Source organism: Rhea pennata, unplaced genomic scaffold (assembly GCF_028389875.1).
Source record: "Rhea pennata isolate bPtePen1 unplaced genomic scaffold, bPtePen1.pri scaffold_23_1, whole genome shotgun sequence".
In the NCBI taxonomy this organism is placed as follows: domain Eukaryota; kingdom Metazoa; phylum Chordata; class Aves; order Rheiformes; family Rheidae; genus Rhea; species Rhea pennata.
In genome coordinates, this window is record NW_026907675.1 from 1,761,422 (window position 1) to 1,903,241 (window position 141,820).

A 141,820-nucleotide genomic window follows, 5' to 3' on the forward strand; every position below is an offset into this window, starting at 1 on the left:
GACCTGAAAGCAGGGACTTGCCTTTGGTGTCATCCCTGCCTGGAGCTACCTGCTGAGAAGCCCCTGGGAAGTGTCCTGGGGGTGAGCAGGAGCTGTGAGGAGCCCTGCCCCATGCAGACCCCTCTCCGTGGGGGAATGACCCTGCCCTGCGTGGGCCACTCCTTCACCCTAGAGCTTCCCCAGGCCGTGTTCAGCCTATTTGTAGTTATCCCTGTGTTGTCCCCAAACTGCGTTCTATTACCCAGTGTGCAAGCAACACCAACAGACACAGAGGGTCCAGAAAATTGTTTCTTTCATTTCTGCACAGAGATGGGTGCCAGGTGGTAGATCCACAAAGCTAGCACACCTTCTCTGCTTCTTACTCTTGAAGTAATCTTTTCCTTGAGTCTTGTTTGCTATTTGCAGGGTTTCTTCACAGCATCGCTCAAACAAGGGTGGCAGCGTTTCTTTGGCAGGAGACTTGCCAAGTGCTGAGCTGATGGTGATTCAGCTGGTGGGGGAGCAACCTAGAGGAGACACTGACTGCAAGAAGAGTGAGGAAGCAATGGCCTGGGATGGCAAGCAAAGGTGCCAGGTGGTGTGGGGAAAAACAAGCCCATCACGACAGCAGCAGGAATGCAGGGAGCTGTGGCGTGAGCTGCACAAGGAGCCACTGGAGAGGGCTAGGGATCAGCAAGAAGAGCAAGAGGGGTGTCCTTGGAGTGGTTGTGTGCTCTGGAGTGCCTGAAGAAGGGCAGCCTGTGCAAGGGGCATGGAGTGCAGGGGTGGAGAGAGGCAACTTGGTGGTGCTGCCCAGCTCTCAGCTGCCAGGCAGGCTCCAAAGCTGAAAGCAGAGGCTTGGAGGCAAGGCCATGGGGATGGGTGTGCCCATGGGGACTGCCAAGGCGTTGTGCTGGGGGTGCTCCCAGCGATCCCCGGGGCTTGGTGAGGGGTGTTGCCACGGTGAGCTGTAGGGCTTTGTGATGGTGGTGGCATGGTGCCTCCAAGGCCCTGGTGATGGGGCTGTCTCCATGGGGACTGTGTCCCTGCTGGGAGCAGAGCCCCTGGGGTCCTCACTCTGAGGAGAGCCGCTCCCTGAGGAGGCAGCAGCTGCCCTTGGGGCCAGAGCAGCAGGACCCCAGGAGAGGATCATGCAGAGGGACGGGGAGCGGCAGCAAACGTCTGCTGCCAGACTGCACACGCACTGCCAGGCACACCGGAGCGCAGGGGCGAGGTGAGCCATGGGGCTGGAGGCAGGGGCAGGCAGCAGGCATGGGAGCTGCCCGGAGAGCAGGCAGCTGGTTTGGCAAAGGAGCTGGGCTGAAAGAGGCAGGCAGGAGCTGCTGCGGCCCGGTGGGAATTTCTTGCCGGTCCTCGGGATTTTCCCTGGGACAAAGCACAGCAACCTGCATGCTCCAAGGCCTCCACAGAGCCCGCGAACTCTGTGCTGAGGGGCAGAGAGCAGCTCTGGGCCCAGCTCAGCCAGGCCGCGTGCAGCCAGAGCTTCCCTTGCACATGGCCCTCAGGTTTCCTGCTCTTTAATAGCCACTCGGACCAAGTCAACCGCCTCCACCCTGTGAGTCCTTCTGCCCACAGGTGGCCAGCAGCAGCTGCACGCAGCAGTGCAGCACAGCCGGAGCCCAGCTTGCTCCTACCAAAGGCACAGGCTGCCTCGGCTGCCCAACGCACAGGGCTCACGGGCTACTGCACGTGTCCTCGCAAAGGTGCAGAGATGACCATGATGGTGGCTTTGAAAGCCTCTGCCTGACTCCCTGGAGCTGCCGAGGAGCAGGTGGGAAGTGCTGGCAAGGAGCAGGAGGTCTCTGCCTGCCAGCAGGCTGACTGTATGCTTTGCCTGGCAGCCTGCAAGGACATGCCTGCGGGTTCCCAAGGCAGCTGCCATTTCCCATCTCTTGCCCCACACTGACAAAGCCTCTGCCCAGCCAGCCTGGCTAACAGAAGAAGCAGATCACCCGCAAGACCTCTGCCTTGCTCTCTCCTGCTCCTGCCAGGGCTCAGCTCCAGCCGAGGCTGCCTCCTGCAAGGCTTGACCCTCTCCCAAGTGCTTCTTAAAGCCCTGTGTCCCTGGCATCATGCACAACCAGAGGCACCAAATTCAACAAGCCTTCAGAATTGTTTGGCTTTGTAGGTCATTTCCACTTGGCAGATTTTGGAAGGACATGACTTCTTTGGGGTGTCTGACATGGCATTTTCATACACCACCTGCTTTGCCATCCCACTGCTGTTCGTGCTGGCATCTCGTTATTTATTTTATTTCCCTCACATACACACCCCACTTAGGCTTTCTCAATCTTAGCATGCTGCTGGAGCAAAGGAAAGGAACTGGGGTGTGTGGTGGCGGCAGGCAGGGAATACAGAGGGTGTTGAAAAAGTGCAGAAAGCAGGTGTGTAAAAGTAGCGGACTCTGCTGAAAGAGAGAGATTTTTCTGCTGTCTTGCTATGGGCAAAAGCAGGAAATGAAGAGAAAAGAAACTTCTGTCTTCCATAGCAGCTCTATGGAAAGAAGTGAGGACAGGATGCAATGGGGCCACATTGGGGCCCCTCGCCAGCAGGCAGTGGGGCAGGGGCTCATTGTAAAGGAGTTTTGGGTGCCAAACCAGGAAGAGCATCCCTCCTCCTCAGCTACAGAGGTGAGCCAAGGACAAGCAGCAAGTGAGAGGGAGGACTGCTGGACCAATACCATCAGCCCAGGCAACAGTTCCTTGTTCCCAACGCTCCTGCAGCTCCCTGGGGGCCTTCTGGGGCTCCTGTTTGAGGAGGCACACAGAAACCCTTAACTGAAAAACTTGCTGTGGATCCTGGGCAAAATTCTGCCAGAGAGGCTTGTCTGGCTCGGGAGACATGTGGCAGCCAGGACTTCTGGATCCGGGGGCTGGGGCTGCCCTGATGCCCAAGGCCCCTCTGGAGATGAAGGAATTTATCAGAAATGTTTGGAAAATAACTGGGGGAAGGGAGGGGATGGCTTTCCAGGACGTGAGAGGAAATCTCTCTGCTCCCTGGCTGGGCCATCTCCACGGCAATGGCATAGTAGAGCCCCCACATGACACGAGCTGAGGTCACAGCAGGATGTGCTGCATCACAGGGAGGTCTCCCTGGTGCCGTGGGTGGGGGCCCTCACTGCCCTGCGAGGCCCAGGCTCTGCTGGGCACTGCTCACGCAGTCCCCACCACTGTCCTTCATACTGGCTCCGTGGCAATGACGGGGGACAGGAGGCAACGGGGCTGCACTAGGAGCCCTTGTCAACATGTGGAGGAGCAGCAGCATGTTGGCAAGGACTATTGGGTGATGAGATGGAAAGAGCGTCCCTTGTCCTGGGCTTGAGAGGTGAGCTGAGGGCAAGGGACAAGCGAGAAGGAGGACTGCTGCAGGGACACCATCAACCAGGAATGCACTTGCTTCTTTCTAGTGCTTCTGTAGCTCTCCAGTGAGGATTGACACCGTTTGTATCCTTTTATGATTCTAACTTGGCAGACCAGATTGGGGGTCCGAGATTTCGTCTCTAGATGGCCACAGCCTCTGTCCTCCTGCAAAACGGGCTCCAACCTCTGCACCCAAGACAGCCTGTTTGGGCAAGCATTTTGTGAACAGGTGGAGGTACCACTATGACCCTGTAAGACCTGGCTATCCCAAGGATTTTCTCTGGGGGGTGCACTGATGGGGTGAGCCCAACATGAGCAACTCCCCCAGCCTCCTGCTGACCCCACACCTCCACTCCCTGGCACCAACAGGCCCAGAGCTGGGCTCCCCCTCGCAGCCCTGTGCCCCATGGGGCTCCTCAGCCCTCTGGAGTGACCCCTCCAGAACCCCCTCCCAGCCCTGCCAGGCACAGCAGGAGGGCTGCCAAGCCCTGGGGCTGCCCTGGGGAAGGGGCCGGGGCAGGAGGGCCGAGAGGACACTGCCCTGCCCTGTAAGCAGCAGCACCTCACCCACAGGCTTTGGCGCTCCGGCCATTCCCAGGGCCGCAGTGCCGGCACCAGGGCTGGCACCAGCACAGGCCCCAGGGCCGCCCTCCAAGCCCAGCAGGGCGCCCAGGCCGCAGGGCAACGAGGAGCCCCGCAGGCACCATGCAGCAGAGCGGCTGGGCCCGGCGCCCCGCACTGCCTGGGCACCCAGTGCCGGGCTGCCCCAAGGCCCCGCCGCGCTCCATGCTGCCGCCCACAAGATGGCGCCGTCCCGTGGAGGAGGGGGCAGAGCTGGCTGCCAGGGCAGGAGGGTGCAGTGTTGCCATGGCATCGCCTGAGTGCGGCCCTCCTATTGGCTGTCCTGAGGAGGAGGGTGGGGATGGATTGGAATGACGGCTGTGTCAGCCAATCGGAGTCCAGAGTGGGAAAAGGCCAAGAGAAGAGAGAGGTGCGAGAAGGGAGGGAGCGAAGCAGGCGAGAAGGGAGCGGGAGTGAGAGCGGGTGCGAGTGGGGCTGGTGGGGGCTGCGGGTGCGTTCAAATGCCGGCGGGTGCCCTCTCGCTGCAGCAGGGTCAGCGGTGCTGGCGAGGGGGCTGCTTCCCTGCAGGGGCTCCCGAAGGGGCTGTTGGGGCTGTGAGCAGGGGACCCAGCACCCTGTCACCGAGGGGGACTGACCTGCGAGCCAGGCGTGCCGGCCTGCCCCGAGCAGCTGGGCCTGGGCGTCTTGGTGGGGCTTGGGTGCAGGAATCTTTGAACCTTTTGTGGGTCTGAGATGCGTTTTCAAGGGTTTCCCTGATTTGCTGCTGCCCCCGCAGCCCCCAGGTGCTGCTCAGAGCTGTGTTTGGGATCTGCTGGTCAAAGTGAGAGCAGGTTGCTGGTGTCCTCGTGAGGTGTCGTGCCCAAGTCGTTGTGCTTGCTCCATAGTTCTTGGTGTGCTCCAGGACCTGTGACCCTGGGAGCAGCCTGAAGGGTGTTTGCAGAAGAGCTCTGTTAAGTGTGAGGTGTTTTACTTTTCAGGGGCCTTGGAAGTTGAGGAAAGGCCATTTTCACACTTGCGGTTGTTATTCCCATAATCCTAGATGAGGATGAAGAATTGCTGAATTCTGGCTCTGCTGGTTTCAGCAATTGAAATGTCCTGGACGGAGTCCATTGCCATGTCTCAAATTGTCAGTGCGTAAAATAGGAGAGTGCTTGTTGTGCTCGATGTGTAGAGGATTTGCTGTGCTTGTTCAGCATTTGGGAAGGAAGTAGACTTGTGAGCTGTGGGAAGGCTTCTCCCTCTGACTGGGACATGAGGCCCTGCTCTCTTGCTACATATAGAGACTACCTAGGTGAAAGCTAATGTATTTTTGGGGGGTTGGAACTGCTACGTAATGGGTGCTTTGCTGCACTGTGAGCATTGTGAAGCCAGGAAGTGAATCAGGGAGGCCATTTGGGAGGTGGCTCAGCCGTGGGAAAGGGCAGGGGGAGCTGCAGGCAGCAGCAGGGTGGGCAGTGAGGTCCCTAGTGTTTAAAAGGGCTGTATGAGAAAATGCCCTGTGTGCCATCAAGTGTTTGTAGGTAGCTGGTGGGGCTGGAGGAGGCCCATGGCTCAGCTGCTGATGGTGAGGTCAGTTCTGCACAAGTCCCGGCACATAGGCCGGCTGGAGGGAGAAGGGGTGGCTGTTGCTTGTGATGTCACTTCCCGTGGAGCAGTGGATAGGGCAGCAGCAGGTCCGCACTGGGATGTGTTTTTGAGATGGTTTCTGCCTGAGCCGCGGATCAGCCAGGATTTGTCTGCTGGCTGGGGAAGTTCTAGTGAGGTAATTCCTGCCTTGGGGGCTTTTTGGCCAGTGACAGAGACCTGGTTGTGCAGGTGACTGTGAGGTCCCATCTGTCTGAGTCCCTGATAGACCGACAGCAGGCAGTTAGGCCTGGGCGTTGAGTGTGAGGTCTGTTTTGTCCGAGTACCTGCTCGGGCAGCAGTGGTTCATGGCTGGGGAAGTTATTTTGAGGCAGCTAATGTCTCTGAAGCCTGTAGGCCATCAGCAGGCATGTGTTGGGGGTTTGCCCTTGTGAGCAGCTGACAGGTCAGGAGAAGCCACATGGCCTGGATGGTGGTGGTGAGGTGACTCCTGGGTTTGTTGCATGTGCCCAGAGGAGGGATTGACCGCTGCAGAGCTCTACAGCAATACAGAAGGTCAACTAATTAATCAAGCAGATGTCCCCCATCGTCTGACACCAATTCTATTCCACTCCATGATCCCGAGTTAGTACTACTACATTTAAAATGCGGGTGATGTTCTCTAGTGAATATGGACGTGGAGTTTGTTTTTCCCCCTTGTTGCTAAGTAGAAGCTTGCAGGCTGCTGCCAGACAGCTAGGGAGTCCAGCTGGGCTTTTTAAAGTGCTAAATCAATCTAATGCTGGTGTAAGGAGCGTTAGTAATCTCTGATCGCCAGCATGTGTGTGTGCTTTGGAAATTCCCCCTGTGGAAACAGCAAGGAGCTTGTGAGATGTTCCTGCAAGGTCTAAATGCTGTGCCTGTCTTTCAGGTGTCCACATGCTTTTATGACACATTTGGATCTGTAACACCTTGGAAATTGATGTTTTTTGTCCGAGTAAGCAGCCAGTGGAGAATGGGTGCAAAGTCTGTTGGAGGAGACGGAAGGAATGTCACCCCCAAACAGGTACCGGCCACATTTTGTAAGAGATTTCTTGTTCAGGGAAGTTGAGGCACAAACGAATGGCAAGAGGTGGCCTGATCAGGGCTTGTGAGAGCACTCGTCTGCTTCCTGGAGAAGGGAAGTAACCGTGTATAGGACTGTGAGTAGATGCTGAGAGGCAGTGCGTGTTGCAAAACCTTGGAGGACTAGAAGGGAACTGCAGAGTTGGAGAGCTGCGCTTTCTGTGTTGTGGGGCACTTGGGGTGCCCTGTGCGTTGCTGATGCAGAGGTGCGTTTTTGCTGCATCCCTCAGTGAGGCGAGCAGTGGTGTGTGCAGGGTGTCACAGTGCAGGGGTTCCCTGTTGGGGAGCCAGGTGGTGGTCCCAGTGTTTTGGTGCTCAGCATAGGAGGAGATAGCTGGAGAGGGCGGTGCTGTGTGTGGGCAGTGGTGCCAGAGTGGGGAGCTGGGGAGCACTGCAAGGTGAGGGTGTGACTATGCTGGCTGGGCCTCGGCTGCCCTGGTGTCATGGGCCAGAGTTGCTGGCAGCCTGCTGCCTTTGATGCACTGAGGTTCAGGCCTTGGGGATGCCAAGCGATTTCCCGGATCTGCAGCATGGATTTTTCCTGAAGGCCAGGGAGTGTTTCTCCTTGCTCCGGGATGCGAACCAATCCTGTGTTTTCCCTCCTTTCCTCTCATTTCCTCTGGCTCATAAGAGCTTTGGTCTGCAGCAGTGTTTGCTGAGAGGAGCGGACTTTGTGGGAGATGCGCTTTTCTGGCTGGGCCTTAGCCTGCTGGAATCCCTTTGAAGGAGTGAAGGCCTTGTGGTGTGGTGGTCTTTGGAGAAAGGCAGGTGAGTTCTTGGGAGCTGACTGTCAAGGGGCGGAGTCCTTCCTGTACCACAATTTTTTGGAGGAGTGCCTTTGAATGGGAGCAGCAAGGCAAAAGTGCCCTGCAAGGGATGCGCAGCCCAGGTCTCTCTTCCTTCCAGGTGCAGTCTCTGCAATTTACCCCACCATCGTGCTGTAGGGTGACCTTTCTGTGCGGGAGTGGGGAGATAAGGAAGCAGCCACGTGCAGACATTGGTGTGCTAAGTGTGGTGTGGTTAGGTGCTGACCCTGCTGACCCCGGCAAGGGACTGGATTTGCCTGTGCTTTGGGTCGTGGTGGTGAGGAGCCCCACTTAGCTCTAGCTGCATTGCTCGGAGTAGCTGAAGTCCGGGCAGTGGTGGTTAGCACATACATCCCACTGCTAGCCTCCCAGCTCTTTGGCGTGCAGTATGTCCCCTCTGTTCTTGAAGCCTTTTACCGCTGGCTCCACTGTGGGAAGGCCTAAGTTCAGGAGCTGTGTCATGTCAGGTACTGCTCTGGAGATGGCTCAGCACCATGCTTTGCTTTCAGTGCCAGCCTCAGCTGTCGAGTGTTGTGGAGTGGCTTGTTAATTGGATAGTCAAGTCCTTCTGCTCCTGTCAGGCATGGTGGGTCATGCTTCCTGGTGTACTTAAGACATGGAATACCATCTTTGACCCTTTCTTGCCCAAAGCATCCTTCTGGCAGCAGGCGATGCCCAAGCAGCCTTGCATTTATTTCAGAGATTCACAAAGCTGCCATGAGCTCCAGCAGTCTCTGAGGCCACTGCATTTCCCGTGGTGCTGAAGCCTGCCCCCAGCCAGTCATCTCCGGGTACCTTGTGGGCTGTCAGGGGCAGCTGTCATCTGCATGTGGAGAATGAGCCTGTGGATCTATCCTCCTTTTTTGTTCAAGTGAAGCTGCCTTTTGCCATTTCAGAAGAAAGTGTTTGTCCTGCCTCCGAGCTGTAGGGAAGAGAAGGCGTGAGGATGCTCTTCCCTTTGAAGGCTCTAGGGGCCTGTCAGTAGGGAGGCCCCTTTGGGTGAGTGCCTTGAGGGCATGTGAGGCAAAAGTGAGCGGCAAGAGCTGGCCTGATCAGCTGCTGTGAGAGCGCTTGCTCTCTGCTTCCTGGAGATGGGAAGTGACCATGTCAGGGCTGTGAGTGGATGTTCAGAGGAAGCACTGTTTCCAAGGCGTTGGAGGCCTAGAAGGGACTGGAAGGGCTGGAGAGTTGGGCTTTCTGTGTTGTGGGGCCCTTGGGGGTGTCCTGTGTGCGGCCATGTGTGGTGCTGTGCCCTGTGCGCCACTGATGCACAGGCACATGTTGGCTCAGTGTTGTGCTGCTCAGCATGGGAGGAGGTGTGTGGAGAGAGCAGTGCTCTGCTCCCAGAGGCCAGCCTGCCATCCCAGTGTCCTTGTGGGAGCCCTGGGTGAGCACTGGTGCTGACTGTGCTCCCTGCTTGGAGCATCCTGGTGTGAGCGAGGGATGCTTGCAGTTAGTTGTTTTCTGTCAGCTGAGGTTCAGGCTTGCAGTTTCTGAAGGTCTTGATGCTTCCTGAGTCTTTTGGGTTTTACGGACTGCTGGAGAAAGTGGTCTGCTCACTCCTTCAAGGCTTTCTGTGGAATCTGGACCCTCCTTGCATCTTCCCCTCTCAGAACGTACTGCATCCTAATCGATTCTGTCTTTCTTTCTTGCTAGGTTGCTCCAGTTGTGTAGGTTCCCCGTGCAATCCTCGAGCCACTGAGGATGGAGGCAGGATGCCAGGGTGTGTCCCTGTAGCTGTCAGCATCTTTGCCACCATTGTGAGCCCTCTGTGAAAGCGGCTGCAAGTGAATGAGATGAGGCTATGCGTGGATGTGAAGGCTTCCATGAATGTGCCCATCTTCCATGGGTGACCTGAGGCGTGTGGGTTCACCTCCTGGTACCTCTGCTGAGCTGCACGTCCCGCATCATACAGCTGCTGTTACTGCCAGCACACTCAGGAAATGAGATTGTGGCCCTTGCTTTTCCTAGAAGGTTGTGGTGCCCTGTAGGATGAGTGACAGACCCTTATAATGAAAGCCAGCATCTGTCGAGTCCCTTTGTGTGATTGCCCGAAATCCTTGGTAGCTTGAACGGAGGTCTCAGAGCTGTTGGGCTCCTGGCTCTGCGAGGGCTGAAGATGTGCCCAGGGCCAGGCTGCTCGTGGCACTCAACCCTCAGTGCTGTGTGAACCCAGCTGTGGAGCCTGGACTCCTGCTGCAGAGGCCGCGCAGCCGGGAGAGCTGGCATTTCAGCAGCCCTGCAGCCTGGGGCTGTCTCCTTGCTAGGGCCTCATTTCAAAACCTCTGCATCTTTGCAGAGTTCCCTCCATACTTAGGTGGAGATTCTTGAGCAGATTGGGGATGGAAAGCAGCAGCCTGCTCTGCCCAAAGAGAGCAGGATCCTGCCCAGTGTAAAGAACCGCATCATGCCAGGAGCCAGCTCTGTGCCTCATCATTTGCACGTGCCTTGTGAGCCTGGAGTGCCTTGGCCACCTTTGGTGATAGTGCAAGAGGTTCCCTGCGTGCCTGGGTTTTGGAGTCAAGGGAAGGCAGTGAGGAGAACAGTGCCTGGGGCATGTGCAAGTGGGGAGTGCCCTGCATGCCTGTCTTCTTGCTGGCACTTGGTTGCATGTAGTAGACGAGGCAGCTGCGTGGGGCAGAGACGGTGGCACAGCTGGCACAGCAGAGGTCTGGCGTTCTGTGGAGGGCTGTTGCAGTGCTGAGTTGCTCTGTCAGTGTCAGACAGCCTTTCCAGTGCAGCTGCTGCCTGGGCTGATCTCTCAACGTTGGCCCTAGAAATGGAAGTGGCATCCTGCTGTGAACTTGTAGGTGCTTGTATCCGTACTACGTGAGACTTGATGGGAATGGTCTGTGTTGTAACGTTTTAGTGCCTAGATCAATACCGCTGTGTTAAGCAGCATACAAATACGTAACTAACAAGGTCTTGGAAATCTGCGAGAAAGAACAGCAGTTGGTTACGTATGGATTGTGTGGCTTCCAGCCACAGAATAACCATGAGAAGCAGTTAACATGAAGGTCAGAAGTTGAAGAGTAATGAAGTAGTGACCCCCAAAGTCAAGTGTGGCCCCCGAAATAAGTCTGCACACGCGTGCAGTATGATAGCCCGGTTATGCGACTGGGGCGGAGTTGGGCTAGACTCCCTGCATTTGGTGGCCCCATGTGCCAGGACTCCTGCCTACCGCAAATAATCATAAATACCTGATTTTTTCCGAAGGAGAGAGAGGCTGCTACACAACAGAGGACCACTTTGCCTCCTCGGGGACGCCCGCAAAGATTGTGCCTGCCGACTCTCTCTCTCGCCATGCAGACGATCGGGAGAAGCATTGGAGTGGTCCTTGTCGAGATTACCATCGTGTCAGTCTGTTTATAAGTATCTCCTGATAAACTGCTTGCTACTGAAGAGTGTTTGTGTGTGTCTGTGTATGTGTGTGTGTGTGTGTTTGAACTGGCTTGCCAAACGCGATGTTTGCCCCCAGGAATCTAACTAGAACATAAATTGGTGACGAAAATGGGATTCCTGGGGTTTGCAGCATTGTCAGATTGGTGAAGCGAACAACTGTATGGAAGCTGAGCCACCTGCATTGGTGGGAGTCGGTGAGTGGGGTGCACAGCTGTACAGAGGCCTCGCCACCTGCATTGGTGGGACTCGGTGAGTGGGGTGCACAGCTGTACTGAGACCTGCACCACCTGCATTGGTGGGACTAGGTCAGTGGGGAGCACCGCTGTACGGAGGCCTTGCCACCTGCATTGGTGGGACTCGGTCAGTGGGGTGCACAGCTGCACCGAGACCTCGCCACCTGCATTGGCGGGACTCAGTCAGTGGGTTGCACAGCTGTACCAAGGCCGAGCCAGCTGCATTGGTGGGACTCGGTCAGTGGGGTGCACAGCTGCACCGAAGCGTAGCCATGTGCATTGGTCAGACTCGGTCAGTGGGTTGCATAGCTGTACGGAGGGTTCGCCACCTGCATTGGTGGGACACGGTCACTGGGGAGCACAGCTGTAATGAAGCTGCGCCATGTGCATTGGTGGGAGTCGGTCAGTGGGGTGCACAGCTGCACCGAGGCCAAGCCACCTGCATTGGTGGAACTCGGTGAGTGGGGTGCACAGCTGTACGGAGGCCTTGCCACCTGCATTGGTGGGACTCGGTCAGTGGGGAGCACCGCTGTATCGAGTCCGAGCCAACTGCATTAGTCAGACTCGGTCAGTGGGGTGCACAGCTGCACCAAGGCCGTGCCACCTGCATTGGCGGGACTCGGTCAGTGGGTGCACAGCTGTACCGAGACCTGCACCACCTGCATTGGTGGGATTCGGTCAGTGGGGAGCACCACTGTATCGAGTCCGAGCCACCTGCATTAGTCGGACTCGGTTAGTGGGGTGCACAGCTATAACGTGGCCTCGCCACCTGCATTGGTGGGACTCAGTCAGTGGGGTTCACTGCTGCCACGAGGCCTCACCACCTGCATTGGAGGGACTCACTCAGTGGGATGCACAGGTGTACTGAGGCCGAGCCACCTGCATTGGTTGGACTCGGTCTGTGGGGTGCACAGCTACACCAAGGCCTTGCCACCTGCATTGGTGGGACTCGGCCAGTTGGGAACACCGCTGTATCGAGTCCGAGCCACCTGCATTAGATGGACTCGGTCAGTGAGGTGCACAGCTGCACCGAGGCCGAGCCATGTGCATTGGTGGGACTTGGTCAGTGTGTTGCACAGCTGTACTGAGGCCCAACCACCTGCATTGGTGGGACTCGGTCAGTGGGGTGCACAGGTATAACGAGGCCTCGCCACCTGCATTGGTGGGACTCGGTCAGTGGGGTGCACTGCTGTACTGAAGCTTTGCAGCCTGCACTGGTGAGACACTGTCAGTGGGGAGCACAGCTGTACTGAGGTCGCACCACCTGTATTGGAGGGACTTGATCAGTGGGATGCACAGCTTCACCAAGACCTCGCCACCTGCATTGATGGACTCAGTGAATCGGGTGCACAGCTGTACTGAGGCCGAGCCACGTGCATTGGTCAGACTTGGTCGGTGGCGTGTACAGCTCTACTTAGTCTAAGCCACCTGCATTGGTCGGACTTGATCAGTGGGGTGCAGTGGTCTACTGAGTCTGAGCCACCTACAATGGTGGGACTTGGTCAGTGGGGTGCAGAGCTGTACTGAGGCTGAGCCACATGAATTGGTCAGACTCAGTCAGCGGGTTGCACAGCAGTACTGAGTACTTTCCATCTGCATTGGTGGGACTCGGTCAGTGGAGTGCACAGCTGTATTGAGGCCGAGCCACCTGCATTGGTGGGACTCTATCAGTTGGGTGCACAGCTTTACGGAGGCTTCGCCACTTGCATTGGTGGGACTCGGTCAGTGGGGAGTACCGGTGTATTGAATCCGAGCCACCTGCATTGGTCAGACTTGGTTAGTGGGGTGCACAGGTGTACCAAGACCTCGCCACCTGCATTGATGGACACGGTCATTGGGGTGCACAGCTGTACCGAGGCCGAGCCACGTGCATTGGTCAGACTTGGTCAGTGGGTTGCACAGCTGTACTGAGTACTTGCCACCTGCATTGGTGTAACTCGTACAGTGGGGTGCACAGCTACACCGAGGCCTTGCCACCTGCATTGGTGGGACTCGGTGAGTGGGATGCACAGCTGTATGGAGGCCTCGCCACCTGCATTGGTGGGACTTGGTCAGTGGGGTGCACCACTGTATCGAGTCCGAGCCACCTGCATTATTCGGACTCGGTCAGTGGGGTACACAGCTGCACCAAGGCCGTGCCACCTGCATTGGTGGGACTCGGTCAGTGGGTGCACAGCTGTACCGAGGCTGAGCCACCTGCATTGGTGGGACTCGGTCAGTGGGTTGCACAGCTACACCAAGACCTCGCCACCTTCATTGATGGACTCAGTGAGTCAGGTGCACAGCTGTACTGAGGCCGAGCCACGTGCATTGGTCAGACTCGGTCAGTGGGTTCCACAGCTGTACTGAGTACTTGCCACCTGCATTGGTGGGACTCGGTGAGTGGGGGCACAGCTATATGGAGGCCTCGCCACCTGCATTGGTGGGACTCGGTCAGTTGGGTGCACAACTGTACCGAGACCTGCACCACCGGCATTGGTGGGACTCGGTCAGTGCGGAGCACCGCTGTATCGAGTCCGAGCCACCTGCATTAGACGGACTCGGTCAGTGGGGTGCACATCTGCACCGAGGCCGTGCCATCCTAATTGGCAGGACTCAGTCAGTGGGGTGCACAGATATAACGAGGCCGAGCCACCTGCATTGGTGGGACTCGGTCAGTGGGGTGCACAGCTGTACCGAGGCGTAGCCATGTGCATTCGTCAGACTCGGTCAGTGGGTTGCATAGCTGTATGGAGGCTTCGCCACCTGCATTGGTGGGACTTGGTCAGTGGGGTGCACCACTGTATCGAGTCCGAGCCACCTGCATTAGTCGGACTCGGTCAGTGGGGTGCACAGCTGCACCAAGGCCGTGCCATCTGCATTGGTGGGACTCGGTCAGTGGGTGCACAGCTGTACCAAGACCTCGCCACCTGCATTGATGGATTCAGTGAGTCGGGTGCACAGCTGTACTGAGGCCAAGCCACGTGCATTTGTCAGACTCAGTCATTGGGGTGCACAGCTGCACCGAGGCCTTGCCACCTGCATTGGTGGGACTCGTTCAGTGGGATGCACAGCTGTACCAAGGCCGAGCCACCTGCATTGGTGGGACTCGGTCTGTGGGTTGCACAGATGTACTGAGGCCTCGCCACCTGCATTGGTGGGACTCGGTCAGTGAGGTGCACAGCTGTACTGAAGCTTTGCCACCTGCATTGGTGGGACACTGTCAGTGGGGAGCACCACTGTATCGAGTCCAAGGCACCTGTGTTAGTCGGACTATGTCAGTGGGGTGCACAGCTGCACCGAGGCCGTGCCACGTGCATTGGTCAGACTCGGTCAGTGGGTTGCATCGCTGTACGGAGGCCGAGCCACCTGCATTAGTCGGAATCGGTCAGTGGAGTGCAGAGCTGTACTGAGGCTGAGCAAAGTGCATTGGTTAGTCTCGGTCAGTGGGTTGCGCAGCTGTACCGAGGCCTGCACCACGTGCATTGGTGGGACTCGGTCAGTGGGGAGCACCGCTGTATCGAGTCCGAGCTGCCTGCATTAGTCAGACTCGGTCAGTGGGGTACACAGCTGCACCAAGGCCGTGCAACCTGCATTGGCGGGACTCAGTCAGTGAGGTGCACAGCTATACCGAGGCGTAGCCACGAGCATTGGTCAGACTCGGTCAGTGGGTTGCATAGCTGTACAGAGGCTTCGCCACCTGCATTGGTGGGAAACGGTCAGTGGGGTGCACAGCTACACTGAGGCCTTACCACCTGCATTGGTGGGACTCGGTGAGTGGGGTGCACAGCTGTACCGAGGCCTCGCCATTTGCATTGGTTGGACTCAGTTAGTGGGGAGCAACACAGTATCGAGTCCGAGCCACCTGCATTGGTCGGATTCGGTCAGTGGGGTGACAGCTGTACCGAGGCCTCGCAACCTGCATTGGTGGAACTCGGTCTGTGGGGTGCACAGCTGTAATGAGGCTGCGCCACCTGCATTGGTGGGAGTCGGTCAGTGGGGTGCACAGCTGTACTGAGTCTGAGTCACCTGCATTGGTGGGACTCGGTCTCTGGGGTGCACAGCTGTACCGAGGCCGAGCCACGTGCATTCGTCAGACTCGGTCAGTGGCTTGCATAGCTGTACTGAGGCCGCATGACCTTCATTGGTGGGACACGGTCAGCGGTGTGCACGGCTGTACCAATGCTGCACCACCTGCATTGGTGGGAATCGGTGAGTGGGGTGCACAGCTGCACCGGGACCTTGCCACTTGCTTTGGTGGGAGTCGGTCAGTGGGGTGCACAGTTCTACCAAGGCTGTGCCACCTGCATTGGTGGTACTCGTTCAGTGGGGTGCAGAGCTGTACTGTGGCCGTGCCACCTGCATTGTTGAGACTCGGTCAGTGGGGTGCACAGCTGTACTGATGCCGTGCTGCCTGCATTGGTGGGACTCGGTCAGTGGGGTGCACAGCTGTAACCAGGCTCCTTTACATGCGTTGGCAGGACTCGTTCGGTGCAGTGAACAGCTGGACTGAGGCTGCATCACCTGCCTTTTTGGGACTCGGTCAGTGGCGTGCACAGAGAAATACTTTTGGAGAAATACTGTGAGAAAAACCTTGCAAATTGGTAACAAGACTCAAGTACGAGGTAGAGAGAAAAGCAGTACTGCAAAGTATAATGAGCTCCGGCTAAATAACCTTGATGAAACTGCAGCGCTTTGAAGAATGCGAGGGGTAGGTAAGACAAAAACAGCAGAATAACCCAGAAGAGACCTTACGTTCATTAAGGCATATTAATATTTTAAGCATCACACCCCTAAATTAATAATGATATGGAAACGACATGATAGTGATGTTACTGCCTCTTCTTCACTTCCTATGCTAATTAACAGGAGCGTTAAAAGGCAAGTGCAGAGCAATTACCTGATGTAATGAAACTGTAACCAATAGAAAGATTTGTATAAAATACTCCCTGAAAAGTGTGTATAAATCAAGAATGAGAGGGGGAGAAGGTGTGCTAGCTTTGTGGATTTACCACCTAGAACACATCTCTGTACAGAAATGAAATAAACAAATATCTTGACCCTGTGTGTCTATTGGTTGCTTGCACGCTGGGTAACAGAAGCCAGATTTGGGACAACAGCAGGACAAACACTTTCTTCTGAAATGGCAAAAGGCAGTGAGAGGTAAGTGGGGCTCCTCACCACTACCACCAAAAGCACAGGCAAAATCCAGTCCCTTGCCAGAGTCAGCAGGGTCAGCACCTAACCACACCACACTTAGAACACTGATGGCTACACGTAGCTGCTTTCTTATTTCCCTGCTGCAGCACAGAAAGCTCACACTACAGCACGATGGTGGGGTAACTTGCAGAGACTGCACCTGGAAGGAAGAGAGACCTGGGCTGCACATCCCTTGCAGGGCACTTTTGCCTTGCTGCTCCCATTCAAAGGCACTCCTCCAAACCGGATCTCCTACAGGAAGGACTCAGCCCCTTGACAGTCAGCTCCCAAGAACTTACCTGCCTTTCTCCAAAGACCACCACACCACAAGGCCTTCACTCCTTCAAAGGGATTCCAGCAGGCTAAGGCCCAGCCAGAAAAGCGCATCTCCCACAAAGTCCGCTCCTCTCAGCAAACACTGCTGCGGGCCAAAGCTCTTATGAGCAAAAGGAAAGGAGGGAAAACACAGGCTTGGTTCACATCCCGGAGCAAGGAGATATACACTCCCTGGCCTTCAGGAAAAATCCATGCTGCAGATCCTGGAAATCGCTTGGCAACCCCAAGGCCTGAACCTCAGTGCATCGAAGGCAGCAGGATGCCAGCAACTCTGGCCCATGACACCAGGGCAGCCGAGGCCCAGCCAGCATAGTCACACTCTCACCTTGCAGTGCTCCCCAGCTCCCCACTCTGGCACCACTGCCCACACACAGCACCGCCCTCGCCAGCTATCTCCTCCTATGCTGAGCACCAAAACACTGGGACCACCACCTGGCTCCCCAACAGGGAACCCCTGCACTGTGACACCCTGCACACACCACTGCTCGCCTCACTGAGGGTTGCCAGCAAAGTGCACCTCTGCATCAGCAACGCACAGGGCACCCAAAATGCCCCACAACACAGAAAGCCCTGCTCTCCAACTCTGCAGTTCCCTTATGGTCCTCCAAGGTTTTGCAACACGCACTGCCTCTCAGCATCTACTCACAGTCCTACACATGGTTACTTCCCTTCTCCAGGAAGCAGAGGAGTGCTCTCACAAGCCCTGATCAGGCCACCTCTTTCCATTCGTTTGTGCCTCAACTTCCCTGAACAAGAAATCTCTTTCAAAATGTGGCCGGTACCTGTTTGGGGGTGACATGCCTTCTGTCTCCTCCAACAGACTTTGCACCCATTCTCCACTGGCTGCTTACTTGGACAAAAAACATCAATTTCCAAGGTGTTACAGATCCAAATGTGTCATAAAAGCACGTGGACACCTGAAAGACAGGCACAGCATTTAGACCTTGCAGGAACATCTCACAAGCTCCCTCCTGTTTCCACAGGGGGAATTTCCAAAGCACACACACATGCTGGCAATCAGAGATTACTAACGCTCCTTACACCAGCATTAGATTGATTTAGCAGTTTAAAAAGCCCAGCTGGACTCCCTAGCTGTCTGGCAGCAGCCTGCAAGCTTCTACTTAGCAACAAGGGGGAAAAACAAACTCCACGTCCATATTCACTAGAGAACATCACCCGCATTTTAAATGTAGTAGTACTAACTCGGGATCATAGAGTGGAATAGAATTGGTGTCAGACGATGGGGAACATCTGCTTGATTAATTAGTTGACCTTCTGTATTGCTGTAGAGCTCTGCAGCGGTCAATCCCTCCTCTGGGCACACGCAACAAACCCAGGAGTCACCTCACCACCACCATCCAGGCCATGTGGCTTCTCCTGACCTGTCAGCTGCTCACAAGGGCAAACCCCCAACACATGCCTGCTGATGGCCTATGGGCTTCAGAGACACTAGCTGCCTCAAAATAACTTCCCCAGCCATGAACCACTGCTGCCCGAGCAGGTACTCGGACAAAACAGACCTCACACTCAACGCCCACGACTAACTGCCTGCTGCCGCTCTATCAGGGACTCAGACGGGACCTCACAGTCACCTGAAGCACCACATCGCTGTCCCTGGCCAAAAAGCCCCCAAGGCAGGAATTACCTCACTAGAACTTCCCCAGCCAGCAGACAAATCCTGGCTGATCCGCTGCTCAGGCAGAAACCATCTCAAAAACACATCCCGGTGCGGACCTGCTGCTGCCCTATCCACTGCTCCATGGGAAGTGACATCACAAGCAACAGCCACGCCTTCTCCCTCCAGCCGGCCTATCAGGGACTCGCGCAGAACTGACCTCACCATCAGCAGCTGAGCCATGGGCCTCCTCCAGCCCCACCAGCTACCTACAAACACTTGATGGCACACAGGGCATTTTCTCATACAGCCCTTTTAAACACTAGGGACCTCACTGCCCACCCTGCTGCTGCCTGCAGCTCCCCCTGCCCTTTCCCACGGCTGAGCCACCTCCCAAATGGCCTCCCTGATTCACTTCCTGGCTTCACAATGCTCACAGTGCAGCAAAGCACCCATTACGTAGCAGTTCCAACCCCCCAAAAATACATTAGCTTTCACCTAGGTAGTCTCTATATGTAGCAAGAGAGCAGGGCCTCATGTCCCAGTCAGAGGAAGAAGCCTTCCCACAGCTCACAAGTCTACTTCCTTCCCAAATGCTGAACAAGCACAGCCAATCCTCTACACATCGAGCACGACAAGCACTCTCCTATTTTACGCACTGACAATTTGAGACATGGCAACGGACTCCGTCCAGGACATTTCAATTGCTGAAACCAGCAGAGCCAGAATTCAGCAATTCTTCATCCTCATCTAGGATTATGGGAATAACAACCGCAAGTGTGAAAATGGACATTCGTCAACTTCCAAGGCCCCTGAAAAGCAAAACACCTCACACTTAACAGAGCTCTTCTGCAAACACCCTTCAGGCTGCTCCCGGGGTCACAGGTCCTGGAGCACACCAAGAACTATGGAGCAAGCACAACGACTTGGGCACGACACCTCGCGAGGACACCAGTAACCTGCTCTCACTTTGCCCAGCAGATCCCAAACACAGCTCTGAGCAGCACCTGGGGGCTGCGGGGGCAGCAGCAAATCAGGGAAACCCTTGAAAATGCATCTCAGACCCACAAAAGGTTCAAAGATTCCTGCACCCAAGCCCCACCAAGACGCCCTGGCCCAGCTGCTCGGCGCAGGACGGCACGCCTGGCTCGCAGGTCAGTTCCCCTCGGTGACAGGGTGCTGGGTCCCCTGGTCACAGCCCCAACAGCCCCTTCGGGAGCCCCTGCAGGGAAGCAGCCCCCTCGCCAGCACCGCTGACCCTGCTGCAGCGAGAGAGCACCCGCCGGCATTTGAACGCACCCGCAGCCCCCACCAGCCCCACTCGCACCCGCTCTCACTCCCGCTCCCTTCTCGCCTGCTTCGCTCCCTCCCTTCTGGCACCTCTCTCTTCTCTTGGCCTTTTCCCACTCTGGACTCCGATTGGCTGACACAGCCGTCATTCCAATCCATCCCTGCCCTCCTCCTCAGGGCAGCCAATAGGAGGGCCGCACTCAGGCGATGCCATGGCAACGCTGCACCCCCCTGCCCTGGCAGCCAGCTCTGCCCCCTCCCCCGCGGGACAGCGCCATCTTGTGGGCGGCAGCGCGGGGCGCGGCGGGGCCTTGGGGCAGCCCGGCACTGGCCGCTCTGCCGCAGGGGTCCCGCGGGGCTTCTTGCTGCCGTGCGCCCTGGGGGCCATGCTGGGCTTGGAGGGCAGCCCTGGGGCCTGTGCTGGTGCCAGCCCTGGTGCCGGTGCTGGGGCCCTGGCAATGGTCGGGGCGCCGGAGCCTGTGGTGAGGTGCTGCTGCTTACAGGGCAGGGCAGTGTCCTCTCGGCCCTCCTGCGCCGGCCCCTTCCCCAGGACAGCCCCAGAGCTTGGCAGCCCTCCTGCTGCACCTGGCAGGGCTGGGAGGGGGTTCTGGAGGGGTCACTCCAGAGGGCTGAGGAGCCCCATGGGGGCACAGAGCAGCAAGGGGGAGACCAGCTCTGAGCCTGTTGGTGCCAGGGAGTGGAGGTGTGGGGTCAGGAGGAGGCTGGGGGAGTTGCATCAGTGCACCCCCCAGAGAAAAGTCCTTGGGGTAGCCAGGTCTTACAGGGTGACAGTGGCGCCTCTACCTGTTCACAAAGTGCTCTCCCAAACAGGCTGTCTTGGGTGCAGAGGTTGGAGCCCGTTTGGCAGGAGGACAGAGGCTGTGGCCATCTCAGGATGAGATCTCAGAGCCCCAAATCTGCTCTGCCAAGTTAGAATCATAAAAGGATACAAACGGTGTCAATCCTCACTGGAGAGCTACAGAAGCACTAGAAAGAAGCAAGTGCATTCCTGGCTGATGGTGTCCCTGCAGCAGTCCTCCTTCTCGCTTGTCCCTTGCCCTCAGCTCACCTCTCAAGCCCAGGACGAGGGACGCTCTTTCCATCTCATCACCCAATACTCCTTGCCAACATGCTGCTGCTCCTCTGCGTGTCGACAAGGGCTCCTAGTGTAGCCCCGTTGCCTACTGTCCCCCATAATTGCCACAGAGCCACTACGAAGGACACTGGTGGGGACTGCGTGAGCAGTGCCCAGCAGTGCCTGGGCCTTGCAGGGCAGTGAGGACCCCCACACACGGCACCAGGGAGACCTCCCTGTGATGCAGCACATCCTGCTGTGACCTCAGCTCGTGTCATGTGGGGGCTCACTATGCCATTGCCGTGGAGATGGCCCAGCCAGAAAGCAGAGAGATTTCCTCTCACGTCCAGGAAAGCAATCCCCTCCCTCCCCCCAGTTATTTCCCAAACATTTCTGATAAATTCCTTCATCTCCAGAGGGGCCTTGGGCATCAGGGCAGCCCCAGCCCCAGGAGCCAGGCGTCCTGGATGCCACATGGCAAAGCAGGTGGTGTATGAAAATGCCATGTCAGACACCCCAATGAAGTCACGTCCTTCCAAAATCTGCCAAGTGGAAATGACGTACAAAGCCAAACAATTCTGAAGGCTTGTGGAGTTTGGTGCCTCTGGTTGTACATGATGCCAGGGCCACCTGGCTGTAAGAAGCACTTGGGAGAGGGCCAAGCCTTGCAGGAGGCAGCCTCGGCTGGAGCTGAGCCCTGGCAGGAGCAGGAGAGAGCAAGGCAGGGGTCTTGCGGGTGATCTGCTTCTTCTGCTAGCCAGGCTGGCTGGGCAGAGGCTTTGTCAGTGTGGGGCAAGAGACGGGAAATGGCAGCTGCCTTGGGCACCCGCAGGCACGTCCTTGCAGGCTGCCAGGCAGAGCATACAGTCAGCCTGCCGGCAGGCAGAGACCTCCTGCTCCTTGCCAGCACTTCCCACTTGCTCCTCGGCAGCTCCGGGGAGTCAGGCAGAGGCTTACAAAGCCACCATCATGGTCATCTCTGCACCTTTGCGAGGACATGTGCAGAAGCCTGTGAGCCCTGTGCGTTGGGCAGCCGAGGCAGCCTGTGCCTTTGGTGGGAGCAAGCTGGGCTCCGGCTGTGCTGCACTGCTGCGTGCAGCTGCTGCTGACCACCTGTGGGCAGAAGGACTCACAGGGTGGATGCGGTTGACTTGGTCCGAGTGGCTGGTGAAGAGTAGGAAACCTGAGGGCCGTGGGCAAGGGAAGCTCTGGCTGCACACGGCCTGGCTGAGCTGGGCCCAGAGCTGCTCTCTGCCCCTCAGCGCAGAGCTCACAGGCTCTGTGGAGGCCTTGGAGCATGCAGGTTGCTGTGCTTTGTCCCAGGGAAAGTCCCGAGGACCAGCAAGAAATTCCCCCCTGGCCGCAGCAGCTCCTGCCTGCCTCTTTCAGCCCAGCTCCTTTGCCAAACCAGCTGCCTGCTCTCCGGGCAGCTCCCATGCCTGCTGCCTGCCCCTGCCTCCAGCCCCATGGCTCATCTTGCCCCTGCGCTCTGGGATGCCTGGCCGTGTGTGTGCAGCCTGGAAGAAGACGTTTGCTGCCGCTCCTCATTCCTCTGCAGGATCCTCTCCTGGGGTCCTGCTGCTCTGGCCCCAAGGGCAGCTGCTGCCTCCTCAGGGAGCGGCTCTCCTCAGAGTGAGGACCCCAGGGGCTCTGCTCCAGCAGGGACACAGTCCCCATGGAGACCACCCCATCACCAGGGCCTTGGAGGCACCATGCCACCACCATCACAAAGCCCTGCTGCTCACCATGGAAACACCCCTCACCAAGCCCCGGGGATCGCTGGGAGCACCCCCAGCACAACGCCTTGGCAGTCCCCATAGGCACACCCATCCCCATGGCCTTGCCTCCAAGCCTCTGCTTTCAGCTTTGGAGCCTGCCTGGCAGCTGAGAGCTGGGCAGCACCACCAAGTTGCCTCTCTCCACCCCTGCACTCCATGCCCCTTGCACAGGTTGCCCTTCTTCAGGCACTCCAGAGCACACAGCCACTCCAAGGCCACCCCTTGCTCTTCCTGCTAATCCTCAGCCCTCTCCAGTGGCTCCTTGTGCAGCCCACGCCACAGCTCCCTGCATTCCTGCTGCTGTCGTGATGGGCTTGTTTTTCCCCACACCACCTGGCACCTTTCCTTGCCATCCCAGGCCATTGCTTCCTCACTCTTCTTGCAGTCAGTGTCTCCTCTAGGTTGCTCCCGCACCAGCTTGCCCAGCTGCTTCACCATCAGCTCAGCACTTGGCAAGTCTCCTGCCAAAGAAATGCTGCCACCCTTGTTTGAGCGATGCTGTGAAAAAACCCTGCAAATAGCAAACAAGACTCAAGGAAAAGAAGGGAAGAAGAGTAAGAAGCAGAGAAGGTGTGCTAGCGTTGTGGATCTACCACCTGGCACCCATCTCTGTGCAGAAATAAAGAAACAATTTTCTGGACCCTATGTGTCTATAGGGTGCTTGCACACTGGGTAATAGAACGCAGTTTGGGGACAACACAGGGATAACTACAAACAGTCTGAACACAGGCTGGGGAAGCTCTAGGGTGGAGGAGTGGCCCACGCAGGGCAGGGTCATTCCCCCACGGAGAGGGTTCTGCATGGGGCAGGGCTCCTCACAGCTCCTGCTCACCCCCCAGGACACTTCCCAGGGGCTTCTCAGCAGGTAGCTCCAGGCAGGGATGACACCAAAGTCAAGGAGCTTCCACACATCTCTGCTTTCAGGTGCCAGCTGCTGGGGTGGGGGGAAGGAAGAGGAGCTGCCAAGCCTGGACAAGGGCCTGAGACTCCAAAGCTGATGGAGAGACCAGCAGGTCTGAAGGAAGCTCACAAAGTTCCTTCCCCGACATGCACAGCACCAGCAGCACCTTTGCCAACCCCAGCTGGATCTGTCCTCGCTACCCCGAGCACCTGCCAACACGCAGATGCCCCTCAACACTGCCTCGCTGCCAGGAGGTGTCTGTGGGGCAGAGCTGAGCACACAGGGCTGTGATGGGCCTGTGGGTCATTGCTTTCCTGAGGAAATGTCACATTCAGACCCTCGACTGTCTCTGGGGAAGTGTCCCGAGGGGCTGTGAGCGCCCTCCAGAAGGGCACAGCTCTTCCACAGCCGCTTTGCCGCGATACCCGAGAGACTGGCTCTGGCCACGGCCATCAGGAGCCTCCGCACGTCCTGCTCCTCACAGTGCCCACAGCCTGGCTGCGCTCAGAGAGGAGCTGGGGACCTGCCCCAGGGAAAGAGGGGCTGTCAGCAGGGGCACCTGGGCGCTGGCTGCCTCCTGCCTCAAGCCTCGAGACACGACAAGCACCACTGTACCTGCACCCTCTCCTCACAGCTGGGATGGTGCTGAGGAACCGGCACCACAGCATCTAGCATCGAGCCATGGGGCCACAAGGAGAAAGGACGCAAGAGCCGGGGACTCCCGGGGGCCGGAGGTGGCCCAGGCCAGGCCAGGCCTTCCCCATTCGCTGCTACCACACAGCCGGGCCGCTGCGGCTCCAGCTGCCCCGCGTGCACGGCCACTCGCTCTGCCCAGCCCGCCGCCCTCGGCCCCGGCGTGGCAGCTCCAGGCGCTGCGGCTAAAGGCTCCGGGCAGCCCCGGACCAGGAGACGCTGCCCTGCGGCAGCAGCCGCCTCTCGCCCCCTCCCCGCCCGCAGGGCCCGGCCAGCCCCGCCTACACCCCGCCCCTCACCGCCCTCCTGTGGGCCACTGCGCATGCTCCGCCCTGACCGGCCACGCCCCCCAACTCTTTGCCACGCCCCTCTTGGTCCCTCCCCTTGGCTCCCCTGCCCCGCCCAACCTGGCCCCTGAACAGCGCACGCGCACTGCTGCCTCCATCCCGCCCCTTCCTGGGGTCCCGCCCTGCGAGGTCACGTCCAACGGGAGCCAATTGGAGGAGTGAGGGGTGGGAGGGTCTGTGGTGCAGGGGGCGTCACTTCTGGCTGTGGGGGCGGGGCCTGAGTGTCCCTGGCTGCTGGTGCTGGTGCCTGCGGAAACGCTGCTGCAGGGCGCTGCTGCCGCAGGGCCCCGCTCTCCCCCGGGGCCTGGGCGAGTCTGCGGGAAGGGAGGGGAGGGGAGGGATGGGAGAGAAACCTCTGCGCTGCGCTGGGGGCAGCAGCTTGCCCGTGAGCATCCCGGGGACACAGTGGGGGTTTCAGCCTGCACTGCGGCCTGGCGGGTACCAAGAAGCCCTGAGCTGTGAGAGCTGCAGCACTAGTGACCCTGCAGGCAGCAGGGAGGGAGAGGACCAGAGCAGCTGCTTTCTGTGCTGCTTCTGCCCTGGGATGTTCTCCCCTCGTGGAAAGCTGAAACACCCTGGGTGTGTGTGGGGGAAACTTGGTGAAAGCAGATAGGCAGGAGCTGCTGTTGTAGTGTGCGGGGGCAGTGCAGTATTCAGTTTTCTCGATCATCCTGTGAAAATGTGACATCTTTCTTCAGCTTTCAATTAGGAACAGTCGCAAGGTGTCATGTCCAGGAGTGGGGAGGAAAGAGGGCTGTGAAAAGAGCAGGGCCTGAGCCCTGAGGTAACTATATGTAGCACTCTAGAGCTTTGTTGAAAGCTTCCTCTCTTCCTGCAGTTGCTAAGGAAGAAAGCAACAGGATGGCCGCAAACGGGCACTGTCCTTGCTAGACCAAGGAGAAGGACTTGAACACACCCTTGCGTGGAGAGCATTTTCCTTCCAGTACCTTCGAGCTGGGAAGTTTGGTCCATACCATCCCTATTGGTCCTTTTGGTTACTGGGGAAGGATTGACTTAATTCCAAAGAGTTCCAGACTTGGCAGGTATAAACAAAGAGTTACTGAAAAACCTGCAAGGATAGCCGACCTCATTGTTTTTGTCCGTGAGGGCGTGGTGTATGTGTTTGCTCTCGCTGTAGCCTAATGGTGCTGCCCGCAGCCTACCACAGGCAGGAGCCAGGTGTTAGGCGCAAAGGCTGAGCCAGAGTGAACAGTCCCATCTCTGGTGACAGTGAAAGTACTGCTTTGGGGGGCAGTAGAGGTGTATACAGGGAATGTCTGTGTATGTGCTTGGTGTTCAGAGCCTCTGTGGTTTAATGGTACTCCTTTCCAGGTGGAGATAGTCACTCTGCTGACTGGCCTCTAAAATGCAAGTGAGCATTTTGGAGACGTCCAGTTGTAACTCGGTGTGCTGGTCTTTACTTGGAGTGAGGTAACTGTGCTTGGAGGCAAGTATGCTTGGAAATGTTCCTGTTTTCCCTGGCAGGATAACATGCGTCTTGCAGTCTTCCTCCCCAGTAGATCACCAAGGGCTTTACAGAGGAGGTGCTGGTGGCTTCCCCCTTTTCCAATGAGTGAAAGTGACACAGCAAAAGAGAAAGGCTCCTGCCATGCGTTGAGAGAAGACAGTGGGAAAGCATGTGAGCTCTTCTTTCTCTTTTCTCTTTTTTTCTCTTGCTGCTCAGAAAGAATAGTGCTGGAAGCTGATGTGATGTTTTCCCTTGTCCATTTGTGCAATGGAGGATGTAGCCAGACTGAGCACTGCAAAAAGGGCACCTCCTAACCCTGAGGTGGATTCATCAGCACTGGAGGTGATGACATTGAAACAACTCGTTGCTGTCTTTCTCTGCTTCTCTCAGGCATTACAGACCAGCAGAAAATGCTTGTGACAAGGGCAAAGCAGTGAAGCAAGCCAGTGCAGAGGTAAGCTAGTGTTCCTTATCATTTCATTTTTAGGGAATGATGATTGAGTGTATTCAGCCATTGCACTCTTTGTATGTTGTAAAGAATGCTCTGCTGCCTTATTTTTTCCCCAGGGGAGAGGATAGCGTTCTTCAGGAAATGACACTTTCCCAGAGGTTGCCTGCTGTCACTTACTTTGTTTCTGTGCCATTCTGAGCACAGAAACAGTAGTACACAGTGGGATAGTTTGAAAGCAGCCATCCCAAAGAAGGACCTTGGGAGTTTGGAAAGGGAGGAATGTGCTGGTTGGTTGGGTGCTTTTGTGTGCAAAAGTATCCTTCTCGCTGTTTTATGCATGAGGAAGACTCTTTGCACTGTCTGCTAGTCAGGCGGTCTGTCCTTGTTTGCTAGCACTTGGCTTTCAGAGGGCTAGGAAAACAAGGGCCTGCAGAGTCATGCTACAGCCTGAGGAAAAAGGGATTTTTTTTTTCTTTCCCTTTTCTGTTTTTTGTGAACCCATCCCTACTGCAGATCCAAGTGTTTTATCCTAACAGGCCCATGGGTTGTTTGCCTTCCTTAAGCACACTTGGATGCCAACAGCCGTGTTGCAGCCAGTCTAATGCACACCGTGGTGTCTTTATTGCCTGACTGCAGTGTTGTTGTCTGTTCCCCTTTGGTTGTCAGCTCAGCTCCCTTTGGAGCTCACCCGCCTCCAGTTCTTCCAGACTCCTGTCTTTGGTGCCTTGGTCTGGAGAACGCCTGCTGTGGTTGTCTGAAACCTCAGTGTTGGGAGGGCTACAGCGTCATGTGGCACAAGAGGCCTTTGCTGTTCTCATGCTCATTCCTGAGCTGCTTTCTTGTGTAGCCCTCCTGTTTTCAGTGCTAGTGGTAGTCCTCCTGTGCTAGTCCTCCTGTGCTAGTCCTCCTGTTTTCTGTCAGCTTCCTCTCTTTCCCCTGTTACTGCTGAAGTGAGAACAGCCTGAAACAACTGTGCCCTTCCAAGCGAGGAGTGTGAAACAAAGAACCCGGCTGCTGTTGCTACCTGAGCAGCAAGCTGAGGAAGCCCGTGATCCTCTGCTCTGAAACACTGTGACAGTTTCCAAGGTCTAACTTGACCGGCTTTTTGGTGGGCCTTTTTTCAGGCGACTGCTCCATCCAGGTTCGTGTGCTCAGTGAGCGCTTTGTGCTTTCACTATGTTTTTTCAGGCCACTGTGAGAGGGCTCACTGCTGCATCGGAGGAAGGCAAGCCAGAGGAGATCAGGAGTAGTGCTTTCGACCTCACTGCCACCCCTGAGGATATCCATAGACTAAGGAACCTTTGCTAGTTCAAGGATGAGGTAATGTCTGCTGCCGTGTAGTCATGTTCTCATACCTCTTGACTGTGTATGTGAATTTTCTTTTCAAATTCTTTGCTTTTCTTTCACTGCACTCAGCAGGAGGAAAATGGAATCTAAGTGCAGCATGTAATTGCAAGTTCTCAAACGCTTGTTCTTAATGATCTCTCCAAAGGGACCATTTCCTTCTTTTTTTTCCTCTTTTTTATGGTTTTATGTACCTGCCTCAATTTCTCAGAGTGACACAGTCTCTCACACGCTCTCAGAGTGTCACAGTCTGAGAGAACTTTTATTATCCCTGTCTCATTATAACTTACAAATTGATAAGTATGGCCATACTAGAGGTATCCTCTAATCAGGGAGGACCTATCTTCTTCCTCAGAAAAACTGAAGGAACAGTGAGAAGTTGGCATATACACTTCATGCTCCTTTTTTTTTCCACTCTAAAACTTACCCAAGTGATGGCTGGGGTTGAAAGAGGCAAGAAGACTGCCTGATGCCTTCCATCGCATAGGCACAAGCAGCTTTTAATTTGTTGTGGTTTGCTCCTCAGTTACTAAGTCGTCTTATTCCTTATGCACAGAAGAACGCTGTGTGCTTGGGCAGTGGGGTTAGCCTAGAGGCTAAAAGGGCACTGCTTAGCTTCCTGTGCCTGTCCCTGTGACTCAGGTTTGGGTCCCTATTGGCCTGTTTTTCCTTGACATCTCATCCCCTCCCAAAGAATCTCCTGGGTCCTGGAGTTCAGTCACCTGCTCCAGGCAAATCTATCACAGAATCAATTTTATAGATAGACTTAAGTTCCCCTGTGAGATATTTCCTTGATTGAGAGCCACATGCAGAATTTCCTTTTCAGGAATTTGAAGTCTTTACAAATCCAAGTGGCATTTCCTGATGGAAACTTTAATGCAGAATTTCCTTTTCAGGAATTTGAAGTCTTTTCAAATCCAAGTGGCATTTCCTGATGGCAACTTTATGGGTATTGCTCCTTGTGGCAGCATTGCTTGTGAGGGTAACTGATTCTCTCTCCATAGAGCAACTTCTCCTGTACGGAACAATCCTGTTTCCTCTGTCTTAGTTTGGCTATGTCAAACTGAATTCTCCTAGTGTGCTTCCGTGTGATTGGCACTTCACTTCTGGGGCATTTGCATAGCCTGCCTTTGTTGCTTTTTGTTGCAATCTCAGTTCCTTTTTTTCCCAAGGAAACCAGAATTACTCACAGTACGTCATATGCTATCCCTCAAGTGCCATTAGGAATACTTCTGTATCTGCTGGGAAACTATTCCTTTCTTCGTGATTCTACTTGTAGATTATTAATCTCTAACTAGCTGATACACTCAGCTTTGTGCCTGCATAAGAACTCACAGCAACCTCCACATTTCCTGAATCCTGCTTTAGAGCAGAAATTCTTATCACAGCACGGCAGCCTAGAGGTGCAGAGAAGCCCTGAGCTGTGAGAGCTCCACCACTAGTGAAACCTAAGGCAGCAGGTGAAGAGTGAAAAGAGAGAAGCCGCTTTCTTTGCCACTTCTACTGCTTAATGTTCCCTCCTAATGGAAAGCTGAAACACTCTGGGTGGGTGGTGAAACTGGTGGGGAAAGCAGAGAGGCATGAGCTGCTGCTCTACTGAATGGTGGAGGTGCAGGGGTAAGGAGTCAGTTTGTATTTGCTGCCAGGGATAAGATTTTTTTAAACAAACATTTTTTTCCCTGCTGTAATCTGGACGGTAGCTCAAAAGATGTCTGTCACGACAGAGAAGCAAAACAAATCTCCACAAGACTGTGCCGTCCTGCGGGTGTGTGTGTGGGGGGGGGGGGATTTGGGGCTCTTGGAGCGAGCTATCTTTCTGTACAAAAGTCTGGAAAACATTGATGCAAGCCCCCAGAGAAGAGAAATTTTCTGGGCACTCAGAGCAACACAGGCAGGACCCAGCGATGTCGAGGGAAACCCATCCCAGCCATACCAAACCAACCACTCTCTCCAGAGGACTTTCTTAACCCTCGGGCTGGGAGTAGGAGAGGAAACGGGGAACAGTCATCCCAGACTTGCCTCCGTCAGGCCCTCAGCTCCACAACGTGTCATAGGTTCAGGTGAGTTCTCTCAGGCAACACTTCCCATGCCTCTGGTGCATGGAGAAGACTGGGTAGGCACACAGGAGACAAGGGAGAGAAAGGGCAGAGATGCCAGCAGGTAGAGTTGGGCTCCCTGCGTCACAGATGACTAGAGGCTGACTAAGCAAACTAACTCCTGTAGGGACTTGGAAAGGCACATCTCGGACACTATTTAAGAGGGGTGGAGTCTCCCTCCTGCAAGACTTGCCCCAGTGCTCTGCAGAGGCTGCACAGATCCCTGGAGGAGCCAGGGGGCTGGTGTGGGGAAGGGCACGGGGCTGAGGAGCGTACCCAGGGGAGAAGCAGAGCCCCAAAGTGACACTGAAAAGCCCAAGGACCATCTGAAGCCCAGAGTTGAGACCTGGCTTTTCTCAGGCTCACACAGAAGGAAAGGTGGACTAAGTTCATGGGAAATGGGAAAACTTCCTCCAATTGGCTACGTGGCCTGACCAATGGCTTTGGAGTCTGGCAGGGATGAGGGTCCTGGGTAGAGCTCTCTGGATGATGTGTGTTTGCTCTTTTCTGGCGTATCATCTTTATCTTAAGCACCACAGACCGAGAAACCTTGCTGAAGGCTTCTCAAATCAAAGAGCCTGCTTTGGTGCCTAAAGGAGGAAGGTTACGTCCTGTCCCTTATTCTCCTATACCCTACTTCAAATAAAAGCGAGATCCACAGCAGCCACCAGTTTTGAGGCTCATCTAAGCATCTCAGCCTGTGGCCACCCTTTGTGCTTTTTCATCCCACTGGACTTTGATCCTGTAAAAATGCCAAACCCCAATCCAACCCCCAAACCGCAGATTCCTGCACAGAATCCTGTTGCCTAGTGCAGCAGCCAGGGAGTGCAGGAGCACAGCAGTGACCTCTCCAGGTCCCCACTTCAGATGTTTCCCTGACTTTGGCACCACCTGGAGACATTCTTGAAGGAATTTATCAGAAAGTTTGGGAAAATAATTGGGGGAAGGGAGATGCTTGCTTTCCAGGAGGGGAGAGGAACTCTATCTGCTCTCTCCCTGGCGGTGCCATCTCCATGGCACTGACCTGCTGTGCCCCCAGATGACACAAGCTGAGGTCACAGTGGGATGTGCTGCATCACAGGGAGGTCTCTATGGTGTCCTGGGTGAGGGCCCTCACTTCGCTCTGAGACCTAGGCGCTGCTGGGCACTGCTCACGCCCTCCCTGCCGCTGCCCTTGTTGTGGCTCCATTGCAAAACTGGAGACAGGAGTTAATGGGGGCTGTGCTGGGATCCGCTGCTGACATGCAGAGGAACAGGAGCATGATGAAAAGGAGTGTTGGGTGAAGGGAAGAACATCCCTCCTCCTGGGCTGCAGAGGTGAGCCGAGGGCAAAGAGGCGAGATGGAGGACTGCTGGATGGACACCATCAGCCGAGACCACAGTTCCTTGTTCCCGAGGCTCCTGAAGCTCTCCACTGAGGGTAAGGGCTTCGGGTACTTCTTCCCGAGATGTTGCACAAAGATTGGCAACTGCAAAAACTGCTGTGAATCCAGGGCTGTGGGGGTGGCTGGACAGGACTGGGGGCTGCCACAAGAGTCATCTCTGAGGGTCCCATCTGTCTTAGTGGACAGCCAGGACTCCTGGGTCATGGGGCAGGAGATGCGCTGAGCCTCAAGGCTTCTGTGGGGCCAGCTCCATTGCCTTTTGGGGTCTGTGGGGGGCATGGGAATCCATGGCAGGTTTCCCTGGGATCGTGTCCCCCTTTGCGATCTGGCTCTGAGAAGAATTGGGGTCCTGCATCCCAGAGGCTGGGGCAGCCTGCTGCTCTCATGGGGCTCTCAAGAACCTGCTGAAATGTCCATGTACAAGAAGGAAACCACCTTGTAATGACCCCAGGTCCTCTGCCTGTTTGAGAGGACCTCTGTTCCTTTCATGCTTGGTACAAGTTGGTACAGCATGTTTTGGGCTCAGAGAAGCCATCTCGAGATGGTCATAGCCTGTGTCCTTGCGGAGATTGGACTCAAAACATCTGCATGCAAAAGAAATCCTATTTGGGAGAGCACCTTGGAAACAGGTGGAGGCACGGTCCCCACTGCCAAGTCTTGACTGACCCAAGGATTTTTCTCTGAGCTATGGGGTGCAGTGCTGCAGTAAGCCCAAAAGAGTCATCTCCCCCAGTCCCTTCACGACCCCACACCCCCACTTCCTAGCACCAGCTGACTCAGAGCTGCCCCCCCCTCACTGCCCTGTGCCCCCATGGGGCTCCTCAGCCCTCTGGAGCGACCCCTCGGGGCACAGTCCAGCCCCACACAGAGCAGCCCCTGCTGGGCCGTGGCCCAGCCCTGACAGGTGTAGCTCTCTCAGCCTCTACCTGTATGCCCCATGCTCCAGGTCTTGACTGTCTTGGTGTCCCTGTGCTGGACTCCCTACTGTGTGTTTGTGCCTTTGCAGAACTGGGGTGTCCAGAGGGGACCCGATATACAGACATGGTCTCACCTGTGCCAAAAAGAGGAGTAGAAGCTCTCAGTGGCCCCACAGGCTGTGCTCTCACAAATACAGCTCAGCGTAGAGGGGAGACATTTGCCGCCGACTGTTGCGACTGTGGAAGGCCAGCAGAGCTGACAGTAACACTCTGATTTTCTCCTTCTTTCTAGGTTACTGCAGTCCCATATGTTGCTGGTGTAGTCCTAGAACTGCTGAGGATGGAGGCAGAATGCCAGGGTGTGTGCCTGTACCTGTCAACATCTTTGCCACCATTGTGATCTGTCTGAGAAAGCAGCTGCAAGAGGTGAGGTGCTGAATGAGGTGAGGCTGCTATGAGTGGATGTGAAGGCTTCTGTAAGTGCGCCTGGCTTCCATGGGTGACTTGGGGTGTAGGTTCACGTCCGCTGTGCTGCAACTTCTGCATCGCACAAATGCTGTTAGTGCCAGCTTGCTCTGCAAATGCTACTGTGTTCCCTCCTTTTCCAAGAAGGCTGTGGTGCCACATAGTTGTCTGAGTGTCCCAAAGCCACTGTAGCTTGAAATTGAGGATGTCTCACAGTTGTTGGGTTCCTGTCTCTGTGAGGGGTGAAGATGTGCCCAGGGTCAGGTTGTGAATGCAGCTGTGGAGCTCAGAGTGCTGCTGCAAAGCCCGTGCAGCCAGACAGGTGGCATTTCAGAGACCGCCAGGCTCGGGCTGTCTCCTTGCTTGGGCCTCATTTCAAAGCCTCTGCACACTTTTTCCCTTCACAGGGCAGCCTGTGCAAGGGGCATGGAGTGCAGGGGTGGAGAGAGGAACCTTGGTGGTGCTGCCTGGCTCTCAGCTGCCAGGCAGGCTCCAAAGCTGAAAGCAGAGGCTTGGAGGCAAGGCCATGGGGATGGGTGTGCCCATGGGGACTGCCAAGGCGTTGTGCTGGGGGTGCCCCCAGCGATCCCCGGGGCTTGGTGACGGCTGTTGCCACGGTGAGCAGTAGGGCTTTGTGATGGTGGTGGCATGGTGCCTCCAAGGCCCTGGTGATGGGGTGGTCTCCATGGGGACTGTGTCCCTGCTGGAGCAGAGCCCCTGGGGTCCTCACTCTGAGGAGAGCCGCTCCCTGAGGAGGCAGCAGCTGCCCTTGGGGCCAGAGCAGCAGGACCCCAGGAGAGGATCCTGCAGAGGGATGAGGAGCGGCAGCAAACGTCTGCCGCCAGGCTGCACACACACTGCCAGGCAGGCCAGAGCGCAGGGGTGAGGTGAGCCATTGGGCGGGAGGCAGAGGCAGGCAGCAGGCATGGGAGCTGCCCAGAGAGGCTGGTTTGGCAAAGGAGCTGGGCTGAAAGAGGCAGGCAGGAGCTGCTGCGGCCAGGGGGGAATTTCTTGCTGGTCCTCGGGACTTTCCCTGGGACAAAGCACAGCAACCTGCATGCTCCAAGGCCCCCACAGAGCCCGTGAGCTCTGTGCTGAGGGGCAGAGAGCAGCTCTGGGCCCAGCTCAGCCAGGTCACGTGCAGCCAGAGCTTCCCTTGCCCACGGCCCTCAGGTTTCCTGCTCTTCACCAGCCACTCGGACCAAGTCAACCGCATCCACCCTGTGAGTCCTTCTGCCCACAGGTGGTCAGCAGCAGCTGCACGCAGCAGTGCAGCACAGCCGGAGCCCAGCTTGCTCCCACAAAAGGCACAGGCTGCCTCGGCTGCCCAACGCACAGGGCTCACAGGCTTCTGCACGTGTCCTCGCAAAGGTGCAGAGATGACCATGATGGTGACTTTGAAAGCCTCTGCCTGACTCCCTGGAGCTGCCGAGGAGCAAGTGGGAAGTGCTTACAAGGAGCAGGAGGTCTCTGCCTGCCGGCAGGCTGACTGTATGCTCTGCCTGGCAGCCTGCAAGGACATGCCTGCGGGTGCCCAAGGCAGCTGCCATTTCCCGTCTCTTGCCCCACACTGACAAAGCCTCTGCCCAGCCAGCCTGGCTAGCAGAAGAAGCAGATCACCCTCAAGATCCCTGCCTTGCTCTCTCCTGCTCCTGCCAGGGCTCAGCTCCAGCCGAGGCTGCCTCCTGCAAGGCTTGGCCCTCTCCCAAGTGCTTCTTACAGCCAGGTGGCCCTGGCATCATGTACAACCAGAGGCACCAAATTCAACAAGCCTTCAGAATTGTTTGGCTTTGTACATCATTTCCACTTGGCAGATTTTGGAAGGACATGACTTCTTTGGGGTGTCTGACATGGCATTTTCATACATCACGTGCTTTGCCATCCCACTGCTGTTCGTGCTGGCATCTCGTTATTTATTGTATTTCCCCCACATTCACACCCCACTTAAGCTTTCTCAATCTTAGCATGCTGCTGGAGCAAAGCAAAGGAACTGGGGTGTGTGGTAGCAGTAGGCGAGGAATACAGAGGGTGTTGAAAAAGTGCAGAAAGCAGATGTGCAAAAGTAGGGGACTCTGCTGAAAGAATGAGATTTTTCTGCTGTCTTGCTATGGGCAAAAGCAGAAAATGGAGAGCAAGAAGAGAAAAGAAACTTCTGTCTTCCATAGCAACTCTATGTAAAGAGGTGTGGACAGGATGCAATGGGGCCACATTGGGGCCACTCGCCAGCAGGCAGTGGGGCAGGGCCTCATTGTAAAGGAGCTTTGGGTGCCAAACCAGGAAGAGCATCCCTCCTCCTCAGCTACAGAGGTGAGCCAAGGACAAGGAGCAAGTAGAGATGGGGGACTGCTGGACCAATACCATCAGCCCAGACAACAGTTCCTTGTTCCCAATGCTCCTGCAGCTCCCTGGGAGCCTTCTGGGGCTCCTGTTTGAGGAGGCACACAGAAACCCTTAACTGAAAAAACTGCTGTGGATCCTGGGCAAAATCCTGCCTGAGAAGCTTGTGTGGCTCGGGAGACCATGTGGCATCCAGGATTCCTGGGTCCTGATTTTGGGGCTGCCCTGATGCCCAAGGCCCCTCTGGAGATGGGGGAAATGCAGGGCCAGGTATCCCTGGGAGTGGGATGCCTGTGGTGTGCAAAAATGACCTCTCTCGGGCCTCTTTCTAGCTATTTCCCTGACTTTGCATCATCTGGAGACACTCCTGAAAGGATTTATTAAAAATGTTTGGGAAATAACTGGGGGAAGGGAAGGGATTGCTTTCCAGGATGTGAGAGGAAATCTCTCTGCTCCCTGGCTGGGCCATCTCCATGGCAATGGCATAGTGAGCCCCCACATGACATGAGCTGAGGTCACAGCAGGATGTGCTGCATCACAGGGAGGTCTCCCTGGTGCCATGGGTGGGGGCCCTCACTTCCCTGCGAGGCCCAGGCGCTGCTGGGCACTGCTCACGCAGTCCCCACCACTGTCCTTCGTAGTGTCCTGGCTCCGTGGCAATGATGGGGGACAGGAGGCAATGGGGCTGCACTAGGAGCCCTTGTCGACATGCGGAGGAGCAGCAGCATGTTGGCAAGGAGTATTGGGTGATGAGATGGGAAGAGCATCCCTCGTCCTGGGCTTGAGAGGTGAGCTGAGGGCAAGGGACAAGTGAGATGGAGGACTGCTGCAGGGACACCATCAGCCAGGAATGCACTTCCTTGTTTCCAGTGCTTCTGTAGCTCTCCAGTGAGGATTGACTCCGTTTGTATCCTTTTATGATTCTAACTTGGCAGAGCAGATTTGGGGCTCTGAGATTTCATCCTGAGATGGCCACAGCCTCTGTCTTCCTGCATAATGGGCTCCAAAATCTGCATCCAAAAGACAGTCTGTTTGGGAGAGCACTTTGTGAACAGGTGGAGGCATCACTATCACCCCGTAAGTCTTGGCTACCCCAAGGACCTTTCTCTGTGGGGTGCACTCTGGGGTGAGCCCAACATGGCCATCTCCTCAAGCCCCCTCCTGACCCCACACCTCCACTCCCTGGCACCAACAGGCCCAGAGCTGGTCTCCCCCTCACTGCCCTGTGCCCCCATGGGGCTCCTCAGCCTTCTGGAGCGACCCCTCGGGACACAGCCCGGCTCCACACAGAGCAGCCCCTGCTTGGCTGTGGCCCAGCCCTGCCAGGCGCAGCGGGAGGGCTGCCAAGTCCTGGGGCTACCCTGGGGAAGGGGCTGGAGCAGGAGGGCCGAGAGGACACTTCCCTGCCCTGGCAGCAGCAGCACGACGCCCGCAGGCTCCGGCGCCCCGGCCATTCCCAGGGCCCCAGCGCTGGCACCAGGGCTGGCACCAGCACAGGCCCCAGGGCCGCCCTCCAAGCCCAGCAGGGCGCCCAGGGCACAGGGCAGCGAGGAGCCCCCCAGGCACCATGCAGCAGAGCGGCTGGGCCCGGCGCCCCGCACTGCCCGGGCACCCGGCGCTGGGCTGCCCCCAGGCCCCGCCGCGCCCCACGCTGCCACCCACAAGATGGCGCCATCCCGCGGGGGAGGGGGCAGAGCTGGCTGCCAGGGCAGGAGGGCACAGCGTTGCCATGACATCGCCTGAGTGCGGCCCTCCTATTGGCTGTCCTGAGGAGGAGGGCGGGGATGGATTGGAATGACGGCTGTGTCAGTCAATCGGAGTCCAGAGTGGGAAAAGTCCAACAGAAGAGAGAGGTGCGAGAAGGGAGGGAGCGAAGCAGGCGAGAAGGGAGCGGGAGTGAGAGCGGGTGCGAGTGGGGCTGGTGGGGGCTGCGGGTGCATTCAAATGCCAGCGGGTGCCCTCTCGCTGCAGCAGGGTCAGCGGTGCTGGCGAGGGAGCTGCTTTCCTGCAGGAGCTCCCGAATGGGCTGTTGGGGCTGTGAGCAGGGGACGCAGCGTCCTGTCACCGAGGGGAACTGACCTGCGAGCCAGGCGTGCCGGCCTGCACCGAGCAGCTGGGCCAGGGCAGCTTGGTGGGATTTGGTTGCAGGAAACTTTGTCCGTGTTGTGGGTCTGAGATGCATTTTCAAGGGTTTCCCTGATTTGCTGCTGCCCCCGCAGCCCCCAGGTGCTGCTCAGAGCTGTGTTTGGGATCTGCTGGGCAAAGTGAGAGCAGGTTGCTGGTGTCCTTGCGAGGTGTCGTGCCCAAGTCGTTGTGCTTGCTCCATAGTTCTTGGTGTGCTCCAGGACCTGTGACCCTGGGAGCAGCCTGAAGGGTGTTTGCAGAAGAGCTCTGTTAAGTGTGAGGTGTTTTGCTTTTCAGGGGCCTTGGAAGTTGACGAATGTCCATTTTCACACTCGCGGTTGTTATTCCCATAATCCTAGATGAGGAGGAAGAGCTGCTGAATTCTGGCTCTGCTGATTTCAGCAATTGAAATGTCCTGGACGGAATCTGTTGCCATGTCTCAAATTGTCAGCACGTAAAATAGGAGAATGCTTGTCGTGCTCGATGTGTAGAGGATTGGCTGTGCTTGTTCAGCATTTGGGAAGGAAGGAGACTTGTGAGCTGTGGGAAGGCTTCTCCCTCTGACTGGGACATGAGGCCCTGCTCTCTTGCTACATATAGAGACTACCTAGGTGAAAGCTAATGTATTTTTGGGGGGTTGGAACTGCTACGTAATGGGTGCTTTGCTGCACTGTGAGCATTGTGAAGCCAGGAAGTGAATCAGGGAGGCCATTTGGGAGGTGGCTCAGCCGTGGGAAAGGGCAGGGGGAGCTGCAGGCAGCAGCAGGGTGGGCAGTGAGGTCCCTAGTGTTTAAAAGGGCTGTATGAGAAAATGCCCTGTGTGCCATCAAGTGTTTGTAGGTAGCTGGTGGGGCTGGAGGAGGCCCATGGCTCAGCTGTTGATGGTGAGGTCAGTTCTGCGCGAGTCCCTGATAGGCCGACTGGAGGGAGAAGGCGTGGCTGTTGCTTGTGATGTCACTTCCCGTGGAGCAGTGGATAGGGCAGCAGCAGGTCCGCACTGGGATGCGTTTTTGAGATGGTTTCTGCCTGAGCAGCGGATCAGCCAGGATTTGTCTGCTGGCTGGGGAAGTTCTAGTGAGGTAATTCCTGCCTTAGGGGCTTCTTGGCCACTGACTGAGACCTGGTTGCGCAGGTGACTGTGAGGTCCCGTCTTTCTGAGTTCCTGATAGACCGTCAGCAGGCAGTTAGTCATGGGTGTTGAGTGTGAGGTCTCTTTTGTCCAAGTCCCTGCTAGGACAGCAGTGGCTCATGGCTGGGGAAGTTATGTTGAGGAACTGGTGTCTCTGAAGCCCACAGACCAGTAGCAGGCATGTGTTGGGGGTTTGCCCTTGTGAGCAGCTCACAGGTCAGGAGAAGCCACATAGTGGTGGTGAGGTGACTCCTGTGTTTGTTGCGTGTGCCCAGAGGAGGGATTGAGCCCTGCAGAGCTCTATAGCAGTAAAGAAAAGGCAACAAATTAATCAAGCAGAAGTAGATATCCCCCATCATCTAACACAAATTGTAGTCTACTCTGTCATTCTGCGTTAGTACTGCTACGTTTAAGATGTGGATGATGTTCTCTGGTGAACATGGACATGGAGCTTGACTTTGCATTTGCTGAGTTCCTAAGTAGAGGCTTGCGGCCTACTCCTGGTCATCATGGGAGTCCAACTAGATCTTTTAAACTACTGAATAAATCTAGTGCTGGTGTACGCAGTGGTGCTAGTAATCTCTTCTTCCCAGAATGTGTGTTAGGCATGGGCGTTGAGTGTGAGGTCTCTTTTGTCCGAGTACCTGCTCAGGCAGCAGTGGTTCATGGCGGGGGAAGTTATTTTGAGATAACGTGTGTCTCTGAAGCCCATAGCCGCTGTAGGCGTGTGTTGGGGGTTTGCCCTTGTGAGGTCACCTCTCTGAGCAGGTGGTAGATCAGGAGAAGACATGCAGCCTGGATGATGGTGCTGAGGTGACTTCTGGGTTTGTTGCATGTGCCCAGAGGAGGGACTGACCGCTTCAGAGCTCTACAGCAATATGTAAATGTAACTATTCACTCAAGCAGAAGTAGATGTTCCACATCATCTGACAGGAATTCTGTTCCAGTCTGTCATCCTGTGTCAGTACTACTACATGAAAAATGTGGGTGTTGTTCTCTGGTGAATATGGACATGGAGTTTGACTTTCCAGTTGTTGCTAAGTAGAAGCTTGCAGGCTGCTCCCGGTCAGCTAGGGAGTCCAGACAGAGTTTTGAGGCTGCTAAATCAATCTGATGCTGGTGTAAGCAGTGGTGTTAGTAATCTCTTCTCCCCATTGTCTGTGTGTGCTTTAGAAATTCCCCCTGTGGAAACAACAAGGAGCTTATGAGATGTTCCTGCAAGGTCTAAATGCTGTGCCTGTCTTTCAGGTGTCCACCTCCTTTTATGACACATTTGGAACTGTGATACATTAGAGGTTGGTGCTTTTCTGCCCAAGTATGCAGCCAGTGGAGAATGGGTGCAAAGTCTGTTGGAGGAGATAGAAGGAATGTCACCCTGAAACAAGTATGGGCCACATTTTGAAAGAGATGTTCTTTTCAGAGAAGTTGAGGCACAAACGAGTGGCAAGAGGTGGCCTGATCAGGGCCTGTGAGAGCACTCGTGTGCTTCCTGGAGAAGGGAAGTAACCGTGTATAGGACTGTGAGTGGATGCTGAGAGGCAGTACGTGTTGCAAAGCCTTGGAGAACTAGAAGGGAACTTAAGAGTTGGAGAGCTGGGCTTTCTGTGTTGTGGGGCACTTGGGGTGCCCTGTGCGTTGCTGATGCAGAGGTGCACGTTTGCTGGCCCCCGTCTGTGAGGCGAGCAGTGGTGTGTGCAGGGTGTCACAGTGCAGGGGTGCCGTGTGGTGGGTCCGGGTGGTGGTCCCATTGTTTTGGTGCTCATCATGGGAGGAGATAGCTGGAGAGGGCGGTGCTGTGTGTGGGCAGTGGAGCCAGAGTGGGGAGCTGGGGAGCACTGCAAGGTGAGGGTGTGACTATGCTGGCTGGGCCTCGGCTGCCCTGGTGTCATGGGCCAGAGTTGCTGGCAGCCTGCTGCCTTTGATGCACTGAGGTTCAGGCCTTGGGGAGGCTAAGCGATTTCCCGGATCTGCAGCATGGATTTTTCCTGAAGGCCAGGGAGTGTTTCTCCTTGCTCCGGGATATGAACCAATCCTGTGTTTTTCCTCCTTTCCTCTTATTTCCTTTTGCTCATAAGAGCTTTGGTCTGCAGCAGTGTTTGCTGAGAGGAGCGGACGTTGTGGGAGATGCGCTTTTCTGGCTGGGCCTTAGCCTGCTGGAATCCCTTTGAAGGAGTAAAAGCCTTGTGGTGTGGTGGTCTTTGGAGAAAGGCAGGTGAGTTCTTGGGAGCTGTCTGTCAAGGGGCGGAGTCCTTCCTGTAGGAGACCTGTTTGGAGGAGTGCCTTTGAATGGGAGCAGCAAGGCAAAAGTGCCCTGCAAGGGATGCGCAGCCCAGGTCTCTCTTCCTTGCAGGTGCAGTCTCTGCAAGTTACCCCACCATCGTGCTGTAGTGTGAGCTTTCTGTGCTGCAGCGGGGAAATAAGAAAGCAGCCACGTGTAGCCATCAGTGTGCTAAGTGTGGTGTGGTTAGGTGCTGACCCTGCTGACCCTGGCAAGGGACTGGATTTTGCCTGTGCTTTTGGTCGTGGTGGTGAGGAGCCCCACTTAGCTCTCACTGCCTTTTGCCATTTCAGAAGAAACTGTCCTGCTTCCCAGCTGTAAGGAAGAGAAGGCGTGAGGATGGGCTTCCCTTTGAAGGCTCTAGGGGCCTGTCAGTAGGGAGGCCCCTTTGGGTGAGTGTCTTGAGGGCACGTGAGGCAAAAGTGAGTGGCAAGAGCTGGCCTGATCAGCTGCTGTGAGAGCGCTTGCTCTCTGCTTCCTGGAGATGGGAAGTGACCATGTCAGGGCTGTGAGTGGATGTTCAGAGGAAGCACTGTTTCCAAGGCGTTGGAGGCCTAGAAGGGACTGGAAGGGCTGGAGAGTTGGGCTTTCTGTGTTGTGGGGCCCTTGGGGGTGTCCTGTGTGCTGCCATGTGTGGTGCTGTGCCCTGTGCGCCACTGATGCACAGGCACATGTTGGCTCAGTGTTGTGCTGCTCAGCATGGGAGGAGGTGTGTGGAGAGAGCAGTGCTCTGCTCCCAGAGGCCAGCCTGCCATCCCAGTGTCCTTGTGGGAGCCCTGGGTGAGCACTGGTGCTGACTGTGCTCCCTGCTTGGAGCATCCTGGTGTGAGCGAGGGATGCTTGCAGTTAGTTGTTTTCTGTCAGCTGAGGTTCAGGCTTGCAGTTTCTGAAGGTCTTGATGCTTCCTGAGTCTTTTGGGTTTTACGGACTCTGCTGGAGAAAGTGGTCTGCTCACTCCTTCAAGGCTTTCTGTGGAATCTGGACCCTCCTTGCATCTTCCCCTCTCAGACCGTAATCCATTTTGATCCATCCGAGAGATGGGTAGTTAAGGAGAGCAGTCAGAGCCATTTCTCCACTTTGTGCCTACCCAGACACCGGCAGATGGGGAAGATGCCACCTCACAAGAAGTCAGGGCTCTCAGGGTAATGGACAACTGTCCTTATATACCCCACGCTCCAACACCTGACCGTCTTGGTATGCCTGTGCTGGACTCCCTGCTGTGTGCTTGTGCCTTTGCAGAATTGGAGAGCCCAGACGGGACCCCGTATACAGATACAGTCTCACCAGTGACAAGAAGGTGGATAGAACATGTCAGTGGCCGTGCTGGCTGTGCTCACACAGAGGCAGCTCGGCACAGAGGAGAGACATTTGCCCCTGACTGTTGCGACTATGGAAGGACAGCCGGACTGACAGTAACACTCCGATTCTTTTTCTCTTTCTAGGTTGCTCCAATAGTAGAGGCTCCCAATGCAGTCCTCAAGCCACTGAGGATGGAGGCAGGATGCCAGGGTGTGTCCCTGTACCTGTCAGCATCTTTGCCATTATCGTGAGCCTCTGTGAAAGTACCTGCAAGTGAATGAGATGAGGCTACGTATGGATGCGAGGGGTTCGATAAATGCGCTTGGCTTCCATGGGTGACCTAGGGTGAGGGTTCACCTCCTGGTAGCTCTACTGTGCTGCACATTCTGCATCCCAGAAATGTTTTTACTGCCAACCCACTCAGCAGATGCTAGTGTTCCCCTTCCTTTTCCTAGAAGGTGGTGGTGCCGTGTAGGATGTGTGAAAGACCCTTAAGATAAATGCCAGCATGTTTCGAGTGCCTTTGTGTGAGTGCCCCAAAGCCTTGGTAGCTTGAACTGAGGAAGTGTCACAGTTCTTAGGCTCCTGGCTTTGTGAGGGCTGAAGATGTGCCAAGGTCACATTTTCCATGGCACCAGCCCTCAGTGCTGTGTGAACCCAGCTGTGGAGCCTGGACTCCTGCTGCAGAGGCCGCGCAGCCAGGAGAGCTGGCATTTCAGCAGCCCTCCAGCCTGGGGCTGTCTCTTTGCTTGGGCCTCATTTCAAAGCCTCTGCATCCTTTTTCCCTTCACAAGGGCTCCATGTCCAAGTAAGGAAAGGAAAGGAAGTGAAGCTAGTTTGGGCTCAGGGGGCCTTCAGGACTCTACATTGTATCTGCAACTTCTGTATACCTAAATAAAATCCACTTGCCCTCCCCTCACCACCTTCCTAGCTGGAGGTTCCTGAGGGCATGGAGGTAGGAAGCAGCAGCCTGCTCTGCCCAAAGAGAGCAGGATCCTGCCCAGTGTAAAGAACTGCATCATGCAAGGAGCCAGCTCTGTGCCTGATCTTGTGCTGATCATTGGCACATGCCTTGTGAGCCTGGAGTGCCTTGGCCACCTTTGGTGTTAGTGCAAGAGGTTCCCTGCGTGCCTGGGTTTTGGAGTCAAGGGAAGGCAGTGAGGAGAGCAGTGCCTGGGGCGTGTGCAAGTGGGGAGTGCCCTGCATGCCTGTCTTCTTGCTGGCACTTGGTTGCATGTAGTAGACAAGGCAGCTGCGTGGGGCAGAGACGGTGGCACAGCTGGCACAGCAGAGGTGTGGCATTCTGTGGAGGGCTGTTGCAGTGCTGAGTTGCTCTGTCGGTGTCAGACAACCTTTGCAGTGCAGCTGCTGCCTGGGCTGATCTCTCAACGTTGGCCCTAGAAATGGAAGTGGCATCCTGCTGTCAATTTGTAGGTGCTTGTATCCGTACTACGTGAGACTTGATGGGAATGGTCTGTGTTGTAACGTTTTAGTGCCTAGAACAATACCGCTGTGTTAAGCGGCATACAAATACGTAACTAACAAGGTCTTGGAAATCTGCGAGAAAGAACAGCAGTTGGTTACATATGGATTGTGTGGCTTCCAGCCACAGAATAACCATGAGAAGCAGTCAACATGAAGGTCAGAAGTTGAAGAGTAATGAAGTAGCGACCCCCAAAGTCAAGTGTGGCCCCCGAAATAAGTCTGCACACGCGTGCAGTATCATAGCCCGGTTATGCGACTGGGGCGGAGTTGGGCTAGACTCCCTGCACTTGTTGGCCCCATGTGCCAGGCCTCCTGCCTACAGCAAATAATCATAAATACCTGATTTTTTCCGAAGGAGAGAGAGGCTGCTACACAACAGAGGACCACTTTGCCTCCTCGGGGACGCCCGCAAAGATTGTGCCTGCCGACTCTCTCTCTCGCCATGCAGACGATCGGGACAAGCGTTGAGGTGGTCCTTGTCGAGATTACCATCAGGTCAGTCTGTTTGTAAGTATCTCCTAATAAACTGCTTGCTACTGAAGAGTGTTTGTGTGTGTGTGTGTGTGTGTGTGCGTCTGTGTGTATGTGTGTGTATTTGTGCTGGCTTGCCAAACGAGATGTTTGCCCCGGGAATCTAACTAGAACATAAATCAGTGACAAGAAAGGGATTCCTGGGGTTTGCAGCATAGTGAGATTGGTGAAGCGCACAGCTGTACGGAGGCTACGCCACCTGCATTGGTAGGACTCGGTCAGTGGGGTGCACAGGTTCACAGAGGCGACACCACCTGCACTGGTTGGACTCGGTGAGTGGGGTGCACAGCTGTACCGACGCTGAGCCACCTGCATTGGTGGGACTTGGTCAGTGGGGTGCACAGTTGTACCGAAGCTTTACCACCTGCATCGGTGGGACTCGGTCAGTGGGGTGCACCACTGTACCGAGGCTGAGCCACCTGCATTGCTGGGACTCGATCAGTGGGATGCAAAGCTGTACTGAGGCCGTGCTACCTGCATTGGTGGGTCTCAGTCAGTGGGATGCAAAGCTGCACTGAGGCCGTGGTACCAGAATTGGTGGGAGTTGGTCAGTGGGTTGCACAGCTGTACTGAGGCTGAGCCACCATCATTGGTGTGACTCGGTCTGTGGAGTGCACAACTGTACTGAGGCTGAGCCACGTGTATTGGTGGGACTCGGTTAGTGGGGTACACAGCTGTACCGAGACTTCCCCACCTGCATTGGTGGGACTCGGTGAGTGGGTTGCACATCTGTACCGAGGCTGCGCCAGCTGCATTGGTGGGACTCGGTCAGTGGGGTGCACAGCTTTACCGAGGCTGCAGAAGCTGCATTGGTGAGACTCAGTCAGTGGGGTGCACAGAGAAATACTGTTAGAGAAATACTGTGAAAAAAACCTTGCAAATAGGTAACAAGACTCTAGGACAAGGTAGAGAGAAAAGCAGTACTGCAAAGTGTAACGAGCGCCGGCTAAATAGCCTTGATAAACATCAGCGCTTCGAAGAATGCGAGGGTTAGGTAAGACAAAAACAGCACTATAACCCAGAAGTGACCTTAGGTTCATTAAGGCCTGGTCCTCACAGGACAGTGAGGGCCACCTGCCACAGCACCAGGGAGACCTCCGTGTGATGGGGCACATCCCCCTGTGACCTCAGCTTGTGTCATCTGGGGGCTCACTACATCATTGCCATGGAGATGGCACCACCCGAGAGGAGGCAGAGAGATTTCCTCTCGCATCCTGGAAGCAGTTGCCTCCCTTTACCACAATTATTTTCCATAATTTTCTGATGAATCCTTCAGAAACATCTCCAGATAGTACCAAAACCAGTGAAATACCTCAAAGAGGGCACTGGAAAAGTCACCTCTGGGATCATGCACTGACAGCTCATTGCACTGGGCAGACCTGTGCAAGGATCTAGATGTTGGAGTTGGTTTGGGGTTTGGCATTTTTACAGGATCAAAGTCACATTGGATTGAAAAGCAGAAAGTGTGACCACTGGCTGTGCCCTAGGCGGTTGCCCCAGAGGGTTGAGAAGCCCCACAGGGTATGCAGCAGTGATGGGGAGACCCCTCTCAGCCTGCCGGTGTCTGGGGAGAGGTGATGTAGGGTTGTGAGGGGGGCTGGGATAGATGGCTCTGCTGGACTCACCCCAGCACTACCCACCACAGCTCAGAGACAAATCCTTGAGGACAGCCAGGACTGGTGCAGTGGGAATGGGACTCTTTCTCTTTACAGGCTGCTCTCCCAAACTTGCTGTCTTTTGGGTGTAGATGTTTGAGCCCAATTTCCAGGAGGACAGGGGTGGTGGCCATCTTAAGATGGCACCTCAGGGCCCAAAACATGCTCTGCCGAACTAGAAGCACAAGAGGATCCAGGGGAAAGGATCAAAGGTTCTCCCAAACAAGCAGACGACTCAAAGTTAATACAAAGTGAAGGATCCATTTCCAGCAAAGGCATTTCCAGCAAGTCTTGAGAAACCCCCAGGAGCTGCAAGACCCCAGCCTCTGTGATACAAGAGACCCCTCTCCTGCCAGAGCCAGACCCCAAAGCATGTCCCAATCCCAGGGAAACCTGGCCCTGGATTTCCCCCATCCCCTGAGGAGCCCTGGGGCTTCGGGCAGCCCCAGGACCCACGAGTCCTGGTTGCTACATTGTCTCCCAAGCCAGAGAAGGCTCTCAAGCAGGGCTCTTGCAGGAGCCCTCAGCCCTGTCCAGTCACCCCCACAGACTGGGATCCACAACAGGTTTTGCATCTCTCTGCAACACTTCTGGAAGGAGCTCCCCAAAGCCTTACCCTTGGTGGAAAGCAGCAGGAGTGCTGGAAACAAGGAACTGCAGTCCAGGCTGATGTACTGCTCCAGCAGTCCTCCATCTCGCTTGCCCTTTTACTCTTGGCTTGCCTCTCCAGCTGTGGAAAAAGCATGCTCTTCCTGTCTCATCATCCAAAGCTCTTCTCTGACATGCTCCTGCTCCTCTGCATGTTGGCAAGGGGCCCCAGCATGGCCCTGCTGCCTCCTGTCCCCACTGCTTGCTCTGGAGCATCTCCACAGGGCAGCTGTGGGCAGGGAGGGCATCACCGCAGCAGCAGGGAGACCTCCCTGTGGGGCAGCACATTCTACTGTGACCTCAGCTCATGTCATCTGGGGGCTTGTTCTAGTTAGATTCCCGGGGGCCAAACATCCAGTTTGGCAAGCCAGCATAAACACATACACACACACAAATGCTCTTCAGAAGCAAGCAGTTTATTAGCAGATACTTACAAACAGACCGACCTGACGGTAATCTCAAGAAGGACCACCTCAACACTTGTCCCGATCATCTGCATGGTGAGAGAGAGAGTCGGCAGGCACAATCCCTTCACGCGTCCCCGAGGAGGCAACGTGGTCCTCTGTTGTGTAGCAGTCTCCCTCTCCTTCAGAAAAATTCTGGTATTTATTTGCGGTAGGCGGGAGTGCCGACACATGGTGCCAACAAGTGCAGGGAGTCTAGCCCAACTCCGCCCCAGTCGCATAACCGGGCTATCATACTGCGCACGCGTGCAGACTTATTTCGGGGGCCACACTTGACTTTGGGGGTCACTACTTCATTACTCTTCAACTTCTGACCTTCATGTTGACTGCTTCTCACGGTTATTCTGTGGCTGGAAGAATCTATATGTAACCAACTGCTGTTTCCCGCAGATTTCCAAGACCTTGTTAGTTACTTATTGTATTACACTTAACACAGCAGTATTGTTCGAGGCACTAAAAAGTTACAGCACTAGACTATTCCCACCAAGTATCAGGTAGTACAGATACAAAAGTTACAACACGGACCATTCCCACCAAGTATCAGGTAGTACAGATACAGGGCTCAGTAGGTCACTGCTGTGGAGATGGCAGAGCCATCTTTCCTTTTAATTTCTTCAAGTCCTGTATGGCTAATTGAAGAGGTCTTTGTAATGTAGCTGAAAGATGGAGATGGCAACAATACACAAGTATTTCTGAAAGGGTTTTTATTCTATGATCATTATTTTTCAGCTATCAGAAGAAGGGAAGTCAACAATCCCCAACTGACATCGATCCAGACAGTCTCCTAATGAAGTCTGGACATGCATGAAAAACAGCGTCCTAGACGTCAGACACTGCATAGATCATCTTCCTCCTCATCTCCCCAACCCTGCCATTTCTCTCATCAGTTGCCTGGCACTTATATGACTCCTACGACAAGCTGCCCTTATTCCACTGAAGTCGGCAACTGAATGCTACAACACATATGCCCTGATTCCCACCTTCTTTCCTTAGAGAACTAGCTGAAAATAGACAGAGAAGGATTTTTCTTGATTGCAAGGAAAAATAAAATAAAATAAAGCACATGATACAGACTTGGAGATGCCAAGGGAAATCCATCCCACCTGTAGCAAATCCATTGCTCTCCCTGCAGATCTTCCTGGACCCTTGGGCCTGAGACCCTGAGGCTGACGGAGAGACCAGCAGGTCTGTGAGAAAGCTCAGAAAGTGCCCTCCCCCACTCTCTGCCCATGCACAGCACCAGCACCTTTGCTGGCCCCAGCAGCATCTGTCCCCATGGCCCCGAGCACCTGCCAACAGGCAGATGCCCCTCAACACTGCCCCACTGCCAGGAGGTGTCTGTGGGGCACCTGGAGCCACCACCAGCACCGCTGTACCTGCACCCTCTCCTCACAGCTGAGACTGCGCAGAGAAATGGCCTCCGCATGTGGCACCGAGCTGCAGGGCTGCCAGGGGAAAGGGCGCAAAAGTGGAGAGCTCCCGTGGGGCCGGAGGCGGCCCAGGCCGGGCTGGGCCTTCCCTGGCCGCTGAAGCCACACAGCTGGGCCGCAGCGGCTCCGACTGCCCCCACGCACACGGCCACTCACTCTGCCCAGCCTGCAGCCTTCAGCCCCGATGCGGCAGCTCCCAGCATGTGGCTAAAGCCGTGATCACTGCACCCTCGGGAGGGCCGGCAGCTTGCTGTACTCAGCGGCATGGCATTGAGGGTACGGCGTTGTGGAGCCCTGCCAGGAGGGCTGTCCCAGACACTCTTCCCAGCACAGGTGCTGCGCGGAGTTGGGTGCCGGGGGGCATGCCTGGGGAGGGCTGGCGGCAGTGCCCAGAGCCCTGGCGGAGCACGCCTGGGGGGCGAAGGGGACAGCGTGGCCCCAGGGAGTCCGACTGCTGCAGAGATGCCAAGAGACGGCCCGAGGTGTCCATGGCGGACAGGAGCCCTTTGGCTTCCCCTCATCCCTGCTGGGCTGCTTGTGCGGGGGCCAGGCCGCTGCCCAGGCTTTCTCCCCGCTGCGTCTTCTTAGGTGTCCGGAGGGGCAGAGCAGGCCCTGTACTTGCAGACCCTCCCCACCATGCTGGGCCGGCGGCAGTTCGCCCTTGTGCTGTGCACAGCTCTGCTCGGGTCCCTGCCTCCGGGACCTGTGTAAAGCCGCAGGGGGCAGCAGGCCGCAAGAGCCCACCCGAGTGTCCCTGGAGCAGGACACAGTGCTTCCCTGGGAGACACACTTTCTCCCAAAGCGGACTCCGTGAGGTCCACAGGAGCTCCCGGCAAGCCCCACGTGGCCCAAGGTGGCCAGCACAGGGCAAGTGCTGTTCTGAAGGGTCTCCTCTTTCAGCTTGCACAGAGGAATGTGCGGCCAAGGACTCCCGCTTCCGAGGGAAGCACCATCTGCCCCAAATACCCAAGGCCACTGAAAGTAAACCCAGAGAGGAGAGAGTCCAGATCAAAACACCTGCAGCCAGGTGAGACTTGCTGGGGAGGGTGCTGCTGTCACCAGGGGAGTGAGCTCTTGCCTTGCACACAGTATCCCTGTGAAGCCTGAAGGGGAATGAGTAGTTTTCTTCCCATCGAGGACAGAGTCATTTCTGTGCTGACTCTGCTCCCAGTAGGCAGAGCATTTGGGGAACGCCCTGGGAATTGGGAAGGGAGAAGTGGTGCCTTGTTGGCTCCTTTGTCTGGGGCTGAGCAGGATGTGTTTGCCTGAGGGACCTGTGCTCAGAGTGCCTGGAGACTGCAGCAGGGGCAAGGGGGGCAGAGGCTTTTTCTCCTGGCTTGCCAAGGGGGCAAGTGTTTCTGCACGCTGTGCTCAGCACTGGGCTCTTGCCAGAGAGGAGTGAGAGAGGACTGAGCCTGTTGGGATTACCTGTTGCAATGGGAAGCATGTGTCCAAAGGCAGCGCATAGCTTGTGAGCATGGAGTGGAGAGTAAAGTCCTCCTGTGCACCTACCCACTGCCCATGGTGCTTCTCCCTAGAGTGCACGTGCCCTGTCTGGCCAGCTGCCCCGGGTAGAGGAGGATGGCAAAAGGAGACTCCTTTATCCAGCTGAAGTCCCGAAGACGCTGCAGGAGTGCAGAGCCTGCCGGGAAATAGCGGCAGCAGGTGCTCAGGGTGGATACATTTCTTATGGCAGCTGTCCCTAGAGAAAAGCCTAGTTGCCTGGCAGTCCCTTTTGGAAAAGTGCTTCCTTCGGGCCTTGGTGCAGGAGAGGGAAGCTGCTTGGTAGTTTTGCAGGACACTGTTGCCTCCTGTGTTTCTGTGGACCACAGCAGGGTCCCTTCTGTGGGCACTGTTGATGCCAGCAACAGCAATGGTGGGTTTTCCTGTGAGGGCAAGCATCCCGGCTCTCCTGAGCGCATTGACTGCTGTGGTCACTGCTCATGGCAGAAGAGACCCTTGTGGCTGGATGGGGTTTGGGAGCATACCATATGTCCATGCCCCAGCAGTGGTGAGCAAAACCCCATGGGCAGAAAGGTTTGTGCCAGAGAGCAGGAGAGAGAGGGAGAGCTACCCAACTCATGCTTGATGGTATTGCCATGCTGTGGCCCTGCAGAAAATACACAAGCTTCTGAAGAAGTGGGATATGGAATATGGGATACTTCTGGGATGCATATGCCAACCAAACTACATGGCCAGGCTGGAGGAATAAGGTACTGGCAGCCTTTGAAGCCATTCAGCCCTGCACGCCTGCCTCAAGTGGCGTGAAGTTTCTTCTCGATGCACCTCCATCTCCACTGCTTTCTCTTTTCCCTCCCTTGCCTGACAGTATCACCACTGGATGGGAGGGATCAGTGTGGAAGACACTTCCCTGGATGTGCACGATCCACTGCTGGCCAAAAGGGAAAGGCTGGAGAGCACAGCCAAGATGCAGGACCATTACAAAAGGCTTTTCTTGGGGAAGGAGGCCCTTCAGGCCACCGTGGGCACTTCTGCATCAAAGCTCGAGAGCTCTTCTCCAGAATCCCAGGTGACAGGCAAAGGCAGAGCAGCCAGGCTTGGTGCGCTCCACACAAGATGGTGTGTGAAGATCTCATGTTGGAGGCGCAGCATGGGTGCCGGAGGGCATCTCTGCCCCAAGGCACCCAGGAAAGAACCCCACTGCTTGTACTCTTACTTCTCCCAGCCTCACTTCCTTGGGAGCATTTGGGCCCTCCAGTGAGAAGGACTCCTCATCCTCCAGAAGAGCCCAGGAGACAGAGCAAACCCAAAATGCAGGGCGGGAAGCCAGCTGCTCGAGCGAAGAGAGTGACTTTCCAGCTGCCGAACCCTGGCAAGAGTAAGCGCGCACAGCGGCGGCCAAGGCCTGGCACAGCCCAGTGCCATAGCCCTGCGCACACGACGTCCCCTTTTCCTCTCCCTCATCCGCGGGGCTGGGGGTAGCATTCCCCGGCTTCTGGGGGTCCCAAAGGACCTGGGGGAGACCTTTCCTCCAGGAGCCTCTCTGATGCCCTAACTTCAAGCCCCAAATCCCTACAGGGCCAAAAGGGGCTCTGGGTACCAAAGGGACGGCGTGTGCTGGGGCTGTGGGACGACAGTGGCAGCAGGGCTGCCAGCCAGCGGGTGAGAGAGGATTTGTCACCGCTGTTGCAGGAGCACTTCACCATGGGGAACGCAGGCTCCATCTCTGCTCAGTGCCCAGGCATTTCTGCGGGAGAAGTGGCTGGAGGCCAAGAGAAAACTCCTGGAGCAAAACCTACGGCAGCAGCACTTCCCTGCATAAGTGCCTGCCAACACGGGGGTGTTTGCTGCTCCCCTGCTTCCCCTTCGGAAAGAGGGTCTGCTCCTCGGGCAGCCCCGGCCTGGGAGCGCAGCAGGCTTGGGAGCCTGGCGCCCGAGTGGGACACCCCGGCCATCCCCGCTGTTAGGCCCTGAGAAGGAGAGAAGAAGCTGCGAGCTTCTCACCATCAGCAATGGCCCGAGCGTGGCCAACAGCATTTCTCGGCTTCTCTCCTCACGCTCAGCCCCTTCCGGTTTAACTCCGCAGCCCTCGGCGGACGTCTCGCCTCCTTGAAGAGAGGGAGAGGTACCGCTGATCCCCAGCTGGGCTCCTGCGCTCTGGATTTTCCTCTGTTGCAGGTCATGGGGAACTTTGTTGGAGGAGATGTGAAATGGGCACTTTGCAGTGTGGCTGCTTTGGAGGGGAAGTAAAGCACAGCTGAGGGCACAGGGACTGTGCCGTGCCCCATGCAGCCCCCCTCTCCATGGGGGAATGAGCCTGCCCTGCCAGGAGCTTCCCCAGCCCATGTTCAGCCTGTCTGTAGTCATCCCTGGACGTCGCCTGGAGGGGGCTGGGTTGTGCTTTGTGTCTGCTGGGAGACCAAAGCTGGCGAGGTGTGAATGAAGGATCCACAGGAAACATGTCTCTGGGTAAAAGCTGAACTGGAGGACACGGTCATTTTTTATCACCTTGAGTTTTACCTTTTGAAATCCTGGCAGAGGGGTATTCCCATGCAGGAATGCCTTGCTGAGGGCTGTTGCCACGGTGAGCAGCAGGGCTTTGTGATGGTGGTGGCATGGTGCCTGCAAGGTCACTGTGATGGGGCGGTCTGCATGGGGACTGTGTCCCCGCTGTGAGCAGGGCCACCGGGGTCCTCACTCTGAGGAGAGCAGCTGGGTCAGGAGGGAGCTGCTCTCTTTGGTGCCAGAGAGGCAGGTCCTCAGGAGAGGATCCTGAAGAGGGAGAGGAAGCAGCAGGCAAACACCTGCTCCCAGTCCACAATGGACTCCCAGGCACACCAGAGTGCAGGGGCGAGGCGAGCCGTGGGGCTGGAGGGAGTGAGAGATGGCACAGATGGGAGCGTGACAGAGAGCACCGGAATGGTTTGGGCTGACCTGCTGGAAAGCAGCTCTGCAGAGGAGGACCTGGGAGTCCTGGTGGTCAATAAGTTGACCATGAGCCAGCAATGTGCCCTTGTGGCCAAGAAGGCCAAAGGCACCCTGGGGTGCATTAGGGCATCCTGTAAATTAGAGAGATCACAGCGAGTGGTAATAACAGGTAACAGATTTGGGGGAGGTACAGGAGATTCAGGTACTGGTGATGAGGTCGGTGACTGTGATACCACTTGTGTGAGGCCCTTGCCACTAAGCCTAACAACTGACCTTAAGCACTACCTCTAATCCTAAACCCTACCCTAACCCTTCCCCCAAGGCCCCATTTCAGTCCCCATCTGATATTCTGATCACAAAGCCCAAACCCAAACCCGTAATTCCTTACAGGTAATGCCCAGATTTTCCCCCAAGAGTCACTCTAGCTGCTAGCTCTTATGCCTAGCTTTAATATGTAAGCCCCAAACTCCAGCCTGAACCCAGTCCTCTAACCTCAAACTCTAAAACATACCTTAGCTGATTACCGGGAACTGTAAGCCAAGCCCCAGCCCTCCCGAAGCCTCTCCCCACTCCCTAACCTCCAAAGTCATTCCCTCCTCTGACCTGCCAGAGCACAGCTCTGACACCTCTGTGCATGCCAACACTGGAAGAGACACGCTTGCGATGGCGCAGAGTTTGAGTGTGCTGGTCAGGGTAGAAGTCGTCGACCACCCAGGGGCCTGCAGGTGCCTTTTTGAGAGCTTGAGGCTTTGTCCCAACCCCTACCCTGGACTTTAACCGTCGGCTGAACCTTTTCCGATACCACCAGTCCCAAGGCAGGGGAAAAAGTGGTCTGAGGGGAGCTATTTCGCTAGATACCGTATCCTTTAGTAGCCCTCATAGGGAGCTGGGTTTCTCCAAAAGGCAGCAGGAGGGTGTTGGGGGGCACCGAAAGACACACGGAGAGGGCTGTGGGGGACACCCCTACCCGAGGAGCCACCGAGGAAGCTCTCGCCCCCTACCAAGACCTTCCCTCTCCATCAGCACTGAACCCAACCTCTGCTGGAACAAAAAGGGGCAAAATACTCATCGAAGCCCCCGGAACCACCCTCTGGAAAGTATAAGCTTGGTGGAAAGGTAGAAGGAGCCCTTCCAAAAAAATAACTTGGAATGGTTTTTGAAAATAACTATTACAACATTTGTATTTCCAAGTATTTATTTAAATTGATGAATACTGACATCATGTAATTATTAACTGATGGTTATAGCATTTTCTTAACATTCTTAAAGGAAGATTGAGATCAATCTTAACAATGTCACTGTGCCCCAAATTCTGCTAAATCCTGATGAAACTCCAGCAGCACATGGTGGTGGGAGGGGGGCATGGGCTGCCTGGGAGGGCAGATGAGGGGTCCCGAGAGGAGCAGACCCTGACTGGAGGCTGGGGGCATAGAAGGCCCCCACAGCCCAGCCGGTTCCAGCTCCCGCGGTGACAGTGACCTGCCAGCGCCCAGCTGTGGGTCACAGCAGTGCAAGGAAGGTCCCTGGCACCCGGCCCCGTGTGGACAGCTGCCCTTCCGCTGCCGGTCCCAGCGGCCACATGTTTGCCTGCCTGCTCGGGGCACAGAGCCAGCTGCGCTTGGGGCTGGGGAGTCTCCTCACATCCCCCCAAAGGCCTCGTGGTGCCTCACTGCAGCTCAGGAGGCTGTGGGGGCCGGGCAGGGAGGGGGCAGCAGGGATCAGGCCCTGCCATGGGATCCTGCTGCCTCCTCCCCGCCCCGCTCCCAGGCAAGGAGGAAGAGGGACCCTGCAGCGTTTGGTGAGTTCCCGGGTTACACAGAGATCCCTGCCCAGGGCCTCCCCAGCAGCATCACTCAGCTCCCCATGGAGAATGCCATACGCTTTTATTTATGTATTCAGTATTACATACTTGTAATACAACTTAACAGTATATAGTAAAATTTACAGTATAGTTTACTCTATCAGACTACGGTACAATTTACACAGAACTGTATCTATTAGAAGTCTGCATGTAGTATAGTACAAGATTATGAGCCTATTGCCTTACGAGCCTTTTCCCTTAAGACCCTTCTACGCTGTATCTTGGCTCTCCCCTCCACTATACTCTTGATTTTCTTTTTCTCGCTAGTGACTGAAGTGGCGATTGTGGGCTGCCACGGGGGGTGACTGCTGGCTATGCTCTGTCTTCCTGGTGGCTCCTGAAGGCTCGCAATCCAACGCCGCCCATCTCTGGAGGCTAAAGACAATGATGCATTAGAGATTACCACAGTTGTTTCTGACTTTAATTCCTGGTTTTGCCAAGAGAATGATCAAGGAGGCCTGCAGGCCTGTGATTTTGGTGGCAGTGAAAAGCTTGGGTCCCTGTAAGTGTCTTTACCGGGAGGTTATTCTCCCACGACAGCATTTCATATCAGGGCGCTCCTCAAAACAAGCCTCAGGGGAGCGCGTTTGTGCTGAACTGCAGCAGAAGCAGAAGTTGGTGCTGCACAGGAAGGGCTGGGGCTCAGCGTTTGCCCCGTCTGCTTTGCCAGGTGTTACAGCCTACAAGACAGTGCTGTCCTTTGCAGCAATCCCTGTCTTTGGGCACCATCCCAGCATTTTCCAGTATTTTAGATGGTAGATTGAGGCCCCTTTTCCCAGACTGCTAAAACTCTGAGCAGCATTGCAGAAGTCCATTTGTAGCTGCCTTAATCAAATACTTTGTTTTCTCCCGGCTGTGAACATGGCTGTGGTCAGTGCTCTGTGCTAGGGGAGGGGACTGGTAAAGCTGCTGGTGGCTGGTGTGCTCTCCTCTCATGTTACTAGTGCATGCCAGCCCGATGGACTGGGGGCGCCCACGGCTGAGCTCTCTGCTGGCAGGAGCTGTCCCTCGAGCACTCCTCTCCCCCACTGCTCCCTCCCGCAGAGACCCTTTCCCCAGCAGTGGTGGGGAGCGGGGGCACAGGGTGCCGTCCCCCAAACTGCACGGCCCTTAGCGTACCTCCTTGCTGTGGTGTGATGAAGGTCACCAGCGCAGGGATCTGGGCTCCTGATGTCAGCTTGGCCAGGTATTGCTGTGTCCTACAGTCACATGTGCTGGGCTCAGCATTGGGGAAGGAGCCCAGAGTGATCCCCCCACATCCCTCTGAGGCCCACTGCCACCACGTGGGTGGCAGCATGGCCTTGGCACCAGGGGCTGGTGGAGCATGGCCCAGGCTGCCATGTGACTTGGCTCTTGGGAGAGGGAGCAACCTAAGCCAGCGTAAGGCCTGTCTTGCAACCCCTAACCACAGCTTGCATGGAGGTGAGTCCCTGCCCCGGCTGTGGGCACTGAGCAGGAGCCCCATGTCTGCCCCACTGCCAGCCCCAGTCAATTCCTGACCTGTGAGTAATGTTGGCGGTTGGCTGGGCTCGGGGATATGGCAGGAGCACCTGGGAGGCTTTAACAGCCCTGTGCATGCGTGATGCCTGCTGTACACAGGCTCTCACCTTCTTGGCTTGGTCTGGCAGTGGCGTCTTACTTTTCTCCTTGTTGTCCCTCCTTCAGAGCACCAGTCCATTGACTCAACAGGAGCCCCAAGGAGGGAGATGGTGAAAACCTAGGAGGACAAGAGATGCCTTGGCTGTGGGGGTCCCTGCCTCAGAGGTGAGCTGGCTGGCACGCCAGGCTGAATACGATACTGGCAGCACAGCCTCTAGGGCACCTTTCTCAGGAGCGTTATGGGGGAGCTGCATGGCTGTGACGGCAGCTTGCCCTTCAGGGAAAGGTGCGAGTGCACCACACGCCTGCCCCAAGCCTGGTCTGAAGATGCAGTCAGAATGAGGCAAAGAGGAAAGGGGGAAAGGAAGGGTCTGGTTGTCAGCGCAATGAGACAAGGCAAGATGATCTCCATCTCTGCCCCAGAGCCATGCCTCCTCTGATACAGATGTTCTGGTGCAGGAGCTCAACGTGACACTCTGCTCCCACATGACCCATGACCTGCGCCCGCTCACAGTGCCCCTCCAAAGCCCTTCCCGACAAGGTCTCTGGCCTCAGCTGACTGCTTTCCTGATACCTGCGCACCGATGACGCTGGTCACCATGTCCTGCTCTGTCTGCTGCTCTGACATGCTGCTCCTAGCCCTCTTCTGAGCCTGAAAAAGGGAAGGAGGCATTTGCAGGAAGGGGAATGAAGCCAGCCCTAGTCCTGGGGGCACGGCTGGCAAGTGGCAGCATCACCCCACTGCTGAGATGCCTCCCTCCCATCTCTCCTCAGTCCCTTTCCTACGGGGGTAAGAGGAGCACAGAGGAGATGAATCCCACGACTCTGCTGGCAGCTCAGCAATAGCACCCATCTCTTCCTTTGGCTCAAGACCAGCTTGGAAGGTTTTCTCCCTGGAGCTTTCCAGGGGTGGAGAGCAGCCCAACAGCACATCCTGAAAGATCTCCCTGTTCCCATCTAGGATCCCCTAGCAGTACACAGGATCCTTCAAGGGAGACTCAAACAGACGCTGGCCTATCTCCGTCCGACCTGTCCCACTGCCTGGGCCAACTGTCCAGGTGCTGTGGACACCGGAGAGCATTTTCTGCCTCAAAGTCACGGGCTTCTACATTTTGGTCCAGACAGGAGGTTTGAGTCTGATGATGCTGGTGGTGTGGTGAGACCTGCTGTGCCTAACTTTCGGACTTTGCATTGAAGCACACAAGGAAAGAGAGCCTGGTCCCACTTCTTGGACCAGTAACAGGGCGGAGTGCCACACCAGGTTGGAGATGCTCTGGTATGGAGAAAAGTTGGACTCTAATCAATTCCAGGAATTCTATCTGCCTAGGTCACTCTGTGCCTATGGGAATACCCAGTACCATGTCAGGCCTGTGCTCCCTATAAAAAGGCCTCACCGGCTCTGGCATCTCCTCTGCAGCAGGCCGTATATGTTGCTTCTTTGCCGGAAGACTCCAAGCGGTCTCTATGTCCATGGTGCTAGACTTCCTGCGCACTGCCTGCAAACACAGCAAGGGCACATTGTCCCGGGGCATCACCAGGGACAACGTGCTGCTGGGTCCCCAGCAGCACTGGGGCTACACAACAAGCCGCACAGAGGGTACGCATGTTCTGCACAGGCAGGTCCCGCTCAGGCGGGATGTGCATCCCCTCCCAGCACCGCAATTACTCCTGCCTGCCTTGGGGGCACCCAGCACAACAGGGGCCTACTGCCAGCTGCACCCAAACACGGGCACGCTGCAAATGACTGAGGCCCCTCATCAGGCATGGGCTGCCCACACCACACACAAAGACAGCCCGTCCCCATGGGCACGCCTCACTCGGACAGTGCACGCACTAGTGCTGGCTCTTGCATGCTGTCTCACAGGGAGACTACGTGCAGAGCCTCCATTTCTCTCACTGCTTTGAATAGGCCCCTTTTTTTCAGCTCTGCTACAAAACCTCCACCAACAGACTCATCTGCAGAGCCTGGCCAAGCTACGTGTGCAGGCAGAGCAGCTCAAGAGTGAGGATGTCAGGGACTATGATAGGTGCTTACGTTTTTCTTGGATGGCATGCCACGCCGAATACCACCACAGCCTCGTTGACACCTTTCTCAGGAGCATAATGGGGCAGCTGCACGGTTGAGCTGCAGCTCTGAAGGCAACTTGTCCTTCAGGGAAAGGTGCAAATGCACAAGCCTGCCCCGAGCCTGACACAAAGGTGGATTCCCAGCGAGGCAATCCGAAAAGGACGAAAGGATGGGTCTGGTTGTTGGGGCAATGAGACAAGGCAAGATGATCTCCATCTCTGCTCCAGAGCCATGCCTCCTCTGATACAGATGTTCTGGTGCAGGAGCTCAATGTGACACTGTGCTCCCACACAAGCCCATGACCTGCGCCCGGTCACACAGCCCTTCCAAAGTCCTTCGTGACAAGGTCTCTGGCCTCAGCTGACTGCTTTCCTGATAGCTGGCTGGCCACCGATGATGCTGCTCACCACGCCCTGCTCCGCCTTGTGATTCAATGTGTTTCTCAAGGCCCCTGTGTGAGCCTGAAAAGGGGAAGGAGGCATTTGCAGGAAGGGGGATGAAGCCAGCCCTAGTCCTGGGGGCACTGGTGGCAAGTGGCAGCGTCACCCCACTGCCGAGATGCTGAGGAGCAGGTTTCCAGGGAAGGACCTGGGGATCCTGGTCACAAGTTGGTCATGAGCCAGCAATGCGTTCACACAGCAAAAGGGGCCAACAGTATCCTCAGCTGAATTAGGAAGAGCATTGCCAGCAGCTCGAGAGAGGTGATCCTTCCCTTCTGCTCAGCACTGGTGAGGCCCCACCTGTGGAATGCTTTTTCCAAATCTAGGCTCTCCTGTACAAGAAAGACATGCACCTGCTGGAAAGAGTCCAGGACAGGGCTATCAAGATGACTACAGGTCTTGCACATTTCTCACCCGAGGAGAGCCTGAGAGAGCTAGGACGGCTTAGCCTGGAGGCAGATGGCAGTGCATGGATTGCTGTGAGCAAAGGAGTTGGCCAACATGGCAACAGAGACAAGAAGGTGCACCACTAGCAGGTGAGTTTTCCAAAGGATGAAAAGGAAGTACAAGGGGCCTCACATCTGGATGCCGAGCATTAGAAATGCTAGAACTAAGAAAGGTGCAGAACACACTCATGGACACTCATCCTAGCCACTTCTAAGCTAGGACGAGTCCTTGCTTCTTCACATCAGGAAATTGTTTTCCTGAAAGAAAGAAAACAACCCCACAATACCTCTAGAGCAAGTGAGCACCCCCACCACTTGGGCCTCAGCATCTCAGCTGAGCAACTGCTCTTCTCAGCCTCTCTGCCTCGGGAGAGAGAGTGAAATTCTCTCACAAGGGCAGCCTGAGGAACAAGCACATGCACAAATTCAGCTGCACCAGGCAGACGAGGCAGCTGCTGCCTCCAGGCCCCTCTGCTGTAGTCCTTTGACCCCCCGCCAGCAACATCACAGCTGCCTCCATCCTGATATCCCCGCCAGAGATTTGTTTTTCTTAATGAACATGGTATGAAAAGAACAGACCTGAAATCAAAAACTCTCTTCTTTCCCTTCCACATCCATAAACACTGAAAACAACTGAGCCAATCTAGTTGTTTCTAGCAACCCTTTGGCTTCTTTCTTTTTTTCTCGAAATGGTTGTTTTCAGTGTGAGTTTTGCTGTTTTCACAGAATGACAAAAAAGACGATATTGGCAGGGACCTCTGGAGATCCCCTGCTCCAACCCCCCTGATCAAGAAGGGGCACCTACAAAAGCTTACCCAGGTCTAGGTCAGGCAGGTTTAGAGTATCTCACAAAGTCGAAACTCCACAGCCTCTCAGGGAACCTCTTCCAGCATTTAACCACCCTCACAATACCTGAAGGTATTTTCCTACCTTCAGGTGGAAATTCATGATTTGCCATTTTGTGCCCATTGCCTCTCCTCCTCTCCCCGGCTATCACAGAGAAACACTCAGAGCCACGCTCTCATCTTCCTTACACCTTCCCACCAGATATTTAGACACCCTCAAAGGATGTCTAAAGACACTAGCAGTCTGTTTTACAACAGGAAAACAGTCCCAGCCCTCTCAGCATCTCCTCCTATGGGAGATGCTCCAACCTTTCAGTCATCTTTGTCACACACAGCACCAATGTCTTTCACACCCACAACAACAGCAGACATGACCCGGGGAAATGCCGAGGAGATGCAGGGATGCATTCTGGAGCTGGAGATCCAGAATAGACCGCTTTCTGGACCTTGAGATCCAGAATAGACTGTTTTTCAGGGATCATTAGAAAGAGACGATCCACACAACCACAAGAGAAGATCTCATAACCACAAACAACAGCCATGGGCCTGGCACTCGCCCATCAGGCACCACTGCACAAGTGACCTCAGAACCGCAAACAGCAGCCTAGTGACCAGTGCTGGCTTTCAGGCACTGAGGCACAAGAGACCTCACAAGCACAGCCAGCAGCTGGGAGCCTGGCACTGGCCGACTGGGCACTGAGGCATGAGTGTCTTCACAACCACAAAAAACAGCCACGTGCCCAGCACTGGCCTATCAAACACTGGGGCAGAAGTAACCTACAAACCATAAACACCAGCTGTGTACCTGGCACTGACCTATCAGGCACGCAGGCAGAAGTGACCTCACAGCCACGAGCAGCAGCCATGGGCTTACTACAGTCCTATAAAATATTGCTGCACAAGGGACCTCACAGCAACTAACAGCAGCCTTTGAACCAGCACTGGCCTGTCAGGCACCGAGGCACGGGGGACCTCACAGCAACTATCCGCAGCCACGTGACCAGCACTGTCACATCAGGCACTGGTGCAGAAGCCACCTCACACCCACAAATAGCGTCCGTAGGCCTGGCTCTGGCCCACCAGGGCCTCAGGCAGAAGTGACCTCACAAGCATAAACAACACCTGTAAGCCTGGCATTGCTCCATCAGGCACCGAGGTACAGCGGACCTCACACGCGCAGCCCGCAGCCATGGGCCTGCCACCACCCTAGCAGGCAGTCAGGCTGAACTGACCTCACAGCCACCAAGATTAATAATGTGTCTCCTTGTCCTCTGGTATTTACCATGTGGAAGTCTTTCAAATAGGTATCAAACAACTTAATTGCTACTTGCTCTTTGGTTTGGAGGAAGTAGTGACTTTGCAGGCTTCATCAAAGCCACTGGGCATCTGCTGGCTTATCAGAGGGCAAGGCAATAGGCACCTCACAAGCAGAAACAGCAGCTGTGTGCCTACCACTGGCCTCTCCAATACTGAAACAGCCAGGCACATTTACGGAAGCCGTTGCATGCGTACATAGCCTCACCTCATTCACTTGCAGCTGCTTTCACAGAGGGCTCAAGATGCTGGCAAAGATGTTGACAGCTACAGGGACACACCCTGGCATTCTTCCTCCATTCTCAGCGGCCTGAGAAAAGCACTGGGAACGTACGCAACTGGAGCAACCTAGAAAGACAGACAGGATCGGAGTGTTACTGTCAGTTCTGCTGGCCTTACATAGTTACAACAGTTAGGGGCAAATATCTCCCCACCATGCTGAGCTGTATCTGTGAGAGAACAGCCAGCAAGGCAACTGAGACATTCTAATCCTCTTTTTGGCAGAGATGAGACCATGTCTTTATACCAGGTCCCCAAAAGAACAGCTAGAACACGACATGACATGTAGGACATCCTCTCTCAGAGACACTCTGAAATGCAGTTTCCACAACAAAAGAGATCGTTGGGAAGGGCATCTCGTGAGGACACCAGCAACCCACTCACACTTTGCCCAGCAGATCCCAATACAGCTCTGAGCAGCACCTGGGGGCTGCGGGGGCAGCAGCAAATCAGGGAAACCCTTGAAAATGCATCTCAGACCAACAACACGGACAAAGTTTCCTGCACCCAAACCCCACCAAGACGCCCAGGCCCAGCTGCTCGGCGCAGGCTGGCACGCCTGGCTTGCAGGTCAGTTCCCCTCGGTGACAGGGCGCTGCGTCCCCTGCTCACAGCCCCAACAGCCCATTCGGGAGCCCCTGCAGGGAACCAGCCCCCTCGCCGGCACCGCTGACCCTGCTGCAGTGAGAGGGCACCCGCCGGCATTTGAACGCACCCGCAGCCCCCACCAGCCCCACTCGCACCTGCTCTGACTCCCGCTCCCTTCTCGCCTGCTTCGCTCCTTCCCTTCTCACACTTCTCTCTTCTCTTGGCCTTTTCCCACTCTGGACTCCGATTGGCTGACACAGCCGTCATTCCAATCCATCCCTGCCCTCCTCCTCAGGACAGCCAATAGGAGGGCCGCACTCAGGTGATGCCATGGCAACACTGCAGGCTCCTGCCCTGGCAGCCAGCTCCGCCCCCTCCCCTCCCCCGCGTGATGGCGCCATCTTGTGGGCGGCAGCATGGGGCACGACGGGGCCTCGGGGCAGCCCGACGCCGGGTGCCCGGGCAGTGCGGGGCCCCAGGCGCGGCCGTTCTTCTGCAGGGTCCCCACGGGGCTCCTCGCTGCCCTGCGGCCTGGGGGCCCTGCTGGGCTTGGAGGGCGGCCCTGGGGCCTGTGCTGGTGCCAGCCCTGGTGCCGGCACTGGGGCCCTGGGAATGGCCGGGGCGCCGGAGCCTGTGGGTGAGGTGCTGCTGCCTACAGGGCAGGGCAGTGTCCTCTCAGCCCTCCTGCCCCGACCCCTTCCCCAGGGTAGCCCCAGGGCTTGGCAGCCCTCCCGCTCCACCTGGCAGGGCTGGGCCACGGCCCAGCAGGGGCTGCTCTGTGTGGGGCCGGGCTGTGCCCCAAGGGGTCGCTCCGGAGGGCTGAGGAGCCCCATGGGGGCACAGGGCAGTGAGGGGGGGGACCAGCTCTGGGCCTGCTGGTGCCAGGGAGTGGAGGTGTGGGGTCGTGAAGGGACTGGGGGAGATGACTCTTTTGGGCTTACTGCAGCACTGCACCCCATAGCTCAGAGAAAAATCCTTGGGTCAGTCAGGACTTGGCAGTGGGGACCGTGCCTCCACCTGTTTCCAAGGTGCTCTCCCAAATAGGCTTTCTTTTGCATGCAGATGTTTTGCGTCCAATCTGCGCAAGGACACAGGCTATGACCATCTCGAGATGGCTTCTCTGAGCCCAAAACATGCTGTACCAACTTGTACCAAGCATGAAAGGAACAGAGGTCCTCTCAAACAGGCAGAGGACCTGGGGTCATTACAAGGTGGTTTCCTTCTTGTACATGGACATTTCAGCAGGTTCTTGAGAGCCCCATGAGAGCAGCAGGCTGCCCCAGTCTCTGGGATGCAGGACCCTAATTCTTCCCAGAGCCAGATCGCAAAGGGGGACACGATCCCAGGGAAACCTGCCATGGATTCCCATGCCCCCCACAGACCCCAAAAGGCAATGGAGCTGGCCCCACAGAAGCCTTGAGGCTCAGCGCATCTCCTGCCCCATGACCCAGGAGTCCTGGCTGTCCACTAAGACAGATGGGACCCTCAGAGATGACTCTTGTGGCAGCCCCCAGTCCTGTCCAGCCACCCCCACAGCCCTGGATTCACAGCAGTTTTTGCAGTTACCAATCTTTGTGCAACATCTCGGGAAGAAGTACCCAAAGCCCTTACCCTCAGTGGAGAGCTGCAGGAGCCTTGGGAATAAGGAACTGTGGTCTCGGCTGATGGTGTCCATCCAGCAGTCCTCCATCTCCCCTCTTTGCCCTCGGCTCACCTCTGCAGCCCAGGAGGAGGGATGTTCTTCCCTTCACCCAACACTCCTTTTCATCGTGCTCCTGTTCCTCTGCATGTCAGTGACGGATCCCAGCACAGCCCCCATTAACTCCTGTCTCCAGTCTTGCCATGGAGCCACTACAAGGGCAGCGGCAGGGAGGGCGTGAGCAGTGCCCAGCAGCGCCTAGGTCTCAGAGCGAAGTGAGGGTCCTCACCCAGGACACCATAGAGACCTCCCTGTGATGCACCACATCCCGCTGTGACCTCAGCTTGTGTCATCTGGGGGCACAGCAGGTCAGTGCCATGGAGATGGCACCGCCAGGGAGAGAGCAGAGAGATTTCCTCTCCCCTCCTGGAAAGCAGGCATCTCCCTTCCCCCAGTTATTTTCCCAAACTAACTGATAAATTCCTTCAAGAATGTCTCCAGGTGGTGCCAAAGTCAGGGAAACATCTGAAGTCGGGACCTGGAGAGGTCACTGCTGTGCTCCTGCACTCCCTGGCTGCTGCACGAGGCAACAGGATTCTGTGCAGGAATCTGGGGTTTGGGGGTTGGATTGGGGTTTGGCATTTTTACAGGATCAAAGTCCAGTGGGATGAAAAAGCACAAAGGGTGGCCACAGGCTGAGATGCTTAGATGAGCCTCAAAACTGTTGGCTGCTGTGGATCTCGCTTTTATTTGAAGTAGGGTATAGGAGAATAAAGGACAAGACGTAACCTTCCTCCTTTAGGCACCAAAGCAGGCTCTTTGATTTGAGAAGCCTTCAGCAAGGTTTCTCGCTCTGTGGTGCTTAAGATAGAGGTGATATGCCAGAAAAGAGCAAACACACATCATCCAGAGAGCTATACCCAGTACCCTTGTCCCTGCCAGACTCCAAAGCCATTGGTCAGGCCACGTAGCCAATTGGAGGAAGTTTTCCCATTTCCCATGAACTTAGTCCACCTTTCCTTCTGTGTGAGCCTGAGAAAAGCCAGGTCTCAACTCTGGGCTTCAGATGGTCCTTGGGCTTTTCAGTGTCACTTTGGGGCTCTGCTTCTCCCCTGGGTACGCTCCTCAGCCCCCTGCCCTTCCCCACACCAGCCCCCTGGCTCCTCCAGGGATCTGTGCAGCCCAGGCACCCTGGATCCACACTGGCACCCTTGCCCTCCCACGATCTGTACAGCTCTGGCACCCTGGATCTCCCACATTTGAGGATTCAAGGCTTCTCAGGACATCCCTCATACTGCAGTGCTGCTCTCTGGGCTCTGGTGCAGAGCCTACGAGGCAGTGCAATGCCTCAGGGCCTGCATTCAGAAGTTTGTAAGGGCACCTCCCAGCTCTGCAGCTGCTAAAGCTTGCAAGCGTCCTTGCAGCCAACCTTCCTGCTCTTCCTAGTATCTGCAGAGCGCTGGGGCAAGTCTTGCAGGAGGGAGACTCCACCCCTCTTAAATAGTGTCCGAGATGTGCCTTTCCAAGTCCCTACAGGAGTTAGTTTGCTTAGTCAGCCTCTAGTCATCTGTGACGCAGGGAGCCCAACTCTACCTGCTGGCATCTCTGCCCTTTCTCTCCCTTGTCTCCTGTGTGCCTACCCAGTCTTCTCCATGCACCAGAGGCATGGGAAGTGTTGCCTGAGAGAACTCACCTGAAGCTATGACACGTTGTGGAGCTGAGGGCCTGACGGAGGCAAGTCTGGGATGACTGTTCTCCCGTTTCCTCTCCTACTCCCAGCCCGAGGGTTAAGAAAGTCCTCTGGAGAGAGTGGTTGGTTTGGTATGGCTGGGATGGGTTTCCCTCGACATCGCTGGGTCCTGCCTGTGTTGCTCTGAGTGCCCAGAAAATTTCTCTTCTCTGGGGGCTTGCATCAATGTTTTCCAGACTTTTGTACAGAAAGATAGCTCGCTCCAAGAGCCCCCAAATCCCCCCCCCCCACACACACACACCTGCAGGACGGCACAGTCTTGTGGAGATTTGTTTTGCTTCTCTGTCGTGACAGACATCTTTTGAGCTACTGTCCAGATTACAGCAGGGAAAAAAAAATGTTTGTTTAAAAAAATCTTATCCCTGGCAGCAAATACAAACTGACTCCTTACCCCTGCACCTCCACCATTCAGTAGAGCAGCAGCTCATGCCTCTCTGCTTTCCCCGTCAGTTTCACCACCCACCCAGAGTGTTTCAGCTTTCCATTAGGAGGGAACATTAAGCAGTAGAAGTGGCAAAGAAAGCGGCTTCTCTCTTTTCACTCTTCACCTTAGGTTTCACTAGTGATGGAGCTCTCACAGCTCAGGGCTTCTCTGCACCTCTCAGGCTGCCGTGCTGCGACAAGAATTTCTGCTCTAAAGCAGGATTCAGGAAATGTGGAGGTTGCTGCGAGTTCTTATGCAGGCACAAAGCTGAGTGTATCAGCTAGTTACAGATTAATAATCTACAAGCAGAATCATGAAGAAAGGAATAGTTTCCCAGCAGATACAGAAGTATTCCTAATGGCACTTGAGGGATAGCATATGACGTACTGTGAGTAATTCTGGTTTCCTTGGGAAAAAAAAGGAACTGAGATTGCAACAAAAAGCAACAAAGGCAGGCTATGCAAATGCCCCAGAAGTGAAGTGCCAATCACACGGAAGCACACTCGGAGAATTCAGTTTGACATAGCCAAACTAAGACAGAGGAAACAGGATTGTTCCGTACGGGAGAAGTTGCTCTATGGAGAGAGAATCAGTTACCCTCACAAGCAATGCTGCCACAAGGAGCAATACCCATAAAGTTGCCATCAGGAAATGCCACTTCAAATTCCTGAAAAGGAAATTCTGCATGTGGCTCTCAATCAAGGAAATATCTCACAAGGGAACTTAAGTCTATCTATAAAATCGATTCTGTGATAGATTTGCCTGGAGCAGGTGACTGAACTCCAGGACCCAGGAGATTCTTTGGGAGGGGATGAGATGTCAAGGAAAAACAGGCAAATAGGGACCCAAACCTGAGTCACAGGGACAGGCACAGGAAGCTAAGCAGTGCCCCTTTAGCCTCTAGGCTAACCCCACTGCCCAAGCACACAGCGTTCTTCTGTGCATAAGGAATAAGACGACTTAGTAACTGAGGAGCAAACCACAACAACCTAAAAGCTGCTTGTGCCTATGCGATGGAAGGCATCAGGCAGTCTTCTTGCCTCTTTCAACCCCAGCCATCACTTGGGTAAGTTTTAGAGTGGAAAAAAAAAGGAGCATGAAGTGTATATGCCAACTTCTCACTGTTCCTTCAGTTTTTCTGAGGAAGAAGATAGGTCCTCCCTGATTAGAGGATACCTCTAGTATGACCATACTTATCAATTTGTAAGTTATAATGAGACAGGGATAATAAAAGTTCTCTCGGACTGTGACACTCTGAGAGCATGTGAGAGACTGTGTCACTCTGAGAAATTGAGACAGGTACATAAAACCATAAAAAAGAGGAAAAAAAAGAAGGAAATGGTCCCTTTGGAGAGATCATTAAGAACAAGCGTTTGAGAACTTGCAATTACATGCTGCACTTAGATTCCATTTTCCCTCCTGCTGAGTGCAGTGAAAGAAAAGCAAAGAATTTGAAAAGAAAATTCACATACACAGTCAAGAGGTATGAGAACATGACTACACGGCAGCAGACATTACCTCATCCTTGAACTAGCAAAGGTTCCTTAGTCTATGGATATCCTCAGGAGTGGCAGTGAGGTCGAAAGCACTACTCCTGATCTCCTCTGGCTTGCCTTCCTCCGATGCAGCAGTGAGCTCTCTCACAGTGGCCTGAAAAAACACAGTGAAAGCGCAAAGGGCTCACTGAGCGCACGAACCTGGATGGAGCAGTCGCCTGAAAAAAGGCCCACCAAAAAGCTGGTCAAGTTAGACCTTGGAAACTGTCACAGTGTTTCAGAGCAGAGGATCACAGGCTTCCTCAGCTTGCTGCTCAGGTAGCAACAGCAGCCGGGTTCATTGTTTCACACTCCTCGCTTGAAGGGCACAGTTGTTTCAGGCTGTTCTCACTTCAGCAGTAACAGGGGAAAGAAAGGAAGCTGACAGAAAACAGGAGGACTAGCACAGGAGGACTAGCACAGGAGGGCTAGCACTAGCACTGAAAACAGGAGGGCTACACAAGAAAGCAGCTCAGGAATGAACACGAGAACAGCAAAGGCCTCTTGTGCCACATGACGCTGTAGCCCTCCCAACACTGAGGTTTCAGACAACCACAGCAGGCGTTCTCCAGACCAAGGCACCAAAGACAGGAGTCTGGAAGAACTGGAGGCGGGTGAGCTCCAAAGGGAGCTGAGCTGACAACCAAAGGGAAACAGACAACAACACTGCAGTCAGGCCATAAAGACACCACGGTGTGCATTAGAGTGGCTGCAACATGGCTGTTGGCATCCAAGTGTGCTTAAGGAAGGGAAACAACCCCTGGGCCTGTTAGGATAAAACACTTGGATCTGCAGTAGGGATGGGTTCACAAAAAACAGAAAAGGGAAAGAAAAAAAAATCCCTTTTTCCTCAGGCTGTAGCATGACTCTGCAAGCCCTTGTTTTCCTAGCCCTCTGAAAGCCAAGTGCTAGCAAACAAGGACAGACCATCTGACTAGCAGACAGTGCAAAGAGTCTTCCTCATGCATAAAACAGCGAGAAGGATACTTTTGCACACAAAAGCACCCAACCAACCAGCACATTCCTCCCTTTCCAAACTCCCAAGGTCCTTCTTTGGGATGGCTGCTTTCAAACTATCCCACTGTGTACTACTGTTTCTGTGCTCAGAATGGCACAGAAACAAAATAAGTGACAGCAGGCAACCTCTGGGAAAGTGTCATTTCCTGAAGAATGCTCTCCTCTCCCCTGGGGAAAAAATAAGGCAGCAGAGCATTCTTTACAACATACAAAGAGTGCAATGGCTGAATACACTCAATCATCATTCCCTAAAAATGAAATGATAAGGAACACTAGCTTACCTCTGCACTGGCTTGCTTCACTGCTTTGCCCTTGTCACAAGCATTTTCTGCTGGTCTGTAATGCCTGAGAGAAGCAGAGAAAGACAGCAACGAGTTGTTTCAATGTCATCACCTCCAGTGCTGATGAATCCACCTCAGGGTTAGGAGGTGCCCTTTTTGCAGTGCTCAGTCTGGCTACAACCTCCATTGCACAAACGGACAAGGGAAAACATCACATCAGCTTCCAGCACTATTCTTTCTGAGCAGCAAGAGAAAAAAAGAGAAAAGAGAAAGAAGAGCTCACATGCTTTCCCACTGTCTTCTCTCAACGCATGGCAGGAGCCTTTCTCTTCTGCTGTGTCACTTTCACTCATTGGAAAAGGGGGAAGCCACCAGCACCTCCTCTGTAAAGCCCTTGGTGATCTACTGGGGAGGAAGACTGCAAGACGCATGTTATCCTGCCAGGGAAAACAGGAACATTTCCAAGCATACTTGCCTCCAAGCACAGTTACCTCACTCCAAGTAAAGACCAGCACACCGAGTTACAACTGGACATCTCCAAAATGCTCACTTGCATTTTAGAGGCCAGTCAGCAGAGTGACTATCTCCACCTGGAAAGGAGTACCATTAAACCACAGAGGCTCTGAACACCAAGCACATACACAGACATTCCCTGTATACACCTCTACTGCCCCCCAAAGCAGTACTTTCACTGTCACCAGAGATGGGACTGTTCACTCTGGCTCAGCCTTTGCGCCTAACACCTGGCTCCTGCTGAGGCCTGTGGTAGGCTGCGGGCAGCACCATTAGGCTACAGCGAGAGCAAACACATACACCACACCCTCACGGACAAAAAGAATGAGGTCGGCTATCCTTGCAGGTTTTTCAGTAACTCTTTGTTTATACCTGCCAAGTCTGGAACTCTTTGGAATTAAGTCAATCCTTCCCCAGTAACCAAAAGGACCAATAGGGATGGTATGGACCAAACTTCCTGGCTCGAAGGTACTGGAAGGAAAATGCTCTCCACGCAAGGGTGTGTTCAAGTCCTTCTCCTTGGTCTAGCAAGGACAGTGCCCGTTTGCGGCCATCCTGTTGCTTTCTTCCTTAGCAACTGCAGGAAGACAGGAAGCTTTCAACAAAGCTCTAGAGTGCTACATATAGTTACCTCAGGGCTCAGGCCCTGCTCTTTTCACAGCCCTCTTTTCTCCCCACTCCTGGACATTGACAGCTTGTGACTGTTCCTAATTGAAAGCTGAAGAAAGAAGTCACATTTTCACAGGTTGATCGAGAAAACTGAATACTGCACTGCCCCCGCACACTACAACAGCACCTCCTGCCTATCTGCTTTCACCAAGTTTCCCCCCAACACACCCAGGGTGTTTCAGCTTTCCAGGAGGGGAGAACATCTCGGGGCAGAAGCAGCACAGGAAGCAGCTGCTCTGGTCCTCTCCCTCCCTGCTACCTGCGGGGTCACTAGTGCTGCAGCTCTCACAGCTCAGGGCTTCTGGGTACCCGCCAGGCCGCAATGCAGGCTGAAACCCCCCACTGTGTCCCCGGGATGCTCACGGGCAAGCTGCTGCCCCCAGCGCAGCGCAGAGGTTTCTCTCCCATCCCATCCCTCCCCTCCCCTCCTCTCCCCTCCCGCAGACTCGCCCAGGCCCCGGGGCAGAGCAGGGCCCTGCGGCAGCAGCACCCGGCAGCAGCGTTTCTGCATGCACCAGCACCAGCAGCCAGGGACACAACAGGCCCCGCCCCCAGAGCCGGAAGTGACGCCCCCTGCACCACAGACCCTCCCACCCCTCACTCCTCCAATTGGCTCCCGTTGGATGTGACCTCGCAGGGCGGGACCCCAGGGAGGGGCGGGAGGGAGGCAGCAGTGCGCCTGCACTGTTCAGGGGCCAGGGTGGGCGGGGCAGGGGAGCCAAGGGGAGGGACCAAGAGGGGCGTGGCAAAGATTTGGGGGGCGTGGCCGGTCAGAGCGGAGCATGCGCAGTGGCCCAGAGGAGGGCGGTGAGGAGCGCGTTGGGGGCGGGTCCGTGGCTGGCCGGGCCCTGTGGGCACCCTGGTTCCCCTGCAGACAGCCCCGCTTTCCCCGGGGCAGGTCCCCAACTCCTCTCTGAGCCCAGCCCGGCTGTGGGCACCGTGAGGAGCAGGATGTGCGGAGGTTCCTGATGGCCGTGGCCAGAGCCAGGCTCTCGGATATCGCGGCAAAGCGGCTGTGGAAGAGCTGTGCCCTTCTGGAGGGCACTCACAGCCCCTCGGGACACCTCCCCAGAGACAGTCGAGGGTCTGAAGGTGACATTTCCTCAGGAGAGCAATGACCCACAGGCCCATCACAGCCCTGTGTGCTCAGCTCTGCCCCACAGACACCTCCTGGCAGTGAGGCAGTGTTGAGGGGCATCTGCGTGTTGGCAGGTGCTCGGGGTAGCGAGGACAGATCCGGCTGGGGTTGGCAAAGGTGCTGCTGGTGCTGTGCATGTCGGGGAAGCAACTTTGTGAGCTTCCTTCAGACCTGCTGGTCTCTCCATCAGCTTTGGAGTCTCGGGCTCTTGTCCAGGCTTGGCAGCTCCTCTCCCTTCCCCCCACCCCAGCAGCTGGCACCTGAAAGCAGGGACTTGTGGAAGCTCCTTGCCTTTGGTGTCATCCCTGCCTGGAGCTACCTGCTGAGAAGCCCCTGGGAAAAGTCTTGGGGGTGAGCAGGAGCTGTGAGGAGCCCTGCCCCATGCAGACCCCTCTCCGTGGGGGAATGACCCTGCCCTGTGTGGGCCACTCCTTCACCCTAGAGCTTCCCCAGCCCGTGTTCAGCCTATTTGTAGTTATCCCTGTGTTGTCCCCAAACTGCGTTCTATTACCCAGTGTGCAAGCACCCAACAGACACACAGGGTCCAGAAAATTGTTTCTTTATTTCTGCACAGAGATGGGTGCCAGGTGGTAGATCCACAAAGCTAGCACACCTTCTCTGCTTCTTACTCTTCTTCCCTCCTTTTCCTTGAGTCTTGTTTGCTATTTGCAGGGTTTTTTTCACAGCATTGCTCAAACAAGGGTGGCAGCGTATCTTTGGCAGGAGACTTGCCAAGTGCTGAGCTGATGGTGATTCAGCTGGGCAAGCTGGTGCGGGAGCAACCTAGAGGAGACACTGACTGCAAGAAGAGTGAGGAAGCAATGGCTGGGATGGCAAGCAAAGGTGCCAGGTGGTGTGGGGAAAAACAAGCCCATCACGACAGCAGCAGGAATGCAGGGAGCTGTGGCGTGAGCTGCACAAGGAGCGACTGGAGAGGGCTGAGGATTAGCAGGAAGAGCAAGGGGTGGCCTTGGAGTGGCTGTGTGCTCTGGAGTGCCTGAAGAAGGGCAGCCTGTGCAAGGGGCATGGAGTGCAGGGGTGGAGAGAGGCAACTTGGTGGTGCTGCCCAGCTCTCAGCTGCCAGGCAGGCTCCAAAGCTGAAAGCAGAGGCTTGGAGGCAAGGCCATGGGGATGGGTGTGCCCATGGGGACTGCCAAGGCGTTGTGCTGGGGGTGCCCCCAGCGATCCCCGGGGCTTGGTGAGGGGTGTTTCCATGGTGAGCGGCAGGGCTTTGTGATGGTGGTGGCATGGTGCCTCCAAAGCCCTGCTGATGGGGCTGTCTCCGTGGAGACTGTGTCCCTGCTGGGAGCAGAGCCCCTGGGGTCCTCACTCTGAGGAGAGCCGCTCCTTGAGGAGGCAGCAGCTGCCCTTGGGGCCAGAGCAGCAGGACCCCGGCAGAGGATCCTGCAGAGTGACAAGGAGCGGCAGCAAACATCTGCTGCCAGGCTGCACACACACTGCCAGGCAGGCCAGAGCGAGGGGCAAGGTGAGCCATGGGGCTGGAGGCAGGGGCAGGCAGCAGGCATGGGAGCTGCCCGGAGAGCAGGCAGCTGGTTTGGCAAAGGAGCTGGGGTGAAAGAGGCAGGCAGGAGCTGCTGCAGCCAATGAGGAATTTCTTGCCGGTCCTCGGGACTTTCCCTGGGACAAAGCACAGCAACCTGCATGCTCCAACGCTCCTACAGAGCCCGTGAGCTCTGCGCTGAGGGGCAGAGAGCAGCTCTGGGCCCAGCTCAGCCAGGCCGCGTGCAGCCAGAGCTTCCCTTGCCCATGGGCCTCAGGTTTCCTGCTCTTCACCAGCCACTCGGACCAAGTCAACCGCATCCACCCCGTGAGTCCTTCTGCCCACAGGTGGCCAGCAGCAGCTGCACGCAGCAGTGCAGCACAGCCGGAGCCCAGCTTGCTCCCACCAAAGGCACAGGCTGCCTCGGCTGCCCAACGCACAGGGCTCACAGGCTTCTGCACGTGTCCTCGCAAAGGTGCAGAGATGACCATGATGGTGGCTTTGAAAGCCTCTGCCTGACTCCCTGGAGCTGCCAAGGAGCAGGTGGGAAGTGCTGGCAAGGAGCAGGAGGTCTCTGCCTGCCGGTAGGCTGACTGCATGCTCTGCCTGGCAGCCTGCAAGGACATACCTGGGGGTGCCCAAGGCAGCTGCCATTTCCCATCTCTTGCCCCACACTGACAAAGCCTCTGCCCAGACAGCCTGGCTAGCAGACGAAGCAGATCACCCGCAAGACCTCTGCCTTGCTCTCTCCTGCTCCTACCAGGGCTCAGCTCCAGCCGAGGCTGCCTCCTGCAAGGCTTGGCCCTCTCCCAAGTGCTTCTTACAGCCCTGTGTCCCTGGCATCATGCACAACCAGAGGCACCAAATTCTACAAGCCTTCAGAATTGTTTAGCTTTGTAGGTCATTTCCACTTGGCAGATTTTGGAAGGACATGACTTCTTTGGGGTGTCTGACATGGCATTTTCATACACCACCTGCTTTGCCATCCCACTGCTGTTCGTGCTGGCATCTCGTTATTTATTTTATTTCCCTCACATACACACCCCACTTAGGCTTTCTCAATCTTAGCATGCTGCTGGAGCAAAGGAAAGGAACTGGGGTGTGTGGTGGCGGCAGGCAGGGAATACAGAGGGTGTTGAAAAAGTGCAGAAAGCAGGTGTGTAAAAGTAGCGGACTCTGCTGAAAGAGAGAGATTTTTCTGCTGTCTTGCTATGGGCAAAAGCAGGAAATGAAGAGAAAAGAAACTTCTGTCTTCCATAGCAGCTCTATGGAAAGAAGTGAGGACAGGATGCAATGGGGCCACATTGGGGCCCCTCGCCAGCAGGCAGTGGGGCAGGGGCTCATTGTAAAGGAGTTTTGGGTGCCAAACCAGGAAGATCATCCCTCCTCCTCAGCTACAGAGGTGAGCCAAGGACAAGCAGCAAGTGAGAGGGAGGACTGCTGGACCAATACCATCAGCCCAGGCAACAGTTCCTTGTTCCCAACGCTCCTGCAGCTCCCTGGGGGCCTTCTGGGGCTCCTGTTTGAGGAGGCACACAGAAACCCTTAACTGAAAAACTTGCTGTGGATCCTGGGCAAAATCCTGCCAGAGAGGCTTGTCTGGCTCGGGAGACATGTGGCAGCCAGGACTTCTGGATCCGGGGGCTGGGGCTGCCCTGATGCCCAAGGCCCCTCTGGAGATGAAGGAATTTATCAGAAATGTTTGGAAAATAACTGGGGGAAGGGAGGGGATGGCTTTCCAGGACGTGAGAGGAAATCTCTCTGCTCCCTGGCTGGGCCATCTCCATGGCAATGGCATAGTGAGCCCCCACATGACACGAGCTGAGGTCACAGTAGGATGTGCTGCATCACAGGGAGGTCTCCATGGTGCCGTGGGTGGGGGCCCTCACTTCCCTGCGAGGCCCAGGCTCTGCTGGGCACTGCTCACGCAGTCCCCACCACTGTCCTTCATACTGGCTCCGTGGCAATGACGGGGGACAGGAGGCAACGGGGCTGCAGTAGGAGCCCTTGTCGACATGTGGAGGAGCAGTAGCATGTTGGAAAGGAGTATTGGGTAATGAGATGGGAAGAGCGTCCCTTGTCCTGGGCTTGAGAGGTGAGCTGAGGGCAAGGGACAAGCAAGATGGAGGACTGCTGCAGGGACACCATCAGCCAGGAATGCACTTGCTTCTTTCTAGTGCTTCTGTAGCTCTCCAGTGAGGATTGACACCGTTTGTATCCTTTTATGATTCTAACTTGGCAGAGCAGATTGGGGGGCTGAGATTTCGTCTTGAGATGGCCACAGCCTCTGTCCTCCTGCAAAACGGGCTCCAACATCTACACCCAAGATAGCCTGTTTGGGCAAGCATTTTGTGAACAGGTGGAGGTACCACTATGACCCTGTAAGACCTGGCTATCCCAAGGATTTTCTCTGGGGGGTGCACTGATGGGGTGAGCCCAACATGAGCAACTCCCCAAGCCTCCTGCTGACCCCACACCTCCACTCCCTGGCACCAACAGGCCCAGAGCTGGGCTCCCCCTCGCTGCCCTGTGCCCCCATGCGGCTCCTCAGCCCTCTGGAGTGACCCCTCCAGGACCCCCTCCCAGCCCTGCCAGGTGCAGCAGGAGGGCTGCCAAGCCCTGGGGCTACCCTGGGGAAGGGGATGGGGCAGGAGGGCTGAGAGGACACTGCCCTGCCCTGTAAGCAGCAGCACGTCGCCTGCAGGCTCTGGCGCCCCGGCCATTCCCAGGGCCGCAGTGCCGGCACCAGGGCTGGCACCAGCACAGGCCCCAAGGCCACCCTCCAAGCCCAGCAGGGCCCCCAGGGCGCAGGGCAGCAATGAGCCCCGCGGGGACCCTGTGGCAGAGCAGCCGGGCCCGGGGCCCCGCACTGCCTGGGCACCCGGTGCCGGGCTGCCCCCAGGCCCCACCACGCCCCGCGCTGCCACCCACAAGATGGCGCCATCACGCGGGAGAGGGGGGGGGCGGAGCTGGCTGCCAGGGCAGGAGGGCGCAGCGTTGCCATGGCATCGCCTGAGTGCGGCCCTCCTATTGGCTGTCCTGAGGAGGAGGGCGGGGATGGATTGGAATAACGGCTGTGTCAGCCAATCAGAGTCCAGAGTGGGAAAAGGCCAAGAGAAGAGAGAGGTGTGTGAGGGGAGGGAGCAAAGCAGGCGAGAAGGGAGCGGGAGTGAGAGCGGGTGTGAGTGGGGCTGGTGGGGGCTGCGGGTGCGTTCAAATGCCGGCGGGTGCCCTCTCGCTGCAGCAGGGTCAGCGGTGCTGGCAAGGGGTCTGCTTCCCTGCAGGGGCTCCCAAAGGGGCTGTTGGGGCTGTTACCAGGTGACGCAGCGCCCTGTCACCGAGGGGAACTGACCTGCGAGCCAGGCGTGCCGGCCTGCCCCGAGCAGCTGGGCCCTGGCGGCTTTTTGGGGTTTGGGTGCAGGAAGCTTTGAACCTTTTATGGGTCTGAGATGCATTTTCAAGGGTTTCCCTGATTTGCTGCTGCCCCCGCAGCCCCCAGGTGCTGCTCAGAGCTGTGTTTGGGATCTGCTGGGCAAAGTGTGAGCAGGTTGCTGGTGTCCTTGCGAGGTGTCGTGCCCAAGTCGTTGTGCTTGCTCCATAGTTCTTGGTGTGCTCCAGGACCTGTGACCCTGGGAGCAGCCTGAAGGGTGTTTGCAGAAGAGCTCTGTTAAGTGTGAGGTGTTTTGCTTTTCAGGGGCCTTGGAAGTTGATGAAAGGCCATTTTCACACTCGCGGTTGTTATTCCCATAATCCTAGATGAGGATGAAGAATTGCTGAATTCTGGCTCTACTGATTTCAGCAATTGAAATGTCCTGGACGGAGTCCGTTGCCATGTCTCAAATTGTCAGTGCGTAAAATAGGAGAGTGCTTGTTGTGCTCGATGTGTAGAGGATTGGCTGTGCTTGTTCAGCATTTGGGAAGGAAGGAGACTTGTGAGCTGTGGGAAGGCTTCTCCCTCTGACTGGGACATGAGGCCGTGCTCTCTTGCTACATATAGAGACTACCTAGGTGAAAGCTAATGTATTTTTGGGGGGTTGGAACTGCTACGTAATGGGTGCTTTGCTGCACTGTGAGCATTGTGAAGCCAGGAAGTGAATCAGGGAGGCCATTTGGGAGGTGGCTCAGCCGTGGGAAAGGGCAGGGGGAGCTGCAGGCAGCAGCAGGGTGGGCAGTGAGGTCCCTAGTGTTTAAAAGGGCTGTATGAGAAAATGCCCTGTGTGCCATCAAGTGTTTGTAGGTAGCTGGTGGGGCTGGAGGAGGCCCATGGCTCAGCTGTTGATGGTGAGGTCAGTTCTGCACAAGTCCCTGATAGGCCGACTAGAGGGAGAAGGCGTGGCTGTTGCATGTGATGTCACTTCCCACGGAGCAGTGGATAGGGCAGCAGCAGGTCCGCACTGGGATGCGTTTTTGAGATGGTTTCTGCCTGAGCAGCAGATCAGCCAGGATTTGTCTGCTGGCTGGGGAAGTTCTAGTGAGGTAATTTCTGCCTTGGGGGCTTCCTGGACAGGGACAGCAATGTGGTGGTTCAGGTGACTGTGAGGTCCCGTCTGAGTCCCTGATAGACCGACAGCAGTCAGTTAGGCCTGGGCGTTGAGTGTGAGGTCTGTTTTGTCCGAGTACCTGCTCGGGCAGCAGTGGTTCATGGCTGGGGAAGTTATTTTGAGGCAGCTAGTGTCTCTGAAGGCCATAGGCCATCAGCAGGCATGTGTTGGGGGTTTGCCCTTGTGAGCAGCTGACAGGTCAGGAGAAGCCTCATGGCCTTGATGGTGGTGGTGAGGTGACTCCTGGGTTTGTTGCGTGTGCCCAGAGGAGGGATTGACCGCTGCAGAGCTCTACAGCAATACAGAAGGTCGACTAATTTTTCAAGCAGATGTTCCCCATCGTCTGACACCAATTCTATTCCACTCCATGATCCTGAGTTAGCACTACTACATTTAAAATGTGGGTGATGTTCTCTAGTGAATATGGACATGGAGTTTGTTTTTCCCCCTTGTTGCTAAGTAGAAGCTTGCAGCCTGCTGCCAGACAGCTAGGGAGTCCAGCTAGGCTTTTTAAACTGCTAAATCAATCTAATGCTGGTGTAAGGAGCGTTAGTAATCTCTGATTGCCAGCATGTGTGTGTGCTTTGGAAATTCCCCCTGTGGAAACAGCAAGGAGCTTGTGAGATGTTCCTGCAAGGTCTAAATGCTGTGCCTGTCTTTCAGGTGTCCACGTACTTTTATGACACATTTGGATCTGTAACACCTTGGAAATTGATGATTTTTGTCCGAGTATGCAGCCAGTGGAGAATGGGTGCAAAGTCTGTTGGAGGAGACAGAAGGAATGTCACCCCCAAACAGGTACCGGCCACATTTTGAAAGAGATTTCAGGGAAGTTGAGGCACAAACGAATGGAAAGAGGTGGCCTGATCAGGGCTTGTGAGAGCACTCGTCTGCTTCCTGGAGAAGGGAAGTAACCATGTGTAGGACTGTGAGTAGATGCTGAGAGTCAGTGCGTGTTGCAAAGCCTTGGAGAACCAGAAGGGAACTGCAGAGTTGCAGAGCTGGGCTGTGTTGTGGGGCACTTGTGGTGCACTATGCGTTGCTGATGTAGAGGTGCGTTTTTGCTGCAGCCCTCAGTGAGGCGAGCAGTGGTGTGTGCAGGGTGTCACAGTGCAGGGGTTCCCTGTTGGGGAGCCAGGTGGTAGTCCCAGTGTTTTGGTGCTCAGCATGTGAGGAGATAGCTGGAGAGGGCGGTGCTGTGTGTGGGCAGTGGTGCCAGAGTGGGGAGCTGGGGAGCACTGCAAGGTGAGGGTGTGACTATGCTGGCTGGGCCTCGGCTGCCCTGGTGTCATGGGCCAGAGTTGCTGGCAGCCTGCTGCCTTTGATGCACTGAGGTTCAGGCCTTGGGGATGCCAAGCGATTTCCCGGATCTGCAGCATGGATTTTTCCTGAAGGCCAGGAAGTGTTTCTCCTTGCTCCGGGATGTGAACCAAGCCTGCGTTTTCCCTCCTTTCCTCTCATGTCCTCTGGCTCATAAGAGCTTTGGTCTGCAGCAGTGTTTGCTGAGAAGAGCGGACGTTGTGGAAGATGCGCTTTTCTGGCTGGGCCTTAGCCTGCTGGAATCCCTTTGAAGGAGTGAAGGCCTTGTGGTGTGGTGGTCTTTGGAGAAAGGTAGGTGAGTTCTTGGGAGCTGTCTGTCAAGGGGCTGAGTCCTTCCTGTAGGAGATCTGGTTGGAGGAGTGCCTTTAAATGGGAGCAGCAAGGCAAAAGTGCCCTGCAAGGGATGCGCAGCCCAGGTCTCTCTTCCTTGCAGGTGCAGTCTCTGCAAGTTACCCCACCATCGTGCTGTAGTGTGACCTTTCTGTGCTGCAGTGGGGAAATAAGGAAGCAGCCACGTGTAGCCATCGGTGTGCTAAGTGTGCTGTGGTTAGGTGCTGACCCTGCTGACCCTGTCAAGGGACTGGATTTTGCCTGTGCTTTGGGTGGTAGTGGTGAGGAGCCCAACTTAGCTCTCACTGTCTTTTGCCATTTCAGAAGAAAGTGTTTGTCCTGCTGTTGTCCCAAATCTGGGTTCTGTTACCCAGTGTGCAAGCAACCAATAGACACACAGGGTCAAGATATTTGTTTATTTCATTTCTGCACAGAGATGGGTTCTAGGTGGTAAATCCACAAAGCTAGCACACCTTCTCCCCCTCTCATTCTTGATTTATACACACTTTTCAGGGAGTATTTTACACAAACCTTTCTATTGGTTACAATTTCATTACATCAGGTAATTGCTCTGTGGTTGCGCTTTCACACTCTTGTTAATTAGCATAGGAAGTGAAGAAGAGGCGGTAACATCATTATCATGTCATTTCCATCTCATTATTCATTTAGGGGTGTGAAGTTTAATATGTTAATAAGCCTTAATGAACCTAAGGTCACTTCTGGGTTATTCTGCATTTTTCGAAGCACTGCGGTTTTATCAACGCTAATTTGGCCGGAGCTGGTTATACTTTGCAGTACTGCTTTTCTACCTCCCTTGCCCTGGAGCCTTGTTACCTATTTGCAAGGCTTTTCTAACAGTATTTCTCTAACAGTATTTCTCTGTGCACCCCACTGACCGCTTCCCACCAATGCAGGCGGCACGGCCTCTGTACAGCTGTGCACCCCACTGACCGAGTCCCTCCAATGCAGGTGGCACGGTCTCGGTGCAGGTGTGCACCCCACTAACCAACTCCCACCAATGCAGGTGGCTAGGCCTCAGTATAGCTGTGCCCCCCACTCACCGAGTCCCACCGATGCAGGCGGTGCGGCCTCAGTACAGCTGTGCACCCCACGGACCGAGTCCCACCAATGCAGGTGGTGCAGAATCGGTACAGCAGTGCACCCCACTCACCGAGTCCCACCAACGCAGGTGAGTACAGCTGTGCACACCACAGACCGAGTCGATCAATGCAGCTGGCTCAAACTAGGTAGAGATGTACACCCCACTGAGCGAGTCCCACCAATGCAGGTGGCCAGGCCTCCATACAGATCTGCACCCCACTCACCGAGTCCCACCAATGCAGGTGGCGAGGCCTCGGTAGAACGATGCACCCCACTGACCGAGTCCCACCAATGCAGGTGGCGAGGGCTCGGTGCAGCTGTGCACCCCACTCACCTATTCCCACCAATGCAGGTGGTGCAGCATCGGTACAGCAGTGCACCCCACTCACCGAGTCCCACCAATGCAGGTGAGTACAGCTGTGCACACCACAGACCGAGTCGATCAATGCAGCTGGCTCAAACTAAGTAGAGATGTACACCCCACTGAGCGAGTCCCACCAATGCAGGTGGCCAGGCCTCCATACAGATCTGCACCCCACTCACCGAGTCCCACCAATGCAGGTGGCGAGGCCTCGGTAGAACGATGCACCCCACTGACCGAGTCCCACCAATGCAGGTGGCGAGGGCTCGGTACTGCTGTGCTCCGCACTGACCAAGTCCCACCAATGCAGGTGGCTCGGCCTCGGTACTGCTGTGCACCCCACTGACTGAGTCCCACCAATGCACGTGGCTCGGCCTCGGTACAGCGAGTCCCACAAATGTAGCTGGTGTGGCCTCGGTACAGCTGTGCACCCCACTGACTGAGTCCCACCAATGCAGGTGGCGCAGCCTCGGTACAGCTGTGCACCCCACTGACCGAGTCCCACCAATGCAGGTGGCGCAGCCTCCGTACAGCTGTGCACCCAACTCACCGAGTTCGACCAATGTAGGTGGCTGGCCTTGGTACAGCTGTGAACCCCACTGACCGAGTCCCACCAATGCACATGGCTTGGCCTCTGTGCAGCTGTGCACCCCACTGACCGAGTACAACCAATGCAGGTAGCTCGGCCTCGGTGCAGCTGTGCACCCCACGGACCGTGTCCCACCAATTCATGTGGCTCACCTCGGTACAGCTGTGCACCCCACTGACTGAGTCTCACCAATGCACATGGCTAGGCCTCGGTGCAGCTGTACACCCCACTGACGGAGTCCTACCAATGGAGGTGGCGAGGCCTTGGTGCAGCTGTGAACCCCACTGACCAAGTCCCACCAATGCAGGTGACGGGGGCTCGGTACAGCTGTGCACCCCACTCACCGAGTCCCACCAATGCAGGTGGCTTGGCCTCGGTACTTCTGTGCACCCCACTGACCGAGTCCCAACAATGCAGCTGGCACAGCCTCGGTGCAGCTGTGCACCCCACTGACTGAGTCCCACCAATGCACATGGCTCGGCCTCGCTGCAGCTGTGCACCCCACTGACTGAGTCCCACCAATGCAGGTGGCTCAGACTAAGTACAGCTGTGCACCCCACTGACCAAGTCTGACCAATGAAGGTGGTAAGGCCTCGGTGTAGCTGTGCACCCCACTGACCGAGTCCCACCAATGTAGGTTGCTCACCTCGGTACAGCTCTGCACCCCACTGAACGAGTCGCACCAATGCACATGGCTCGGCCTCGGTGCAGCTGTGCACCCCACTGACCGAGTCCAACCAATCCAGGTGGCTCGGACTCAGTACAGCTGTGCAAACTACTGACCGAATCCCACAAATGCAGCTGGTGCGGCCTCGGTACAGCTGTGCACCCCACTGACTGAGTCCCACCAATGCAGGTGGCGCAGCCTCGGTACAGCTGTGCACCCCACTGACCGAGTCCCACCAATGCAGGTGGCGCAGCCTCCATACAGCTGTGCACCCAACTCACCGAGTTACACCAATGTAGGTGGCTGACCTCGGTACAGCTGTGCACCCCACTGACCGAGTCCCACCAACGCAGGTGGCTCGGCCTCGGTACAGATGTGCAACCAACTGACCGAGTCCCACTAATGCAGGTGGCTAGGCCACAGTACAGTTCTGCACCCCACTGACCGAGTCCCAGGAATGCAGGTGGCGAGGCATCGGTACAATGGTGCACCCCACTGACTGAGTCCCACCAATGCAGGTGGCGCAGCCTCGGTGCATCTGTGCACCCCATTGACCGAGTCCAACCAATGCAGGTGGCTCGGCCTCGGTGCAGCTGTGCACTCCACTGACTGAGTCCCAGCAATGCAGTTGGCAAAGCCTGAGTACAGATGTGCACCCCACTGACCGAGTCCCACCAATGCAGGTGGCGAGGGCTCGGTGCAGCTGTGCACCCCACTGACCGAGTCCCACCAATGCAGGTAGTGGAGACATGGTACAACTGTGCACCTGACTGACCGAGTCCCACCAATGCACATGGCTCGGCCTCGGTGCAGCTGTGCACCCCACTGACCAAGTCCCACCAATGCAGGTGGCTTGGTCTCAGTACAGCTGTGCACCCCACTGACCGAGTCCCACCAACGCAGGTGGTGAGGCCTCGGTGTACCTGTGCTCCCCACTGACCGAGTCCCACCAATGCACGTGGCTCGGTCTCCATGCAGCTGTGCACCCCACTGACCGAGTCCCACAAATGCAGCTGGCACAGCCTCATTACAGCTGTGCACCCCACTGACCAAGTCCCACCAATGCACGTCGCGCAGCCTCAGTACAGCTCTGCACCCTACTGACCGAGAACCACCAATGCAGATTTCGAGGGCTCGGTGCAGCTGTGCACATCACTGACCAAATCGCACAAAAGCACGTGGCGCAGCCTGGTACAGCTGTGCACCCCACTGACCGAGTCCCACCAATACAGGTCGTGGAGACATGGCACAGCTGTGCACCCCACTCACCGGGTCCCACCAATGCAGGTGGCTCAGACTAAGTAGAGCTGTGCACCCCACTGACCGAGTCCAACCAATGAAGGTCGCGCAGCCTCGACACAGCTACGCACCCCACTGACCGAGTCCCACCAATGCAGGTGGCTCAGCCTCGGTGGAGCTCTGGACCCCACTCACCAAGTCCCACCAATGCAGGTTGCAAGGCTTCGGTACAACGGTGCACCCCACTGACCGAGTCCCACCAACGCAGGTCATGCGGCCTCAATACAGCTGTGTAGCGCACTGACCGAGTGCCACTAATGCAGGTGGCTCAGCCTCAGTACAGCTGTGCAACCCACTGACCGAGTCCCACCAATGCAGGTGGCGAGGGCTTGGTACTGCTGTGCACCCTACCGACCGAGTCCCACCAATGCAGCTGGCACAGCCTTGGTGCAGCTGTGCACCCCACTGACTGAGTCCCACGAATGCAGGTGGTTAGGCCTCGGTGCAGCTGTGCACCCCACTGACTGAGTCCCACCAATGCAGATGGCTCAGACTAACTACAGCTGTGCACCCCACTGACCAAGTCCGACCAATGAAAATGGTGAGGCCTCTGTGCAGCTGTGCACCCCACTCACCGAGTCCCACCAATGCAGGTGGCTCGGCCTCGGTGCAGCTGTGCACCCCACTGACCGAGTACAACCAATGCAAGTGGTGTAGCCTTGGTGCAGCTGTGCACCCCACTGACCGAGTCCAACATATGCAGGTGGCACGGACTCAGTACAGCTGTGCAAACCACTGACCGAATCCCACAAATGCAGGTGGCTCAGCCTCAGTACAGCTCTGCACCCCATTCACCGAGTCCCACCAATGCAGGTGGCGAGGCATCGGTGCAGCTGTGTACCCCACTGACCAAGTCCCACCGATGCAGGTGGTGAGGGCTCAGTACAGCTGTGCACCATACCGACCGAGTCCCACCAATGCAGGTGGCTCGGCCTCAGTACTGCTGTGCACCCCACTGACCGAGTCCCACCAATGCAGGTGGCTCGGCCTCGGTACTTGTGTGCACCCCACTGACTGAGTCCCACCAATGCAGGTGGCGAGGACTTGGTGCAGCTCTGCATCCTACCGACCGAGTCTCACCAATGCAGGTGGCGAGGCCTCGGTACTGCTGTGCACAGCACTGACTAAGTCCAACGAATGCAGGTGGCTCGGCCTCGGTACTGCTGTGCACCCCACTGACCGAGTCACACCAATGCACATGGCTCGGCCTCAGTACAGCTGTGCACCCCACTGACTGAGTCCCACCAACGCAGGTGGCGAGGGCTCGGTACAGCGAGTCCCACAAATGCAGCTGGTGCGGCCTCGGTACAGCTGTGCACCCCACTGACTGAGTCCCACCAATGCAGGTGGCGCAGCCTCGGTACAGCTGTGCACCCCACTGACCGAGTCCCACCAATGCAGGTGGCGCAGCCTCCATACAGCTGTGCACCCAACTCACCGAGTTCCACCAATGTAGGTGGCTGACCTCGGTACAGCTGTGAACCCCACTGACCGAGTCCCACCAATGCAGGTGGCGAGGCCTCGGTGCAGCTGTGCACCCCACGGACCGAGTCTCACCAATGCACATGGCTCGGCCTCGGTACAGCTGTGCACCCCACTCACTGAGTCCCACCAATGCAGGTGGCTCGGCCGTGTTACTGCTGTGCACCCCACTGACCAGGTCCCACCAATGCAGCTGGCACAGCCTCGGTACAGCTGTGCACCCTACTGACCGAGTCCCACCAATGCAGGTGGCTCGGCCTCGGTACTGCTGTGCACCCTACTTACCAAGTTCCAGCAATGCAGGGGGCGAAGGCTGGGTACAGCGGTGCACCCCACTGACCGAGTCCCACCAATGCAGCTGGCACAGCCTCGGTGCAGCTGTGCACCCCACTGACTGAGTCCCACCAATGCACATGGCTCGGCCTCGGTGCAGCTGTGCACCCCACTGACCGAGTCCCACCAATGCAGGTGGCTCAGACAAAGTACAGCTATGCACCCCACTGACCAAGTCGAACCAATGAAGGTGGTGAGGCCTCGGTACATCTGTGCACCCCATTGACCGAGTCCAACCAATGCAGGTGGAGAGGCCTCGGTGCAGCTGTGCACTCCACTGACTGAGTCCCAGCAATGCAGTTGGCAAAGCCTGAGTACAGATGTGCATCCCACTGACCAAGTCCCAGGAATGCAGGTGACGACGGCTCGGTGCAGCTGTGCACCCCACTGACCGAGTCCCACCAATGCAGGTAGTGGAGACATGGTACAACTGTGCACCTGACTGACCGAGTCCCACCAATGCACATGGCTCGGCCTCGGTGCAGCTGTGCACCCCAATGACCAACTCCCACCAATGCAGGTGGCTCAGCCTCGGTGCATCTGTGCACTCCACTGACTGAGTCCCAGCAATGCAGTTGGCAAAGCCTGAGTACAGATGTGCACCCCACTGACCAAGTCCCACCAACGCAGGTCATGCGGCCTCAAAACAGCTGTGTAGCGCACTGACCGAGTGCCACTAATGCAGGTGGCTCGGCCTCGGTGCAACTGTGCAACCCACTGACCGAGTCCCACCAATGCAGGTGGCGGGGGCTTGGTACAGCTGTGCACCCTACCGACCGAGTCCCACCAATGCAGGTGGCTCGGCCTCGGTACTTCTGTGCACCCCACTGACCGAGTCCCACCAATGCAGGTGGCGCAGCCTCGGTACATCTGTGCACCCCACTGACTGAGTCCCACTAATGCAGGTGGTTAGGCCTCGGTGCAGCTGTGCACCCCACTGACTGAGTCCCACCAATGCAGGTGGCTCAGACTAAGTACAGCTGTGCACCCCAGTGACCAAGTCCGACCAATGAAGATGGTGAGGCCTCGGTGTAGCTGTGCACCCCACTGACCGAGTCCCACCAATGCACATGGCTCGGCCTCTGTGCAGCTGTGCACCCCTCTCACCGAGTCCCACCAATGCAGGTGGTTTGGCCTCGGTACAGCTGTGCACCCCACTGACAGAGTACAACCAATGCAAGTGGTGTAGCCTCGGTGCAGCTGTGCACCCTACTGACCGAGTCCAACCAATGCAGGTGGCTCGGCCTCGGTACAGCTGTGCACCCCACGGACCGAGTCCCACCAATGCACATGGCTCGGCCTCGGTGCAGCTGTGTACCTCACTCACCGAGTCCAACCAATGCAGGTGGCGAGGCCTTGGTGCAGCTGTGCACCCCACTCACCGAGTCCAACCAATGCAGGTGGCTCGGCCTTGGTACTGCTGTGCACCCCACTGACCGAGTCCCACCAATGCAGGTGGCGAAGGCTGGGTACAGCGGTGCACCCCACTGACCGAGTCCCACCAATGCAGCTGGCACAGCCTCGGTGCAGCTGTGCACCCCACTGACTGAGTCCCACCAATGCACATGGCTCAGCCTCCGTGCTGCTGTGCACCCCACTGACCGAGTCTCACCAATGCAGGTGGAGAGGGCTCGGTACAGCTGTGCACCCCACTGACTGAGTCCCACCAATGCACATGGCTCGGCCTCGGTGCAGCTGTGCACCCCACTGACCGAGTCCAATCAATCCAGGTGGCTCGGACTCAATACAGCTGTGCAAACCACTGACCGAATCCCACAAATGCAGGTGGCTCGGCCTCAGTACAGCTCTGCACCCCATTCACCGAGTCCCACCAATGCAGGTGGCTCGGCCTCGGTGCAACTGTGCACCCCACTCACCGAGTCCCACCAATGCAGGTGGCGAGTCCTCAGTGCAGCTGTGTACCCCACTGACCAAGTCCCAACAATGCAGGTGGCGAGTGCTCGGTACAGCTGTGCACCCTACCGACCGAGTCCCACCAATGCAGGTGGCTCGGCCTCGGTACTTCTGTGCACCCCACTGACCGAGTCCCACCAACGCAGGTCATGCGGCCTCAATACAGCTGTGTAGCACACTGACCGAGTGCCACTAATGCAGGTGGCTCAGCCCCAGTACAGCTGTGCAACCCCACTGACTGATTCCCACAAATGCAGGTGGCTTGGGCTCAGTACAGCTGTGCACCCGACTGACCAAGTCCCACCAATGCAGGTGGCTTGGGCTCAGTACAGCTGTGCACCCGACTGACCAAGTCCCACCAACGCAGGTGGCAAGGCCTCAGTACAGCTGTGCACCAAATTGACCGAGTCCCACCAACGCAGGTGGTGAGGCCTCGGTGTACCTGTGCAACCCACTGACCGAGTCCCACCAACGCACATGGCTCGGCCTCGGTGCAGCTGTGCACCCCACTGACCGAGTCCCACCAATGCAGGAGGCAAGTACTCAGTACAGCTGTGCAACCCACTGACCGACTCCCACCAATGCAGGTTGCAAGGCCTCGGTAAAACGGTGCACCCCACTGACCGAGTCCCACCAATGCAGGAGGCAAGTACTCAGTACAGCTGTGCAACCCACTGACCGACTCCCACCAATGCAGGTTGCAAGGCCTCGGTAAAACGGTGCACCCCACTGACCGAGTCCCACCAATGCAGGTGGCTCGGCCTCGGTACTTCTGTGCAACCCACTGACCGAGTCCCACCAATGCATGTGGTGCAGCCTCATTATACTTATGCACCCGACTGACCGAGTGCCAACAATGTAGGTGACTCAAACTCGGTGCAGCTGTACACCCCACTGACCGAGTCCCACCAACACAGGGGGCAAGGCCTCAGTACAGCTGTGCACCCCACTGACCGAGTCCCATCAAAGCAGGTGGCGAGGGCTCAGTACAGCTGTGCACCCTAACGACCGAGTCCCAACAATGCAGATTGCGAGGGCTCGGTGTAGCTGTGCACCCCACTGACCAAGTCCCACCAATGCAGTTGGCGCAGCCTCATTACATCTCTGCACCCTACTGACCGCATCCCACCAATGCAGATTGCGAGGGTTCGGTGCAGCGGTGCACACCACTGACCGAGTCCCACCAATGCAGCTGGCCAGGCCCCCGTACAGCTCTGCACCTTACTCACCGAGTCCCACGAATGCAGGGGGCAAGTACTCAGTACAGCTGTACAACCCACTGACCGAGTCCCACCAATGCACGTGGCGCAGCCTGGTACAGATGTGCACCCCACTGACCGAGTCCCACCGATGCACGTGGTGGAGACATGGCACAGCTGTGCACCCCACTCACCGAGTCCCAACAATGCAGGTAGCGCGGTCTCAATACAGCTGTCCATCCCACTGACCAAGTCCCCCCAATGCAGGTGGAGCAGCCTCGGTACAGCTGTGCACTGCCTTGACCGAGTCCCACAAATGCAGCTGGTGCAGCCTTGGTACAGCTGTGTACCTCACTGACTGAGTCCCACCAATGCAGGTCATGCGGCCTCAATACAGTTGTGTACCGCACTGACTGAATCCCACTAATGGATGTGGCTTGGCCTCAGTACAGCTGTGCAACCCACTTACCGAGTCCCACAAATGCAGGTGGCTCAGACTAAGTACAGCTGTGCACCCCACGGACCGAGTCCCACCAATGCACATGGCTCGGCCTCAGTACAGCTGTGCACCCCACTGACCATGTCCCACCAATGCAGGTCATGTGGCCTCAATACAGCACTGTACCGCACTGACCGAATCCCACTAATGCAGGCGGCTCGGCCTCAGTACAGCTCTGCACCCCACTCACCGAGTCCCACCAATGCAGGTGGTGAGACCTCGGTGCAGCTGTGCACCCTACTGACCAAGTCCCACCAATGCAGGTGGCTAGGCCTCGGTACTGCTGTGCACCCCACTGACCGAGTCTGACCAATGCACATGGCTCGGCCTCGGTACAGCTGTACATCCCACTCAACGAGTCCCACCAATGCAGGTGGCGAGGCCTCGGTGCAGCTGTGCACCCCACTGATTTAGTCCGACCAATGCACACGGCTCGGCCTCGGTGCAGCTGTGCACCCCACTGACTGAGTCCCACCAATGAAGGTGGCTCGGCCTCGGTGCAGCTGTGCACCCCACTGACCGAGTCCCACCAATGCAGGTGGTGAGGCCTCGGTGTAGCTGTGCACCCCACTGACCGAGTCCCAACAATGCAGGTGGCGAATCCTCAGTACAGCTGTGCACCCCACTGACCGAGTCCCACCAATGCAGGTGGTGAGGTCTACGTACAGCTGTGCACCCCACGGACCGAGTCCCACCAATGCAGGTTGCGAGTGCTCGGTGCAGCTGTGCACCCCACTGAGCGAGTCGCACTAATGCATGTGGTGCACCCTCATTACACTTGTGCACCCGACTGACCGAGTCCCAACAATGTAGGTGACTCAAACTCGGTGCAGCTGTGCACCCCACTCACCGAGTCCCACCAACACAGGGGGCAAGGCCTCAGTATAGCTGTGCACCCCACTGACCGAGTCCCACCAATGCACATGGCTCGGCCTCGGTGCAGCTGTGCACCCTACTCACGGAGTCCCACCAATGCGGTGGCTTGGCCTCGTTGCAGCTTTGCACCGCCCTGACCGAGTCCCACCAATGCAGGTGACTCGGCCTCGGTACAGCGGTGCACACCACTGAGTGAGTCACACCAATGCAGGTGGCCAGGCCTTCGTACAGCTCTGCACCTCACTGACCGAGTCCCAACAATGCAGGTGGCGAATCCTCAGTACAGCTGTGCACCCCCTGACCAAGTCCCACCAATGCAGGTGGATCAGACTAAGTAGAGCTGTGCACCCCACTCACCGAGTCCAACCAATGAAGGTGGCGCAGCCTCAGTACAGCTGCGCAACCCACTGACCGAGTCCCACCAGTGCAGGTGGCTGACCTTGGTACAGCTGTGCATCCCACAGACTGAGTCCCACCAATGCCGGTGGCGAGGCCCCGGTGCAGCTGTGCACCCCACTGACTGAGTCCCACCAATGCATGTGGCTCACATCGGTACAGCTGTGCACCTTACTGACCGAGTCCCACCAATGCAGGTCGTGCGGCCTCATTACAGCTGTGCACCACCCTGACCGAGTCCCACCAATGCAGGTGACTCGGCCTCAGTACAGCGGTGCACACCACTGACCGAGTCCCACCAATGCAGCTGGCCAGGCCTCCGTACAGCTCTGCACCTCACTCACCGAGTCCCACCAATGCAGGAGGCAAGTACTCAGTACAGCTGTGCAACCCACTGACCGAGTCCCACCAATGCACGTGGCGCAGCCTGGTACAGCTGTGCACCCCACTGACCGAGTCCCACCAATGCAGGTGGTGGAGACATGGCACAGCTGTGCACCCCACTGACCGAGTCACAACAATGCAGGTTGCGCAGCCTCCGTACAGCTATGCAACCCACTCACCAGGTCTGACAAATGCATGTGGCGAGGCCTCGGTACAGCTGTACACCCGACTGAGTCCCACCAATGCAGGTGGTGAGGCCTTGGTACAGCTGCGCACCCCACGGACCGAGTCGCACCAATGCACGTGGCTAGGCCTCGGTGCAGCTGTGCACCCGAATAACCGAGTCCCACCAATGCAGGTGGCGAGGGCTCGGTACAGCTGTGCACCCCACAGACCGAGTCTCACCAACGGAGGTGGCTCGGCCTCAGTGCAACTGTGCACCCCACTGACCGAGTCCCACCAAAGTAGGTCGTGCGGTCTCAGTACAGCTGTTTACCCCACTGACCGAGTCCGACCAATGCAGGTGGCAAAGCCTCGGTACAGCTGTGCACCCCACTGACCGAGTCCCACCAATGCAGCTGGCTCGGCCTCGGTACAGCTGTGCACCCCACTAACCGAGTCCCACCAATGCAGGTAGCGCGGTCTCAGTGCAGTTGTCCATCCCACTGACCAAGTCCCACCAGTGCAGGTGGCAAGTACTCAGTACATCTGTGCACCCCACTGACCGAGTCCCACCAATGCAGGTGGCGCAGCCTCATTACAGCTGTGCTCCCCACTGACCGAGTCCCACCAATGCAGGTGGTGCAGCCTTAGTATAGCTGTGCACCCAACTCACCGAGTCCCACTAATGCAGGGGGTGCGGCCTCGGTACAGCTGTGCGCTTTACCCATCTGACAATGCTGCAAACCCCAGGAATCCCATTTTCATCACGAATTTATGTTCTAGTTATATTCCTGGGGGCAAACATCTGGTTTGGAAGCTAGCATGCGCACGCGCGCGCGCGCGCGCACACACACACACACACACACACACAAATACTCTTCAAGAGCAAGCAGTTTATCAGGAGATACTTACAAACAGGCCGATACAATGGTAATCTCGAGAAGGACCACTCCAATGCTTCTTCCGATTCTCTGCATGATGAGAGAGCGAGTCGGCAGGCACAATCTTTGCGGGAGTCCCCGAGGAGGCAAAGTGGTCCTCTGTTGTGTAGCAGCCTCTCCCTCCTTCGGAAAAAACCAGGTATTTATGATTGTTTGTGGTAGGCAGGAGTCCTGGCACATCGGGCCAACAAATGCAGGGAGTCTAGCCCAACCTCAGCCCCAGTCGCATAACTGGGCTATCATACTGCACGCGTGTGCAGACTTATTTCGGGGGCCACACTTGACTTTGGGGGTCGCTACTTCACTACTCCTCAACTTCTGACCTTCATGTTGACTGCTTCTCATGGTTATTCTGTGGCTGGAAGCCACACAATCCATATGTAACCAACTGCTGTTCTTTCTCGCAGATTTCCAAGACCTTGTTAGTTACGTATTTGTATGCCGCTTAACACAGCGGTATTGTTCGAGGCACTAAAAAGTTACAACACAGACCATTCCCATCAAGTCTCACGTAGTATGGATACAAGCACCTACAAATTGACAGCAGGATGCCACTTCCATTTCTAGGGCCAACGTTGAGAGATCAGCCCAGGCAGCAGCTGCACTGGAAAGGCTGTCTGACACTGACAGAGCAACTCAGCACTGCAACAGCCCTCCACAGAACGCCAGACCTCTGCTGTGCCAGCTGTGCCACCGTCTCTGCCCCATGCAGCTGCCTCATCTACTACATGCAACCAAGTGCCAGCAAGAAGACAGGCATGCAGGGCACTCCCCACTTGCACACGCGCCAGGCACTGCTCTCCTCACTGCCTTCCCTTGACTCCAAAACCCAGGCACGCAGGGAACCTCTTGCACTAACACCAAAGGTGGCCAAGGCACTCCAGGCTCACAAGGCACGTGCAAATGATGAGGCACAGAGCTGGCTCCTGGCATGATGTGGCTCTTTTCACAGGGCAGGATCCTGCTCTCTGGGCAGAGCAGGCTGCTGCTTTCCATCCCCAACCGCTCAAGAATCTCCACCTAAAGTATGGAGGGACCAAGATTTTCTTTAGGAATACAGACGTTGCAGATACAATGTCGAAACATTTGAGAGTCCTGAGGCCCCCTGACCTCAAAGTAACCTCGGTTCCCTTCCTTTCCTTACTTAGAGCCCCTGTGATTGGACAAAGGTGCAGAGGTTTTGAAATGAGGCCCTAGCAAGGAGACAGCCCCAGGCTGGAGGGCTGCTGAAACGCCAGCTCTCCCGGCTGCGCGGCCTCTGCAGCAGGAGTCCCGGCTCCACAGCTGGGTTCACACAGCACTGAGGGTTGAGCGCCACGAGCAGCCTGGCCCTGGGCACATCTTCAGCCCTCGCAGAGCCAGGAGCACAAAAGCTCTGAGACCACCGTTCAAGCTACCAAGGATTTCGGGCAATCACACAAAGGCACTCGACAGATGCTGGCTTTCATTATAAGGGTCTGTCACTCATCCTACAGGGCACCACAACCTTCTAGGAAAAGCAAGGGCCACAATCTCATTTCCTGAGTGTGCTGGCAGTAACAGCAGCTGTATGATGTGGGACGTGCAGCTCAGCAGAGGTACCAGGAGGTGAACCCACACGCCTCAGGTCACCCATGGAAGATGGGCACATTCATGGAAGCCTTCACATCCACGCATAGCCTCATCTCATTCACTTGCAGCCGCTTTCACAGAGGGCTCACAATGGTGGCAAAGATGCTGACAGCTACAGGGACACACCCTGGCATCCTGCCTCCATCCTCAGTGGCTCGAGGATTGCACGGGGAACCTACACAACTGGAGCAACCTAGAAAGAAAGAAAGACAGAATCGATTAGGATGCACTATGGTCTGAGATGGGAAGATGCAAGGAGGGTCCAGATTCCACAGAAAGCCTTGAAGGAATGAGCAGACCACTTTCTCCAGCAGAGTCCGTAAAACCCAGAAGACTCAGGAAGCATCAAGACCTTCAGAAACTGCAAGCCTGAACCTCAGCTGACAGAAAACAACTAACTGCAAGCATCCCTCACTCACACCAGGATGCTCCAAGCAGGGAGCACAGTCAGCACCAGTGCTCACCCAGGGCTCCCACAAGGACACTGGGATGGCAGGCTGGCCTCTGGGAGCAGAGCACTGCTCTCTCCACACACCTCCTCCCATGCTGAGCAGCACAACACTGAGCCAACATGTGCCTGTGCATCAGTGGTGCACAGGGCACAGCACCACACATGGCAGCACACAGGACACCCCCAAGGGCCCCACAACACAGAAAGCACAACTCTCCAGCCCTTCCAGTCCCTTCTAGGCCTCCAACGCCTTGGAAACAGTGCTTCCTCTGAACATCCACTCACAGCCCTGACATGGTCACTTCCCATCTCCAGGAAGCAGAGAGCAAGCGCTCTCACAGCAGCTGATCAGGCCAGCTCTTGCCGCTCACTTTTGCCTCACGTGCCCTCAAGGCACTCACCCAAAGGGGCCTCCCTACTGACAGGCCCCTAGAGCCTTCAAAGGGAGGCCCATCCTCACGCCTTCTCTTCCCTACAGCTCGGAGGCAGGACAAACACTTTCTTCTGAAATGGCAAAAGGCAGCTTCACTTGAACAAAAAAGGAGGACAGATCCACAGGCTCATTCTCCACATGCAGATGAGAGCTGCCCCTGATAGCCCACAAGGTACCCAGAGATGACTGGCTGGGGGCAGGCTTCAGCACCAAGGGAAATGCAGTGGCCTCAGAGACTGCTGGAGCTCATGGCAGCTTTGTGAATCTCTGAAATAAATGCAAGGCTGCTTGGGCATCGCCTGCTGCCAGAGGGATGCTTTGGGCAAGAAAGGGTCAAAGATTGTATTCCATATCTTAGGTACACCAGGAAGCATGACCCACCATGCCTGACAGGAGCAGAAGGACTTGACTATCCAATTCACAAGCCACTCCACAACACTCGACAGCTGAGGTTGGCACTGAAACTCAGTCAGGGAGCACACAGACCTGGGCCCTGGCCTTGATGACCTGCCATTTGCCATCGATCATCCTCAGAGAATCCAGGGAGTTATGCCAGAGGACAAAGCGTGGTGCTGAGCCATCTCCAGAGCAGTACCTGACATGACACAGCTCCTGAACTTAGGCCTTCCCACAGTGGAACCACCGGTAAAAGGCTTCAAGTACAGAGGGGACATACTGCACGCCAAACAGCTGGGAGGCTAGCAGTGGGATGTATGTGCCCACCACCACTGCCCGGACTTCAGCTACTCCGAGCAATGCAGCTAGAGCTAAGTGGGGCTCCTCACCACCACCACCAAAGCACAGGCAAAATCCAGTCCCTTGCCAGGGTCAGCAGGGTCAGCACCTAACCACACCACACTTAGCACACCAATGTCTGCACGTGGCTGCTTCCTTATCTCCCCGCTGCAGCACAGAAAGCTCACACTACAGCAGGATGGTGGGGTAACTTGCAGAGACTGCACCTGCAAGGAAGAGAGACCTGGGCTGCACATCCCTTGCAGGCCACCTTTGCCTTGCTGCTCCCATTCAAATGCACTCCTCCAAAGAAATGTGGTACAGGAAGGACTCAGCCCCTTGACAGTCAGCTCCCAAGAACTCACCTGCCTTTCTCCAAAGACCACCACACCACAAGGCCTTCACTCCTTCAAAGGGATTCCAGCAGGCTAAGGCCCAGCCAGAAAAGCGCATCTCCCACAACGTCCGCTCCTCTCAGCACACACTGCTGCAGACCAAAGCTCTTATGAGCCAGAGGACATGAGAGGAAAGAAGGGAAAACACAGGCTTGGTTCGCATCCCGGAGCAAGGAGATATACACTCCCTGGCCTTCAGGAAAAATCCATGCTGCAGATCCTGGAAATCGCTTAGCATCCCCAAGGCCTGAACCTCAGTGCATCAAAGGCAGCAGGCTGCCAGCAACTCTGGCCCATGACACCAGGGCAGCCGAGGCCCAGCCAGCATAGTCACACCCTCACCTTGCAGTGCTCCCCAGCTCCCCACTCTGGCACCACTGCCCACACACAGCAGTGCCCTCACCAGCTATCTCCTCCCATGATGAGCACCAAAACACTGGGACTACCACCTGGCTCCCCAACAGGGAACCCCTGCACTGTGACACCCTGCACACACCACTGCTCGCCTCACAGAGGGCTGCAGCAAAAACGCACCTCTACATCAGCAATGCACAGGGCACCCCAAGTGCCCCACAACACAGAAAGCCCAGGTCTCCAAATCTGCAGTTCCCTTCTAGTCCTCCAAGGCTTTGCAACATGCACTGCCTCTTAGCATCTACTCACAGTCCTACACATGGTTACTTCCCTTCTCCAGGAAGCAGACTGGTGCTCTCAGAAGCCCTGATCAGGCCACCTCTTTCCATTCGTTTGTGCCTCAACTTCCCTGAAAAGGAAATCTCTTTCAAAATGTGGCCGGTACCTGTTTGGGGGTGACATTCCTTCCGTCTCCTCCAACAGACTTTGCACCCATTCTCCACTGGCTGCATACTCGGACAAAAATCATCAATTTCCAAGGTGTTACAGATCCAAATGTGTCATAAAAGCACGTGGACACCTGAAAGACAGGCACAGCATTTAGACCTTGCAGGAACATCTCACAAGCTCCCTCCTGTTTCCACAGGGGGAATTTCCAAAGTACACACACATGCTGGCAATCAGAGATTACTAACGCTCCTTACACCAGCATTAGATTGATTTAGCAGTTTAAAAAGCCCAGCTGGACTCCCTAGCTGTCTGGCAGCAGCCTGCAAGCTTCTACTTAGCAACAAGGGGGAAAAACAAACTCCATGTCCATATTCACTAGAGAACATCACCCACATTTTAAATGTAGTAGTACTAACTCGGGATCATGGAGTGGAATAGAATTGGTGTCAGACGATGGGGAACATCTGCTTGATTAATTAGTTGACCTTCTGTATTGCTGTAGAGCTCTGCAGCGGTCAATCCCTCCTCTGGGCACATGCAACAAACCCAGGAGTCACCTCACCACCACCATCCAGGCCATGAGGCTTCTCCTGACCTGTCAGCTGCTCACAAGGGCAAACCCCCAACACATGCCTGCTGATGGCCCACGGGCTTCAGAGAAACTAGCTGCCTCAAAATAACTTCCCCAGCCATGAACAACTGCTGCCCGAGCAGGTACTCGGACAAAACAGACCTCACACTCAACGCCCAGGCCTAACTGCCTGCTGTCGGTCTATCAGGGACTCAGAAATACGGGATCTAGCAGTCACCTGCACAACCACATCGCTGTCCCTGTCCAGGAAGCCCCCAAGGCAGGAATTACCTCACTAGAACTTCCCCAGCCAGCAGACAAATCCTAGCTGATCCGCTGCTCAGGCAGAAACCATCTCAAAAACGCATCCTAGTGCGGACCTGCTGCTGCCCTATCCACTGCTCCGCGGGAAGTGACATCACAAGCAACAGCCACGCCTTCTCCCTCCAGCCGGCCTATCAGGGACTCGTGCAGAACTGACCTCACCATCAACAGCTGAGCCATGGGCCTCCTCCAGCCCCACCAGCTACCTACAAACACTTGATGGCACACAGGGCATTTTCTCATACAGCCCTTTTAAACACTAGGGACCTCACTGCCCACCCTGCTGCTGCCTGCAGCTCCCCCTGCCCTTTCCCACGGCTGAGCCACCTCCCAAATGGCCTCCCTGATTCACTTCCTGGCTTCACAATGCTCACAGGGCAGCAAAGCACCCATTACGTAGCAGTTGCAACCCCCCTCCCCCCCAAAAAAGATTCTCTTCTGCCTAGGTAGTCTCTATATGTAGCAAGAGAGCAGGGCCTCATGTCCCAGTCAGAGGGAGAAGTCTTCCCACAGCTACAAGTCTACCTCCTTCCCAAATTCTGAACAAGCACAGCAAATCCTCCACACATCGAGCATGACAAGCACTCTCCTATTTTACACACTGACAATTTGAGATATGGCAATGGACTCCGTCCAGGACATTTCAATTGCTGAAATCAGCAGAGCCAGAATTCAGCAATTCTTCATCCTCATCTAGGATTATGGGAATAACAACCACGAGTGTGAAAATGGCCTTTCCTCAAATTCCAAGGCCCCTGAAAAGCAAAACACCTCACACTTAACAGAGCTCTTCTGCAAACACCCTTCAGGCTGCTCCCAGGGTCACAGGTCCTGGAGCACACCAAGAACTATGGAGCAAGCACAACGACTTGGGCACGACACCTCGCGAGGACACCAGCAACCTGCTCTCACTTTGACCAGCAGATCCCAGACACAGCTCTGAGCAGCACCTGGGGGGTTGCGGGGGCAGCAGCAAATCAGAGAAACCCTTGAAAACGCATCTCAGACCCACAAAAGGTTCAAAGATTCCTGCACCCAAGACCCACCAAGACGCCCAGGCCCAGCTGCTCGGTGCAGACCGGCACACCTGGCTCGCAGGTCAGTCCCCCTCGGTGACAGGGCGCTGGGTCCCCTGCTCACAGCCCCAACAGCCCATTCGGGAGCTCCTGCAGGAAAGCAGCTCCCTCGCCAGCACTGCTGCCCCTGCTGCAGCGAGAGGGCACCCGCTGGCATTTGAACGCACCCGCAGCCCCCACCAGCCCCACTCGCACCCGCTCTCACTCCCGCTCCCTTCTCGCCTGCTTCGCTCCCTCCCTTCTCGCACCTCTCTCTTCTCTTGGCCTTTTCCCACTCTGGACTCCGATTGGCTGACACAGCCGTCATTCCAATCCATCCCTGCCCTCCTCCTCAGGACAGCCAATAGGAGGGCCGCACTCAGGTGATGCCATGGCAACACTGCAGGCTCCTGCCCTGGCAGCCAGCTCCGCCCCCCCCCTCTCCCGCGTGATGGCGCCATCTTGTGGGTGGCAGCATGGGGCGCGACGGGGCCTCGGGGCAGCCCGACGCCGGGTGCCCGGGCAGTGCGGGGCCCCAGGCGCGGCCGTTCTTCTGCAGGGTCCCCACGGGGCTCCTTGCTGCCCTGCGCCCTGGGGGCTGTGCTGGGCTTGGAGGGCGGCCCTGGGGCCTGTGCTGGTGCCAGCGATGAAGCTCTGGGAATGGCCGGGGTGCCGGAGCCTGCGGGCGACATGCTGCTGCCGCCAGGGCAGGGCAGTGTCCTCTTGGCCCTCATGCCCTGGCCCCTTCCCCAGGGCAGCCCCAGGGCTTTTCAGCCCTCCCGCTGCGCCTGGCAGGGCTCGGTGGGGGGTCCTAGAGGGGTCACTCCAGAGGGCTGAGGAGCCCCATGGGGGCACAGGGCAGCAAGGGGGAGACCAGCTCTGGGCCTGTTGGTGCCAGGGAGTTGAGGTGTGGGGTCAGGAGGGGTGTTGGGGAGATGGTCATGTTGGGCTCACCCCAGCAGTGCACCCCCCAGAGAAAAGTCCTTGGGGTAGCCAGGTCTTACGGGGTGACAGTGGTGCCTCCACCTGTTCACAAAATGCTTGCCCAAACAGGCTGTCTTGGGTGCAGATGTTGGAGCCCGTTTTGCAGAAGAACAGAGGCTATGGCCATCTCAAGACGAAATCTCAGCCCCCCAATCTGCTCTGCCAAGTTAGAATCATAAAAGGATACAAACGGTGTCAATCCTCACTGGAGAGCTACAGAAGCACTAGAAAGAAGCAAGTGCATTCCTGGCTGATGGTGTCCCTGCAGCAGTCCTCCATCTCGCTTGCCCCTTTGCCCCCAGCTCACCTCTCAAGCCCAGGACGAGGGACGCTCTTCCCATCTCATCACCCAATACTCCTTTCCAACATGCTGCTGCTCCTCTGCGTGTCGACAAGGGCTCCTAGTGTAGCCCCGTTCCCTCCCGTCCTCCGTCATTGCCACGGAGCCACTACGAAGGACAGTGGTGGGGATTGCGTGAGCAGTGCCCAGCAGTGCCTGGGCCTCGCAGGGAAGTGAGGGCCCCCACCCACGGCACCAGGGAGACCTCCCTGTGATGCAGCACATCCTACTGTGACCTCAGCTTGTGTCATCTGGGGGCTCACTATGCCATTGCCATGGAGATGGCCCAGCCAGGGAGCAGAGAGATTTCCTCTCACGTCCAGGAAAGCAATCCCCTCCCTTCCCCCAGTTATTTTCCAAACGTTTCTCATAAATTCCTTCATCTCCAGAGGGGCCTTGGGCATCAGGGCAGCCCCAGCCCCAGCACCCAGGAGTCCTGGCTGCCACATGATCTCCCGAGCCAGACAAGCTTCTCAGGCAGGATTTTGCCCGGGATCCACAGCAGTTTTTTTCAGTTAAGGGTTTCTGTGTGCCTCCTCAAACAGCAGTGGGATGTCAAAGCAGGTGGTGTATGAAAATGCCATGTCAGACACCCCAAAGCAGTCATGTCCTTCCAAAATCTGCCAAGTGGAAATGACGTACAGAGCTAAACAATTCTGAATGCTTGTGGAATTTGGTGCCTCTGTTTGTACATGATGCCAAGGACACAGGGCTGTAAGAAGCACTTGGGAGAGGGCCAAGCCTTGCAGCAGGCAGCCTCGGCTGGAGCTGAGCCCTGGCAGGAGCAGGAGAGAGCAAGGCAGGGGTCTTGCGGGTGATCTGCTTCGTCTGCTAGCCAGGCTGTCTGGGCAGAGGCTTTGTCAGTGTGGGGCAAGAGATGGGAAATTGCAGCTGCCTTGGGCACCCCCAGGCATGTCCTTGCAGGCTGCCAGGCAGAGCATGCAGTCAGCCTGCCGGCAGGCAGAGACTTCCTGCTCCTTGCCAGCACTTCCTACCTGTTCCTCGGCAGCTCCAGGGAGTCAGGCAGAGGCTTACAAAGCCACCATCATGGTCATCTCTGCACCTTTGCGAGGACACGTGCAGAAGCCCGTGAGCCCTGTGCGTCAGGCAGCCAAGGCAGCCTGTGACCTTGGTGGGAGCAAGCTGGGCTCCGGCTGTGCTGCACTGCTGCGTGCAGCTGCTGCTGGCCACCTGTGGGCAGAAGGATTCACAGGGTGGATGCGGTTGCCTTGGTACGGGTGGCTGCTGAAGAGTCAGCAAGCTGAGACCCTTGGGCAAGGGAAGCTCTGGCTGCACGCGGCCTGGCTGAGCTTGGCCCAGAGCTGCTCTCTGCCCCTCAGCACAGAGCTCACAGGCTCCGAGGGGGCCTTGGAGCACGCAGGTTGCTGTGCTTTGTCCCAGGGAAAATCCGAGGGCCAGCAAGAAATTCCCCCCTGGCCGCAGCAGCTCCTGCCTGCCTCTTTCACCCCAGCTCCTTTGCCAAACCAGCTGCCTGCTCTCCGGGCAGCTCCCATGCCTGCTGCCTGCCCCTGCCTCCAGCCCCATGGCTCACCTTGCCCCTGCGCTCTGGTGTGCCTGGCAGTGCGTGTGCAGCCTGGCAGCAGACGTTTGCTGCCGCTCCTCGTCCCTCTGCATGATCCTCTGCTGGGGACCTGCTGCTCTGGCCCCAAGGGCAGCTGCTGCCTCCTCAGGGAGCGGCTCTCCTCAGAGTGAGGACCCCAGGGGCTCTGCTCCAGCAGGGACACAGTCCCCATGGAGACAGCCCCATCACCAGGGCCTTGGAGGCACCATGCCACCACCATCACAAAGCCCTGCCGCTCACCATGGCAACACCCCTCACCAAACTCCGGGGATCACTGGGGGCACCCCCAGCACAACGCCTTGGCAGTCCCCATGGGCACACTCACCCCATGGCCTTGCCTCCAAGCCTCTGCTTTCAGCTTTGGAGCCTGCCTGGCAGCTGAGAGCTGGGCAGCACCACCAAGTTGCCTCTCTCCACCCCTGCACTCCATGCCCCTTGCACAGGCTGCCCTTCTTCAGGCACTCCAGAGCACAAAGCCACTCCAAGGCCACCCCTCGCTCTGCCTGCTAATCCTCAGCCCCACACTCTCCACTGGTTCCTTGTGCAGCCCACAGCAGAGCTCCCTGCATTCCTGCTGCTGTTGTGACAGGTTTGCCAATTCCCACACCACCTAGCACCTTTGCTTGCCATCCCAGGCCATTGCTTCCTCACTCTTCTTGCAGTCAGTGTCTCCTCTAGGTTGCTCCCCTCACCAGCTTGCGCAGCTGAATCACCATCAGCTCAGCACTTGGCAAGTCTCCTGCCAAAGATACGCTGCCACCCTTGTTTGAGCGATGCTGTGGGAAAAAAACCTGCAAATAGCAAATAGGACTCAAGGAAAAGAAGGGAAGAAGAGTAAGAAGCAGAGAAGGTGTGCTAGCTTTGTGGATCTACCACCTTGCACCCATCTCTGTGCAGAAATGAAAGAAACAATTTTCTGGACCCTATGTGTCTATAGGGTGCTTGCACACTGGGTAATAGAGCGCAGTTTGGGGACAACACAGGGATAACTACAAATAGGCTGAACACGGGCTGGGGAAGCTCTAGGGTGAAGAAGTAGCCCTCACAGGGCAGGGTCACTCCCCCTATGGAGAGGGGGCTGCGTGGGGTAGGGCTGCTCACAGCTTCTGCTGCCCCTCCCCAGGAACACTTCCCAGGGGCTTCTCAGCAGGTAGCTCCAGGCAGAGATGACACCAAAGGCAAGGAGCTTCCCCACATCTCTGCTTTCAGGTCCCAGCTGCTGGGGTGGGGGGAAGGAAGAGGAGCTGCCAAGCCTGGACAAGAGCCTGAGACTCCAAAGCTGATGGAGAGACCAGCAGGTCTGAAGGAAGCTCACAAAGTTGCTTCCCCGACATGCACAGCACCAGCAGCACCTTTGCTGGCCCCAGCTGGATCTGTCCTCGCTACCCCGAGCACCTGCCAACATGCAGATGCCCCTCAACACTGCCTCGCTGCCAGGAGGTGTCTGTGGGGCAGAGCTGAGCACACAGGGCTGTGATGGGCCTGTGGGTCATTGCTCTCCTGAGGAAATGTCACCTTCAGACCCTCGACTGTCTCTGGGGAGGTGTCCCGAGGGGCTGTGAGCGCCTTCCAGAAGGGCACACCTCTTCCACAGCCGCTTTGCCGCGATACCCGAGAGACTGGCTCTGGCCACGGCCATCAGGGACCTCCGCACATCCTGCTCCTCACGGTGCCCACAGCCGGGCTGGACTCAGAGAGGAGCTGGGGACCGGCCCCGGGGAAAAGCGGGGCTGTCAGCAGGGGCACCTGGGCGCTGGCTGCCTCCTGCCTGGAGCCCCCACAAGCACCGCTGTAGCCACGGCCTCTCCTCACAGCCGGGATGGTGCTGAGAAATGGCCACCACAGCCGGCACCGAGCCACGGGGCTGTTAGGAGAAGGGGTGGAAGAGCCGGGGACTCCCGGGGGCCGGAGGCGGCCCAGGCTGGGCCGGGCCTTCCCCACCGCTGCTGCCACACAGCCGGGCCGTGGCGGCTCCGACTACCCCCGCACATACAGCTGCTCGCTCTGCCCAGCTTGTGGCCCTTGGTCCCGGTGCGGCAGCTCCCGGTGCTGCGGCTAAAGGTTCCGGGTGGTCCTGGGCCGGGAGATGCTGCCCTGCGGCAGCAGCCGCCTCTCGCCCCCTCCCCGCCCGCAGGGCCCGGCCAGCCCCGCACCCACCCCGCCTTCACCGCCCTCTTCTGGGCCACTGCGCATGCTCCGCCCTGACTGGCCACGCCCCCCCAAGTCTTTGCCACGCCCCTACACTCCCCTCAGGGCCCCTCCCCTTGGCTCCCCCTGCCCGCCCCTCCCCACCCGGCCCCTGAACAGCACTTGCGCACTGCTGCCTCCCTCCCGCCCCTCACTGGGGTCCCACCCCACGAGGCCATGCCCCACGAGAGGTATTGCAGGAGGGGTGGGAGGGTCTGTGGTGCAGGGGGCGTCACTTCCGGCTCTGGGGGCGGGGCCTGTGTGTCCCTGGCTGCTGGTGCTGGTGCGTGGGGAAACGCTGCTGCCGGGCGCTGCTGCCGCAGGGCCCCGCTCTGCCCCGGGGCCTGGGCGAGTCTCCGGGAGGGGAGGGGAGGGATGGGAGAGAAACCTCTGCGCTGCACTGGGGGCAGCTGCGGCCCGTGAGAATCCCGGGGACACAGCGGGGGTTTTCAGCCTGTGCTGCGGCCTGGCAGGTGCCGAGAAGCCCTGAGCTGTGAGAGCTGCAGCACTAGTGACCACGCAGGCAGCAGGGCAGGAGGGAGAGGAACAGAGCAGCTGCTTCCTGTGCTGCTTCTGCCCCGAGATGTTCTCCCCTCCTGGAAACCTGAAATGCCCTGGGTGTGTGTGGGGAAACTGTTAGGAAAAGCAGATAGGCAGGAGCTGCTGTTGTAGTGTGCTGGGGCAGTGTAGTATTCAGTTTTCTTGATCAACCTGTGAAAATTTGATTTATTTTCAGCTTTAAGGTACAAACGTTAGCAGTCTGTCCTCTGCAGTAAAGAAAAAGAGGAAAGAAGATGGCTGTGAAAAGAGCAGGGCCTGAGCCCTAAGGTGTGTACATGTAGAGCTCTCGTGCTGTTTTGGTAGCTTCCTCTTGTCCTGCTTTTGCTAAGGAGGAAAGGAAAAAGATGGCCATAAATGGGCTCTGTCCTTGCTAGAGCAAGGAGAAGGATGTGAACACACCCTTGCATGGAGAGCTATTTCAAAGAGCTTACAGGTCAGGGCCCGTTGTTTCTGTTTATTTCTATTGACCCCGGTGTTCTTATTCCTTTTTCCCAGGCCCTTGGTTAAACCTACATTTTAAAGCCAGAGCATAAGGTGTGCATTGCTGCTGGAGACAGAGGTATCTAAGCAGAGATAGATTTTTTTTTCCTTGCGTCTGCGTGGTGACCATCTATGTTCTCTGGCTGTGGCTGCTTTAGCAAATCCAAGCTCTCTCCATTCATTCCTGAATATGAAGAGAAAATGGCTCTTCCCGTATGGTCAAACTACTTCTGACCCCCAGAGTGTTTGATAAGGGCAGAACAAGGTCTCCCACATGGTGAGTGCTCTCCTAAAACTAGAGAAAGATGTGCTTCTGTTCAACAGTAGGTATTGCTACTACAGCCAGGTATTTAAACTGTCGTCATCCCTGAATGTCACCTTGAGCAGGCTGTAGTGTTCTTTCTCTCTGCTGGCAGGCAGATGCTGGGCAGTTGTGACTGAAGAGAGCTCGGCACAAACTTGTGTCTTGCTCAAAGTTGACCTGGGGGACACAGAAATCATAAAAATCATAGAACCACAGAATAGGAAGGGTTGGAAGGGACCTCTGGAGATCATCTAGTCCAACCCCCCTGCTCCAGCAGGGTCACCTAGAGCACGTTAGAGAGGGTTGCATCCAGGCAGGCTTTGAATATCTCCAGAGAAGGAAAAAGATTCTGCCCTTATCACATGGGACAACTCAAAAGAGTTTGTCCCTATCCCCCTGTCCCCTTGACACCCTCCCTTCAATACTGAAGACATTGATAAGATCCCCCTTCAGGCTTCTCTTCCCCAGGCTAAACAGGCCCAGCTCTCACTGCCGTTCCTCACAGGGCAGACTTTGAGCATCTCTCTCTGCTGGATTCTGACCTGCACTTCCCCGCCTTGCGGTCACACCTGGTAATAGCCGCTGGACAGTGTGCATTTAGAAGTATAGCAACTGGTGCATAGGTGAAAATCCTTTTCAAATGATATACTCAGGCAAATGGGGACTATCAAATATAAACGTACCACTGAGACTGATGTTACCTCCTGCCTCCTGGGCACAGAAGCAAGACCATCCTAGTTGGGAACCATACTGTTTTAACACAGTGAAAAGACCTAAAAAATTAAATCAGTTAATGTGTGCACTGTTCCCAAGTGTGGGTGTCATCTCTGCCACCCTTGAAATCATTCAAAACACTACTCTTAATTGCCTCAAAAAATCTAAAAATAGAAGCGAAGTCTTTCTCTCCATTAGCCCTCCAGAATCGCTGGGCTTTAGATTACCTAGTGGCCACACAGTGGGGAGTGTGTGTGTTGGCATGCACTGTCTGTGTTTTTTATGGAAACAAATAAAAACAAATATTATGCAAACATCATTCAACGACATGTGCGTACCTTCCATCGAGTAGCCAAAGAGCAGTAACTGCTTAATTTCCTAGCAACAGAACTGGTCATGGTTGTGGTCATGGCTGCCAGGTCTGGGAGTGTGGACCAGATGTATTTTAATAATTTTAACATTAATCCTGGCAGTGAGAACTGTGCTTTTCTCTTGTCTCATGCATGGGTCAAATCTGCCTCTCCATGTGTAAGGAGATATCGGTGTAGACCAGCGTAATATTGAAAGGTGGTATGCATGAAATGAAAGGAAGGAATGTTAAGGAGATTTCCACTGTCCTCTAGTTTTGCAGAAAAAGAACATGCGAGCTCGTGTACCCTGCAAGCGGAACATCTTATCTGACCTCGCCTTAGGCCTGTTCTTGTTGAAGATCTGCAAAGAAGCCAGCTTAACCTCACCAGCAGTACAAAAGTTGTTCCAAGAAACCAGCAGAAGAGGTGCAAAATCAGCTCATGAAGAAGATGGACCATATGAGACTGTCACGGAACTCTCTTGTACTGTAACACAGCAAGAGGATGGGTAGAAGTAAAAATTGTGGATCGATCTGGCTGGTTATGTAAATTAAAGTATTGAACATGTAACAATTAACTATTGCTTCAAAGTTGTAACAAAAAGCTGCTTGCGGCCCCTTCTTGTGCTGCCAGCCAAGAGGCAGCTTATTGCTAGCAATAAAAATTAAAATACTTAAAAATCTGACTCCTGCTGCGCATTACTGGTGCCTGTGAACGCACAAACGAGAACAGGTAATTTTGACACCATAACCCGCTTCCTGCTCACACAGTACCTCTGCCCTTCAACAGTTTTCATCCCCTGCCCAGCAGTTTTGCGGCCTCATATCCCAGCAGGACCTCTGGCTCACATGTTCCTATTCCCATCACGTTCATTTTCTCGCTTTCCCACCCAGCCCCCTCAGACTTCTCTTGGCTCTCCCACTGGTGAGATCTGTGAGTGGAGGACCGTTTTCCTGACCTCCGGACGTCTCTCCTGCCTTGTGTTGACACATTCACTTCAGTGCAGGAGCAGGCCCTGCACAAACCTCTCAGCTCGCCAGACTCGAGCAATGCACTTGTGGGTGAAAAGGCTCCCTGCACTTGTGAATAGGGGGCTGTCTGGTTTGACAAGGAACGCTGCTCGGGAGGGTCTAACAGCTGAGAAGGAAGGCTGAAAGCGATGTAGGAAAAAACCAGGTCTGGGGTGAAATGTGGAGGAAAGGTTATTGAAATTCTTTTTTACTCAGCAATATTGCCTGCCTCCCGGAGGCTGGGTTACAAAAAGCACTTAAGGTGCGCCTTACTCTGCTTCTTTACTGGCACGTCCTTCCCAAAGTCTAACAGTAGGTGTTATGTAGTTGAGCCTTGTTCCTGGCACGCACACACTGTTAAAAGTTATGGCCTTCTCCTAGAGCAGGCAGCAGATTGCTGAGCACATCACCATTTCTATTCTGATTACAACACCCTGGGGTGAATTCGGGGCTGAATTTCTGTACTTGCGCACAGCTGTACAGGGATCCTTCGCAATGCCTCCTGACCCTCCCTGCCCCAGCTATGTCCTGATCCAGCTGAGCAGTTCAAAGGACTTGGAAGGATAACCATTTTCCCTTCCGAAAGGGAAACCTTAATGACAGCCCCCCGATGAGGACACCTCTGGGAGGCTGGGAGATCCACAGTGTTAGGACCAGCACCCAGCACAAGGCATACACTTTACTAGGGCTAAAATATAATCAGTCAGGGTTTATTGAAGGCTCTCTCTTCTGCCCTGTGTCATCTTCCAAGAAAGAGAAGAAAGAGCATCCTGAGCAGCCACAAATGAACCCCAAGAGTTTCCCAAAGCATCTCCTGTCTGTGTCTTCACTGGCCTCTTGATGTGCTGGGAACCTCCTGGCGCCTCCCCTGCTCACAGGAAATGCTCTTTTCTGCTCCCAGGAACTGACCCGGGAAACCCAGAGGGGGAAAGGGAAAATTCCCCTCCTCACACCAGACAGCAGTGCGCAGGGCTGGTCTATTCAGTACTGCCTACAAGAACACAGGACATGTAGTTCAGACTTCTCCCTGCTGCTCAGTCCCAATGTTCAAAAAAAAAAAAAAAAAAAAAAAAACCCCACAAGTCCAGAAGTACCCACAATGGCTGGATTTGTTTTATTCAAAGTTGAAAAATACCAACTGCCAACAACAGCATGGCAATGAGGTGGCCAAGGGGTTACAGTGATGCACTGCTAACCTGTTCTGCACCGTGCACACAGACTCAGTCAACATCCTCATCAAAGATGCTCCTATTCCTGACTCAAGACCAGCCCGGAAGGAGTCTTTGGGGGCAGTGGGTGGTCTGCAGTCACTATCCCTACAGGCACACATTTTCAAGTTCATTCTCAAAGCTGCCCAAGCAATCACCTGCTTCTCTCCACTCCTCTCACTTGAGCTCAGTCACAACAAAAGCCAAACATCTCTGGAGGGTACATCCCTTGGGAGCTGGCTCTGGGACAGCAGATCTGCTGGTGCCTGGGACATGCATGTTGCTATAGGACATCCTTTCTGGACCATATGGGATGGCCAGAGAAGCTGAAGAGCAGCACGGAGGATGCATGCACGTCTTGCTGGAGCTGAGCTGAGCTGAGCTGTGCCATCCCCCTCCCTGATACAAAGGACAGAAGAGGGACCAGCATGTATCCATGCTGAGTGGTCATGTCTGTACATCTCCCCCTGAATGGGGAGAAGGGAGGGTGCAGTGCTGTGGGGCAGCCAAAGAGGCCAGCTGAGTCCCTGCTCCTGTTACTGTGTGGGAACGTGGGAGCGCTTCAGAGCTCTGCCTGCTGTGCAGACAGCTCTGTCAGAGACCCCTGTGGCAGCGTTAGACCTTTATCTGCCTGGAGCACAACCTCAGCCGAGTGGGCAGTGCTCTTCCTCCAGTCTGTGCTCGATCCTTGGCCTGACTTGTTGGCCGGAGAGAAGCTGAGACTGGAGATGGAGCAGGATATCCTGTGTCACAGATGCAGCTGAGCTCCTGCTGGGACAGCAGGGCTCAGCCACAGCAAGAGCTGCTGAGGGGTTGCAGCAGCAGTACTTCTTCCCCTGTGCAGAGACAGGAGCTGCCAGGTGCTGCAGCTGGGCTGGCCACAGCAGCCTGATGGATGAGGACATTTGGGTAAGGAAACTGGGGGCGGGGGGGTGCAGACATTTGTGCTGTGAGCTGGCACAGAGAACAAAAAGTTCAGGAGATGTAGAAATACCCAGTACATTTGTAGAGCAAAACTGAGTACCAGTCTCTGATCTGGGGCTCGTGTGAAGCCAAGGTTTTACAGTCAGGTTTCACCCTGCCTGCTACATCCCAGGGGAGTCACTGCGATTCTGCTGTGCCTTGGGCCCTTTCAGCAGGAAGGAGCTGATGCAGAGGAACATTCATTAGGGGTCCCAGGCAGATCTCTCTGTGCTCTTTCTCTTCCACAACACAGCCTGCTTTTTCTTTCCCTTTTACACCTCTCATTCCAAGCACCAGCTCCAAGAAATCTTTGGGAAATTAATCACAGCCACGGATTCTGCATTTTTAAGCATTTGCCCTTCCAAAAAGGAAACCTTAATGGCAGCCCTAAAGAGGACACCTCAGGGAGGCTGGCTCCAAAGACATCCATACCTTCATGGCCTCCAGCACTTCACCTCAAGTCTTCAGCAGCTCCCACTGGCTTGAGAACAAGCGTCTCTCCTGGTTTAAACAATGTCGTGCTTTATAAGAAACACCCTAGCAGAAACCTGAGCCCTTTGAAGGGACATCCCTAACAAGGAGAGGTGCCTGTGGAAAACAACATTGTGATACAGACCCCTGGAAAACATCCTCACGGGCTCACAACTGGAACCGCCCAACTGGTGGTCTAGGTGCCTTCAGGGTGTCTCCAGGCTGCTAAGGGCATTGCAGCATCAGCTGTGGCCCCTTGAAAAAACACAGTATGCAGTTATACAAAGATACACAGGCTTGGAATGATCAGGTTCAGCTACTGTCAACAGAGGCTCTTTTTCCGCAGAATCCAAAGACATACATGAACCCGAGAAAGAGTCATCACTAGGATCGCAGCTGCTCCAGCCTCTAGGCTGAGGCAAAAAATATGAGATATCACCATTTGAACACAGGGTGTCCTAATGCACTAGCAGTGGACTGAAGCTATTCTTCAAGTCCATATTTTCCACAGCAATATGTCATCCTCCTGCCTTCCTCGGCCTGAATTTTCTCTGACCTCTTCCCTTTTACAGGCAGTGTTGGTGACAGGCCTAACTGGTTCCCTGATAGAATAAAAGCAAGCTTCAGCACAGCGTATTTGTTGGTATGAATCACGAGGCCAATTAAGAAAATTTGAGAGCAGAAATCTCAACAGGACTGTTGACAGCTCACTTTGCATTCCACAGCACTAGAGCTCTGAATTGCTAAGAGCAGCCATCCACCAATACATGGGGAAAATAACGCAGTTTACCCTTCTCTCTTCTTCAGCAGCAAAGGGACTACTACCACCAAGACCACCCTCGCCACTACCACACTGGAGATGACTTCAGAAGCTATTACAATGCGTTTGTGTAGATCTTTATGAGCTGAAGCCTCCACTTTCTTCTCCTTACCCCACCTGGAGGAGAAATACTACCATTCTGCACACTAGAGTGGCAGACATTCAGCCATTGCACTCTTTGTATGTTGTAAAGAATGCTCTGCTGCCTTATTTTTTTTCCCCAGGGGAGAGGAGAGCGTTCTTCAGGAAATGACACTTTCCCAGAGGTTGCCTGCTGTCACTTGTTTTGTTTCTGTGTCATTCTGAGCACAGAAACAGTAGTACACAGTGGGATAGTTTGAAAGCAGCCATCCCAAAGAAGGACCTTGGGAGTTTGGAAAGGGAGGAATGTGCTGGTTGGCTGGGTGCTTTTGTGTGCAAAAGTATCCTTCTCGCTGTTTTATGCATGAGGAAGACTCTTTGCACTGTCTGCTAGTCAGGCGGTCTGTCCTTGTTTGCTAGCACTTGGCTTTCAGAGGGCTAGGAAAACAAGGGCCTGCAGAGTCATGCTACAGCCTGAGGAAAAAGGGATTTTTTTTTTCCTTTTTCTGTTTTTTGTGAACCCATCCCTACTGCAGATCCAAGTGTTTTATCCTAACAGGCCCAGGGGTTGTTTGCCTTCCTTAAGCACACTTGGATGCCAACAGCCGTGTTGCAGCCAGTCTAATGCACACCGTGGTGTCTTTATTGCCTGACTGCAGTGTTGTTGTCTGTTCCCCTTTGGTTGTCAGCTCAGCTCCCTTTTGGAGCTCACCTGCCTCCAGTTCTTCCAGACTCCTGTCTTTGGTGCCTTGGTCTGGAGAACGCCTGCTGTGGTTGTCTGAAACCTCAGTGTTGGGAGGGCTACAGCGTCATGTGGCACAAGAGGCCTTTGCTGTTCTCATGTTCATTCCTGAGCTGCTTTCTTGTGTAGCCCTCCTGTTTTCAGTGCTAGTGCTAGCCCTCCTGTGCTAGTCCTCCTGTTTTCTGTCAGCTTCCTCTCTTTCCCCTGTTACTGCTGAAGTGAGAACAGCCTGAAACAACTGTGCCCTTCTAAGCGAGGAGTGTGAAACAAAGAACCCGGCTGCTGTTGCTACCTGAGCAGCAAGCTGAAGCCTGTGATCCTCTGCTCTGAAACACTGTGACAGTTTCCAAGGTCTAACTTGACCGGCTTTTTGGTGGGCCTTTTTTCAGGCGACTGCTCCATCCAGGTTCGTGTGCTCAGTGAGCGCTTTGTGCTTTCACTATGTTTTTTCAGGCCACTGTGAGAGAGCTCACTGCTGCATCGGAGGAAGGCAAACCAGAGGAGATCAGGAGTAGTGCTTTCGACCTCACTGCCACCCCTGAGGATATCCATAGACTAAGGAACCTTTGCTAGTTCAAGGATGAGGTAATGTCTGCTGGAATCTAAGTGCAGCATGTAATTGCAAGTTCTCAAATGCTTGTTCTTAATGATCTCTCCAAAGGGACCATTTCCTTCTTTTTTTCCCTCTTTTTTATGGTTTTATGTACCTGTCTCAATTTCTCAGAGTGACCCAGTCTCTCACACGCTCTCAGAGTGTCACAGTCTGAGAGAACTTTTATTATCCTTGTCTCATTATAACTTACAAATTGATAAGTAAGGCCATAGTAGAGGTATCCTCTAATCAGGGAGGACCTATCTTCTTCCTCAGAAAAACTGAAGGAACAGTGAGAAGTTGGCATATACACTTCATGCTCCTTTTTTTTCCACTCTAAAACTTACCCAAGTGATGGCTGGGGTTGAAAGAGGCAAGAAGACTGCCTGATGCCTTCCATCGCATAGGCACAAGCAGCTTTTAATTTGTTGTGGTTTGCTCCTCAGTTACTAAGTCGTCTTATTCCTTATGCACAGAAGAAAGCTGTGTGCTTGGGCAGTGGGGTTAGCCTAGAGGCTAAAGGGGCACTGCTTAGCTTCCTGTGCCTGTCCCTGTGACTCAGGTTTGGGTCCCTATTGGCCTGTTTTTCCTTGACATCTCATCCCCTCCCAAAGAATCTCCTGGGTCCTGGAGTTCAGTCACCTGCTCCAGGCAAATCTATCGCAGAATCGATTTTATAGATAGATATTTCCTTGATTGAGAGCCACATGCAGAATTTCCTTTTCAGGAATTTGAAGTCTTTTCAAATCCAAGTGGCATTTCCTGATGGCAACTTTATGGGTATTGCTCCTTGTGGCAGCATTGCTTGTGAGGGTAACTGATTCTCTCTCCATAGAGCAACTTCTCCTGTACGGAACAATCCCGTTTCCTCTGTCTTAGTTTGGCTATGTCAAACTGAATTCTCCGAGTGTGCTTCCGTGTGATTGGCACTTCACTTCTGGGGCATTTGCATAGCCTGCCTTTGTTGCTTTTTGTTGCAATCTCAGTTCCTTTTTTTTCCCAAGGAAACCAGAATTACTCACAGTACGTCATATACTATCCCTCAAGTGCCATTAGGAATACTTCTGTATCTGCTGGGAAACTATTCCTTTCTTCATGATTCTACTTGTAGATTATTAATCTGTAACTAGCTGATACACTCAGCTTTGTGCCTGCATAAGAACTCGCAGCAACCTCCACATTTCCTGAATTCTGCTTTAGAGCAGAAATTCTTGTCACAGCACAGCAGCCTGAGAGGTGCAGAGAAGCCCTGAGCTGTGAGAGCTCCATCACTAGTGAAACCTAAGGCAGCAGGTGAAGAGTGAAAAGAGAGAAGCCGCTTTCTTTGCCACTTCTACTGCTTAATGTTCCCTCCTAATGGAAAGCTGAAACACTCTGGGTGGGTGGTGAAACTGGTGGGGAAAGCAGAGAGGCATGAGCTGCTGCTCTACTGAATGGTGGAGGTGCAGGGGTAAGGAGTCAGTTTGTATTTGCTGCCAGGGATAAGATTTTTTTAAACAAACATTTTTTTTTTCCTTGCTGTAATCTGGACGGTAGCTCAAAAGATGTCTGTCACGACAGAGAAGCAAAACAAATCTCCACAAGATTGTGCCATCCTGCGGGTGTGTGTGTGTTTGTGGGGGGGGATTTGGGGGCTCTTGGAGCGAGCTATCTTTCTGTACAAAAGTCTGGAAAACATTGATGCAAGCCCCCAGAGAAGAGAAATTTTCTGGGAACTCAGAGCAACACAGGCAGGACCCAGCGATGTCGAGGGAAACCCATCCCAGCCATACCAAACCAACCACTCTCTCCAGAGGACTTTCTTAACCCTTGGGCTGGGAGTAGGAGAGGAAACGGGAGAAGAGTCATCCCAGACCTGCTTCCATCAGGCCCTCAGCTCCAGAACGTGTCATAGCTTCAGGTGAGTTCTCTCAGGCAACACTTCCCATGCCTCTGGTGCATGGAGAAGACTGGGTAGGCACACAGGAGACAAGGGAGAGAAAGGGCAGAGATGCCAGCAGGTAGCGTTGGGCTCCCTGCATCACAGATGACTAGAGGCTGACTAAGCAAACTAACTCCTGTAGGGACTTGGAAAGGCACATCTCGGACAGTATTTAAGGGGGGTGGAGTCTCCCTCCTGCAAGACCTGCCCTGGCGCTCTGCAGATACTAGGAAGAGCAGGAAGGTTGGCTGTAGGGACGCTCGCAAGCTTTAGCAGATACAGAGCTGGGAGGTGCCCTTACAAACTTCTGAATGCAGGCCCTGAGGCATTGCACTGACTCGTAGGCTCTGCACCAGAGCCCAGACAGCAGCACTGCAGTATGAGGGATGTCCTGAGAAGCCTTGAATCCTCAAATGCCGGAGATCCAGGGTGCCAGAGCTGTACAGATCGTGGGAGGGCAAGGGTGCCAGTGTGGATCCAGGGTGCCTGGGCTGCACAGATCCCTGGAGGAGCCAGGGGGCTGGTGTGGGGAAGGGCAGGGGGCTGAGGAGCGTACCCAGGGGAGAAGCAGAGCCCCAAAGTGACACTGAAAAGCCCAAGGGCCATCTGAAGCCCAGAGTTGAGACCTGGCTTTTCTCAGGCTCACACAGAAGGAAAGGTGGACTAAGTTCATGGGAAATGGGAAAACTTCTTCCAATTGGCTACGTGGCCTGGCCCATGGCTTTGGAGTCTGGCAGGGATGAGTCTCCTAGGCAAAGCCCTCTAGATGTTGTGTGTTTGCTCTTTTCTGGAATATCATCTCTATCTTAAGCACCACAGACCGAGAAACCTTGCTGAAGGCTTCTCAAATCAAAGAGCCTGCTTTGGTGCCTAAAGGAGGAAGGTTACGTCCTGTCCCTTATTCTCCTATACCCTACTTCAAATAAAAGCGAGATCCACAGCAGCCACCAGGTTTGAGGCTCATCTAAGCATCTCAGCCTGTGGCCACCCTTTGTGCTTTTTCATCCCACTGGACTTTGATCCTGTAAAAATGCCAAACCCCAATCCAACCCCAAAACCCCAGATTCCTGCACAGAATCCTGTTGCCTAGTGCAGCAGCCAAGGAGTGCAGGAGCACAGCAGTGACCTCTCCAGGTCCCGACTTCAGATGTTTCCCTGACTTTGGCACCACCTGGAGACATTCTTGAAGGAATTTATCAGTTAGTTTGGGAAAATAACTGGGGGAAGGGAGATGCCTGCTTTCCAGGAGGGGAGAGGAACTCTCTCTGCTCTCTCCCTGGCGGTGCCATCTCCATGGCACTGACCTGCTGTGCCCCCAGATGACACAAGCTGAGGTCACAGCGGGATGTGGTGCATCACAGGGAGGTCTCCATGGTGTCCTGGGTGAGGGCCCTCACTTCGCTCTGAGACCTAGGTGCTGCTGGGCACTGCTCACGCCCTCCCTGCCGCTGCCCTTGTAGTGGCTCCATGGCAAGACTGGAGACAGGAGTTAATGGGGGCTGTACTGGGATCCATCACTGACATGCAGAGGAACAGGAGCACAATGAAAAGGAGTGTTGGGTGAAGGGAAGAACATCCCTCCTCCTGGGCTGCAGAGGTGAGCCGAGGGCAAAGAGGCGAGATGGAGGACTGCTGGATGGACACCATCAGCCGAGACCACAGTTGCTTGTTCCCAAGGCTCCTGCAGCTCTCCACTGAGGGTAAGGGCTTCGGGTACTTCTTCCCGAGATGTTGCACAAAGATTGGTAACTGCAAAAACTGCTGTGAATCCAGGGCTGTGGGGGTGGCTGGACAGGACTGGGGGCTGCCACAAGAGTCATCTCTGAGGGTCCCATCTGTCTTAGTGGACAGCCAGGACTCCTGGGTCATGGGGCAGGAGATGCGCTGAGCCTCAAGGCTTCTGTGGGGCCAGCTCCATTGCCTTTTGGGGTCTGTGGGGGGCATGGGAATCCATGGCAGGTTTCCCTGGGATTGTGTCCCCCTTTGCGATCTGGCTCTGGGAAGAATTAGGGTCCTGCATCCCAGAGGCTGGGGCAACCTGCTGCTCTCATGGGGCTCTCGAGAACCTGCTGAAATGTCCATGTACAAGAAGGAAACCACCTTGTAATGACCCCAGGTCCTCTGCCTGTTTGAGAGGACCTCTGTTCCTTTCATGCTTGGTACAAGTTGGTACAGCATGTTTTGGGCTCAGAGAAGCCATCTCGAGATGGTCATAGCCTGTGTCCTTGCGCAGATTGGACTCAAAACATCTGCATGCAAAAGAAAGCCTATTTGGGAGAGCACCTTGGAAACAGGTGGAGGCACGGTCCCCACTGCCAAGTCCTGACTGACCCAAGGATTTTTCTCTGAGCTATGGGGTGCAGTGCTGCAGTAAGCCCAAAAGAGCCATCTCCCCCAGTCCCTTCACGACCCCACACCCCCACTTCCTAGCACCAGCTGGCTCAGAGCTGGTCCACCCCCTCACTGCCCTGTGCCCCCATGGGGCTCCTCAGCCCTCTGGAGCGACCCCTCGGGGCACAGCCCAGCCCCACACAGAGCAGCCCCTGCTGGGCCGTGGCCCAGACCTGCCAGGCGCAGCGGGAGGGCTGCCAAGCCCTGGGGCTACCCTGGGGAAGGGGCTGGGGCAGAAGGGCCGAGAGGACACTGCCCTGCCCTGGCGGCAGCAGCACGTCGCCCGCAGGCTCCGGCGCCCCGGTCATTCCCAGGGCCCCAGTGCCGGCACCAGGGCTGGCACCAGCACAGGCCCCAGGGCCGCCCTCCAAGCCCAGCAGGGCGCCAAGGGCGCAGGGCAGCAAGAAGCCCCGCGGGGACCCTGCGGCAGAGCGGCCGCGCCTGGGGCCCCGCACTGCCCGGGCACCCGGTGCCGGGCTGCCCCAAGGCCCCGCCATGCCCCGCGCTGCTGCAAACAAGATGGCGCCATCCCGCGGGGGAGGGGGCGGAGCTGGCTGCCAGGGCAGGAGGGCGCAGCATTGCCATGGCATCGCCTGAGTGCGGCCCTGCTATTGGCTGTCCTGAGGAGGAGGGCGGGGATGGATTGGAATGACGGCTGTGTCAGCCAGTCAGAGTCCAGAGTGGGAAAAGGCCAAGAGAAGAGAGAGGTGCGAGAAGGGAAGGAGCGAAGCAGGCGAGAAGGGAGCGGGAGTGAGAGCGGGTGTGAGTGGGGCTGGTGGGGGCTGCGGGTGCGTTCAAATGCCAGCGGGTGCCCTCTCGCTGCAGCAGGGGCAGCGATGATGGTGAGGGGGCTGCTTTCCTGCAGAAGCTCCCGAAGAGGCTGTTGGGGCTGTGACCACGGCCATCAGCAGGTCTTCGGCGGGGCTGTGTGTTTTTGAGATCATTTCTGCCCGAGCAGCGGATCAGCCAGGATTTGTCTCCTGGCTGAGGAAGTTCTATTGAGGTAATTTTTGCCTCAGAGTCTTCTTGGCCAAAGAAAGACAGAGACCTGGTTGTGCAGGTGACTGTGAGGTCCCATCTTTCTGAGTCCCTGATAGACCGGCAGCAGGCAGTTAGGCCTGGGCGTTGAGTGTGAGGTCTCTTTTGTCCGAGTCCCTGCTAGGGCAGCAGTGGTTTGTAGCAGGGGAAGTTACTTTGAGGAAATTTCTGTCCCTGAAGGCCATAGCAGCAGCAGGCATGTGTTGGGGGTTTGCATTTGTGAGGTCCCCTCTCTGTGAGCAGCTGACAGGTCAGGAGAAGCAACATGGCCTGGATGGTGGTGCTGAGGTGACTCCTGGTTTTGTGCCCAGGGTAGGAGTTGACCCCTGCAGAGCTCTACAGCAATATGGAACTGCAGCTATTCAGTCAAGCAGAAGTAGATGTTCCATACCATCTGTCACAAATTCTGTTCCACTCCATCATCCTGCGTTAGTCCTGCTACGTTTAAAATGCAGATGATGTTCTCTGGTGAACGTGGACATGCAGTTTGACTTTGTACTTCTTGCTGAGTAGAGTCTTGCAGCCTATTCCTGGTCAGCTAGAGTCTAAGTAGAGTTTTGAAGCTGCTAAATGAATCTAGTGCTGATGTGCACAATGATATTAGTAATCTCTGATTCCCAGGGTGTGTGTGTGCTTTAGAAATTCCCCCTGTTGAAACAGTAGGGAGGCTGTGAGATTTTCCTGCAAGGTCTGAATGCTGTGCCTGTCTTTTAGGTGTCCACCTGCTTTTATGACGCATTTGGAAGTGTAACACGTTAGAGGTCTCTGAGTTTCTGTCCGAGTATGCAGTCACTGGAGAAGGAGTGCAAAGGGTGTTGGAGGCAAATGAAGGAATGTCATCCCCCCAAAGTTATGGGCCCCGTTTTCAAAGAGATTTCATTTTCATGGAAGCTGAGACAGAAGCAAGAGGCAAGAGCTGGCCTGCGCCTCCCTTGTGAGAGCCCGTTGCTCTGTGCTTTCTGGAGGTGGGAAGTGAGCAGGCCCTGGGCTGTGAGTGGATGCTGAGAGGTAGGTAGTGCCTGTTGCAAGGCCTTGGAGGAGCAGAAGGGAGTTGAAGGATGTGGAGTTGAGCTTTGTGTGTTGTGGGGCACATAGGGGTGCCCTGCCAGCTGTCATATGTGGTGCAGTGCTGTGTGTGTCGCTGATGCAATTGTGGATGTTGGCTGGAAACCCTTTTTAGAGGCGAGGGGCGATGAATGCGGTTTGCATCCCTGTGCAGGCATGGCCTGTGGTGGAGCTGGGTGGTAGCTGCAGCGTCTCGGTGCTCAGCACGGGGGAAGGTAGCTGGAGAGAGCAGTACAGTGCAGGAGGAGTGCTGCCAGGTTGGGGAGCTGGGGAGCCCTGTGAAGTAAGGAGGTGTTTGCTCAAAGGACCCAGGCTGCTGTGGTGTCATGGGCCAGAGATGCTGGCAGACTGCTACCTTCACTGCACTGAGGTCCAGGCCTTGAGCTTGCTAAGCTCTTGCCAGGATGTGCAGGTAGGATGCTACCTAAAGGGCACGGAGTGTTTCTCCTTGTTCTGAGATGCAAGCAAAGCCTGCTTTTTCCTTCCTTGCCTCTTGTTTGCTTTTCCTGATGAAATCTTTTATCTGCAGCAGTGTTTGCTGAGAGAGGAGGAGCAGGCGGGGGATGCTTGTTGGGAAGTGGGCAAGGAAATGCTGTAAGCTCTTTGAAGGAGTGAAGGCCTTCTGGCAAGATGGTTGTTGGAGGCAGGCAGGTGTGTTCTTGGGAGCTGACTGTCAAGGGGCTGTGTTGGAGCTGTGTGGTGGCCCCAGTGGTTTGGTGCTCAGCCATGGGAGGAGGTGTCTGGACAGAGCAATGCTGTGCTCCCTGAGCCCAGCCTGCGATCACTGTGTCCTTCTGGGAAACGTGGGTGAGGACTCTTGGTGACCGTGCTCTGACCTTAGAGCATCCTGGTGTGAGCCAGAGATGCTTACAGTTTGGTGATTTCTGTCAGCTCAGGTTCAGGCTTGCAGTTTTTGAAGGTCTTGTGCTTTCCTGAGACTTTGAGATATTACCGTTTCCCCTGGAGAAAGCAATCTTCTCACTCCTTCAAGGCTTTCTGTCCTTGGTCAGTGGTGGAGGCAGCATCTGCAAAGCCACTGGTGCCTTTGGAAGGAGTCTGAGAACAGCAGATGCCTTGAGCCTGCAATGGGGAGACATCTGGAGATAGGGATCTAATGGCCTGCTGAAGGCAGGTCCCAGTGGAGCAGGTCTATTTGGGCCTTTCTCAGTAGAGTTTTGATTATCTGCCTGGATGTAGATCTGGGAACATGCCCGGATCCCTGTGCCACAGTTTGGCCACCCTCCTGGAGAACAAGGGTTCTTAATATCTAAGAGGAATTTGCCATTGTCCAATTTGTCCCTGTGGCCTCTCATGCTCTCAGTGTGCACCTCCAAAAAAAATCCATCTCTGTCTTGTCTGTGCCCTCCATAAGCCAGCTGTGCACAGCATGTGTGTCCCCTTTGGCCTTGTCTTGTCTAGGCTTAAGAATCCCAGCTCTCTCAGCCTCTACTTGTATACCCCATGCTCCAGGCCTTGACTGTCTTGGTGTCCCTGTGCTGGACTCCCTGCTGTGTGTTTGTGCCTTTGCAGAACTGGGGTGTCCAGAGGGGACCCAATATACAGACATGGTCTCACCTGTGCCAAAAAGAGGAGTAGAAGCTCTCAGTGGCCCCACAGGCTGTGCTCTCACAAATACAGCTCAGCGTAGAGGGGAGACATTTGCCACCGACGGTTGCAACTGTGGAAGGCCAGCAGAGCTGACAGTAACATGCTGATTTTCTCCTTCTTTCTAGGTTACTGCAGTCCCGTACGTTGCAGGTGTAGTCCTAGAACTGCTGAGGATGGAGGCAGGATGCCAGGGTGTGTGCCTGTACCTGTCAACATCTTTGCCACCATTGTGATCTGTCTGTGAAAGTAGCTGCAAGAGGTGAGGTGCTGAATGAGGTGAGGCTACTACGAGTGGATGTGAAGGCTTCTGTAAGTGCGCCTGGCTTCCATGGGTGACTTGGGGTGTAGGTTCACGTCCGCTGTGCTGCAACTTCTGCATCGCACAAATGCTGTTAGTGCCAGCTTGCTCTGCAAATGCTACTGTGTTCCCTCCTTTTCCAAGAAGGCTGTGGTGCCACATAGTTGTCTGAGTGTCCCAAAGCCTCTGTAGCTTGGAATTGAGGATGTGTCACAGTTGGGTTGTTGGGTTCCTGTCTCTGTGAGGGGTGAAGATGTGCCCAGGGTCAGGTTGTGAATGTAGCTGTGGAGCTCAGAGTGCTGCTGCAAAGCCTGTGCAGCCAGACAGGTGGCATTTCAGCAGACTGCCAGGCTGGGGCTGTCTCCTTGCTTGGGCCTCATTTCAAAGCCTCTGCACGCTTTTTCCCTTCACAGGGGCTTCTTGTCCAAGTAACCAAAGGAAAGGAAGCGAGGTTACTTTGGTCTCAGGAGGCCTCAATCTCAGGAGGCCTTAAGGACTCTCAAATGTTTCTACGTTATATCTGTAGCTTTGTATTATTAAAGAAAAACCCCATCCCTGCCCTGAGTAGGTGGAGGTTCCTGGGGATGTGGGGGTGGAAAGTAGCAGCCTGCTCTGCCTGAAGAAAGCAGAATCCTCCCCTCTGAAAACAGCAGCATTGCCCAATGAGCCAGCGCTGTGCGTGATCTTGTGCTGATCATTTCCAGATGCCCTGTGAGCCTACAGTGCCTTGGCCACCTTGTGGTGTTAGCACAACGGTTTTCCTGTGTGCCTGTGTTTTGGAGGGATGGGAAGGCAGTGATCAGAGCAGTGCCAGGAGAGTGTGAGTGGCCAGTGTCCTGCAGACCTATCTTTTTGATGGCTCTTGTTTGCATGTAGCAGATGAGGCAGCTGTGTGGGGCAGAGACAGTGTGTTTGTAGACTAGCTGGCACAGCAGAGGTCTGGTATGAGGTTGATGGCTGTTGCAGTGCTGAGTTGCTCTGCAGTGTCAGACAGCATTTCCAGTGCAGCTGCTCCCTGGGCTGATCTCTCTACGTAGGCCCTGGAAATGGAATTGGCATCCTGCTGTCATTTTGTAGATGCTTGTGGTGGTTGCATTTCCCCAGTAGCCGCAAAGAGTTACGCAGCAGGCACAAACATGGAGCTGGGCTCAGTGAGGCTCTTGGCTGGGCTCAGTTTGTAGGAAGGAAAAATCTCAGAGGCTGCCACTTGAAGGTTTCTCTTTGGCATCATTCCTGGTGGGAGAGCAGAAGAGAAAAAGGGCACAAATCTCCCTGGGAAAGCTAACATCACCCCCCAGCGAGTGCTGCATTCATCCTGTGCAGCCTTAGACCCTTGTGATGCAGATGTCTGCCTGTGGATGACTCTCTTTGTGCTCCATTTACCATCACTGGAGAGAAGCAGCAGCTGCCAAAGTGCTGTTCCCCTACTCCACAAGCCCACAGCTGAAGACACAAGGTGCACTAGGCCTTGTCCGCCTTGAGATCCACAGGGCTCTCTAGAGGCTCCAAAACTTGCTGGAAGACAGACCCCATGGAGAGTTTACCCTGCTGCCTGTCAGACTGAGGTGAGGCTGCCCATCCTGCAAGCACGAGTGCTGTGCAAAGGAGCTGAGAGTTTTACGCTTCTCAGGTCCCCTTTGGAAATGGAACTTCAATTAAATTCGTTCACCAAAGCTAGGGAGCTAAGTTGTTTGATTCTGCTTGCACTTCCACCAGTAAGTTGGCTACTTTTAGAGGTAAATTGGGTTGAGCCAACAGTGGTACACATGTCAGACTGGAAACGGAGACTGTCATCTGACATTCTCTGTTTTCTGCATACCACTTACTCTTTTGAGTAGTCCTGGACTCTGATGGCCCTGGAGACCAAGAATCCAGTACCCTACTGAGATGCTAGCCATACCTACGGCCCCTGCCCTATTCCCTTCTATGGTAAATGGGAACAATATTCCAGCAAGTAGTTCAGCCACAGTGTCTTGGACCTGGTCTCCTAGTGCCGTCTGTTTCCACCACCCTAAAGGCAAAGAGATGAGCTCCTCTGAGCCAGGCTGTGGGGCACTGCATGACGATGTGGGGAGAGTGCCTGGTCCCCAAAGCTGTGCAACATCACAAATGGGTGTACCCCCTCCCAACGTAGTCATGCCCAAATCCTTGTGTGGGAAGGTTAGGGCTCTGCAAAGTACCTGCCCATGAAACTTGTGGTGTGGAGTGTGCAGGAATGTCGCTGGCAGTGGGAAACGTGGCTTCATTCTGCAGGGTCTCTCCAGCTGCATCCTATCAGCCCGTGGCCTTTGGTTCACGCACCTCAAGAGCACCTTGGACTTCACCGTGCGCGAGGTGGGTGATGCAATGCAGGCTGGGAGAAGAACTGGACAGGTCAGCGTTCGCTCACATGGGATACACTTAATCGTCCCCCAGCGTAAAGCACGTGTGAGTCATAGAAGGGAGACAGAAGCCCTGAGGAGCCGCGCAGATGGCATGGAAAGATGGTGCTGGGCAGGACAGAGGTCAGCAAACAGTTGGAAATGTCCACCTGTGACCTGAAGCCAGGCACACCATTGCGAAGCCTGAGGGCTTTCCCCTAGCAGCTCACTCTGCTTTCCCCACACCACCCCTCCTACAGCCCAGCTGCCAAGGCTCCTGTCCGCATCTGATCTGGCACCAGCCTCTCTCCTGCCCACTGCTCTCAGCAACCTGCCTGCTCTCCATCATGACAGCACAAGGGCTCATGCTGGAAGCTTCCCCCCTTGCCTTGTGCTGAGGTGACACCGGGAGCATGGGGGTGGGGAAGTGCCTGTGAGAAAGATGAGCAGGGGTCAGGCAGCGTGATCTGCTCTTGCAGATCTGCAGGGTGGCCCTGAGAGGAGACTGATATCAGAGATGCCATGCATTTCCTCACCTCATTGCAGGGGCTCTGAGGAGAGAGTGCCAGAGCCTGCATTGCTCAGCCCTGCCAATTCCCACAGCCAAAGCCATACTCACCAGGGCTGCAGCCCAGTTCGCAGGAGCCATTGGATGTGCTGAGGTGATGCACCTCCCGGAGACGATCTTGCTGCTGCTTAAAAGAAGCTTCCAAGTGGGGTTGTCAAGTTGTCATGTCCTGGTGCTGCTAGCTCTGCCTCCAAGCAGAGGAGAGCGAGGCAACTGAAGGCAATCTTCTTGTGTCCTGAGCTCTGGCAGCTCTCCAGCAGCTCCCATGCCACATGGCTTAAGGGAGTTGAAATGAACAAGAGCAAGAGCACTGCTGAAGAGAGCCAGCGCCAGCTTCTTACCTGGAAGGTAGCTCCCGCTCCAACACCGTGGCTTGCACTGCACAGCAACAGCACAAAGAGGAAGAATTAAAACACACAAGGAGATAAAATCCCATGGGCAGGTGGGGTGAGACTGAAAGGAGCTAAACGTGGAGGCAATCTAAACCCAAACCCCAATCCAAACCATTCCTGCCCAAAGCAGCTCAGTGCACATGATTCTCCCACCACACTTCCAATGGGTGTGCAGAGCTCCTACAAACAAGGCACCAGCAGGAACACCAGACAAAGCAGGGGAGGACAGGAGTCAGGGTGTTGTTCCTTCGCCTGCTGAGGAACCTCTTAGAAGTCAGCTCCTGTGTGGAGGAGAGAGGTGTTGAGCGCATCACACAGCTGTGGGACTTTGCTTCCAGACAGGACCTGCTCTCTCGGTGCTCAGCTGCTCTCTTGGCACAGCCTTTTACTGCTCTCTGCCATCAATCCTCACGTGTCCATCTGGGGCTCATGGCCAGCACAGCAGTGGTCTGTGTCTATTGAAAACACAAATCCTGCAGAAGGAGAGCCCATGTTGCAGGGCCCAGATGCTGTATCTGGAGTCGTGTTGGCATTCATCTCTTAGACTAGCGTAAATGGCACAGACAAAAAGAGCACCTTCTCACGGGAGCCTCCTCAGGGTCTCTCTGAATCCCCAGCTTGGGAATGTTCTGACATCTTCCCTCTGCTCAGCATTTGTCATGGCACCCAGCTGCATTGCGCTGGTCTTTCTATAAACCTGGTGCTGCAGTGTCCTGCCAAAGGTACTTTTAGACAGCCAGCTCCTCGACTGACAGCTGTGGGGACAGACAGTCATGGTCATGTGTGCGGGCTCTGCACCTGCCAGTGCCTAGCCCAGCTCGTGCTCCAAGGTTTCCCCAGGAGCCCTTCATGCCCTTCTTCAGCTCATTGAGAAGGACCTTAACGAGTCTTTGCCCCTAGCATTGCAGTCCTCCCTCCACCAGGGATGACACTACTCACCAACTGACTATCAGAGCTCGTCGTGCTGAAGACAGACCTCACAGTGCAGCACTCCAGCCCCTTTTCAACTTGCTTTGGTGTTCTTTTGTAGTCCTCATTTCCCCAGGCTTCTTGGACTGCTCTCATGTCTGCTTGCTGACCATCTGCTGGGCAGTCCCATTATCCCTCCTACTGCTGAGGCCATGCGTGCCTCTTGCTGGGCTGGGCACAGGCCTCAGAGCTGCTTGCCCTGGCTTTGCTGTGGCTGCAGCTGGGTGTGTGGAGTGGCTGCTCTTTCTGCCCAGCGTCGCCTTCCTCTGCTGGGGCTGAGTGCTCCGAGTCTGAGGAGAGCACAATGCATTCAGGGCTTCTCTCTGCCGAGGGCTTCCAATATCCCACAAGGACACAGCTGTCTGACGAGGAGTCACTGTCCTGGGGGTTGGCAGGAGCCGGCAACTGTCTCTGGGCTTCTCCTCCTGCTTGAGCTGCCTTGTTGTCAGACAGATTTGGGGCTCCGAGATTTCGTCTTGAGATGGCCACAGCCTCTGTCCTCCTGCAAAACAGGCTCCAACCTCTGCACCCAAGACAGCCTGTTTGGGAGAGCACTTTGTGAACAGGTGGAGGCACCACTGTCACCCTGTAAGACCTGGCTACCCCAAGGACTTTTCTCTGGGGGGTGCACTGCTGGGGTGAGCCCAACATGACCAACTCCCCCAGCCTCCTCCTGACCCCACACCTCCACTCCCTGGCACCAACAGGCTCAGAGCTGGTCTCCCCCTCGCTGACCTGTGCCCCCTTGGGGCTCCTCAGCCCTCTGGAGTGACCCCTCCAGAACCCCCTCCCAGCCCTGCCAGGTGCAGCAGGAGGGCTGCCAAGCCCTGGGGCTGCCCTAGGGAAGGGGCTGGAGCAGGAGGGCCGAGAGGACACTGCCCTGCCCTTTAAGCAGCAGCACGTCACCCACAGGCTCCGGCACCCCGGCCATTCCCAGGGCCCCAGCGCCGGCACCAGGGCTGGCACCAGCACAGGCCCCAGGGCCACCCTCCAAGCCCAGGGCACAGGGCAGCGAGGAGCCACGCAGGGCCCCTGCGGCAGAGCGGCCACGCCCGGGGCCCCGCACTGCCCGGGCACCCAGTGCTGGGCTGCCCTGAGGCCCCACCGCGCCCCGCGCTGCCGCCCACAAGATGGCGCCATCCCGTGGGGGAGGGGAGGGGGCGGAGCTGGCTGCCAGGGCAGGAGGGCGCAACGTTGCCATGGCATCGCCTGAGTGTGGCCCTCCTATTGGCTGTCCTGAGGAGGAGGGTGGGGATGGATTGGAATGACGGCTGTGTCAGCCAATCGGAGTCCAGAGTGGGAAAAGGCCAAGAGAAGAGAGAGGTGCGAGAAGGGAGGGAGCGAAGCAGGCGAGAAGGGAGCGGGAGTGAGAGCGGGTGCGAGTGGGGCTGGTGGGGCTGCGGGTGCGTTCAAATGCCAGCGGGTGCCCTCTCGCTGCAGCAGGGTCAGCAGTGCTGGCGAGGGGGCTGCTTCCCTGCAGGGGCTCCCGAAGGGGCTGTTGGGACTGTGAGCAGGGGACCCAGCGCCCTGTCACCGAGGGGAACTGACCTGCGAGCCAGGCGTGCCGGCCTGCCCCGAGCAGCTGGGCCTGGGCGTCTTGGTGGGGCTTGGGTGCAGGAATCTTTGAACCTTTTGTGGGTCTGAGATGCGTTTTCAAGGGTTTCTCTGATTTGCTGCTGCCCCCGCAGCCCCCCTGGTGCTGCTCAGAGCTGTGTCTGGGATCTGCTGGTCAAAGTGAGAGCAGGTTGCTGGTGTCCTCGCGAGGTGTCGTGCCCAAGTCGTTGTGCTTGCTCCATAGTTCTTGGTGTGCTCCAGGACCTGTGACCCTGGGAGCAGCCTGAAGGGTGTTTGCAGAAGAGCTCTGTTAAGTGTGAGGTGTTTTGCTTTTCAGAGGCCTTGGAAGTTGATGAAAGGCCATTTTCACACTCGCGGTTGTTAATTCCAATAATCCTAGATGAGGATGAAGAATTGCTGAATTCTGGCTCTGCTGGTTTCAGCAATTGAAATGTCCTGGACGGAGTCCGTTGTCATGTCTCAAATTGTCAGTGCGTAAAATAGGAGAGTGCTTGTCGTGCTCAATGTGTAGAGGATTTGCTGTGCTTGTTCAGCACTGGGGAGGGAGGTAGACTTGTGAGCTGTGGGAAGGCTTCTTCCTCTGACTGGGACATGAGGCCCTGCTCTCTTGCTACATACATAGGCTGTCTAGGCTAAAGCTAATGTATTTTTAGGGGATTGCAACTGCTACGTAACGGGTGCTTTGCTGCACTGTGAGCATTGTGAAGCCAGGAAGTAAATCAGGAGGTTGCTCAGCCATGGGAAAGGGCAGGGGGAGCTGCAGGCAGCAGCAGGGTGGGCAGTGAGGTCCCTAGTGTTTAAAAGGGCTGTATGAGAAAATGCCCTGTGTGCCATCAAGTGTTTGTAGGTAGCTGGTGGGGCTGGAGGAGGCCCATGGCTCAGCTGTTGATGGTGAGGTCAGTTCTGCGCGAGTCCCTGATAGGCCGTCTGGAGGGAGAAGGCGTGGCTGTTGCTTGTGATGTCACTTCCCACGGAGCAGTGGATAGGGCAGCAGCAGGTCCGCACTAGGATGTGTTTTTGAGATGGTTTCTGCCTGAGCAGCGGATCAGCCAGGATTTGTCTGCTGGCTGGGGAAGTTCTAGTGAGGTAATTCCTGCCTTGGGGGCTTTTTGGCCAGTGACAGAGACCTGGTTGTGCAGGTGGCTGTGAGGTCCCGTCTTTCTCAGTCCCTGATAGACCGGCAGCAGGCAGTTAGTCATGGACGTTGAGAGTGAGGTCTCTTTTGTCCGAGTACCTGCTAGGACAGCAGTGGCTTATGGCTGGGGAAGTTATTTTTGAGGCAAGTAGTGTCTCTGAAGCCCGTAGGCCATCAGCAGGCATGTGTTGGGGGTTTGCCCTTGTGAGCAGCTCACAGGTCAGGAGAAGCCACATGGCCTGGATGGTGGTGGTGAGGTGACTGCTGGGTTTGTTGCGTGTGCCCAGAGGAGAGATTGAGCCCTGCAGAGCTCTATAGCAGCAGAGAAAGGCAACAAATTAATCAAGCAGAAGTAGATGTCCCCCATCATCTAACACAAATTCTAGTCTACTCTGTCATCCTGCATTAGTACTGCTACGTTTAAAATGTGGATGATCTCTGGTGAACATGGACATGGAGCTTGACTTGTTGAGTTCCTAAGTAGAAGCTTGCAGCCTACTCCTGGTCATCATGGGAGTCCAACTAGATCTTTTAAACTACTGAATAAATCTAGTGCTGGTGTACGCAGTGGTGCTAATAATCTCTTCTTCCCAGAATGTGTGTTAGGCATGGGTATTGAGTGTGAGGTCTCTTTTGTCTGAGTACCTGCTCAGGCAGCAGTGGTTCATGGCGGGGGAAGATATTTTGAGGAAATGTGTATCTCTGAAGCCCGTAGCAGCTGTAGGCGTGTGTTGGGGGTTTACCCTTGTTAGGTCACCTCTCTGAGCAGGTGGTAGATCAGGAGAAGACACGCAGCCTGGATGATGGTGGTGAGGTCACTTCTGGGTTTGTTGCGTGTGCCCAGAGGAGAGACTGACCGCTGCAGAGCTCTACAGCAATATGTAAATGTAACTATTCAGTCAAGCAGATGTTCCAAATCGTCTGACAGGAATTCTGTTCCAGTCTGTCATCCTGTGTCAGTACTACTACATGAAAAATGTGGATGTTGTTCTCTGGTGAATATGGACATGGAGTTTGACTTTCCAGTTGTTGCTAAGTAGAAGCTTACAGGCTGCTCCCAGTCAGCTAGGGAGTCCAGACAGAGTTTTGAGGCTGCTAAATCAATCTGATGCTGGTGTAAGCAGTGGTGTTAGTAATCTCTTCTCCCCATTGTCTGTGTGTGCTTTAGAAATTCCCCCTGTGGAAACAGGAGGGAGCTTGTGAGATGTTCCTGCAAGGTCTAAATGCTGTGTCTGTCTTTCAGGTGTCCACCTCCTTTTATGACACATTTGGAACTGTAATACATTAGAGGTTGGTGCTTTTCTGTCCAAGTGTGCAGCCAGTGGAGAATGGGTGCAAAGTCTGTTGGAGGAGACAGAAGGAATGTCACCCTGAAACAAGTATGGGCCACATTTTGAAAGAGATGTTCTTTTCAGAGAAGTTGAGGCACAAACGAATGGAAAGAGGTGGCCTGATCAGGGCTTGTGAGAGCACTCCTCTGCTTCCTGGAGAAGGGAAGTAACTGTGTATAGGACTGTGAGTGGATGCTGAGAGGCAGTGATTGTTGCAAAACCTTGGAGGACTAGAAGGGAACTGCAGAGTTGGAGAGCAGGGCTTTCTGTGTTGTGGGGCACTTGGGGTGCCCTCTATGTTGCTGATGCAGAGGTACACGTTTGCTGGCCCCCGTCTGGGAGGCGAGCAGTGGTGTGTGCAGGGTGTCATAGTGCAGGGGTGCCCTGTGGTGGGTCCGGGTGGTGGTCCCAGTGTTTTGGTGCTCAGCGTGGGAGGAGATAGCTGGAGAGGGCGGTGCTGTGTGTGGGCAGTGGTGCCAGAGTGGGGAGCTGGGGAGCACTGCAAGGTGAGGGTGTGAATATGCTGGCTGGGCCTCGGCTGCCCTGGTGTCATGGGCCAGAGTTGCTGGCAGCCTGCTGCCTTTGATGCACTGAGGTTCAGGCCTTGGGGATGCTAAGCGATTTCCAGGATCTGCAGCATGGATTTTTCCTGAAGGCCAGGGAGTGTTTTTCCTTGCTCCGGGATGCGAACCAAGCCTGCTTTTTCCCTCTTTCCTCTCATGTCCTCTGGCTCATAATAGCTTTGGTCTGCAGCAGTGTTTGCTGAGAGGAGCGGACGTTGTGGAAGATGCGCTATTCTGGCTGGGCCTTAGCCTGCTGGAATCCCTTTGAAGGAGTGAAGGCCTTGTGATGTGGTGGTCTTTGGAGAAAGCCAGGTGAGTTCTTGGGAGCTGACTGTCAAGGGGCGGAATCCTTCCTGTACCACATTTCTTTGGAGGAGTGCCTTTGAATGGGAGCAGCAAGGCAAAAGTGCCCTGCAAGGGATGTGCAGCCCAGGTCTCTCTTCCTTGCAGGTGCAGTCTCTGCAAGTTACCCCACCATCCTGCTGTAGTGTGACCTTTCTGTGCTGCAGCGGGGAGATAAGGAAGCAGCCACGTGTAGCCATCGGTGTGCTAAGTGTGGTGTGGTTAGGTGCTGACCCTGCTGACCCTGGCAAGGGACTGGATTTTGCCAGTGCTTTGGGTGGTGGTGGTGAGGAGCCCCACTTAGCTCTAGCTGCATTTCTCGGAGTAGCTGGAGTCAAGGCAGTGGTGGTGAGCACATACATCCCACTGCTAGCCTCCCAGCTCTTTGGCGTGCAGTATGTCCCCTCTGTTCTTGAAGCCTTTTACTGCTGGCTCCACTGTGGGAAGGCCTAAGCTCAGGAGCTGTGTCATGTCAGGTACTGCTCTGGAGATGTCTCAGCACCACGCTTTGTCCTCTGGCATCACTCCCTGGATTCTCTGAGGATGATCGATGGTGAATGGCAGGTTATCAAGGCTAGAGCCCAGGTCTGTGTGCTCCCTGACTGAGTTTCAGTGCCAACCTCAGCTGTCAAGTGTTGTGGAGTGGCTTGTGAATGGGACAATCAAGCCCTTCTGCTCCTGTCAGGCATGGTGGGTCATGCTTCCTGGTGTACTTAAGACATGGAATACCATCTTTGACCCTTTCTTGCCCAAAGCATCCTTCTGGCAGCAGGCGATGCCCAAGCAGCCTTGCATTTATTTCAGAGATTCACAAAGCTGCCATGAGCTCCAGCAGTCTCTGAGGCCACTGCATTTCCCGTGGTGCTGAAGCCTGCCCCCAGCCAGTCATCTCCGGGTACCTTGTGGGCTGTCAGGGGCAGCTCTCATCTGCATGTGGAGAATGAGCCTGTGGATCTGTCCTTCCTTTTTGTTCAAGTGAAGCTGCCTTTTGCCATTTCAGAAGAAAGTGTTTTTCCTGCCTCCGAGCTGTAGGGAAGAGAAGGCGTGAGGATGCTCTTCCCTTTGAAGGCTCTAGGGGCCTGTCAGTAGGGAGGCCCCTTTGGGTGAGTGCCTTGAGGGCACGTGAGGCAAAAGTGAGCGGCAAGAGCTGGCCTGATCAGCTGCTGTGAGAGCGCTTGCTCTCTGCTTCCTGGAGATGGGAAGTGACCATGTCAGGGCTGTGAGTGGATGTTCAGAGGAAGCACTGTTTCCAAGGCGTTGGAGGCCTAGAAGGGACTGGAAGGGCTGGAGAGTTGGGCTTTCTGTGTTGTGGGGCCCTTGGGGGTGTCCTGTGTGCTGCCATGTGTGGTGCTGTGCCCTGTGCGCCACTGATGCACAGGCACATGTTGGCTCAGTGTTGTGCTGCTCAGCATGGGAGGAGGTGTGTGGAGAGAGCAGTGCTCTGCTCCCAGAGGCCAGCCTGCCATCCCAGTGTCCTTGTGGGAGCCCTGGGTGAGCACTGGTGCTGACTGTGCTCCCTGCTTGGAGCATCCTGGTGTGAGCGAGGGATGCTTGCAGTTAGTTGTTTTCTGTCAGCTGAGGTTCAGGCTTGCAGTTTCTGAAGGTCTTGATGCTTCCTGAGTCTTTTGGGTTTTACGGACTCTGCTGGAGAAAGTGGTCTGCTCATTCCTTCAAGGCTTTCTGTGGAATCTGGACCCTCCTTGCATCTTCCCATCTCAGAACGTACTGCATCCTAATCGATTCTGTCTTTCTTTCTTGCTAGGTTGCTCCAGTTGTGTAGGTTCCCCGTGCAATCCTCGAGCCACTGAGGATGGAGGCAGGATGCCAGGGTGTGTCCCTGTAGCTGTCAGCATCTTTGCCACCATTGTGAGCCCTCTGTGAAAGCGGCTGCAAGTGAATGAGATGAGGCTATGCGTGGATGTGAAGGCTTCCATGAATGCGCCCGTCTTCCATGGGTGACCTGAGGCGTGTGGGTTCACCTCCTGGTACCTCTGCTGAGCTGCACGTCCCGCATCATACAGCTGCTGTTACTGCCAGCACACTCAGGAAATGAGATTGTGGCCCTTGCTTTTCCTAGAAGGTTGTGGTGCCCTGTAGGATGAGTGACAGACCCTTATAATGAAAGCCAGCATCTGTCGAGTCCCTTTGTGTGATTGCCCGAAATCCTTGGTAGCTTGAACGGAGGTCTCAGAGCTGTTGGGCTCCTGGCTCTGCGAGGGCTGAAGATGTGCCCAGGGCCAGGCTGCTCGTGGCACTCAACCCTCAGTGCTGTGTGAACCCAGCTGTGGAGCCTGGACTCCTGCTGCAGAGGCCGCGCAGCCGGGAGAGCTGGCATTTCAGCAGCCCTGCAGCCTGGGGCTGTCTCCTTGCTAGGGCCTCATTTCAAAACCTCTGCATCTTTGCAGAGTTCCCTCCATACTTAGGTGGAGATTCTTGAGCAGATTGGGGATGGAAAGCAGCAGCCTGCTCTGCCCAAAGAGAGCAGGATCCTGCCCAGTGTAAAGAACCGCATCATGCCAGGAGCCAGCTCTGTGCCTCATCATTTGCACGTGCCTTGTGAGCCTGGAGTGCCTTGGCCACCTTTGGTGATAGTGCAAGAAGTTCACTGCGTGCCTGGGTTTTGGAGTCAAGGGAAGGCAGTGAGGAGAACAGTGCCTGGGGTGTGTGCAAGTGGGGAGTGCCCTGCATGCCTGTCTTCTTGCTGGCACTTGGTTGCATGTAGTAGATGAGGCAGCTGCGTGGGGCAGAGACGGTGGCACAGCTGGCACAGCAGAGGTCTGGCGTTCTGTGGAGGGCTGTTGCAGTGCTGAGTTGCTCTGTCAGTGTCAGACAGCCTTTCCAGTGCAGCTGCTGCCTGGGCTGATCTCTCAACGTTGGCCCTAGAAATGGAAGTGGCATCCTGCTGTGAACTTGTAGGTGCTTGTATCCGTACTACGTGAGACTTGATGGGAATGGTCTGTGTTGTAACGTTTTAGTGCCTAGATCAATACCGCTGTGTTAAGCGGCATACAAATATGTAACTAACAAGGTCTTGGAAATCTGCGAGAAAGAACAGCAGTTGGTTACATATGGATTGTGTGGCTTCCAGCCACAGAATAACTATGAGAAGCAGTTAACATGAAGGTCAGAAGTTGAAGAGTAATGAAGTAGCGACCCCCAAAGTCAAGTGTGGCCCCCGAAATAAGTCTGCACACGCGTGCAGTATGATAGCCCGGTTATGCGACTGGGGCGGAGTTGGGCTAGACTCCCTGCATTTGATGGCCCCATGTGCCAGGCCTCCTGCCTACCGCAAATAATCATAAATACCTGATCTTTTCCGAAGGAGAGAGAGAGGCTGCTACACAACAGAGGACCACTTTGCCTCCTCGGGGACGCCCGCAAAGATTGTGCCTACCAACTCTCTCTCTCGCCATGCAGACGATCGGGAGAAGCATTGGAGTGGTCCTTGTCGAGATTACCATCGTGTCAGTCTGTTTATAAGTATCTCCTGATAAACTGCTTGCTACTGAAGAGTGTTTGTGTGTGTCTGTGTATGTGTGTGTGTGTGTGTTTGAACTGGCTTGCCAAACGAGATGTTTGCCCCCAGGAATCTAACTAGAACATAAATTGGTGACAAAAATGGGATTCCTGGGGTTTGCAGCATTGTCAGATTGGTGAAGCGAACAACTGTATGGAAGCTGAGCACCTGCATTGGTGGGAGTCGGTGAGTGGGGTGCACAGCTGTACAGAGGCCTTGCCACCTGCATTGGTAAGACTGAGTCAGTGGGGTGTACAGCTATAACGAGGCGTAGCCACGTGTATTGGTCAGACTCGGTCAGTGGGTTGCATAGCTGTATGGAGGCTTCGCCACCTGCATTGGTGGGACTCGGTCAGTGAGGTGCACAACTGAACCGAGATCTCACCACCTGCATTGGTGGGACTCATTCAGTTGGGTGCACAGCTGTACTAAGTCTGAGCCACCTGCATTGGTGTGATTCGTTCAGTGGGGTGCAGAGCTGCACCGAGACCGTGCCACCTGCATTGATGGGACTTGGTCAGTGGGTTGCACAGCTGTACTGAGGCCGAGAAACCTGCATTGGTGGGACTCGGTCAGTGGGTTGCACAGATCTACTGAGTCTGAGCCACCTGCATTGGTGGGACTAGGTCAGTGGGGAGCACCGCTGTACCGAGGCCGAGCCACCTGCATTGGTGGGACTCGGTCAGTGGGGTGCACAGCTGCACTGAGACCTCACCACCTGCATTGGCGGGACTCAGTCAGTGGGGTGCACAGCTGTACTGAGTCTGAGCCACCTTCATTTGTGGGACTTCGTCAGTAAGGTGCACAGGCACACCGAGGCCGAGCCACGTGCATTAGTCAAACTCGGTCAGTGGGTTGCACAGCTGTACTGAGGCTGAGCCATGTGCATTGGTGAGACTCGGTCAGTGGGGTGCACAGCTACACCAAGGCCTTGCCACCTGCATTGGTGGGACTCGGTCAGTGGGATGCACAGTTCTACCGAGGCTGCGCGACGTGCATTGGTGTGACTCGGTCAGTGAGGCACACAGCTATACGAAGGCCGTGCCACCAGCATTGGTGGGACTCGGTGAGTGGGGTGCACAGCTGTACTGAGGCCGAGCCACCTGCATTGGTGGGACTCGGTCAGTCGGGTGGACAGCTGCACTGTGCCGAGCTACCTGCATTGTTGGGACTCAGTCAGTGGGGTACAGAGCTGTACCGAGTCTGAGCCATGTGCATTGATGGGACTCGGTCAGTGGGATGCACCGCTGCTCCTAGGCTGCGCCAGATTCATTGGTTGGACTTGGTCAGTGGGGTGCACCGCTGTACGAAGACATCGCCACCTGCATTGATGAACTTGGTCATTGGGGTGCACAGCTGCACCGAGTCTGAGGCACCTGCACTGGTTGGACTCGGTCAGTCGGGTGGACAGCTGTAGTTAGTCTTCACCACCTGCACTGGTGAGACTCAGTCAGTGGGGTGCACAGCTGTACTGAGGCCGAGCCACCTGCATTGGTGGGAATCGGTCAGTGGGGTTCACTGCTGCACCAAGACCTCGCCACATGCATTGATGGACTTGGTCAGTGGGGTGCACAGCTGTACTGAGGCCGAGCCACGTGCATTGGTCAGACTCGGTCAGTGGGTTGTACAGCTGTACTGAGGCTGAGCCATGTGCATTGGTGAGACTCGGTCAGTGGGGTACACAGCTGTACTGAGGCCGTGCCATGTGCATTGGTCAGACTCGGTCAGTGGGGTGCACAGCTGTACTTAGGCCTCGCCACGTTCATTGGTGGGACTCAGTCAGTTGAGTGCACAGCTGTACTGAGGCCGAGCAACGTGCATTGGTCAGACTCGGTCTGTGGGTTGCACAGCTTCACCAAGACCTCGCCACCTGCATTGATGGACTCAGTCAGTCGGGTGCACAGCTGTACTGAGGCCTCGCCACGTTCATTGGTCAGACTCGGTCAGTGGGGTGCACAGCTCTACTTAGTCTGAGCCACCTGCATTGGTCGGACTTGGTCAGTGGGTTGCACAGCTGTACTGAGTCCGAGCCACCTGCATTAGTCAGACTCATTCAGTGGGGTGTACATCTCTACTTAGTTTGAGCCACCTGCATTGATCGACTCGGTCTGTGGTGTGCACAGCTGTACTCACCTGCATTGGTGGGACTCGGTGAGTGGGGTGCACTGCTGTAACGATGCTGCACCACCTGCATTGGTGGGAATCGGTGAGTGGGGTGCACAGCTGCACCAAGGCCGAGCCACGTGCATTGGTCCGACTCGGACGGTCAGTTGCACAGCTGTACTGAGGCCTTGCCACCTGCATTGGTGGGACTCGGTCCGTGGGGTGCACAGCTGTACTGAGGCCGCACCGCCTGCATTGGTGGGACTCGGTGAGTGGGGGGCACAGCTATACTGAGGCCTAGCCACCTGCATTGGTGGGAGTTGGTTAGTGGGGTGCACACCTGCACCGAGACCGTGCCACCTGCATTGGAGGGACTCGGTCAGTGGGGTGCACAGCTGTACAGAGGCCGCGCCGCCTGCATTGGTGGGAAACGGTCAGTGGGGTGCACAGAGAAATACTGTTAGAGAAATACTGTTAGAAAAGCCTTGCAAATAGGTAACAAGGCTCCAGGACAAGGGAGGTAGAAAAGCAGTACTGCAAAGTATAACCAGCTCCGGCCAAATTAGCGTTGATAAAACCGCAGTGCTTCGAAAAATGCAGAATAACCCAGAAGTGACCTTAGGTTCATTAAGGCTTATTAACATATTAAACTTCACACCCCTAAATGAATAATGAGATGGAAATGACATGATAATGATGTTACCGCCTCTTCTTCACTTCCTATGCTAATTAACAAGAGTGTGAAAGCGCAACCACAGAGCAATTACCTGATGTAATGAAATTGTAACCAATAGAAAGGTTTGTGTAAAATACTCCCTGAAAAGTGTGTATAAATCAAGAATGAGAGGAGGAGAAGGTGTGCTAGCCTTGTGGATTTACCACCTAGAACCCATCTCTGTGCAGAAATGAAATAAACAAATATCTTGACCCTGTGTGTCTATTGGTTGCTTGCACACTGGGTAACAGAACCCAGATTTGGGACAACAGCAGGACAAACACTTTCTTCTAAAATGGCAAAAGGCAGTGAGAGCTAAGTGGGACTCCTCACCACCACCACCAAAAGCACAGGCAAAATCCAGTCCCTTGCCAGGGTCAGCAGGGTCAGCACCTAACCACAGCACACTTAACACACCGATGGCTACACGTGGCTGCTTCCTTATTTCCCCACTGCAGCACAGAAAGGTCACACTACAGCACGATGGTGGGGTAACTTGCAGAGACTGCACCTGCAAGGAAGAGAGACCTGGGCTGCGCATCCCTTGCAGGGCACTTTTGCCTTGCTGCTCCCATTTAAAGGCACTCCTCCAACCAGATCTCCTACAGGAAGGACTCAGCCCCTTGACAGACAGCTCCCAAGAACTCACCTACCTTTCTCCAAAGACCACCACACCACAAGGCCTTCACTCCTTCAAAGGGATTCCAGCAGGCTAAGGCCCAGCCAGAAAAGCGCATCTCCCACAACGTCCGCTCCTCTCAGCAAACACTGCTGCAGACCAAAGCTATTATGAGCCAGAGGACATGAGAGGAAAGGAGGGAAAACGCAGGCTTGGTTCACATCCCGGAGCAAGGAGAAACACTCCCTGGCCTTCAGGAAAAATCCATGCTGCAGATCCTGGAAATCGCTTAGCATCCCCAAGGCCTGAACCTCAGTGCATCAAAGGCAGCAGGCTGCCAGCAACTCTGGCCCATGACACCAGGGCAGCCGAGGCCCAGCCAGCATATTCACACCCTCACCTTGCAGTGCTCCCCAGCTCCCCACTCTGGCACCACTGCCCACACACAGCACCGCCCTCTCCAGCTATCTCCTCCCACGCTGAGCACCAAAACACTGGGACTACCACCTGGCTCCCCAACAGGGAACCCCTGCACTGTGACACCCTGCACACACCACTGCTCGCCTCACAGAGGGCTGCAGCAAAAACGCACCTCTGCATCAGCAATGCACAGGGCACCACAAGTGCCCCACAACACAGCCCAGCTCTGCAACTCTGCAGTTCCCTTCTGGTTCTCCAAGGCTTTGCAACACGCACTGCCTCTCAGCATCTACTCACAGTCCTACACATGGTTACTTCCCTTCTCCAGGAAGCAGAGGAGTGCTCTCACAAGCCCTGATCAGGCCACCTCTTTCCATTCGTTTGTGCCTCAACTTCCCTGAAATCTCTTTCAAAATGTGGCCGGTACCTGTTTGGGGGTGACATTCCTTCTGTCTCCTCCAACAGACTTTGCACCCATTCTCCACTGGCTGCATACTCGGACAAAAATCATCAATTTCCAAGGTGTTACAGATCCAAATGTGTCATAAAAGCACGTGGACACCTGAAAGACAGGCACAGCATTTAGACCTTGCAGGAACATCTCACAAGCTCCTTGCTGTTTCCACAGGGGGAATTTCCAAAGCACACACACATGCTGGCAATCAGAGATTACTAACGCTCCTTACACCAGCATTAGATTGATTTAGCAGTTTAAAAAGCCCAGCTGGACTCCCTAGCTGTCTGGCAGCAGCCTGCAAGCTTCTACTTAGCAACAAGGGGGAAAAACAAACTCCATGTCCATATTCACTAGAGAACATCACCCGCATTTTAAATGCAGTAGTACTAACTCAGGATCATGGAGTGGAATAGAATTGGTGTCAGACGATGGGGGACATCTGCTTGATTAATTAGTTGACCTTCTGTATTGCTGTAGAGCTCTGCAGCGGTCAACCCCTCCTCTGGGCACACGCAACAAACCCAGGAGTCACCTCACCACCACCATCCAGGCCATGAGGCTTCTCCTGACCTGTCAGCTGCTCACAAGGGCAAACCCCCAACACATGCCTGCTGATGGCCTACGGGCTTCAGAGACACTAGCTGCCTCAAAATAACTTCCCCAGCCATGAACCACTGCTGCCCGAGCAGGTACTCGGACAAAACAGACCTCACACTCAACGCCCAGGCCTAACTGCCTGCTGTCGGTCTATCAGGGACTCAGACAGACGGGACCTCACAGCCACCTGCACAACCAGGTCTCTGTCACTGGCCAAAAAGCCCCCAAGGCAGGAATTACCTCACTAGAACTTCCCCAGCCAGCAGACAAATCCTGGCTGATCCGCTGCTCAGGCAGAAACCATCTCAAAAACACACCCCAGTGGGAACCTGCTGCTGCCCTATCCGCTGCTCCGCGGGAAGTGACATCACAAGCAAGAGCCACGCCTTCTCCCTCCAGCCGGCCTATCAGGGACTCGATCAGAACTGACCTCACCATCAGCAGCTGAGCCATGGGCCTCCTCCAGCCCCACCAGCTACCTACAAACACTTGATGGCACACAGGGCATTTTCTCATACAGCCCTTTTAAACACTAGGGACCTCACTGCCCACCCTGCTGCTGCCTGCAGCTCCCCCTGCCCTTTCCCACGGCTGAGCCACCTCCCAAATGGCCTCCCTGATTCACTTCCTGGCTTCACAATGCTCACAGTGCAGCAAAGCACCCATTACGTAGCAGTTCCAACCCCCCAAAAATACATTAGCTTCAACCTAGGTAGTCTCTATATGTAGCAAGAGAGCAGGGCCTCATGTCCCAGTCAGAGGGAGAAGCCCTCCCACAGCTCACAAGTCTACTTCTTTCCCTAATGCTGAACAAGCACAGCAAACCCTCTACACATCGAGCACGACAAGCACTCTCCTATTTTACGCACTGACAATTTGAGACACCAGCAACCTGCTCTCACTTTGCCCAGCAGATCCCAAACACAGCTCTGAGCAGCACCCAGGGGCTGCGGGGGAAGCAGCAAATCAGGGAAACCCTTGAAAATGCATCTCAGACCCACAAAAGGTTCAAAGATTCCTGCACCCAAACCCCACCAAGACGCCCTGGCCCAGCTGCTCGGCGCAGGCCAGCACGCCTGGCTCGCAGATCTGTTCCCCTCGGTGACAGGGCCCTGGGACCCCTGGTCACAGCCCCCACAGCCCCTTCGGGAGCCCCTGCAGGGAAGCAGCCCCCTCGCCAGCACCGCTGACCCTGCTGCAGTGAGAGGGCACCCGCTGGCATTTGAACGCACCTTCAGCCCCCACCAGCCCCACTCGCACCCGCACTCACTCCCGCTCCCTTCTTGCCTGCTTCGCTCCCTCCCTTCTCACACCTCTCTCTTCTCTTGGCCTTTTCCCACTCTGGACTCCGATTGGCAAAGACAGTTGTCATTCCAATCCATCCCCGCCCTCCTCCTCAGGACAGCCAATAGGAGGGCCGCACTCAGGCGATGCCATGGCAACGTTGCGCCCTCCTGCCCTGGCAGCCAGCTCCGCCCCCTCCCCCCGGGACGGCACCATCTTGTGGGTGGCAGCGCGGGGCGCGGTGGGGCCTGGGGGCAGCCCGACGCCGGGTGCCCGGGCAGTGCGGGGCCCTGGGCCAGGCTGCTCTGCCACAGGGTCCCCGCGGGGCTCCTTGCTGCCCTGTGCCCTGGGGGCCGTGCTGGGCTTGGAGGGCGGCCCTGGGGCCTGTGCTGGTGCCAGCCCTGGTGCTGGCACTGGGGCCTGGGAATGGCCGGGGCGCCGGAGCCTGCGGGCGACGTGCTGCTGCCGCCAGGGCAGGGCAGTGTCCTCTCGGCCCTCCTGCCCCGGCCCCTTCCCCATGGTAGCCCCAGGGCTTGGCAGCCCTCCCGCTGCGCCTGGCAGGGCTGGGCCATGGCCCAGCAGGGGCTGCTCTGTGTGGGGCCGGGCTGTGCCCCGAGGGGTTGCTCCAGAGGGCTGAGGAGCCCCATGGGGGCACAGGGCAGTGAGGGGGGGGAACAGCTCTGGGCCTGTTGTTTCCAGGGAGTGGAGGTGTGGGGTCGTGAAGGGACTGGGGGAGATGGCTCTTTTGGGCTTACTGCAGCACTGCACCCCATAGCTCAGAGAAAAATCCTTGGGTCAGTCAAGACTTGGCAGTGGGGACCGTGCCTCCACCTGTTTCCAAGGTGCTCTCCCAAATAGGCTTTCTTTTGCATGCAGATGTTTTGAGTCCAATCTGCGCAAGGACACAGGCTATGACCATCTCGAGATGGCTTCTCTGAGCCCAAAACATGCTGTACCAACTTGTACCAAGCATGAAAGGAACAGAGGTCCTCTCAAACAGGCAGAGGACCTGGGGTCATTACAAGGTGGTTTCCTTCTTGTACATGGACATTTCAGCAGGTTCTTGAGAGCCCCATGAGAGCAGCAGGCTGCCCCAGCCTCTGGGATGCAGGACCCCAATTCTTCCCAGAGCCAGATCGCAAAGGGGGACACGATCCCAGGGAAACCTGCCATGGATTCCCATGCCCCCCACAGACCCCAAAAGGCAATGGAGCTGGCCCCACAGAAGCCTTGAGGCTCAGCGCATCTCCTGCCCCATGACCCAGGAGTCCTGGCTGTCCACTAAGACAGATGGGACCCTCAGAGATGACTCTTGTGGCAGCCCCCAGTCCTGTCCAGCCACCCCCACAGCCCTGGATTCACAGCAGTTTTTGCAGTTACCAATCTTTGTGCAACATCTCGGGAAGAAGTACCCAAAGCCCTTACCCTCAGTGGAGAGCTGCAGGAGCCTTGGGAACAAGCAACTGTGGTCTCGGCTGATGGTGTCCATCCAGCAGTCCTCCATCTCCCCTCTTTGCCCTCGGCTCACCTCTGCAGCCCAGGAGGAGGGATGTTCTTCCCTTCACCCAACACTCCTTTTCATCGTGCTCCTGTTCCTCTGCATGTCAGTGATGGATCCCAGTACAGCCCCCATTAACTCCTGTCTCCAGTCTTGCCATGGAGCCACTACAAGGGCAGCGGCAGGGAGGGCGTGAGCAGTGCCCAGCAGTGCCTAGGTCTCGGAGGGAAGTGAGGGCCCTCACCCAGGACACCATGGAGACCTCCCTGTGATGCAGCACATCCCGCTGTGATCTCAGCTTGTGTCATCTGGGGGCACAGCAGGTCAGTGCCATGGAGATGGCACCACCAGGGAGAGAGCAGAGAGAGTTCCTCTCCCCTCCTGGAAAGCAGGCATCTCCCTTCCCCCAGTTATTTTCCCAAACTAACTGATAAATTCCTTCAAGAATGTCTCCAGGTGGTGCCAAAGTCAGGGAAACATCTGAAGTCGGGACCTGGAGAGGTCACTGCTGTGCTCCTGCACTCCTTGGCTGCTGCACTAGGCAACAGGATTCTGTGCAGGAATCTGCGGTTTTGGGGTTGGATTGGGGTTTGGCATTTTTACATGATCAAAGTCCAGTGGGATGAAAAAGTACAAAGGGTGGCCACAGGCTGAGATGCTTAGGTGAGCCTCAAAACTGTGGATCACTCTTTTATTTGAAGTAGGGTATAGGAGAATAAGGGACAGGACGTAACCTTCCTCCTTTAGGCACCAAAGCAGGCTCTTTGATTTGAGAAGTCTTCAGCAAGGTTTCTCGGTCTGTGGTGCTTAAGATAGAGATGATATTCCAGAAAAGAGCAAACACACAACATCTAGAGGGCTTTGCCTAGGAGACTCATCCCTGCCAGACTCCAAAGCCAAAGCCATGGGCCAGGCCACGTAGCCAATTGGAGGAAGTTTTCCCATTTCCCATGAACTTCGTCCACCTTTCCTTCTGTGTGAGCCTGAGGAAAGCCAGGTCTCATCTCTGGGCTTCAGGTGGTCCTTGGGCTTTTCAGTGTCACTTTGGGGCTCTGCTTCTCCCCTGGGTACGCTCCTCAGCCCCCTGCCCTTCCCCACACCAGCCCCCTGGCTCCTCCAGGGATCTGTGCAGCCCAGGCACCCTGGATCCACACTGGCACCCTTGCCCTCCCACGATCTGTTCAGCTCTGGCACCCTGGATCTCCGGCATTTGAGGATTCAAGGCTTCTCAGGACATCCCTCATACTGCAGTGCTGCTGTCTGGGCTCTGGTGCAGAGCCTACGAGGCAGTGCAGTGCCTCAGGGCCTGCATTCAGAAGTTTGTAAGGGCACCTCCCAGCTCTGCACCTGCTCAAGCTTGCGAGCGTCCTTGCAGCCAACCTTCCTGCTCTTCCTAGTCTCTGCAGAGCGCTGGGGCAAGTCTTGCAGGAGGGAGACTCCACCCCTCTTAAATACTGTCCGAGATGTGCCTTTCCAAGTCCCTACAGGAGTTAGTTTGCTTAGTCAGCCTCTAGTCATCTGTGATGCAGGGAGCCCAACTCTACCTGCTGGCATCTCTGCCCTTTCTCTCCCTTGTCTCCTGTGTGCCTAGCCAGTCTTCTCCATGCACCAGAGGCATGGGAAGTGTTGCCTGAGAGAACTCACCTGAACCTATGACACGTTGTGGAGCTGAGGGCCTGATGGAAGCAGGTCTGGGATGACTGTTCCCCCATCTCCTCTCCTACTTCCAGCCCGAGGGTTAAGAAAGTCCTCTGGAGAGAGTGGTTGGTTTGGTATGGCTGGGATGGGTTTCCCTCGACATCGCTGGGTCCTGCCTGTATTGCTCTGAGTGCCCAGAAAATTTCTCTTCTCTGGGGGCTTGCATCAATGTTTTCCAGACTTTTGTACAGAAAGATAGCTCGCTCCAAGAGCCCCCAAATCCCTCCCCACACACACACACACACCCGCAGGACAGCACAATCTTGTGGAGATTTGTTTTGCTTCTCTGTCGTGACAGACATCTTTTGAGCTACCGTCCAGATTACAGCAGGGAAAAAAAATGTTTGTTTAAAAAAATCTTATCCCTGGCAGCAAATACAAACTGACTCCTTACCCCTGCACCTCCACCATTCAGTAGAGCAGCAGCTCATGCCTCTCTGCTTTCCCCATCAGTTTCCCTACCCACCCAGAGTGTTTCAGCTTTCCATTAGGAGGGAACATTAAGCAGTAGAAGTGGCAAAGAAAGCGGCTTCTCTCTTTTCACTCTTCACCTGCTGCCTTAGGTTTCACTAGTGATGGAGCTCTCACAGCTCAGGGCTTCTCTGCACCTCTCAGGCTGCTGTGCTGTGACAAGAATTTCTGCTCTAAAGCAGGATTCAGGAAATGTGGAGGTTGCTGCGAGTTCTTATGCAGGCACAAAGCTGAGTGTATCAGCTAGTTACAGATTAATAATCTACAAGTAGAATCACGAAGAAAGGAATAGTTTCCCAGCAGATACAGAAGTATTCCTAATGGCACTTGAGGGATAGCATATGACGTACTGTGAGTAATTCTGGTTTCCTTGGAAAAAAAAGGAACTGAGATTGCAACAAAAAGCAACAAAGGCAGGCTATGCAAATGCCCCAGAAGTGAAGTGCCAATCACACGGAAGCACACTAGGAGAATTCAGTTTGACATAGCCAAACTAAGACAGAGGAAACAGGATTGTTCCGTACAGGAGAAGTTGCTCTATGGAGAGAGAATCAGTTACCCTCACAAGCAATGCTGCCACAAGGAGCAATACCCATAAAGTTGCCATCAGGAAATGCCACTTGGATTTGTAAAGACTT